The 120179-nt window shown below is 41.3% G+C and overlaps 1 protein-coding gene across 1 annotated transcript; it reads left to right on the top strand.

The window, feature by feature from the left end:
* The first annotated feature begins 6532 nt into the window (after positions 1 to 6532).
* On the top strand, positions 6533 to 70268 carry si:dkey-261h17.1. Its single transcript, XM_034173102.1, has 8 exons — positions 6533 to 6793; positions 46469 to 46546; positions 46937 to 47157; positions 53108 to 53185; positions 62524 to 62635; positions 65742 to 65794; positions 66179 to 66340; positions 69991 to 70268. The coding sequence occupies exons 1-8, from the start codon at positions 6724 to 6726 to the stop codon at positions 70177 to 70179; spliced, it is 963 nt and encodes a 320-aa protein (XP_034028993.1). The 5' UTR covers positions 6533 to 6723; the 3' UTR covers positions 70180 to 70268.
* Positions 70269 to 120179: the final 49911 nt, after the last annotated feature.

Below are 120179 nucleotides of genomic sequence, written 5' to 3'. Positions count from 1 at the left end.
CCCCGTAGAGACGGTGCGTGCTCCCAGACCACCAATAACCAGTAAAAATATATTTAAGCATAAAAATTCAAAAAGAAAAATAATATAGCACCTTCAACTGCACCACAGACTAAAACAGTTAAATATGGTCTATTAAACATTAGGTCTCTCTCTTCTAAGTCCCTGTTAGTAAATGATAATAATTGATCAACATATTGATTTATTCTGCCTTACAGAAACCTGGTTACAGCAGGATGAATATGTTAGTTTAATGAGTCAACACCCCCGAGTCACACTAACTGCCAGAATGCTCGTAGCACGGGCCGAGGCAGAGGATTAGCAGCAATCTTCCATTCCAGCTTATTAATTAATCCAAAACCCAGACAGAGCTTTAATTCGTTTGAAAGCTTGACTCTTAGTCTTGTCCATCCAAATTGGAAGTCCCAAAACCAGTTTTATTTGTTATTATCTATCGTCCACCTAGTCGTTACTGTGAGTTTCTCTGTGAATTTTCAGACCTTTTGTCTGACTTAGTGCTTAGCTCAGATAAGATAATTATAGTGGGCGATTTTAACATCCACACATGCTGAGAATGACAGGCTCAACACTGCATTTAATCTATTATTAGACTTAACTGGCTTTGCTCAAAATGTAAATGAGTCCACCCACCACTTTTCATATCTTAGATCTTGTTATGACTTATGGTATGGAAATTGAAGACTTAACAGTATTCCCTGAAAACTCCCTTCTGTCTGATCATTTCTTAATAAACATTTACATTTACTCTGACGGACTACCCAGCAGTGGGGAATAAGTTTCATTACACTAGAAGTCTTTCAGAAAGCGCTGTAATTAGGTGTAAGGATTTGACTTCCTTCTTTATGTTCTCCTAATGCCATATACCCAACAAGTGGAGAGTAGCTACCTAAACTCTGTGAGTGAGATAGAGTATCTCGTCAATGGTTTTACATCCTCATTGAAGACAACTTTGGATGCTGTAGCTCCTCTGAAAGAGAGAGCTTTAAATCAGAAGTGCCTGATTCCGTGGTATAACTCACAAACTCACAGCTTAAAGCAGATAACCCGTAAGTTGGAGAGGAAATGGCATCTCACTAATTTAGAAGATCTTCACTTAGCCTGGAAAAAGAGTCTGTTGCTCTATAAAAAAGCCCTCCGTAAAGCTAGGACATCTTACTACTCATCACTAATTGAAGAAAATAGAACAACCCCAGGTTTCTTTTCAGCACTGTAGCCAGGCTGACAAAGAGTCAATCAATCAATCAATCATTTTATTTATATAGCGCCAAATCACAACAAACAGTTGCCCCAAGGGCACTTTATATTGTAAGGCAAGGCCATACAATAATTACGTAAAAAACCCCAATTGTCAAAACGACCCCTGTGAGCAAGCACTTGGCGACAGTGGGAAAGAAAAAAAAAAAAGAGTCAGAGCTCTATTGAGCCAAGTATTCCTTTAACTTTAACTAGTAATGACTTCATGACTTTCTTTGCTAATAAAATTTTAACTATAGCGAAAAAAATTACTCATAACCATCCCACAGACGTATCGTTATCTTGGGCTGCTTTCAGTGATGCCGGTATTTGGTTAGACTCTTTCTCTCCGATTGTTCTGTCTGACTATTTTCATTAGTTACTTTCCTCCAAACCATCAACATGTCTATTAGACCCCATTCCTACAGGCTGCTCAAGGAAGCCCTACATTAATTTAATGCTGTCGATCTTAATATGATTAATCTATCTTTATTATTTGCTATGTACCACAGGCTTTTAAGGTTGGCAGTAATTAAACCATTAACTTAAAAGCCATCACTTGACCCAGCTATCTTAGCTAATTATAGGCAATCTCCAACCTTCCTTTTCTCTCAAAAATTCTTGAAAGGGTAGTTGTAAACAGCTAACTGATCATCTGCAGAGTGAATGGGCTATTTGAAGAGTTTCAGTCAGGTTGTAAAGGCACGCGCTGCGGTGGTTGAATCATATTTATCTAATAGATTACAATTTCTTCATGTTAATGGGGAATCTTCCAGAGGACACACACCAATTAGCTAAACTGCAGGATTGTCTTACAGACATAAAGACATGCATGACCTCTAATTTCCTGCTTTTAAACTCAGATAAAACTGAAGTTATTGTACTTGGCCCCACAATCTTAGAAACATGGTGTCTAACCAGATCCTTACTCTGGATGGCATTACCCTGACCTCTAGTAATACTGTGAGAAATCTTGGAGTCATTTTTGATCAGGATATGTCATTCAATGCGCATATTAAACAAATATGTAGGACTGCTTTTTTGCATTTGCGCAATATCTCTAAAATTAGAAAGGTCTTTGTCTCAGAGTGATGCTGAAAAAACTAATTCATGCATTTATTTCCTCTAGGCTGGACTATCGTAATTCATTATTATCAGGTTGTCCTAAAAGTTCCCTGAAAAGCCTTCAGTTAATTCAAAATGCTGCAGCTAGAGTACTGACCGGGGACTAGAAGGAGAGAGCATATCTCACCCATATTGGCCTCTCTTCATTGGCTTCCTGTTAATTCTAGACTAGAATTAAAATTCCTTCTTCTTACTTATAAGGTGTTGAATAATCAGGTCCCATCTTATATTAGGGGACCTCATAGTACCATATCACCCCAATAGAGCGCTTCGCTCTCAGACTGCAGGCTTACTTGTAGTTCCTAGGTTTGTAAGAGTAGAATGGGAGGCAGAGCCTTCAGCTTTCAGGCTCCTCTCCTGTGGAACCAGCTCCCAATTCAGATCAGGGAGACAGACACCCTCTCTACTTTTAAGATTAGGCTTAAAACTTTCCTTTTTGCTAAAGCTTATAGTTAGGGCTGGATCAGGTGACCCTGAACACATCCCTTAGGTTATGCTGCTATAGACATAGACTGCTGGGGGGTTCCTATGATGCACCGAGTGTTTCTTTCTCTTTTTGCTCTGTATGCACCACTCTGCATTTAATCATTAGTGATTGATCCCTGCTCCCCTCCACAGCATGTCTTTTTCCTGGTTCTCTCCCCTCAGCCCCAACCAGTCCCAGCAGAAGACTGCCCCTCCCTAAGCCTGGTTCTGCTGGAGGTTTCTTCCTGTTAAAAGGGAGTTTTTCCTTCCCACTGTTGCCAAGTGCTTGCTCACAGGGGGCTGTTTTGACCATTGGGGTTTTTCCGTAATTATTGTATGGCCTTGCTTACAATATAAGCACCTTGGGGCAACTGTTTGTTGTGATTTGGCGCTATATAAATAAAATTGATTTGATTTGATCAACCCAATCCCGAATAAGTGGTTGAAAATGAGTGAGTGAGTGCGCAGTCACTATATGGGATGGCCGTTGGACTACCAATATAGGTTTAGACCAGGGTTCAATTCCAGATGTGTGCTTCAGTCTGCATGACACTACAAAGCTGACACTTCATCTGCATTGTCCCGGTAAACCCACCTGTAAATGAGTACCGACCTTGATTTGGAAGTAACCTGCGATGGATTGTCATCCCATGCAGGGGTAGTCGTAGACTCTTAAAAGGAACCCCGACTATAACATCAAATTTGTCAAAAAATTGAAACACTGACATCTGCTATTATAATATATAGTTAGAAGTGCCATAAACAAGTCTTGAATTATATAAAATAGCATTTATTTATCACGTATATAAATACAACGCGGCCAGCCATGTTTTTGCCTGCGCAATGCATTCTGGGGGTGATGACGTGGAAAGGTTTCTGAAATCTTTCATGCAAGCGAAACAGTGTTAAAGCTAGTTCTTCTACCGAGATAAATGCCACATTGCACGGCTTTTGGATGCAATTTTCAGTCTAAGAGCAACAAAGAAAGCGAGGGTAAGCCTTGATTGCTTTCCAAAAGAAAAAAGTTAAGGAAAAGTGGGAGGATGCTTGTAGAAGAGTGCAGTTGCCGAAAGACCCCGGCTGTGCTCACGTCACTTCAACGCGGATGCATTTGAGGCTTTTCATCGACCTCAGCTAATGAGGGAGCTTGTTGGTGTTTCTGGATACAAACGACGTCTTAAACCAGATGCAGTGCCCGTCATATTTCCCCACAAGAAGAAAAATCGTCCACGAGTAACTAGTGAAAATAGGACTAAAACACGCGAAAGAGCAGCAGACGCTCTCTTGCTCTGTCGGCATCGGCAAGCGGCCCCCGCACAGACACCACCTACAATGGCCAACTCTTGCTTGATCAGAGTGTTGATCTTCATTTCTGACAGTATTTTCAAAGTTCTCTTCCTCACACTGCAGATCACGCTCTGGTTCGAACTGAAAAGGGTGAACAGAGGAGCTCATCGTTGCTAATCACCGCTAGTTGTAATGTAAACACGGGAAGCCCTGCAGCTGTTTGACGTCACTACCCAGAATGCATTGTGTTACAAACAACAATGGCGACCTATGTAGAAATAAAGTTTCTTAAAATATCATAAAACTTCACATTATTTTTGCAAATTTTGTCCCATAGTTATGTTACTAATATCACAACAAGTCATATAGAATAAACATGTACGAGGTCTGTTAGAAAAGTATCCGACCTTATTATTTTTTTCAAAAACCATATGGATTTGAATCACGTGTGATTACATCAGACATGCTTAACCCTCGTGGGCATGCAAGAGTTTTTTCACGCCTGTCGGTTACGTCATTCGCCTGTGGGCAGTCTTTGAGTGAGGAGTCGCCCACCCTCTCATCATTTTTTCATTGTTTAGGAATGGCTCAGAGACTGCTGCTTTGTTTGATAAAATTTTTTTCAAAAACTGTTAGGCACAACTGAGTGGACACCATTCAATAAATTCAGCTGGTTTTCGGTAAAAATTTTAACGGCTGATGAGAGATTTTGGTCTGGTAGTGTCACTTTAAGGATGGCCCACGGCTCCTGACGGCGATCTGCGCTTCGAGGCAGCAGCGTCTCGCCGTTTCAAGTTGAAAACTTCCACATTTCAGGCTCTGTTCACCCAGTAAGTCGTCAGAGAACAGAGAACTTTCAGAAGAAGTCGGCATGAGGAGTTTATTCAGACATTCCATTGTTAACGGACATTTTGTAATGAAAGAACGTCCGGGCAGAGTCGCATGTCGGGCCGGACCTGACCGCGGGGGGTCGCGACAGGAAAAACACCTCCGTTGGAAACCTTAATGGGCAAGTTGGAACATGCCCAAGCTGTTAAACAATTTCTCAGTTACTCACTTGTTGAAAGCCATCAAAAGCCGCCTGAATTTTACAAATGGTTTTCAACACGGAGGTGTTTTTCCTGTCGCGGCGCACACAGATTCGCCGAGTCGTTTCCGTGACGACTCGACGAATCTGCCCGCACGTCTTTCATTACAAATGTCCTTAAACAGTGGAATGTCCGCATAAAGTCCTCATGCCGGCCTCTTCTGAATCTTCTCTGTTCTCTCACGACGTCCTGGGTGAATTAAGCCTTAAATTAGGATGTTTTCAGGTCGAAACAGGCCGACGACGGCACCTGGAAGCGCTGCGCGACGTCCTGCTCCATGGGAAGTCCTTACAGCGACAGAAACACCCCATAATCTCTCATCAGCCGTTAAAATTTTCACCGAAAACCAGCTAAATTTCTCGAATAGTGTCCACTCGGATATTCCTCACAGGTACAGAAAAAATTTGGATAAAGCAACGCGCGCTGTCTCGAGCAGCGTGTGAAACAAAGGAATTCATCCGAGAGGGCTGAACCACATCTCACTCAAGGCCTGCCCACAGGGAAATGATGTCACCGACATGCGTGAAAAAACTCACGCAGGCGCACGAGGGTTCAAGCATGATTGGTGTAATCGCACGTCATTCAAATCCATATAGTTAAAAAAATAAAAGTGTCGGTTTCTTATCTAATAGACCTCGTATTTATAGTCGAGGTTACTTTTAATTGCTCTTGTGAAGCACTAGCCCAATGTGGGCATCAGGCCCTATGCTGGACTTCTCTTCAACTGATGAACAAATGAGAGCTGTGTGGAAATGTCTCTTTTTTGTTTTTACCCGTAGGTGGAATCAACTTACATTCTGTACAGTTGTGCTCATACGTTTACATACCCTGGCAGAATTTTAGATATTTCCCCTCCCCATTTTTCAGAGAATAAGAACGATAACACCAAATGTTTTTCCACTCATGATTAGTGGTTGTGTGAAGTCATTTATTGTCAACCGTTTACTCTTAAATCACAATGACAACAGAAACTACCCAAATGACCCTGATCAAAAGTTTAAATACTCCACTTCTTAATACCGTATGTTGCCCCCTTTAACATCAGTGACAGCTTGGAGTCTTTTGTGGTCATTGTGGATGAAGCTCTGTATTTTCTTTAAAGGTAAAACTGCCACTGAATATGTCTTGGACATCACTTATGTAGAAATACAAACACTGTGGGACTCTATGGTATTGAAGTGACTTTGACAAGACGAACAAACAAACCAACAGACAGACCAACAGAGTCTTGTCGAAGTCAAAAAGTGGGCGTGGAAAGCTCCGAGGGGAGTGGAGCCATATAAAGAGCCACAGGACACAAGTCCATACTTTATCCTGCTGTCTGCCCCTCTCACTCAGACCTCACAGGAAACTCCCAGCTACCCTAGCCCTCTCACATCCACGTCTGTCCCTCTCTCTCTCGCTCCCACCACACTTTTAATTCACACCTCTTTCTCTCTCACACACACACACACACACACACACACAGAGAGCGGCTGAGTTTGACCACAGAGAATGGGCTGCATCCATGTGGAGAATGAATGGATTCTGCAGAGCGGCGGCTGTAGTTGTACTCCTCTACTCTCTGTTACTCACCAGTGAGTATTCTCACGCATACTTGACCCTTTTTTCAAACTTTATGTTTACTTTCAGTCTTGAGATCAATCTTTCCAATTCCACTTTTGTTACTTCATTGCACTACGCTTGTTTTTTTCAGTTGACTCCATGCAAGAAGTGACTTTTTTGCCCAGGCTTTGCTTTTGCTTAGATGTGTTGCGCAGAAAAAAAAGTTTGCTCAGGATTGGAAAACTGCAGTTGAGAATAATTATGCTTCAGACTACATCCTGCAGTGCAAGTGGGTGGAGCCAGTGTGAGCTCCAATGTGCATGAAAGAATAAACCACTCTGGGCACAAATAAGGTTATTCTGCTCCACTTTGTGGGCGGGCTGTGATGTCTAAAGTTACCCAATTTGACCTGCATGCATCCTCTATGCTGTGCGTACACATGACTATGCCACACATGTTGGTTGTATGCAGAGTCCACTCCAAACCAGTCAGGCCTGATACTAATTGTAGGGTGATGTATTACTTGGGTGGAGTTGCTGCTTTGCTGGTTTCAACGTGGGACTAGTTCTAGTTCAGTCCAGTGTGACGACTTCACCAGAGCCCCCGTCTAATTGGCTGGATAAACCCTTAGAGTGACCTTGGGAAGAGATGGTAATTAGATTTGTATGGAAATCTAATTAGATTTTTTTGGAAATCTAATTACTCTGGAACTCTGCCGAGAAAATAAACATATATACAGCGGGTAAAATAAGTACTCAACACATCACCATTTTTCTCAGTAAATATGTTTCTAAAGGTCCTACCGACATGGAATTTTCACCAGATGTTGGTAACAATCCAAGTAAAACACACATACGAGTATCAGACCTTTTTATTTTTTCAAAAACCATATGGATTTGAATCATGTGTGCTTGCATGAGCCAACCTTGAACCTTCATGCGCATGCGTGATTTTTTTCACGCCCGTCGGTTGCATCATTTGCCTGTGAGCAGGCTTTGTGTGAGCACTGGTCCTCCCCCCTCGTTGGATTTTCATTGCAAGGAAAATGTCTGAACGATTTGGAGCTTTGCTGCGTCAAATTTTTCCAGAAACTATGAGAGACAGCCAGGTGGAAACCATTCGGAAGATTCAGACGGCTTTCGGTGACGATCCTATGGGCATCACACAGATTAAGGAGTGTTACAACCGGTTTAAAGACGGCGCACAATGGCGGAGGGTGCGCCACACTCCGAGCGGCCATCGACAGGCTGAAACGACCAGATCATTTCCAAAGTGAACGCTGTGTTGATCCGGGACGTCGTCTGACTACCAGAGAAATTGCAGAAGAGGTGGACATCGGCACTTTTTCGGCACATTCCATTGTTACAGGAGATTTTGTAATGAAAGACGTGCGGAAGTTGGAAGTCTCACAGGACATGTTGTGACATGTCCAGCTCTTACACAATTCCTCGGATACTCACTCGACTGAAAAGCCACCGAAAGCCGTCTGAATCTTCTGAATGGTTTCCACCTGGCTGTCTCTCACAGTTTCTGGAAAAATTTGATTCAGCGCTGCTCCAATCGTTCAGACATTTCCTCGCAATGAAATCCAATGAGGGGGGAGGACCAGTGCTCACTCAAAGCCTACTCACAGGCGAATGACGCAATCGACAGGCGTGAAAACAATCACGCATGCGCACGAAGGTTCAAGGTTGGCTCATGCAAGCACACGTGATTCAAATCCATAAGGTTTTTGAAAAAAATAAAAAGGTCTGATACTTTTTGGACAGACCTCGTATAACAAAACCAAAATAATTAATTACAGAAGTTTTTGTGTAATGTTTTCCTAGCAGAATAAATGTTTTAATGCTTTACTTTTGGCTACCACCTTAAAATATTTGTTCCTGAACCAGTTGTGTGACATAACTATGTATCTTTTGGGCGTTCTATAAAAATTTGTATGGGTATGAGCTATATTTTGCAATATATTCTGCAATATATTCCACTGCTACTGCCACAGGTAACAAACTAAGCAAGACTGAGGACATTCTTCATCCTATCTAGAGCTAGCTCATGATCTCCAACATTATTTCACAGCCCAATATTTATCTCTTCTGGTCATAAACAGGGAAACTATGCCCTATGTTACATTAATTGCCTATTTTACTTTAATCGCCTGCCACTGCTAAATTTCGCTCTGCCTTTCAAAAACGTGCACGACATTCAGAGAAAAATGGGAAGTGAAGTCATTATTTCAAGTAGAAAATCTTTCAAATGTGAAATAAAAGAACAACAATGTTATAAACCTGTTAACATTATTAAAATAATTTTTGTTCCTTGAACTGGTTCAAAGCTGTGCTCTTACACACACTCACTCTAACATATGTATGTTCTTCCTTACACACATATACGAGGTCTGTTAGAAAACTATCCGACCTTTTTATTTTTTGCAAAAACTATATGGATTTGAATCATGTGCATGTGCGGAGGAATTTGCGCGTCGGGATGGAGCCGCTAATGGCGCAGGACAAAAAGCAACGCCATGATGAAGCCTCACAGGACATGTTGTGGCATGTCCAGCTCGTCCACAATTTCTCGGATAGTCACACGACTGAAAAGCCACCGAAAGCTGTCTGAATCTTCCGAATGGTGCAAGAGCTGGGCATGTCAGGGCATGTCCTGTGAGACCAACACGGAGGTGCTTTTGTCCCGCGCCATTAGCGGCTCCGTGGTGAATTCCTCCGCTCCTCTTTCCATGACAAAAAGTCCTGTAACAGTGGAATGTACCGAAAAAGTGGTATGTCCACCTCTTCTGCCATTTCTGTAGTAGTCAGGCTATGTCCCGGATCAACACAGCGTTCAGTTTGGAAATTATCTGGTCGTTTCAGCCTGTCGATTGCCGCTCGGAGCGAGGTGCACCCTCCGCCATTGTGCGCCGTCTTTAAACCGATTGTAACACTCATTAATCTGTGTGATCCCCATAGAATCGTCCCTGAAATCCGTCTGAATCTTCCGAATGGTTTCCACCTGGCTGTCTCTCACAGTTTCTGGAATAATTTGATGCAGCAAAGCTCCAAATCATTCAGACATTTTCCTCACAATAAAAATCCGACGAGGGGGCTGGACCACTGCTCACTCAAAGCCTGCTCACAGGCGAATGACGCAACTGACAAGTGTGAAAAAACTCACGCATGCGCACGAAGGTTCAAGCTTGGCTGATGCAAGCGCACATGATTCAAATCCATATAGTTTTTGCAAAAAATAAAAGGTCGGATAGTTTTCTAACAGACCTCGTATGTATTGTGACTCATACTTAGCATGTTATCTCACATAGGTTGGTTTTAATTTGGCAAAAAAAAATTCATACATGTAAAATATGCATACGAACAACTTACTAAAGGATAACATAAATTATAAAAGATATTTATTTCCAATGTGGTCCTGTTGATAACAATTATACAAAATAAATACATAAGCAAATTAACTGAAGTGCATATACGAGGTCTGTGGTAAAAAAAAAAAAAGCGGTCCTTTTTATTTTTTTCAAAAAATAAATGGATTTGATTCATATGTTTTTACGTCAGACAAGCTTGAACCCTCGTGCGCATGCGTGAGTTTTGTCATGCCTGTCGGTGACGTCATTCGCCTGTGGGCAGGCTTTGAGTGAGGTGTGGACTCCCCCTCCCGTCGGAATCTCTTTGTCTGAGACGCTGCAGGGAGATGGGGCGCGTTGCTTTATCAAATTTTTTCAGGACCGGTGAGGGATATCCGTGTGGACACTATTCGAGAAATTCAGCTCGGTGTAAAGTTTAACGGCTGATGAGAGATTGTGGAGTTTCTTTTGCTTTAAGCACAGCCCACAAAGCGGATCGGCGCAGCGCGGTCGGAGGTGGCATCCGTCTGGCTGTTTCGAGCTGAAAACATCCTAATTTAAAGCTCTGTTCACCCAGGACATCGTCAGAGAACAGAGACGTTTCAGAAGAAGCCGGCATCAGGAGTTTACCCGGACATTCCACTGTTAAAGGAGATTTTGTAATGAAAGAACGTGCGGATGAATTTGCCGAGTCGGAGCCGTGACGACTCGGCAAATCCGTCTGCGCCGCGACATGAAAAACACCTGTGTTGAAAACCATTTGTAAAATTCAGGTGGCTTTTGATGGCTTTCAACAAGTGAGTATCTGAGAAATTGTTTAACAGCTTGGGCATGTTCCAACTTGTCCATTAAGGTTTCCAACGGAGGTGTTTTTCCTGTGGCGACCCCCCGCGGTCAGGTCCGGCCCGACATGCGAATCTGCCCGCACGTTCTTTCATTACAAAATCTCCTTTAACAGTGGAATGTCTGGATAAACTCCTGATCCCGAATTCTTCTGAAAGTTCTCTGTTATCTCACGACGTCTTGGGTCCACAGAACCTGAAATTAGGAAGTTTTCAGCTTGAAACAGCGAGACGCTGCCGCCTCGAAGCGCAGATCTCCGTCAGGCGCCGTGGGCCGTCCTTCCGGCGACAGTAAAACTCCAAAATCTCTCGTTAAAATTTTCACCGAAAACCAGCTGAATTTATCGAATGGTGTCCACTCAGTTGTGCCTTACAGGTTTTGAAAAATTTTTTATCAAACAAAGCAGCAGTCTCTGAGCCATTCCTAAACAATGAAAAATCGACGAGAGGGTGGGCCACTCCTCACTCAGACTGCCCACAGGCGAATGACGTAACCGACAGGCATGAAAAAACTCTCGCATGCCCACGAGGGTTCAAGCATGTCTGATATAATCACACGTGATTCAAATCTATATAGTTTTTGAAAAAAATAATAAGGTCCGTTACTTTTCTCACAGACCTCGTAATGCTAAATATATAATGCAAAAAAAAAAAAAAATCTAATTTGGAAATACATTTTTTAAAAGTTTGCTTACATATACTGCACTTACATATAGTATGTAATCCCTCTCACATACTTAAATGTGCTCTTACTTTCACAGGTGTACATTGCCAGTAATAGATATTGTCCCTCTCACAAACATATACATAAGTCCCTCCACTCAAATATGAGCATATTTAAGAATATATATATGCATGTATGAGTGAGAATAAAATGTACATAAATGTCTTTAAATAAATTATTGGTTGTGTTTTGGTAGAAGCACAAACTTCATTTTATGCGTTAGGTGTTGATTTCTACTTCGTGACGATCACATGGGTGTTGTCTCAAGGCTGAGCCGTCCTCAGTTCTTCACCACATCTAACAGTGATGCTCCATTTCCACAGAGCTGCTACATAGTTGATAGTTGTGTGTCCAACTTGCACTGCAGCGTAAAACTGCAGAAGTATGCACTTGTTTATAACTCTGAAAACAAATGCATAAGATATTTCATTGCGTCACCCACTCCGTGTTGATAATCTGTTTACTTGGATGGCTATTTTTGTGTTGTTTTGGAACATTTTCCCAACAAAGGGGCGAGTCATATGACCTGATGTGTTTACTTTTAAGACGATGTGATTGATCATATGGGTCAGAGGTCAGGCCCTGTGATGTCAAGATTCATTAATTACGCATAGTTTTATTTTACATGAGTAAGAAATTGTTTGAATTCCTTCTTGATAAATTGAAAGGCTTTTCACTGCTTGTGTCACTTTGAGTCTGGATTGATTATTGATTGAAAGAGAGGCTGTTTTTTAAAATATACATTGTACTACTTGTACTTTAAAGCCATCCGAGTTAGCGGAAGGCCTCAGACTTCTTGCTTATCCTACAACAAGCGTATTGAGGGAGTCTGGTATCACATGTCATGTTCCTTAAGAAGAAAAGCAGAAAATATGTTGCAGAACTATAACGACTGCAAAAAAAAAAATGGCTTCTGACAGTTATTTACATCTGCACCTCATATATTGTCCTGCTGTTACAAATTAGTTTAGGGTCAGAGGAGAGGAACATTAGTCAGACGAAGAGCAGCAGGAGGAGGAGGAGTCCCGAAAAATACAATTTAATAAATACCAAACCGACGGCAGCTTGTTAACTGGCGGTTCGGACTCAAAAAGAGGGGCGTGTTCAGGCGTTTTTCATGACACACTGAGCCATTCACGTGTCGTCCCTATATGCATTAATGAGTTCATCATGAATCGGTGCGAGCGGGGCTCTCACCATAGCGACGTCCAGACAAGGGTGTCACTTCGGCTCTTCTGGGTCTCTTTAGAAAACCAATAGGTGACGTAACGCAGGCTTTGTCCAGTATACATAGAGTCTATGGTTAAAAAAAAAAACTAGCCATATTGGTATCAGCATCAACGATACTGGCCCTGTATTTACTTGATATCAGATATTACAGTATTGCATACCACGATTTAAAGGTGGTCTGGATGCAGAGCTAAAACGTAAGGGTGTAACGACACATGTATTTGTATTGAACCGTTTCGGTACGGGACGTTCGGTTCGGTACAGGGCTGTGTACGGGTGAGTTTGCGTTGTTTACATTCCACGTTGTTAATTCCTCGCTAAATCTGGCGACTTTCCAAACCCTCTTGATGACTTATTTTCTCAAAAGCAACTAATGACAAATCTAACTACTTTTCATGGCATTACCGGAGACTTTACTGATGTTTGGCGACCGAAAGAGAAAGTCTCTGTTGTCACCGAGTGGCAGCGGGTCTCCTCCTCCTTCTCCGCTGCCTGCAGCAGCCTGAAAGTGTTGAGCGGAGGGATATCTACAATCCTCCTCACTCGGATTCGCTCAGCCTACTGACCTCGTTTGCTGCACTGATTAAATAGTCCCCAGACTTTGAGAAGCCCTGGCCTTGAGAAATTATTTTATTTTAATAAGTGATGGCCAGTTTTAATGGCAAAATAAATAGACAAACCAAGAATCAAGTTTATTTGTGGTTCTAAATATTTTTATGGTTGTTTTTCTCACATTTTCCCTCTCCCATGTTTTTGTTTTCAAAAGTTTATTTAAAAAGATATATTAACAAACATTAAACAGTTAATAGAAAGAGATAGAAAATAAAACAAACTGTACAAAAGCAAACCGATTCTTTAACATTATTATTTATTTTTTTTTTTAATCCCTTATAGAGTGTGGCAGTTTTGGACAACTTAATTTTTCTGGCAAAAAATATGAAGGTTGAATAAAACTGAACAGGGCTTCATGCTGGAACCCTTGTGCTGCTCTTTACATGTGGAAAGGATTTGTTAAAAGCTGTTTACTATGAATGTATTTTTTATAATATTTCATACATTTGTTGTTTATTTGAGAACATTTTATTAAATTGTTGGTTTAAACAACAAGCAAATTTAGGTTTTGCATTTTGTTCCCATACTGTACTGAAAATGAACTGAACCATGACCTCAAAACTGAGGTATGTATCGAACTGTGATTTTGTGTATCGTCACACCCCTACTAAAAGGTGAAGGCCTTGGTAAATGCATTTTGTTTATACCAGAGGAATGGCCCTGACTCAAACAAGCATCGATTTGGGTCCTGCTTCTAATTTTCATGGCTGTCATTCAGTCATTATGCAGCTTTACAAATTTACATACATACAGCTTTAACAGCTTATCCGAGACCGCAGGGCCTTACAAATATGTCGCGCTGAAATTGCCATGAACCACGCTGCTGGGTGATGTCATTTGACGCCTCTTTGGCATATGTGTGTTGTTGTTCTCCCAGGACATTTGGGGGAAAACCCAAGTTTTAAAGCCAGTTTTAACACTGGAGACAAACATCTTGTCTTGCTCAGTGGACTTTGTCAGCTACAATGACTTTCTGTCACTGGTAGAATCTACCCCATTACAGTGAGGGCTTTACTCCTCATTGGGAAATTCCAAATTTGGTGTTTGTATTGATGAGTTGCCACCCACATGTGAACAGTAAGATGTTCAATTTGAATCTAGAAGAAGTTTAAAAGCTGAACACAAGCTGCAGACTGAGTAATAGCATAAAGCAAAGTGGAAATGTAATAACCCTAACCTGAATTTCCGTCTCTTAGACGCGAGGTTCACCTGCCAATATCAGCACTGGCACAATATTGACGCACTCTTTCTCATGGCCCTCGGCTGCTGAGTAGCATTCCTTCAGTCCCAAGTTGTGTTGGTGGAAGTTGGATTCACGTCATCTGCTGGAGGGCGTGGTCCTTTTTTTTATATAAGTCCTGGCAGATAGTGGCCTTATGTCAGGCTGGGGCGTGTGTGTGTGTGTGTGTGTGTGTGTGTGTGTGTGTGTGTGTGTGTGTGTGTGTGTGTGTGTGTGTGTGTGTGTGTGTGTGTGTGTGTGTGTGTGTGTGTGTGTGTGTGTGTGTGTCCTCTTGGCCTCAAACGTACGACTGAGCTCGCGAGTCAGAAAGTCTGGAGAGGCTATTCTGTCAAACTGCCAACTTGCTTCAGTGATTAGACATGAGAGAGTCAGGTCAGGACGCAGCTGAAACCATTAAAATATGCTAACAAGCACCGCATGTCCTCTGTTCCCTCATCTGCTCGGCTTCACAACCACAACAAGAACAGGACGTTGTTTAAAAAACATTTTCTTTCAGAATTATCTTTATTTTATACTTTGGCTGTGTTTCAAACAATAAGATGCAGAATTATTGTCACCACTATCAGAATGATGATCTAGAAAATAAAGACTATGAGGAGAAACAGCTCATCAAGTGACAATACTTACATAGTGGAACAATGTTAATGAATGGCAGACTCTGTGTTAGCATTTAGATCTTCTTTTTCCAGTTACTGGTATTCTGGTGAGCTTATTCTTCCTTGTTCCCTTGGCACACTACTGCAGTTTTACAGCTGTTGGATTTTTACCAGCACAAAGGAAGAAAAAGTCCTGTCCTAATGTTTCTCCTCCACAGAATTTGGCGGGACAAACAACATGGCCCAGAAACTCCACATAACATTGCTCTCCATCTGTATGATGAGCAACACTGTAGTGTGAATCACAAGTGAAGAGTTTAAACACACTCTCGACTTTATGTGTCATCACTGCTAAAATGGACAGATCCAACTCTGTGATGTCATACCAATCCAAACTGGAACTCGACCTATTTCCCACACGACATGAACATTTACAGTTAGTGGCCTCAGCCGTTGCGTTCCCATTGCTGTTAAGACCGACCATATTCATGCAACTGCGTATGCAATGAGGTAATAATGCTGCAACACTTTCGGTTCTTCTGCCCTTGCTCTCCTTTTGCTTGTATGTCTTGGCACTTGTCTTCTCCTGCATGAGTTAACAACCAATCAGTGTCGAGCTCTGCCCAGCAGTTTTTTTCCTGCCAATCAATCAATCAATCAATTTTATTTATATAGCGCCAAATCACAACAAACAGTTGCCCCAAGGCGCTTTATATTGTAAGGCAGGGGTGGGCATCAAGGGCCGAGACACTGCAGGTTTTCCATGTAACCAATCACCTCACCTGATGAGCTTCTGCTCTGAACATAAACACCTGATCATTAATGAAATCACCTGCTGAGGCGATTGGTTGCACGGAAAACCCGCAGTGTCTCGGCCCTTTATGGCACATGATTGCCCACCCCTGTTGTAAGGCAAGGCCATACAATAATTATGTAAAAACCCCAACGGTCAAAACGACCCCCTGTGAGCAAGCACTTGGCGACAGTGGGAAGGAAAAACTCCCTTTTAACAGGAAGAAACCTCCAGCAGAACCAGGCTCAGGGAGGGGCAGTCTTCTGCTGGGACTGGTTGGGGCTGAGGGAGAGAATCAGGAAAAAGACATGCTGTGGAGGGGAGCAGAGATCAATCACTAATGATTAAATGCAGAGTGGTGCATACAGAGCAAAAAGAGAAAGAAACACTCAGTGCATCATGGGAACCCCCCAGCAGTCTAAGTCTATAGCAGCATAACTAAGGGATGGTTCAGGGTCACCTGATCCAGCCCTAACTATAAGCTTTAGCAAAAAGGAAAGTTTTAAGCCTAATCTTAAAAGTAGAGAGGGTGTCTGTCTCCCTGATCCGAATTGGGAGCTGGTTCCACAGGAGAGGAGCCTGAAAGCTGAAGGCTCTGCCTCCCATTCTACCCTTACAAACCCTAGGAACTACAAGTAAGCCTGCAGTCTGACAGCGAAGCACTCTATTGGGGTGATATGGTACTATGAGGTCCCTAAGATAAGATGGGACCTGATTATTCAAAACCTTATAAGTAAGAAGAAGAATTTTAAATTCTATTCTAGAATTAACAGGAAGCCAATGAAGAGAGGCCAATATGGGTGAGATATGCTCTCTCCTTCTAGTCCCCGTTAGTACTCTAGCTGCAGCATTTTGAATTAACTGAAGGCTTTTCAGGGAACTTTTAGGACAACCTGATAATAATGAATTACAATAGTCCAGCCTAGAGGAAATAAATGCATGAATTAGTTTTTCAGCATCACTCTGAGACAAGACCTTTCTAATTTTAGAGATATTGCGTAAATGCAAAAAAGCAGTCCTACATATTTGTTTAATATGCGCTTTGAATGACATATCCTGATCAAAAATGACTCCAAGATTTCTCACAGTATTACTAGAGGTCAGGGTAATGCCATCCAGAGTAAGGATCTGGTTAGACACCATGTTTCTAAGATTTGTGGGGCCAAGTACAATAACTTCAGTTTTATCTGAGTTTAAAAGCAGGAAATTAGAGGTCATCCATGTCTTTATGTCTGTAAGACAATCCTGCAGTTTAGCTAATTGGTGTGTGTCCTCTGGCTTCGTGGATAGATAAAGCTGGGTATCATCTGCGTAACAATGAAAATTTAAGCAATGCCGTCTAATAATACTGCCTAAGGGAAGCGTGTATAAAGTGAATAAAATTGGTCCTAGCACAGAACCTTGTGGAACTCCATAATTAACCTTAGTCTGTGAAGAAGATTCCCCATTTACATGAACAAATTGTAATCTATTAGATAAATATGATTAAAACCACCGCAGCGCAGTGCCTTTAATACCTATGGCATGCTCTAATCTCTGTAATAAAATTTTATGGTCAACAGTATCAAAAGCAGCACTGAGGTCTAACAGAACAAGCACAGAGATGAGTCCACTGTCTGAGGCCATAAGAAGATCATTTGTAACCTTCACTAATGCTGTTTCTATACTATGATGAATTCTAAAACCTGACTGAAACTCTTCAAATAGACCATTCCTCTGCAGATGATCAGTTAGCTGTTTTACAACTACCCTTTCAAGAATTTTTGAGAGAAAAGGAAGGTTGGAGATTGGCCTATAATTAGCTAAGATAGCTGGGTCAAGTGATGGCTTTTTAAGTAATGGTTTAATTACTGCCACCTTAAAAGCCTGTGGTACATAGCCAGCTAATAAAGACAGATTGATCATATTTAAGATCAAAGCATTAATTAATGGTAGGGCTTCCTTGAGCAGCCTGGTAGGAATGGGGTCTAATAGACATGTTGATGGTTTGGAGGAAGTAATGAATGAAAATAACTCAGACAGAACAATCGGAGAGAAAGAGTCTAACCAAATACCGGCATCACTGAAAGCAGCCAAAGATAACGATACGTCTTTGGGATGGTTATGAGTAATTTTTTCTCTAATAGTTAAAATTTTATTAGCAAAGAAAGTCATGAAGTCATTACTAGTTAAAGTTAAAGGAATACTCAGCTCAATAGAGCTCTGACTCTTTGTCAGCCTGGCTACAATGCTGAAAAGAAACCTGGGGTTGTTCTTATTTTCTTCAATTAGTGATGAGTAGTAAGATGTCCTAGCTTTACGGAGGGCTTTTTTATAGAGCAACAGACTCTTTTTCCAGGCTAAGTGAAGATCTTCTAAATTCCTCTCCAACTTACAGGTTATCTGCTTTAAGCTGCGAGTTTGTGAGTTATACCACGGAGTCAGGCACGTTTGATTTAAAGCTCTCTTTTTCAGAGGAGCTACAGCATCCAAAGTTGTCTTCAATGAGGATGTAAAACTATTGACGAGATACTCTATCTCACTTACAGAGTTTAGGTAGCTACTCTGCACTGTGTTGGTATATGGCATTAGAGAACATAAAGAAGGAATCATATCCTTAAACCTAGATACAGCGCTTTCTGAAAGACTTCTAGTGTAATGAAACTTATTCCCCACTGCTGGGTAGTCCATCAGAGTAAATGTAAATGTTATTAAGAAATGATCAGACAGAAGGGAGTGTTCAGGGAATACTGTTAAGTCTTCAATTTCCATACCATAAGTCAGAACAAGATCTAAGATATGATTAAAGTGGTGGGTGGACTCATTTACATTTTGAGCAAAGCCAATTGAGTCTAATAATAGATTAAATGCAGTGTTGAGGCTGTCATTCTCAGCATCTGTGTGGATGTTAAAATCGCCCACTATAATTATCTTATCTGAGCTACGCACTAAGTCAGAAAAACTCACAGTAACGACCAGGTGGACGATAGATAATAACAAATAAAACTGGTTTTTGGGACTTCCAATTTGGATGGACAAGACTAAGAGTCAAGCTTTCAAATGAATTAAAGCTCTGTCTGGGTTTTTGATTAATTAATAAGCTGGAATGGAAGATTGCTGCTAATCCTCCGCCTCGGCCCATGCTACGAGCATTCTGGCAGTTAGTGTGACTCGGGGGTGTTGACTCATTTAAACTAACATATTCATCCTGCTGTAACCAGGTTTCTGTAAGGCAGAATAAATCAATATGTTGATCAATTATTATATCATTTACTAACAAGGACTTAGAAGAGAGAGACCTAATGTTTAATAGACCACATTTAACTGTTTTAGTCTGTGGTGCAGTTGAAGGTGCTATATTATTTTTTCTTTTTAAATTTTTATGCTTAAATAGATTTTTGCTGGTTATTGGTGGTCTGGGAGCAGGCACCGTCTCTACGGGGATGGGGTAATGAGGGGATGGCAGGGGGAGAGAAACTGCAGAGAGGTGTGTAAGACTACAACTCTGCTTCCTGGTCCCAACCCTGGATAGTCACGGTTTGGAGGCTTTAAGAAAATTGGCCAGATTTCTAGAAATGAGAGCTGCTCCATCCAAAGTGGGATGGATGCCGTCTCTCCTAACAAGACCAGGTTTTCCCCAGAAGCTTTGCCAATTATCTATGAAGCCCACCTCATTTTTTGGACACCACTCAGACAGCCAGCAATTCAAGGAGAACATGCGGCTAAACATGTCACTCCCGGTCCGATTGGGGAGGGGCCCAGAGAAAACTACAGAGTCCGACATTGTTTTTGCAAAGTTACACACCGATTCAGTGTTAATTTTAGTGACCTCCGATTGGCGTAACCGGGTGTCATTACTGCCGACGTGAATTACAATCTTAACAAATTTACGCTTAGCCTTAGCCAGCAGTTTCAAATTTCCTTCAATGTCGCCTGCTCTGGCCCCCGGAAGCCAACTGACTATGGTTGCTGGTGTCGCTAACTTCACATTTCTCAAAACAGAGTCGCCAATAACCAGAGTTTGATCCTTGGCGGGTGTGTCGTCGAGTGGGGAAAAATGGTTAGAAATGTGAACGGGTTGGCGGTGTACACGGGGCTTCTGTTTAGAAGTACGCTTCCTCCTCACAGTCACCCAGTCGGCCTGCTTTCCCGGCTGCTCGGGATCTGCCAGAGGGAAACTAACGGCGGCTAAGCTACCTTGGTCCGCACCAACTACAGGGGCCTGGCTAGCTGTAGAATTTTCCACGGTGCGGAGCCGAGTCTCCAATTCGCCCAGCCTGGCCTCCAAAGCTACAAATAAGCTACACTTATTACAAGTACCATTACTGCAGGGACTTATTTTTCCCAGAAAAAGACCAGAACATCACCTTTCAAGAGTAGTCCCTGCAATGGAGACACTCACAAAGGTATCTGACCACCTAAAATACCCTGTGAGTTCCTGCAGTGAAAATGGGCTTAATAATGAGTTAAAGCAGTTAATGAGTCTTAGCTAAAGTCATCTGACTATCACAGTGTTAACCGAGATCTTAAATAGTATGGTCCTGACTAGTAAGGAAAAACTTTGTAAGTATAAAAAATATAATTTACTTTTGCATTCATGGGAAGTTAGACAGATCTTGGTCCTCAATGGTCAGAGCTCATTCCAAAAAGGATCCTGAACATAGTTTACAGTAATGTTTTTATAAACATCAATTGACATTATTCACAATAAAGAGGTGCTTCTCCCATGTGTGTGCTCAGCAGGTGATCATGGTAGGCCATGTGCTAACTAGGTCAAAACTGGATAGACGTGAAAACAAGACCTTGGGTTGACAATTTAACTGATGAATCACTGCCTGTCTTTTTCATATGATAGCAAGATAAGAAATGACACTAGCTTTTTCCAAGATGCACTTTTTGAGCAGACAAATATCTTAACAAGAACACAGTGGGTCACTCTGCAGATATCAGGAACATACTGACCCAGTGCAAACTTGCTGACTGTCATTGCTCCCAATGTCACGTAACCCCCAGCAGAAATGCAACAATGTACCAACATGGAACAAAGCGTTGGAATCAATAATATCAATAACATATGTGTTTCTAATGTATACATTAATTAACAACAGCAATTGCTTACATGTTTTCTCTTGAGGTAGAAGACTTCTTGTACTTGATTGCCAGCTGTTCATATTCAAATAATCCGGTTAAGTCAAACTGAAAATGTTCCTTAATATCTACATGAAATTTAAATTTGATCACTTTCTGATTTTCCACAGATGCACTGACTAATCTTTTGTGGAAGTTAATTCCAGACACTGGCAACATGTGGACAAAATTAATTCTTCCTGATCAAATCAGATTTCTTAATTTCAGCCTTGCCTCAATTAACTGATTCTGCAGAACAAACTGTTATGCAGTTTTGCACCAAAGGCTGTGCTCTGTCGCTGACTTCCACCAGGACACACGTGTACAGTGTTTCTGCAAACCACCGTACTACATCCTTGAAAACACAAGGAGGCAGCTGTGGATGCAATGGAAGCTCAGCAGCTGCCACTGCAGCACTTGATACTTGTACTGATGGTAACACACACTTTAGAGATGCATGACTGGAGGTGAAACATGATTTAATTACAGTTTGGTGAGCATGACTGAAGTGTTAACGTTCAGCTGATACTGCAAGATGCAAAACAGTTGCAGAACAGAGAGCTCTGCTGGAACTGATGCTTGTATAACTTTATTTGTACTTATTTATGTCACAAACAACACAGGAATTTGTTAAGATACTCTTGTTGTAATGTGCACAATTTAAAAAAAAAGCTGCCAATTTGGGGTTGACTTGCATTCACGACTGTGTGAGTAAACAGTATGAAAACTGAGTTTGGCCTTTTCAGATGATTACTGTTATTTCGCAATCTTCCTCTCTCTGTGAGTTTGGCGGAATTACAGCAGGGCCAGATTGTTTTGGGGCTGTAGGTCTCTCCGCTTTTTTACAGCCTTGCTCCATGCCGGATTCAGCCTCGCGGCATCTGCTCAGCACTGGTTGTAACTCAGGAGCCCGGTGTCGCAGACTGTACGGTCCCCCCTAAAAATCGGTCCGCCCTGCCTTCACTGCACATGCATCATTTCGGAGCGTCTGCAGTATTTCACCGATTACTGTTTCTGCTTCAGCTTCTGTACAACAATCATTTCCACATGAATTCAGCATTATTTCATAATAGAAGATGGAGGAAGCGATCAGAGCTCCTGCTGCATTCACTGTGCCTCCGTCATTTCAAAGCATCACCGATTATCACCTCGTTTTTTCTTAAAACGGCCTCGTCTCTGCTTAAAACTGGCTTTAGAATGATTTGAGGTTTTACCTTGTCATCTGATGGTTAATAATCTCATTAATCCCTTTGATCGCTTTGGATGAAGAGACGAGCTGCTGTGGTCCCAAATGACGCGTGCGCAGTAGAGGCAGGACGGACCAATTTGTAGGAGGGGGGACCGTTTGGTCTGTGACACCAGCTTTCTCCTGAAGCAGCCAGTGCGTTTAATAACACCAAAATGCGCCAACAAAATGGCCTGAGTGTTTTGGAAACGGGTTTCACATTTCACAAGCCTGCTGAAACTATTTTAATGACGCAATTATGGGATGAACATAAAGAGTGGGCTGGAGCTGCTATCAATTATCAGGTTACTTTCATCTTGTTTTCTCATCATCTTCTTTGAAGGAGAGCGCTGCATCAGGGGTGCACGGAAGAAAGTTTTAAATGAGGTGAAAATTGATGGTGAAATTTTCATCGCGTTGCCACCCAACATGATGTTTTCAGAAGAGTGGAAGTACCTCAGCGTTTGTTATCTGTAGGCCCCAGCAGCTCGGACAGGCGGCTGCACGCTGCTGCTGTCACAGCCGCATCCTGTCCGAGGATGTGCACAAATAACATTCCAAACCTGCTGTTCATTCCGTTTCACTTTTTCCCCCGTCCTTAGTTTGTGTTTTGTTTTAAAGCACCAGAGGCTTGGGCCAGGTTAAAAAGTCAGCTTTTGCCACCCGTCCGTGCAGAAACAAAAAAGTTCTCACGTTGGGGTCGGGAACTGGTATTCCTCGGTTTCATTTGATTCCCTGAAGATGGACAATTTTCAGTTTATCGTTATGTGGTGATGGAGGGGGCATGCACTCTTTGGGCAGAAATGTACATGCTTGTAACTACACCTATACATGATGGCTGCACTGCGTATTGTGTGTTTGTTTGGTGCGTCGGTTGTTCATAGCCTCAAACATGAATGCCACACATCTGCAGGATGCGGTCTATACATGAACGGCAAAAGCAACAAAACAATGGTGGAAAGTTTAAGAGAAGTTGTGGGACCATGTCTGCAATTACCCAAAGCAATGGCTGTGTTCCAATTCAGAGGCCACATCCTTCAAAGGCTACGTTCTACAAAGATCTGGCCTTCCGAAACCACTAAGGTTGATCCAGCCTTTCTGAATTGAGACTGTCTAACCTGTGGAGCATGTTGTGATTGCGTCATTAGTTTATCCAGGATATGTCATTCAAAGCGCATATTAAACAAATATGTAGGACTGCTTTTTTGCATTTACGCAATATCTCTAAAATCAGAAAGGTCTTGTCTCAGAGTGATGCTGAAAAACTAATTCATGCATTTATTTCCTCTAGGCTGGACTATTGTAATTCATTATTATCAGGTTGTCCTAAAAGTTCCCTAAAAAGCCTTCAGTTAATTCAAAATGCTGCAGCTAGAGTACTGACGGGGACTAGAAGGAGAGAGCATATCTCACCCATATTGGCCTCTCTTCATTGGCTTCCTGTTAATTCTAGAATAGAATTTAAAATTCTTCTTCTTACTTATAAGGTTTTGAATAATCAGGTCCCATCTTATCTTAGGGACCTCGTAGTACCATATCACCCCAATAGAGCGCTTCGCTCTCAGACTGCAGGCTTACTTGTAGTTCCTAGGGTTTGTAAGAGTAGAATGGGAGGCAGAGCCTTCAGCTTTCAGGCTCCTCTCCTCTGGAACCAGCTCCCAATTCAGATCAGGGAGACAGACACCCTCTCTACTTTTAAGATTAGGCTTAAAACTTTCCTTTTTGCTAAAGCTTATAGTTAGGGCTGGATCAGGTGACCCTGAACCATCCCTTAGTTATGCTGCTATAGACGTAGACTGCTGGGGGGTTCCCATGATGCACTGTTTCTTACTCTTTTTGCTCTGTATGCACCACTCTGCACTTAATCATTAGTAATCGATCTCTGCTCCCCTCCACAGCATGTCTTTTTCCTGGTTCTCTCCCTCAGCCCCAACCAGTCCCAGCAGAAGACTGCCCCTCCCTGAGCCTGGTTCTGCTGGAGGTTTCTTCCTGTTAAAAGGGAGTTTTTCCTTCCCACTGTAGCCAAGTGCTTGCTCACAGGGGGTCATTTTGACCGTTGGGGTTTTACATAATTATTGTATGGCCTTGCCTTACAATATAAAGCGCCTTGGGGCAACTGTTTGTTGTGATTTGGCGCTATATAAAAAAATTGATTGATTGATTGATCCCTTCTTTCCTTGCCACCTTGACAGAGACATCCTAGCGTGTTTCAATACTTCTACTTATAAACATTATTCATTTATTATTCTGAGTCCAAAATTATCCTATTTTTAAAATTTACTAACCATTTTGTCTTGGGGTGAGTGGGGGAGATCATGCTAGTGGGATTGTTTGGGGATCCTCTGAAATGTTGACAGCCTAGTTGCGCCACTATGACGCATGCAGTCAATGAATGCAGCCTTTGAAGGATGCAGCCCCTGAATTGAGACACATGATGTGTCATTGTAGTTGCACAGCAACAAATAATAAGAACAGCTGACGAGATGAGTAAAATTTTAGAACTCTTCAAGGAAACAAATTCAGAGGTTCTATACTGTCCAAGTTCCCCCTGTGTGCCCTCCTATGGAATCCTCCAGTAACATGTGTAGTACATTGCCAAATATATGTACACCTATGTTCATGGCACAGCGAGTTGTTGTTGATTAAAATGCAAGTTATCCTCATGAAAAAGTGATGACATCACCAAAACAAGATGGCTGATTTTCTGTCTTTAGGGAAAAAAGTGAACATTTGTCTATTTATTATTATGTCAACCAAGGACTAATACAGTCATCTGTCTGTTTGTCTGTTAGCAGGATTACGTCAAACCTACTGCATGGATTCTTACTAAATTTGCACCACAGATAAATATTAGGGCATGGAAGACTCCACTGAATTTTGGAGGTGATCCGGATCCAGATCTGGATTCTGGCTCAGGATTTCCCTTTATATAAGCTTTGAAGAATTACGTCAAAAGTACTTCACGGATTCTCATCAAATTTGCACCACAGATTCATATTAGGCCATGGAAGACTCCATTAAATTTTCGAGGTGATTTGGATCCAGATTCTGCCTCAGGATTTCCTTTTATATTGGCTTTGAAGGATTACGTCAAAACTACTTCACGGATTCTCACCAAATTTGCACCATAGGCAGATATTTGGGCATGGAAGACGCCAATGAATTGTGGAGTTAATCCAGATCTGGATTGGCGGACGTCAGAAATCTCTGATTGCTCTAATTATTCTTATTCTAACCTTAACATCAATCAATCAATTCAATCAATTTTTTTATATAGCGCCAAATCACAACAAACAGTTGCCCCAAGGCGCTTTATATTGTAAGGCAAGGCCATACAATAATTATGTAAAACCCCAACGGTCAAAACGACCCCCTGTGAGCAAGCACAGGGGGAAGGAAAAACTCCCTTTTAACAGGAAGAAACCTCCAGCAGAACCAGGCTCAGGGAGGGGCAGTCTTCTGCTGGGACTGGTTGGGGCTGAGGGAGAACATGTAATGAACATGTAATGTTCAGACATGCATGTCTGAACATTACATGTGGAATATGCCATACCCATGCGAGTGGAACTTCATAACAATATGCACGAAATATCATGGCTGGCTTTTCAAATATCATATGGAGCACATTGTATATTATTCCATCTCCATCTTCCACACTGATTCGCCACCAAGTTAACTGTTCATGTTTGCCTTGAGGGTCTGTGGGACTGGAGGAATTTCACCTGAGGGGACACTCTCAGTGGGAATGGAGAGGAAGGAGCATGAGAAGGACTTGAGGGTGTTCTGTGAACATCTGGAAATTGTAAAAGCAATTAGAGGAGGGTGTGGTACAACATGACAGCCAAGGAGTTGTCTCTATAGTCTGGGTGGAGGTCAAACACAATTCCTAATCCTTGGAGCTGAAGTTTTCCCCCCTTCGCATGATGTCACGGTCTTCACATCTCTCTGACAGTATTCTGCACATGTGCAGGGAGGGAAAGAACTCCCCGGTGAGACTGTCCTGCAGCTGCATTACTGTTCTCCACTTTCAGGTCACCTCCCCAGTATCTCCGGAGAGGAAGCAGACCTCATCCTCGACATGTAAAAGACCATCCACTGACCATTCTCTCTGACTGCACCAATTTAATCAGCTGTGACGATTGTTTTTACTGCAATTCTCTGGCTCTACTGCACCCTAAAATTGAGCCCTGGAATGGCAGTTAGGGTAAAAGATGGCAATCACAATGGCATCTCAACAAAAACGGGTGTAACAGACGGATGACGCAGGGACATGGTACGGATCAGATAGCACCATTCACAATGCAATTACCTTGACATAGCTGCACTGACAGAATGTGTTTGTCTGCAGCTCCAAGCGGCGAACGGCTGGTAAGCATTTGGTGCAGTTAACAATCCACTGCTACGACGCTTTGATGCATCTAGTTTGGCTGAACATGTAAACCGAACTCTATCTTAAACAAGATTTAGCTGCACAAGATCAAAAGTACTCAGAGTACAGTGATGTCACACCCAAAATTTCAAAATATCAGACATGTTGAGTAAATGTTACAGAGGCTTTTAAACAATCAAGATTACAAACTATCAGAGGTGGGTAATCCCTGCTTCAGTGAGTAAAAGTCCGATATTGATTCCATCCTCCCAATAACCAGGTGGTGCTAATTAGTTCAACTCTTCAGTTGGGTAAATGAGCCAATCAATGAAATCACCTGTTCTCGGAGCACAGGCAGAAACAATCATGGTAGGACTTTTACTTTTCTCAACATGGTGCTGGAAATGTGACCCAGACTGTTGATGAATCCTCACTAAAATCAAGACTTTTAACCTTATTTTCCATGCCCTCTGGTTAATTCTTTCAGGAGTTAAATTCAATCTGCTTCTTTTACTTTGACATTTCTTCTGTGTTCCTTCCACATAACTTAACTTCCTGTTTCTGGCCTTCCAGTTTCACTTGTCCCCACACTTCCTTATTTGATCATTTGGTTGCCTTTATAGTGACCGTTTGAGCATTCCCTCATCGCCAGATTGTCTAGGTTCCTCATGCTCTTTCATGCTACATTCCCGGTGCTGTTTCCAGTGTTTCTTGCCTGTGTTACAGACCTTTGCAGCAATTCCAAGTTCTGGAGTTTTGCCTGCCGCCTTGGACTTGTTTGCTTGGTATGATAAATCTGTGCTTGACCTACTGAGTGTACTGTATTTTGAATGACCCCTTTGCTATCTCTTTAGAAGGTCTGTTTATTGTTGGATTGATCACCTGGGTGCCTGACCTTTTTGCCTGCATATGACCAAACCTGTTATCAGTTTTAACTATTCATTTATTCCTGTGGGACAATAACTCTGTTTTAACCTGCCTTCTCCTGTGGTTCTCTGCATTGGGGTCCTTTGTCTAGTCATTGCAGGGGTTTTTTGTTTGTTTGTTCATTTTTGAAGCAAGCGTTTAAAAAAACATGACTGTATGTTGACATGAGTCTTGTTTCATGTACTATTGAACAACCTCATGAGCTGACAGTATCGTTACACCCACCTCACATCTGTCCAAGCACATAAAATATGAACAGTCGTGCATGTGTGTATTCAACATACACACTCACAGACTAGAGGAAATATTAGCTTTAGGCGTTAAAGGGCTTTTATGTAGCGTTTCCTCTGTTCTCAACATGTGGTTTGATGGTTTGGATTTTTTTTTATTATTATTTTTAAAGAATATTTTTCCTCCAGATGTTGCAGATCATTTCTAGCTCCGATGGGCAGACTGGATAAGTAATTGGTTGGTACACCAATACAGAGAACTCTGGCCACCCCACAAAGTGCAGATTGCTTGCTGTGGCTAATCTTTAGCAGACTGGAGGGAAAAAAGGATAAACGAACACTAAATAATGGAGACAGAATGCATGTTGCAGATGACGATAAGAATGTAGCGTAGGGCTGAGCGGTGCGGAAACCAAGCGTTCATATTCCAAGTTGCAGTGACACCAGTACTTCTGACATTTCATTGTTTTTGGAAGCAGGGAGTAACTTTCCACAACTGGACACACACAGGTCAGCATATCCATAAAGTTGTCTCACCTTCTTTGAAAACTCTTCACTGATTTTACAGTAGTGATAAATGTTTTCAAGTGTTGCCATGGTTGTGCCTTAGGACAAGACGTTTATCGAAAACTTTTGTTGGCAAGATGATGTCAAGATGTGTGAACTCAAATTCTCATTTTCTACAAATTCTCCACATTTGAGTCATTTATTTGAGGTATTTTTGATGGCATTAATCTCTGGAGAAACATCCCCAGGCTGAGTGTTTTTGCACAGTCATGTGGCTGTTCGTCCACAGTGTGGGAGTTGGAAGGCATTTCCTCAGTGGACGAGGGGTTTAATGGAGGCTGAATGGGGATAACATTTCAAAATGGAACTAAGGGACTGCCATCAATAATAATTTCAATAGGTCAACTGATAACAAGACTTCACTCCATCAATTGTCTTCCTTGAGGCCTGAATAGGCCCTGAGGCTCATTGGTGCCAGTGCTTATACCCAGACCCCATAGCGTGAAGCCAATGAGAGTCTATACCTTCCGCTGGTTGGGACACCAATTCAACACAGGTTGCTTCCCCAGTGAAAGCCGGTACCTATTTACAGGTGGACTGGCACAATGCAGATGATGTCATTGGTCCACATATTGGCAGCTCAACTCTTTATCCCACTGTGCTACCTGCAAAATTATTTATGAAATAATATTTTAAGCAAAATATAAAAACAAGAAATAAATTGTATACATTAAAAAATAGAAAACAGAATAAAACAGAAATCTGTTATGAATCCATCAAACACAGATGCAAGTCTGGACTCTGGTATCAGAATCATCACGCGTTAATTGTATCAATGTTTTTCATGTTTTTCTATCGTACTCAACGTCCAGTGCTGTAGAACTACTGTGTCTGCCTCATACATTAACTGTACTTTATATTCAGCGAGGGGAATATAGTATACACTGCAAATGTTGGGTTTTATTCAGTGACTGATGATGTGGAATAACATTTCTGTCAGTTGTGACATTCTTGATAACCTTCCAAGGGTTTAATACTATATTGTATTTATAAGTTGATATTCAATATGTTTACAGCAATTTCACTCATCATTGCATCATTCTTGTAAAAATATATACTGCTCCGCTTGATGGATAACATGAAGCACAGTTGCAGTCAGCCAACAGAACGGTAATTTCCCCATTCCAGCTCATTATAGCAGCATGTCAACAATTACTGTTTTTGTAAAACTCCACCAACAGAGCAAAAAGGGACTACTTACAGTAGCATTTTGGTCAAGACTTTTTAAACAACTTTCAGTTAATTTTGATTCAATTTTCTACAGTCAGTAGATTAGCTTTACTTCAGTCATGGGCGTTATCTGTTTAATTCGTTCATGTGAGAAATTTCAACTGCTATTGTATAATGTGTGACCTTTTAAAGAAGTTTGATACCTCATTTTCTCAAGAACACACTCATTTGCCAGTCAGTATGTTGCATACTACACATACTATGCAGTATGCACAATATGGAGGGTGTCTGAATGCTCTGCATAGATTTAGTAGTAGGCAAATGTCCTGGATTATTTACTACCCCATAGTGAGAAAACAGTTTACACTACACTGTCCCATCCAGGGTTTTCATGTATCCCATAATCCCTTGCGCGCCAGAGAGTCGCTGCACTCTAAACAACATAGAGAATCCACATGATGACAATTGTAAATGAATATTATACTACAAAAATGTATTTTTTATGCTTTTCATCACGTTAATAAAAGACTGCTGCATGATACCCTGAAAACTTGCTAAAACAATTATAACGAATAATCCGTGTCTGCTACGGTTAATTTGCATGGAATTTAATAAACGCAAACCGAATTTCAGACATATTATATACGTATATTAGTCTGGAACAAAGAGGACAAACAGTGTTGTAAAGAACAATAATCAAGACGTTAAAGAGCAAACTTCACTTTCCCCAAGAATGACATGATCAGGAAGCGACCGTAGCTCACAGTAACTCCCATTGAAATTAAAGGAGAGACAGCCTGTGATTTTCACGTTTACATAAAACAAACACAATAACAACGTCTATAAACCCAGAGAATATATTCATGAGAGTTTTAGGCACAATATAAAAATAGTTTTATGTTGCAATGTTAATGGTGTTGTCCGTGTGCAGCGGTTAAATTGCAGCGTGATCACAGCGTCTCAGTGCAGTTCTCAATGTTACTGAGATCTCTCAGAGCGGTGACCTCTCTGAGGTTTTTCGGGATTTGAAACCTGAAAAGGGTGGATGCAGCAGCTGGAGCCTAGTAACCAAAGAAGAATTTCCAGGTAAAATTCAAAGATAGTGGACATACATGAAAATGGAGGTGGTGTCCAAGAGTTAATGGCACTGTGCGTGTGTGTGTGTGTGTACAATCTAAAACATCAAGATGAAAGGACTGGTAAAATGGGGGGTAGTAATGGTTAGGAAATGTTAAGTACATACTAAGTATAAATGCTGCGACAGTCAAACTGAAGCAGCTAGCTTGTGGTGACATACAATCAAATTTTATAAAGTCCTACTCTAACAGACTATGCAGGTCCATAAATCATTTTCAGTCATTTATAGGACACACTAGTTGATTCACTTAAAGTAACTTTCAACTTTTATCTGACTTGATTAAGCATGCAAGCTAGCTCGCTAGCTAGCCTAACTCTGTGACTACAGTGGTTTACCAAACCAGCTAGGCTGGCTAGCTAGAATGCAATTAGCTTGATAACAAGCTTATTTAGCAATTATTTAGCTGATTAGCCAAAAAGAAAAATGAAAGCTTTATGCTAATATTTACCTAGTAATCTACATAAGCAATTTTTGTTGTTTTTTGGGGGGGGGTTACGAACAAAACAAAAAAGTAAAATTTCACTGGTAGCTTTGGATATTTCAGTATGATGGATAGATCCATAGAAATATCCAAAGTCACAAATGCAATGTTTCAATTCATTCATAAAATTATTAATTGGGGAGTAGCTCATTGCTTACTGGTAAGAGCTTGAAGTAACTTTCTTTTTGTTTTTTAACCTGAAATCATTCCAGCCCCCTAACACTAAGACATGCATATTAGATAAAATTCTCCTTTCATTGCCCCTGCCCAAGGTAGTGTCAGCAGACCAGGAACTTGGTCCACAGGCACAGGATTGTGGCTACTGACTTCTAATTGTTGGCTTGTGTCTAAGTATAATTAGGAAGTGTTAATTCCAAGGGGCCAATTTCATTGTTTGTACCACTATGCCAGAGTTGAATTAACACTATTTGCAGTGGGACCATATGCACTCACTGCAGAGTCAGTTTAACTTTGCAAAACTTGCAACATATTCGTCAACACGTGATGTGGTCCTGTTTATACTTTTACTTCAATCTAATCAATCAAAGTTATTTACATTGACTATAATTTTAAATGATACTCCAAAGTAGTTTTTCAAGTTCAAGGATTTATTTTCCTTTTTAGAATGTGAAACATCAGTTGTCCTGTGGTCCCGCCCATTTCCCTAAGCTGCAAATGCATTTACATTCCCAGTCGCTCTTGAGAGTTACATAGCTAGACTGAGGGAGGTTAAAGTGGTGCACGTATGACCAGAGGTTCCTCTGTTCAAATCCCCGTCAGAGCAGAAAATTACCATTGGCCATTGGGCAAGGTACATAATCCCAAAGTTGCTCCCACTGTATAGTTGAGCATGTTGCATGGCAGCACCCTGACATGGGTGAATGTGAGGAATTATGATAAAGCATCTGCATGAGTTGTGAATGTGGTATATGAATGCAGTCCATTTTGAGGGAATGTGCTAAAATGTAACCAGGCATTGTGCACTAATGTACCTAAATCACCCACTAAATTGTCATTTTCCTGCAGAGGATTTGCCTTTATCTTGCTTTATAACTGTTGATTTTTTTTTTTTTAACCACAAGCAAAAAAAAAAAAACTCACCATCCTGAGAACATATTGTATCCTCTGTTTAACCTATGATTTAGTTCTCTACATCTGGTATGGCTGCACGCCACACACCACGTCAAAGACTGGAACACCCACAGTGGACGTTTCAAAGAAGACAATCATGGCAGGAAATCCACTTCATGTAGTTTCATCATGAAGGTGTTGTGAAAAGCAGAATTTACTTTAACTCTGAGGTTACTCCTGGATCCTTGGCCTCATGTGCCCTACACACGCTCATCAAAAAGCTGTCTGGAGTGAAGCCAGGGTTATGTTTATGTGGAGTAGGAGAGTTATGTATGTTTCCCTGTGTTAGTGTTGAGACTGAAGGTCTAAAGGGCTTGATGTTGGTGCCAATAAGCCTGGCTGGAAACAGTGAGATTTCTCACGCAGCTGTCTGATGTGTCTACGTTTACAGTTCTGGTAGAAACGTTTCAAGGTGACCAGAGTATAGACATATGGTAGTCAAAAATAAGCAGACGTGCACAGTCAATTTTGCAGTGTTAAATTAACACTTGAAAAAAAGTGTCTGAGGTGTCTGTGTCCTCAATTCTGGTTGAATTGCTTCGTAGTGACATAGACGTACGGTGTGGCAGTCAATAGTAGAGTCTAATGGATAGAGGATTTTTAAGACCGATACTGATTTTGATATTTGACGATTCTACAATAATACACTGATGTATCAAAGGTGATTATTTATTTCCCAGAAACATATAGCATAAACAAACATTTACCCAAAACATTTGTTTTATGTATTTTTAATGAGTCATCACCAAGATAACATGCAGTTTGAAGTTAAACTAACTTCATTATTGTTGAAGGTTTGCATTTCATAGGGTTAGTTACCGTGAACACAGATTATCTCTATGATGCTCAAATCTTCTTCTGGAATCTGATTGTTGTGCTCCACAAATGTGATGACAGCAGAAGATGTGCAGATCTCCCTCCGGTGGGCAAACTATGCAACAACAACACTCACTTCATAGTTGATCTTCCGTCTCTCTGTTTCTTTTTGTTGTTTGGCAGCCATTACGAGCACAGATACTGATTTATCTGCATGTACAAAATTCGGGCAGCATGGTGGTTTAGTGGTTAGCACCGTTGCCTCACAGCAAGAAGGTCATGGGATCGATTCCCACCTGTGGCCTTTCTGATTATGCCTTGGACTTTATTTATATCAATTATGAAGAGACTTAATCAGTGTCTTGAGAATGTTCATGTATCCATCCCCTAACTTGTCCAAAGAAAACTGGATGTAAAAGTGATGGTTTGTAGAGCCCGTCCAATATGGATTTTTTGAGGCCGATGCCGATAACGATATTTGGATGAAAAAAATGCAGATAATCGATAAATCAGCTGATTTGCCGATAGCCAATAAATCAGCCAATATTTTTTTAAATGAATAAAATGTTCTTTTTTGGACTCTTAACAAAAAAGGAATGAGCTAAAAGCTGAAGCTTTGTCCTCATATTGATTAACTTTATAACAGAGAAGAATTTACAAGTTCAAAAAATGCAATCAAGAATTAAACATTTCTGAAATTAGCAAATACATATCCTCAAAAAGAGTTGTAAAATACATCTGTTCTTACTACATAAACTGAGTTAATCAAACTGAGTTGAACTGAAATGGGAGAAATGTGGGGTGAATGTAATTGCAAAGTTATTACAAACAACATCCTTATAAACTTACTTGTATGCTTTTGTCAGCCGATCAGTGCAGTGTGACGGCGAACTACGGGGGCCAGTGATGAACACATTTAAGCAGGGGTGTAAGCAGCTCTCACTTGAATGGAGCCAGAGCTCCATCTACTGGACAAACGGTGCAAGGACATTTTACATTGCCAGCACAAACATTATTTCAATAACTGTTCTGTTTATGAGAAATTATCGGCGTTCTATCTGCAAAATTTCGGCCGATAGTGAGTACTTTGAAAAGGGCTTATATCAACCGATATATCAGTCTGGCTCTAATGGTTTGTATGTGTTGTACGAAAGTGGGCACATACTTATTCACATCGTTTCTGTGAATCTACCAGAGCTACCAGAGCAAGAATTTTAGCTGAGGAAGCTTCTGCGATTTGAAGCGAAATGTCCTCGCGTCAAGCAACCCAGTCCAGTCGAAAATTCAAGCTTCTCTACTTATTCACATCATCATTCTGACTTTTAGATTTTTATTTTGATGGTTTGTGCTTTTAGGCCACCTATATCAAAATATTCAAGACAGTATTTACCCATATGCAATGTATGATAAAGATGCAATCTTGCTCTAAACTGATGGTTTCCATACTTGTGAGTCAAAATCACCTGGGAGGTGCACAGACATTTTTAACTACAGGTCACACAAAAGGGTGCAATCTTGCAAGAAGCAAAAGACATGCTTCATGATTTGCACCAATATTGTATGTATTTTTTGGGCTGTGCCTCATCCCTCTAGCAGCTTTCATGAAAATTGCTTTTTTACATTTTTAAATAATTCTGGTGATGAAAAAACTAACCAATCAAAAGACACAGGTGAAAATGTATGGTACTACATCGTGCACCCAGTACAAAAGAGAGCACGGTGCAACGTGAGTATTACTGGTAGTTTCTACCCAACAAATTTTCACACCCAGCACCAACACTGTGTCAGCAGCAAGATGAATTTCTCCCTCAGCCCCAACCAGTCCCAGCAGAAGACTGCCCCTCCCTGAGCCTGGTTCTGCTGGAGGTTTCTTCCTGTTAAAAGGGAGTTTTTCCTTCCCACTGTAGCCAAGTGCTTGCTCACAGGGGGTCGTTTTGACCGTTGGGGTTTTACATCATTATTGTATGGCCTTGCCTTACAATATAAAGCGCCTTGGGGCAACTGTTTGTTGTGATTTGGCGCTATATAAAAAAATTGATTGATTGATTGATGAATTGTGCACAGTTTTGCACCCATGAACGCACTTGTCAAAAACAAGGCGTGGTTCTGCGCTGTGCAAATGCATCAGTGTTGCACAAACAAGAAAGTGTTTGTGCCTTAGACCAAGAAAAACCTTGTTCTAAGTCCAGCATTGTGTGACTGTGGTTTGTTTCTTTGTTTGTTGGTTGGTTAGTGGCTTCCTCTTTGGTCTACAGCGTTTGAGGTCATGATGATGGAGTGTTCTCGTGGCTGATGTCATATTTCTAACTGATGCCTACAACACCAATAGTTCTTGTCTTGTGATTTTGAGGTGCTGATGTACTGTTGTTCATGTCCACTTCAATTTATTTATATAACACAAAATCACAGTAAGTCATATAAGTCAAGGTGCTACAACAAGTAAGATCTAACCTTGATAGGGTTCTTAAAGAAAATCCAGCCTTGTGGAGTCTCACCTTAATTCTTTAATTTATTTTTTGCTATACTGCAAGAAAGCACCCGTTCTTCAGCTCAGCTTTTAAATGTTGCCAAAGACACCAAAGTCAATGTCAAACCTCTACTGGTGGTTGGCTCTCACTACGGTATTGTATCACTTCCTGTTCCGGAGCACAGCGGTGTTTTTCTGTATCTGTTAGCTGTTTAATCTGCGCAGTTAGATTGATCTAGTTATCTAGATTACGATTTGTTTCCCAGTGTAATCTTTACGTGCTTTAACTAAAGCACTCCTTCTGCTGAATCACCTCTAAATTATTTACACATTATTCACTTTGCGTGTTTTTAGGAATCCGCTAGCTTAGCATAGCTACTAGCTCTTAGCCGATTTAGCATGGCGGCTTCTCCTGTCTCTCCCGCACTTTTCTGCTCTGGGTGTGAAATGTTTAGTTATTCCTCGGCCTCCTTTAGCAGTAACGGTACTTGTAATAAGTGTAGCTTATTCGTAGCTTTGGAGGCCAGGCTGGGCGAATTGGAGACTCGGCTCCGCACCGTGGAAAATTCTACAGCTAGCCAGGCCCCTGTAGTCGGTGCGGACCAAGGTAGCTTAGCCGCCGTTAGTTACCCCCTGGCAGATCCCGAGCAGCCGGGAAAGCAGGCTGACTGGGTGACTGTGAGGAGGAAGCGTAGCCCTAAACAGAAGCCCCGTGTACACCGCCAACCCGTTCACATTTCTAACCGTTTTTCCCCACTCGACGACACACCCGCCGAGGATCAAACTCTGGTTATTGGCGACTCTGTTTTGCGAAATGTGAAGTTAGCGACACCAGCAACCATAGTCAGTTGTCTTCCGGGGGCCAGAGCAGGCGACATTGAAGGAAATTTGAAACTGCTGGCTAAGGCTAAGCGTAAATTTGGTAAGATTGTAATTCACGTCGGCAGTAATGACACCCGGTTACGCCAATCGGAGGTCACTAAAATTAACATTAAATCGGTGTGTAACTTTGCAAAAACAATGTCGGACTCTGTAGTTTTCTCTGGGCCCCTCCCCAATCAGACCGGGAGTGACATGTTTAGCCACATGTTCTCCTTGAATTGCTGGCTGTCTGAGTGGTGTCCAAAAAATGAGGTGGGCTTCATAGATAATTGGCAAAGCTTCTGGGGAAAACCTGGTCTTGTTAAGAGAGACGGCATCCATCCCACTTTGGATGGAGCAGCTCTCATTTCTAGAAATCTGGCCAATTTTCTTAAATCCTCCAAACCGTGACTATCCAGGGTTGGGACCAGGAAGCAGAGTTGTAGTCTTACACACCTCTCTGCAGCTTCTCTCCCCCTGCCATCCCCTCATTACCCCATCCCCGTAGAGACGGTGCCTGCTCCCAGACTACCAATAACCAGCAAAAATCTATTTAAGCATAAAAATTCAAAAAGAAAAAATAATATAGCACCTTCAACTGCACCACAGACTAAAACAGTTAAATGTGGTCTATTAAACATTAGGTCTCTCTCTTCTAAGTCCCTGTTGGTAAATGATATAATAATTGATCAACATATTGATTTATTCTGCCTTACAGAAACCTGGTTACAGCAGGATGAATATGTTAGTTTAAATGAGTCAACACCCCCGAGTCACACTAACTGTCAGAATGCTCGTAGCACGGGCCGGGGCGGAGGATTAGCAGCAATCTTCCATTCCAGCTTATTAATTAATCAAAAACCCAGACAGAGCTTTAATTCATTTGAAAGCTTGACTCTTAATCTTGTCCATCCAAATTGGAAGTCCCAAAAACCAGTTTTATTTGTTATTATCTATCGTCCACCTGGTCGTTACTGTGAGTTTCTCTGTGAATTTTCAGACCTTTTGTCTGACTTAGTGCTTAGCTCAGATAAGATAATTGTAGTGGGCGATTTTAACATCCACACAGATGCTGAGAATGACAGCCTCAACACTGCATTTAATCTATTATTAGACTCTATTGGCTTTGCTCAAAAAGTAAATGAGTCCACCCACCACTTTAATCATATCTTAGATCTTGTTCTGACTTATGGTATGGAAATAGAAGACTTAACAGTATTCCCTGAAAACTCCCTTCTGTCTGATCATTTCTTAATAACATTTACATTTACTCTGATGGACTACCCAGCAGTGGGGAATAAGTTTCATTACACTAGAAGTCTTTCAGAAAGCGCTGTAACTAGGTTTAAGGATATGATTCCTTCTTTATGTTCTCTAATGCCATATACCAACACAGTGCAGAGTAGCTACCTAAACTCTGTAAGTGAGATAGAGTATCTCGTCAATAGTTTTACATCCTCATTGAAGACAACTTTGGATGCTGTAGCTCCTCTAAAAAAGAGAGCTTTAAATCAGAAGTGCCTGACTCCGTGGTATAACTCACAAACTCGTAGCTTAAAGCAGATAACCCGTAAGTTGGAGAGGAAATGGCGTCTCACTAATTTAGAAGATCTTCACTTAGCCTGGAAAAAGAGTCTGTTGCTCTATAAAAAAGCCCTCCGTAAAGCTAGGACATCTTTCTACTCATCACTAATTGAAGAAAATAAGAACAACCCCAGGTTTCTTTTCAGCACTGTAGCCAGGCTGACAAAGAGTCAGAGCTCTATTGAGTTGAGTATTCCATTAACTTTAACTAGTAATGACTTCATGACTTTCTTTGCTAACAAAATTTTAACTATTAGAGAAAAAATTACTCATAACCATCCCAAAGACGTATCGTTATCTTTGGCTGCTTTCAGTGATGCCGGTATTTGGTTAGACTCTTTCTCTCCGATTGTTCTGTCTGAGTTATTTTCATTAGTTACTTCATCCAAACCATCAACATGTTTATTAGACCCCATTCCTACCAGGCTGCTCAAGGAAGCCCTACCATTATTTAATGCTTTGATCTTAAATATGACTTTGACTTTCACCCAAATGACTGAAAATCAAATACCTTGCTCTTTGCCAAAATTAAATATTTAAGGATGATATTGGGGTTATCCTTCACTGACATGCCAGGTTTGGCCGATATTGGCAAAAGGACCTTGGAAGAGTGGCAGAGGTCCAACAAACAGACAGACAGACTTTGCCCCAAATATTTGATCTGTGGCAAATCTGACATCACCATGGTAATTCGAGAAACCACTAGAATGGGGGACATTGGAAACAAAAAATAATAATTTTAGAAATTTGACGTTTAATAACCTTAACCTTTGCCTAAACAAACCCTTTAGAGCAATTCTGGGGTCAGCTAGTCATCCACATATCTGGTAAAATTGGCTAAAGGACCTGGGAGCAGTAGGAGAACAAACACTCAAATCAAAACATGAGATTAAAATATGAATTGGACATAAAAGAAACATTTCTCAGCTTCTGATTAATTTTTGGTTATGGTAGCCCCACCCTTAATGTGTTTAACATGATGCATTCAAATCTGAATTTGTTGGGGGTTAAAAGGAGTCTTTGGCTGATCTCATGTATCACAATCTGATATTTATGTATAGCCTAGTTTGTTTTTTGTTTTGGGTTTGTGCCATCCCAAAATTTTCACTGGACCCATCTGCCCCCCCCCCCCCCCTCAATATTTTCTGCAGGCGCCACTGCAAAAGAAGTCTAGTTGGAAAAACACTGGCATGCCCGCTTGCATATCAGGCTTTAGTTAAATTCATTGGTGTGGACAATAAACATTTCTGTGCCACATTATTGCACCATTAAACTTGGATGCTCAGGCCAGCCGGAATTAACTACAGCCCTTAATAGCACTGTTAAACATTAAGATTTATGCTCACTTTGACCAGTTAAATGCAGCCTATGACCATTTCTGCACAATGTTCAGCCAGTTGACGCCAACGTGAGATAAAATGCACGGCGGGAGGGGAGCACGTTTTTCAGTGCCCGGTCTGCACATGGTATCATGGTAACCACATGCCAGCTGATAATCATGGGAAACAATAATGCAGCATTACCTTCGGTTTGAAATTATAACTTTCCTACATGGAAGTATTTCAGACTTAATTGAAGGCAGGCGTGTCTCCAGGCGTGCAAATCCACACTGTATGCAGCTGATGATTCAGCACAAAGGGCAGCATGGCACCACGCACATTATCCCTAGACTGCAAAATAGTCCGATTTTAACCTGTCGTTTTCTTTCCCTACCATTCCCTGCCCTACCATTAATTAATGCTTCAATCTTAAATATGATCAATCTATCTTTATTAGTTGGCTATGTACCACATTATTAATTATTATTATTATTACAGTATTATTAGAAAGCATTGCTTAAATTTTCATTGTTACGCAGATGATACCCAGCTATATCTATCCATGAAGCCAGAGGACACACACCAATTAGCTAAACTGCAGGATTGTCTTACAGACATAAAGACATGGATGACTTCTAATTTCCTGCTTTTAAATTCAGATAAAACTGATGTTATTGTACTTGGCCCCACAAATCTTAGAAACATAGTGTCTAACCAGATCCTTACTCTGGATGGCATTACCCTGACCTCTAGTAATACTGTGAGAAATCTTGGAGTCATTTTTGATCAGGATATGTCCTTCAATGCGCATATTAAGCAAATATGTAGGACTGCTTTTTTGCATTTGTGCAATATCTCTAAAATTAGAAAGGTCTTGTCTCAGAGTGATGCTGAAAAACTAATTCATGCATTTATTTCCTCTAGGCTGGACTATTGTAATTCATTATTATCAGGTTGTCCTAAAAGTTCCCTGAAAAGCCTTCAGTTAATTCAAAATGCTGCAGCTAGAGTACTAACAGGGACTAGAAGGAGAGAGCATATCTCACCCATATTGGCCTCTCTTCATTGGCTTCCTGTTAATTCTAGAATAGAATTTAAAATTATTCTTCTTACTTATAAGGTTTTGAATAATCAGGTCCCATCTTATCTTAGGGACCTCATAGTACCATATCACCCCAATAGAGCGCTTCGCTGTCAGACTGCAGACTTACTTGTAGTTCCTAGGGTTTTTAAGAGTAGAATGGGAGGCAAAGCCTTCAGCTTTCTGGCTCCTCTCCTGTGGAACCAGCTCCCAATTCAGATCAGGGAGACAGACACCCTCTCTACTTTTAAGATTAGGCTTAAAACTTTCCTTTTTGCTAAAGCTTATAGTTAGGGCTGGATCAGGTGACCCTGAACCATCCCTTAGTTATGCTGCTATAGACTTAGACTGCTGGGGGGTTCCCATGATGCACTGAGTGTTTCTTTCTCTTTTTGCTCTGTATGCACCACTCTGCATTTAATCATTAGTGATTGATCTCTGCTCCCCTCCACAGCATGTCTTTTTCCTGATTCTCTCCCCTCAGCCCCAACCAGTCCCAGCAGAAGACTGCCCCTCCCTGAGCCTGGTTCTGCTGGAGGTTTCTTCCTGTTAAAAGGGAGTTTTTCCTTCCCACTGTCGCCAAGTGCTTGCTCACAGGGGGTCGTTTTGACCATTGGGGTTTTTATGTAATTATTGTATGGCTTTTGCCTTACAATATAGAGCGCCTTGGGGCAAATTGTTTGTTGTGATTTGGCGCTATATAATTAAAATTGATTTTGATTTGATTTGATTTTTATGCAGTGAAGATAGCTTTTATGATTTCCTTTTCTAACTCTCAGAATTTAGTAAATTAGCATATAGTCCATTGATACTTATGTGTAGAGACTAGTCCCTAGAGGCAACTATTTTTGGTTTCAAATCTGGGCAAATACAGTCCCAGAAAATTCTGAATGTGACAAACAAGAAGCAGGTGTTGTAAACAAGTCAATGCTGCTAAAAATACAAACTTGCAGAAACAAAGATACCATTCTGACATGGTTTGCACATAAGACTGGCATAGCATGTTTCAAGTACACACATATATGTCAGAAGGTGGGGGGGACATACCATATTCTGTCCCCCCTGGTTGAAAAGGTGGGGGGACATGACCACCCTATCCCCCACCAAATTGCGCCCATGGACACATGTGGGGCATCGCCAGCATGTCCTGACAGAATGTCTGTTGGCATTCCAAGAGCTCAGCAGGAACAACTTTACAGCCTGTTTGCGTCTTAACAGCACAAGGCTGTAACTGCTTCTATCATCAGCGACGCTGAGACAGACAGCTCCAGTTATCTGAATTCAAATATCATTAAGCATGTTAACTAGTCATATATGATATTATGACTATGCTCTGAAAGCTTTTAGATGAACACTTTATTTAACTTTGTTATGCCAGGAAGGCCTCAGCACCACACAGTAATCCCAAGATTACTACAGAAACAGGATCTGTCTCAGAGGATGCACATGTTTTCAGGTGGCCATGACCTTTTGACTGTTTGTGCAGGCTGCACACGGAGAGAGTTTGACAAAAGGAGTAAACCAATTAGTTGGGGCATATACGAAAACGGGCCAAAAGGGGTTTGGCATCAGAGGTTTGTTGCATGAGGTTTGGCAAATTTACTCTGCTCTGGCCTCATTCATGTAAACATTCCTCTTTGTGTGCACACTTGAAAATTTATCTCAAAGTACTACTCTATCGCTATAGTATTTTCAATTTTTTATATATTTCCTTTTTTTTGTACAGCTGTGGTCAGAATTACCGGCACCACTATGTTTTAAGTGCACATTTTAAAGTGTGTATTCAGAAATGAATGCAAACAAACAAATTTTGTAGAATGGTATCTTTTTAAATTGAAGGTTATTGAATAGAAACAACAAAATGCTTTTTCATAATTGTAAACTGTGCTTGTCAGGAGAAATTCTGTCCTGTCATACATCCTTTTGGCAAACTCTCAAAATTTTTATACATTAATGCCGGGAGGTCAAAGCTCTTCGTGCCAAAAAGTCATGCATTTCTGACATTTATAAATGTCTTCTATTATTGTTTTTTAACTGAATTGTGGGTTTTCGTGCAGGGGTGGTGGCCAAGTGGTTAGTGCAGTTGGTTTTAGTGCACTTGGTTCTGGGTTCAAACCCCACCCCTGCCACATTTCTCCATGGAATGGAGTGGCATCAGGAAGGGCAACCGGTGTAAAACTTGTGCCAGTTCAACATGAAGACCCACCTTGGATTTGCTGTTGTGACCCTGAGTGCAAAAAAGGGAACAGCCGAAGGGACTTACTTTACATAGGAAATGCACCAGAAGCATTGATATGCTCATATTGCCCACTAGATGGTGATAAAAGCTGCTCAGATTTGCAGCAAGGTCTGCTGAAGCACTTCCCCTGCAGCAGTATATGTCACAGGAACATCACAGGTCTGCCAGTTTGGAAACAAAATGAGAGATACAAGATTCCAAAAGGATACAGGGTATATCTTGAGAAGGATGCTGAGGATGGAACCACCAGGGAGAAGGAGAAGCAAAGAGGATGTTATGTGGGAGGACATGCAAGTGTTTGCCTCTTGTATCTTGCTTTCTCACATAAGAGTGGCACTGATGATCTACTGTGGTGACCACTAACAGGAGCAGCCAAAACAAGAATGGACAACCACAGTCAAACATTTGGGTTTGATCTTGTATTGGGTTTGACCCGTTATGTTTGGTGGCAGAATTGTTAGATAGGTCCTAATAATACAACATTTTAAGATGGGACTTGCTAATACAACCTGCTTTCATTACAGTAAATGGACTGCATTTATATAGCGTTTTTCACTCAAGGCACTTTACAATTATGCCTCACATTCACCCCGATGTCAGGGTGCTGCCATACAAGGTGCTCACTACACACCGGGAGCAATAGGGGATTAAAGGCCTCACCCAAGGGCCCTTAGTGATTTTCCAGTCAGGTAGGGATTTGAACCCATGATCTTCTGGACTCAAGCCCAACACCTTAACCACTAGACCATCACCTCCCCTGTTCCACAGTTCTCTGCTTATTTGGAGAGTAATAGTTTTACTGTTGAATTGGATAAACAGCAAAGCCAGAACAGTGGAAGTGGTCAACGCTTGAGCGTTCTGAATTTGATTCCAGCTTGTGTATTTCGGTGTGGATTTTGTGTGTTCTCACATATAAGTAGGTTTGACTGGTAACCCGGGTTTCCTCCCACAGTCCAAAGACATGCAGGTTAGTCAAATTGGTGACTGTAAATTGACCTTACGGGTGAATGCTTGCCTGTCTGTATGTGTTGGCCTGTTGTGGAATGGGGATCTGACCAGGGCACACCAGATGTTGCTGGGTTGGGCTATAGTACGCCCTTCGGAAAAGAAGAAGGTTTACTAATGAGGTATATGGTCAAAAAGATTATAGCATCTTGGAGTGGATGAATGATTAATTTGAATATTAAAATGCCGATTTATAGACACAGATGTTAGGAGTTGCCATGTAAGACACCAGAACTACATACTGGGAGCAGTTTTGGACTAAACAGCACATAAAAAGTCAAAATGAGCATCAGACAAATGCTGTTCTTTCACATTCTTCATCCACATTTATTGGTTTTGCCTGGAGTTTGAACCTAAAGCAGCATAGTCACAAGGAGTCTTACCTTTCAACCAGTACTTCCCAGTTAATCAGTACTGGCAAACGTATGCAAGTTTGACTAAATTTTAGAGTAGGGTTGTTTGCTTTTTTTCACATTGCAAGATGGTGTTTTTGGCCTTTGTGTAGCTATGCATTCTGAGTAATATTTGATATGTGATCATTCACAAGAAGACAAACACACAACCGATGCGATTACTTCCATTGTCTCTTCCCCTGTCCCTCTCACACATATACAGTACACACGTCAGAGGTTGTGCTCCATGCAGCATGATATTGTCTGCATTAAGTAGCATCCACTGCATCTCACAAATCTCTCTGCATCCAACCACAATTAACAGTGAATATTAATTAGAATACATTTATAGTCTGGCACAGGTTATCAGAAGATTTATCATGAAGTCATGGCTGTGCTCAAAGGACATGTTTAGTTTGGCTTCATTTACAAATCGTTTTGACCCCAATTTGTATTGTACTTTCACTGACAGTGCGGCTTGACTCGCCGGGCCATGCGCCTAACAGGGTCATGCAACTCACAGGGCCATGCAACTCACGGAGCTGTGCGAGTTACGGAGCCATGCGACTCACACAGCAGTGTTCTTCCCCTGCTTTCCCTCACATAGTGCACATCATCTGGCCAATTTTCTTCAATGAAATCACCCACTACTTGCTCCAAAACAGAAAACAATCTGCATTGTATTTTATTTTTTGCTTAAAGTATAGCATGGCATTAAAATAACTCAGCAACAAATCCATCTTAAGGTCCTGTCACACCTTGATGATTTAGCCTGCGTATGCCGGCCGTATTAAAAACACTGGCACACGCTGTTGTACGCTTAATAATTAATGCAGCTGTCACATCTTGACGATTATCCAGCGTCTGTCTGACAGTCCCATTTCCACCCAGTGGTTCTGGTTGGTACTGCACCATTTGATGCGCGTCAGAAACAGAGTAATTTAACATTATTTTATTTTTTAATTTCATTCTTTATCTTGCTGGACCATTTTCATTGTGTACAGAATGCTGATGAGTGGACTGGCTGTGGGAAACACTGTCATGAATGAACGGAGGGGTGTCTCTTTAAATGTTGAAAGCGCCGGCTGCTTCCGGATCAGCAGACCTGATCAGGTCATCACAGACCTGAATAATAAAACGCTGTGATGATTTAAACTTTTAAAGCACCAGTTGGCCGTCATCAGGTGTGATCAGAATGAAGAGCTGTGTGATCTGTTGGTGTGGTGTGATCACCAACAGCCACGGCACTTTAAATGTTTAAACAGCGCATTAATCAGGCGTGATCACCCTGATCGATCGATCAGGTCATCCGATGATCATGCCACAGCGACAGCACTTTAAAAGTTTAAACAATTACAGCGCTTCTGTGCGATCAGAGCGCAGCACCGGCATGAGAAATGCACCTGCAGCAGGAAAAACCACAGAGGGACTTGCTTTAAAACGCTTTGTTTCCAGCCACGAATTAAAGGATTTTCCGAGGTCATTTTCAGATATCAGGAGCTTTATGTGGATTCATGCCCATCTGTGATGGTGAATTGGACTGAAATGAACAGGTCAGACTTTATATTTTTTCTGTGTATGTCATTCTGCATACGGACCGCGGCTTTCAGCCAATCAATGACCAGCATTAATGGACGGATTTAGACTTATGAGTGAATTACAAGAAACATGTGCCAACAATCACATAACTTACCTACAACTTATGTCCAGCATGTGCGGGACCGTGTGAGTTGCACGCTGGCATGCGTTGAAAATTTTCAGCATGCCCAAAATTTTTTGAGGAGCTCAACTTATCAGGACGTACATCAGCGAGCTTCAGTGTGTGTCAGCGTGCTTCAACTTGCTCTTAACTTATAAAAAACTTACCCTTAACTTATTGAACTTATGCCAGCGCTTTTTAAGACGGTTGGCATACGCTGGCTAGATTGTCAAGGTGTGACAAGGCCTTTAAATACAAAAACATATCCTGCCTGAATGGGATAGATTCCAACGCAGCATAGCCCCCACCGACATTGGTCAGGTTTAGGTTGTCAATCTGTGCATATTTTTGCAGATTGGCTGGCACAAATTGGCTCTCATGACAGGTCGGGTGGGTGCAGATTTTGAAAAACTGACCTGCCCATCACTACTGAATAAGCTTTTGTGTCTGTGGGCAATAAAGATTTGTCATAAATAACAAAGATGTTTAATTTTCTCTCTCTTCCTTGAAGATGGGGCATTGTGTCAAGACGAGGCCACAGATGCACCCGCTGCTGATCCACTTCCAAATGATGATGGTACAGATGCTGGTATGATGGAAATATTCAACATGCAACATCCAGTTATGACTATGGAGTGTGAGAGCAGATTAACATTAATTTTGAATTTCAGTGTCAAAAGATGACACAGGTCAGAGGTAACTCCTATACAGTCCTAGAGATTTGGTGTCACACTTTTTCATGTTTTGCATCCTCGACCCTTCACTATACTAGATTGATAACATAAGATCCATAACGGGGTTTTAAAATTCAACAGAAGCCCCCAAAAGATGCTCATGTGTTTCCAAACTGTTGCCACCAAAACTAAAACTGATGTCCAAAAGTGACACATTTGGATTGCTGACAAATGACTCTGGGCTCTCTGGGAATTTTACCTGTGTATAACACCAACTCGTATTTGATTGTGTCATTAATCACAAGGTGCTGTTGGAACACCACATTGGACGGCACCCCCAGATGCAGGCGCCCCTGCTGTCGATGACACTGCCACATTAAATTTGAATGTAGATTCTCTCATCCCTGAGCTACCTTCAGATGCACCCTTCATCATCAACATTCTCACCTTTGCACCGAATGCTGACAGCCCGAATGGAGATCAGCCTTCGGATGCATCGGACACCAATGCTTCTCCTGTTGTTGTAGTAAGTGCAGGTGATCAATCTACTGACATTTCAGTTGTCGGCCCTGCCATTGATGAAACATAAGCGTCTCCCAAGCCAGTGCAGGTGATTACGTTTCTGTAGTGTACAAATGTTACCGGTCAACCTTTGAACCTCCTGAATTAGTGTTGTCAACACTCTTGAGTCAGACATTGGATGGCTCGTTTCTGACAATTATTGTTTTTATGTTGTCAGATTTGAAAATGTAATTCAACTAGAATGAAGATTTGTTTATAGTAAATGATTGATCCATTAGTTGTAGTTATTAGTTAAAGTGTTTGTAGTGCAATCATCTTTTTTCTTAGTGGTAGGGGTCATGTCACATTTAGCATCATGCACCAGTGCTAGATGTTGCCAAATTTATTTAAAAGTGTCAACCCCCCCACCCCCACCCCAAGCTTACCTGATCTACCAAAAGGAATCCTCCATCTGTCACAACCAGGTATTACACTGGTGTTTCCTTGGCCTGGTCCAGTCTTTTTTGGTTCTCAGCAATGAACAGGGCTGATCATTGTTTCTTTTGTATTTTAAGTTGCTTGTTTCTGGGGGGGTACAAGCAAAGAACCTGGCTCTCAGAGGAAAATACACACACACACATATACATATATATATATATATATATATATATATATATATATATATATATATATATATATATATATATATATATACAGGAGACAGTTTCAACCTTTTGCACAGCATTCTGTTAAAATAGGAGGCCCTGGTTCTGATGGCAACATAAAAAGTTAACTTTTTGTGAATTATAAATGAATGCCTTTTTCAATTTTCAATTTAATTCAATTTATTAATTTATATAGCGCCATCTCACAACAGAGTCGCCCCAAGGTGCTTCACACAATTCATAACAACACAAAATAATTTAAAATCAAGAAGGGCACAATAAAAAGATAAAACACAGTAGAATAAAAAGAAATTACAAGGCAAACATAAAAACAAATTAGATTAACAATAAGACGATCTAAAAAAGTGGGTCTTCAGTCTTGATTTAAAAGTCTCCACCATGTCAGACTGCCTAATAACTGCAGGTAGATTGTTCCAAAGGGTCAGACCACAGTAGGAGAAGGCTCTATACCCAACAGACTTTTTGTTCACCCTCGGAACACACAGAAGCCCTGCGCCCTGCAAACGCAAGGGCCACGCAGGTATGTAGGGCTTAACCAAGTCCGCCAGGTAGGAAGGTGCTAGTCCATGAACAGTTTTCTAAACTAACAACAAGACTTTAAAATCTGATCTGGCAGAAATCGGAAGCCAGTGAAGGGACGCCAGAATGGGTGTAATGTGGTCAACCCTTCTACTTTGTGTCAAAAGTCTGGCAGCAGCATTCTGTACCAATTGAAGACCTCGAATGCTGGACTGCAGCAGACCAGAAAATAAAGCATTACAATAATCCAGGATCATGCACCAGTGCTGACACAGTGATCCTTCCACAGGTTCACCTACAGAAACCTTTTTACAACTTTTACTTCCTCTACATCAGGGGTAGGCAACCTGTTCCAGAAAGAGCCATGAGGGTGCAGGTTTTCTTTGCAGCCACTGACTCCACCAGGTGATTTCACTGATTAACTGATTCCATCTGCTCAAAGTGATATTAATCAGTAAAATCACCTGGTGGAGTCAGTGGCTGCAAAGAAAACCTGCACCCTCATGGCTCTTTCTGGAACAGGTTGCCTACCCCTGATCGTCTTCTTGGCGATTTCTGAAATTTAATTTAATTTATTTCATTTATATAGCACCAAATCACAACAAAGCTGCCTCAAGGCGCTTCACACTAGTAAGGTCTAATCTTACCAATCCCTAGAGCAAGCACACAGGCGTCAGTGGTAAGGGAAAACTCCCTCTGATGATTTGAGGAAAAAACCTCAAGCAGACCAGGATCAAAGGGGTGACCCTCTGCTTTGGCCATGCTACTGACACAATTGACAATCCAAAAATATTGGAAATTTTTTGGAGTCTGTGCTGGTGTACAGGTTGGGAGGCCCGCAGAAGAAGACGCCCACCCCCACTTCTGGATGGAGCCGCACCCCAAAAGAGAGAAAAAAAAAACAGAATCAGGCGGCAGAAAGACAACCAATAAGGCATAATTTGTCAGCATTAAGCAACATGAAAAACAGAAGAAATACTAAAGTGATCGCCAGCCACTAGTCCTAAGCTTCACTAAAAGTCCCAGACTTTAAATAAAGTTAACACTGGGGACTCTGTTTACTAATAAAATTTATTTAAAAGGGTAGGAAGGATAGTACCATACTTTGCCAGTACGCTAGCCATATACGAGGTCTGTCCATAAAGTATCGTACCTTTTTATTTTTTTCAAAAACTATATGGATTTCATTCATATGTTTTTACGTCAGACATGCTTGAACCCTCGTGCGCATGCGTGAGTTTTTCCACGCCTGTCGGTGACGTCATTCGCCTGTGAGCACGCCTTGTGGAAGGAGTGGTCCCGCCCCCTCGTCGGATTTTCATTGTCTGGAAATGGCGGAATGAAAAGGACTTTTTTTCCATCAGAATTTTTTCAGAAGCTGTTAGAGACTGGCACCTGGAAACCATTCGAAAAATTTATCTGGCTTTCAGTGAAAATTTTACGGGCTTCACAGAGAATAAGGACTTTAACTACAGGTTTAAGGACCCTTTTAAGGATGGTCGGTGCACCGCGCTGCGACGATGCGGCACAAACCACTGGATCATTTCTAAGCTGATGGCTCTGTGGATACGAGACCGTCGTGTGCTCTTTCTCTGGTTATCACAAGACCTGGACATCAGCCATTTTCCGGCAGATTTCACTTTTAACAAGAGATTTTGTCATGGAAAGCCGCGCGGAGGCTTCGCGCGTCACGACCGATTCGCTGATGAAGCGAGACAAAGGAACACCTCCGTTTCGGCGTGTTAGAGGACAAGTTGGGACATGTCCAGCTCTCCACAAGTTCTTTTATACTCACTCGACTGGTAAGCACTGAAAGCCGAGATAGACATGTCCCAACTTGTCTTCTAACACGTCGAAACGGAGGTGTTCCTTTGTCTCGCTTCATCAGCGAATTGGGCGTGACGCGTGAAGCCTCCGCGCGGCTTTCCATGACAAAATCTCTTGTTAAAAGTGAAATCTGCCGGAAAATGGCTGATGTCCAGGTCTTGTGATAACCAGAGAAAGAGCACACGACGGTCTCGTATCCACAGAGCCATCAGCTTAGAAATGATCCAGTGGTTTGTGCCGCATCGTCGCAGCTCGCAGCGCGGCGCACCGACCATCCTTAAAAGGGTCCTTAAACCTGTAGTTAAAGTCCTTATTCTCTGTGAAGCCCGTAAAATTTTCACTGAAAGCCAGATAAATTTTTCGAATGGTTTCCAGGTGCCAGTCTCTAACAGCTTCTGAAAAAATTCTGATGGAAAAAAAGTCCTTTTCATTCCGCCATTTCCAGACAATGAAAATCCGATGAGGGGCGGGACCACTCCTTCCACAAGGCGTGCTCACAGGCGAATGACGTCACCGACAGGCGTGGAAAAACTCATGCATGCGCACGAGGGTTCAAGCATGTCTGACGTAAAAACATATGAATGAAATCCATATAGTTTTTGAAAAAAATAAAAAGGTACGATACTTTACGGACAGACCTCGTAAAAGGGAAAATAAGTGTGTCTTAAGTCAGGACTTGAAAGTTTCTACAGAATCTGACTGTTTTTCTTTTAATACAGGGAGATCATTCCACAGAACAGGGGCATGATAAGAGAAAGCTCTGTGACCTGCAGACATTTTATTCACCCTAGGGACACAAAGTAGTCCTGCACCCTGATAACACAAAGCCCGGGCCGGTACATAGGGTTTAATTAGGTTAGCTAAGTAGGGAGGTCTTAGTCCATGAATAATTTTATTGGTTAATAGCAGAACCTTAAAATCTGATCTCACAGAGATAGAAAGCCAGTGAAAGGATGTCATATATATCACACAAATATCACACAAATTTATGTTTACATGTTTAAAGCCAAACAACTCTCTGCAGTTAAATAATCCATCTGTCACTGTCCATTATTTCTCCTCATTAAAAAACAAAATAACATCCAGTTTGTCCTTGTTGCTCCAGTAACCAGCCAGAGTTGAAAAGTTTTTACTTTTGACAGCTGTGTGCTACTGCCACAGTCACAGCCAGAGGTGCTGGCTGGCTGTGTTTTGTCATTCAGGAGAAGGAAAAACAAGCATAATAGCTGGATTATTTAAGTGCAGAGAATCACCTGGTTTGAAACTACTAAACTAAATTTGTGTGCTATTTCAGACAATTAATTTATAATTATTTTTAACCTCACAAAAAGTTAGAATGCTGTGCAAAATGTTCAAACTCTGTTGTATCTTTCAGTGAAGCAAAACTGTCTGTGATGTTATCACTGAAAAATGACAGTGCCTCATGTTATCACCTGCAGTCCGCCGCTGCAAACGACAGAAATTCTGCAATAAAGACCACTGTGATGGGTTTTCTGACATCTGAATGCAGCACAAGTACAGATATAAACACACATCTTGATTTTAGCTTGATCCAGATTGAATCTGGATGCATGTGTGGGATGAGCAAGACTGGGAAAACAGGTCTGAATGCTATCCAGCTAGAAAGCAAGCAGGTTTGAATCCAGAAATCACCAGCCCCAGTCTGAACAGGGTCCTCGTCTTCAAACAGTCCTCCCTGCACTGCCCCTGACATGTTCTTTCCTAATCCTGTCTGTCCTCGTCACTCGCAAGGAAAATTGCAGCATCTTCAGCTCTGCCACCTCCAAACCATGCAACATAGGCAGTCTTGCTACAGCTTTAAAACTTTCCCTTTCACTCTTGCCCTTCTATCACAAATCACTCCTGCCACTCTTCTCCACAAACTCCACAATCCCTGCACACTGTTCACCACAATTGAGTGCTATTTATTTGGAGAGTACCAAATCACAATGTACATTGCCCCAAGGCACTTCACAAGAATAAAGTCTACCCTTACCCACCCAATGAGCAAGCACTTTGATAACAATGGGAAGAAACCTCAAACAGACCAGACTCAGTGGGGTGACCATCTGCTTTAGCGATATTAACAATAACCAAATAAATAAAACAAGACATAACAAAGAAATGTCAAACATGAAAAGACAAAATTGTTGTAGCTAGGGTTAGGGTTAGGGTCAACAGACTCTGAAGTACCAATGCAGTAGAGTCTTAGAGGGAACTGGTCATTGTCCTCCAGAGTCTTCCACACGTCATCACCATACTTCAGATCTCCACACCACCCCATGAAAATCCACATGGCACATTCATGGAAACACCCAATACGACCAGATGAATGGTCTACAAACGGAAGGATCCAGGAGGCCCATGACGCACGATCCTACTAGTAAGGTCATGGTAGTTTGCCACCTCGTCTTCAGCGTGAGCTCAGAAAGAGAACAAGCAAAAAATCAGTCAGCCAGAATGAACTACTACCAACACCACCATCTCACAACAAGAAGAGCTACTAAGCTCGTCCTATGCTTTACTAAACATACCCAGAATTAGAATGTGATAAGACTGAGTCTTACTCCACCAGCAACTGACACAATCTCCATTACTTTGAACAGCTGACCCAAAGTATTTAAACTTATCCACCTTCACTAACTCCTGACATCTGCACAAATTTGCCACCCTTTCACATGTATATCTGAATATATTTATCGGGGCCGGCACTAGGACTACACTGGGTTCTGTACTTCCCACCCATCACACACCAGTGGCCGCAATCAGGAAATGGGCATGACATTCTTCACATTCTGCCTGGCATGATTTGCAAGATATAGCTCTGGGCTTGTGATTTGTCAGTTATTTACAATTTATTTCTTCATTTTATATCAAAATTATTTCTATACCTTGCATCTCTTTAAAAAATATCCTTGATTCTCCTTTCATTTTTCTCCACAGCCTGTTGTAAGGTGTGTTGGAAAAGAAGACATTGAGCAGAAGACTGCTGTCAAGTTTGCGGTGATAACAAATGACTGTGTGAGTGTTACAATTCCGTAGATGATGATTATAAGACCATGCGAGGAGAATATTGTCATAAAACATTAATCTGCCATTATTAATTTCACAGTGTATCACTTTCTCTACACGAGTCCTCCTTTAGTCCTACGGCTGAGATCTTTGCACGCTCCAATTAAAACCACATCGTGAAACATGAGGAGAAAGCTGAAATCTGTTTCCTACCAAGACCTTTATCTGACCCGATGCACCTTGTGTGTGTGTTTAGTGGAATAAACTGCTTCCTTTGCTTTTCGGAACAAAAGGAATACATTTTGAAGAAGTCAAGATAGAAATATGGCCATGATAAAGACAGACGTTGCTCAGGCATTCCTCAAGCATTATAAATCTTGAGGTTGTGCTCCGGGCAGGAAACAAATGGAGAAGAGAGCTAATGTTTCCTCTCTTGGCACTCCTTTTGCTCCACGGTCCTTAAGGCACATGGAGGAATTGCACGGGTGTGGTTTCATTTTCCATTATTTTATGTAACGTACGGACGTTTTCAGATGACTTCGTTAAAAACTACTTCATAAAATGTTTTGGCACCTCATGCTTCTCACCATTGTACTTCATAGAGCATCAGCTGCTAAATGACACATTGGAGTATAGAAATATGTGCTTTTTCAGTGTAGTATACAGTTTGTGATACTCTGTGTGAATCCAGGTGCAAAGAGGCAAAGCAGCAAGTCGCTTTCCAATCCACATTCTTGAATCATTATTGAAATATAGCTGAAAGAGAAGGTGCATTCTGCTCAAATCATCTGTCCCGCTCAGCCTCAAAGTAAACATTAAAGTGTCAGAAACCTTAGTCAGCTGATGATTAATTCAAAAAGCATGTGGCAAAAAATGGCTATATTCATCAGACAAGGCTTAGTGTATCTTCTGAAAGATACGTCTGTGGAAAAGGAACACATTTAACAAAGCAGCATTCCTTTTATGTAGTGGAAAATCGCATGGTCCTATTTTTACCCCTGTAAATTCCTCAAGTCAACAGCGACTATTAAAGGAAGAGAATAAAAAGCTTAAAGCAAGAATCCAAACAAGCACAAATGTCAATCATTTTGCAAAATGTTTGAGTTGTGTTGTACTTGCACAGTCACCCTTAAGCATCATTTAACTAGTCCTGTTTATTTGATTCATTTAAATGATTAAACTGTTAAAAGTTGTTAAAAGAAAACCTGGGTCCATTTACATAAAGCTAATCTTTTAGTCTATTAAACTTACTTAGTTGACTGCGGTTAGTCACCCAACATTATCCGTCTAATCACATCGACTGCTAAACTTGTAGATTAGCCATCTTATGTTAGTCGACGATTGTCACGGGCATAGCGGCCTCATGAGCACCGTTGCCAAGAAACGCCTCCAATGCGTGAGAGTTTTGTTTACTTCTAGATTGGTCGTTGTCATGAACTATTCAGACTTTGTTTCAATAACTGGCTTTATTAACATTTATGGACACTTATGAACTGCAGAACAACGTGCTTAGCTCTTAGCCTAGCAGTTCTTCTTCTACACTTCCATCAAAACTTTTTGCATACACAATGCTCTCAGCATAATAGCGACACCCGGTGGCTAATGTGAGAACTGTCACAAACACATCACGATAGTCGTCTGCTGCAATCATGGCCAAAAGCAGAGGAAGCTCTCCTTTTGGAGGAATACGAGTGACGTAGGGGTGCCAATGAGTGTTCCATCAAGTGGTGGTACATGATAGCCGCCATTTTTTGAAGTAAGACACTAAAGTTTTGTCAACTGAAACAAGTTTAGCCTCCTCTATACCAGGCTAAAAACTTCAGGTAATGCAAAACCTTAGCTGTGCAACGACTAATGTTAAAAAATTAGTCAACTAAATGAGTTTATTCGACTAAACAAGATTAGACTGCTTTATAAAACTGGACCCAGGTCTAAAAACTAAATGTGTCCAATATTTTCACAGACCTAAGTGCAAACTGCTGTGCCAGATGTTTTAGCCAAACGTTAAAGAACTTAAAAATAAAAAAAATATTAACCACTGATTAAAAATTACAATTTAAGCAGCTATAAATTAGAGTAATGGATAATTAACTGCAATTTTTTGCCAACCTTCCACGTACCTACAAAAATACATTTCTTTTTGGTACTCTGCTGTGATATCAAACATTTTTATCAAAAGGTGTCTTCAAATTTTGTGCAGCACAGTATATTGACCTGTTTAGAACATAATTTAGAGACGTTTGGCTCCAGGACGCTTGGCTTCATTTTGACCAGTTGGCACAAACAGCTTAAAACATCTATTGACACAAAACAATGGAAAAATATATAAATAAACCATCGTACTTCCAACAGTCTGTTATGGCCCCTTCACACATAACACAAAAGATGCAGAAACTTGGAAGAAAATCTGCGAACCAAAAATGACATGGGGAACTGCGAAACATTCCACCTGCTGTCGGGAGGGACGCACGGTCGCACAGGTGTGCATGATGTCACGGTGATGGTATTGTGCACACTCGTGCTCACGTGCACAAATACAGTGCGAGCACGTGGAAAGTCGGGCACACAGCAGTGGGGCAAAATATATAAAAAAAATAATAATAATAATTATAAAGCGGAGACTTAGCCTCTGCCTAGACGTACACCAGGAAGTAATGAAATAACGAGGATTACTGTTCTCCCTTTTATGTTTTACATGAATTACCTAATGTGCTGCTCTCATGAAGAGTGGACTCCCGTATCATGAACACATTCACCAGCATGCCATGTCCAGCGCGCAGTATTCCACTGGTGGCCGCGTTGCAAATGTGATATGTGTTTTTAATTATTACAATGTGGGGAAATCTCACAGTGACATGCACTTCGTGGTGATTTTCTGCATGGCACGATATTCACCAGCATCTGTTGCGACGGTCAGCTGAAGCGATATGTTTTAATTTATTTCCACGTGAGGACAGCATGCTAATGTCCCCACCTCATGGAAAAGATATGCCAGTACAGTTGTTCCCCGGCTGTGACTTGCGAGCACATATATCTGAACAGCTGCATGTCACAGGGGGACACACCCACCATTGTCTGCGGACCTCATCAGGTCACAGAAAAAAAGGCTCACTCTCGTTGCTTTGTTCGATTTTAATTTAAACTATGTATTTAAACTATGTAAACTATGAGCAAAACGAACAGACATGAATGAGTTCACACCATCACCCTTATGTGTTTTATTTAATTTACACTCTTTAATTTACTGTCATGTAAACTACAATTTACATGGTGGAAGTGGCATGAGCCTGCTTTCAGACACTGGCCAGTCCTCATGAGCGCCCGCCCACACATGTGCATTGTGTGTTCACCAGCTGAGTTGCAGGACACAGCGGTCAGCTGGTCCAGCAGCGCACTGTGCTGGACAGCAACCGGACTTCAAAACCCCCAGTCACAGCTGACAATGTTGGATTCATTGTGTGTGTGTGTGTGTGTGTGTGTGTGTGTGTGTGTTGGGGGGAGGCACACTCCACAAGTCATTTGTGTTGGGGTCAGACGATGATGACACACTCCACACGCCATTTGTGTGTGGGGCACTTAGACACTTTTCACAGACAGCTCGAGTGTGGTCGCCTGCGGTCTACTATCATGCCAGGTGTGCAAATAGCCACGCCTTGTCTAAGTGGACAAGCGGTGTTAGATGATCGTGTGTGGCACCTGGAATTTGGCCAACACCTGCCGAGAGAGGGGTCAAATGGGCACGCGCAGGGCATTTACTGTCTTTTGGCCGCTTGTGTGTGCGAATGGTTGTAGCAACAGCTGTACAAGACATTTGAGGCAGCTCCGATTTTTCACAAGTGGCATGCCATTCCTCCTTTGTGCTTCAGTCGGTGTCAATCATGTTATGTGTGAAGGGGCCTTTAACCATGTGAGCTTGTATTAGATTTATAGAACGTCTACTTCTGTGTAGATTAGCCTTTCTCAAAGAGTGGTCAGTAGACCACTGGTGGTCCTTGAGCAACCCCTAGCAGTCCTTGAGCATTTTGGTAAAATATCACGTGTTAAATGATCATATTATAACTTAAGTGATTCTCATACTGTTTAAAAATGACTCCATAGTCTAATATATAGTAAAATACTGTTGTAATATACTGATGGAGTAGTAAGTGGTGTTGATTTTGGATATTTGGGAAGTTAGGTGGTCTGAGAAGTTTATTTTCATTATTATTATTTTTTTTATTTATTTTTTTAAGTGGTGCAGCAAGGTGGCTTAGTGGTTAGCATTGTTGCTTCACAGCAAGAAGGTTGTGGGAATGCTTCCCACCTGTGCCTTTCTGTGTGGAGATTGTATGTTCTCCCAGCGTTTGCATGGGTTCCCTCCGGCTTCCTCCCACAGCCAAAGACATGCAGGTCAGGTGAATTGGAAACTTTAAATTGCTCATAGGTGTGCGTGCGGGTGTGAATGTGTTTGTTTGTCTATACATGGCCCTGCAACAGACTGGCATCCTGTCTGGGGTATACCCTGCCTCGCATCCTATGACTGCTAAGATAGGCTCCAGCCCCCCGCCCCCTAATTGGAGTAAGAGGGTATAGAAAATGGATGGATGGATGGATGGATGGATGGATGGATGGATGGATGGATGGATGGATGGATGGATGGATGGATGGATGGATGGATGGATGGATGGATGGATGGATGGATGGGCAGTTGTCAATCTGAAAAAGTATGAGAAACACTGGTGTAGTTATAGTGAGTGATTATATGCAAGTTGATCATCACTTTTATAAACAGGGACCATGAAAGTCCACGATTCCAGAATCTCTGCTGGAGAGGTGAGTGCTAAATGCAGGCATGATGCCATTCACAAACTCTGTGAAAGGTGACTTTTGCTGTTGCTCAGTAACTTGGAATGGCGGTGCCACCTAATTTGTTGTTGGTCCATTTTAGTTACTAGAGAAGGTCAAAAAGTCAATAACTTCGCAATACAGGACTGGTTAACATTAAATTAGCCCAGCCATTAAATTAGCAATTACATGATGGTAATATTTGTACTGCCCATGACTGTTTTAAAACTGCATTGAAAAAAATTAATCTGTTCAAACTACAATTTATACTTAAGAATGTTATACCGATAAAATATACGGAAGGATTAGCTAATCCCAGTGGCCCTGTCCGTGCTCACAGCCCCTGGCTGTTGGGATGTGGAACGTCACCTCATTGGGGGGGGAAGGAGCCTGAGCTTGTGCGGGAGGTTGAGAGATACTGACTAGAGATAGTTGGGCTCACCTCCACGCATAGCTTGGGCTCAGGTACCCAACTCCTGGAGAGTGGCTGGACTCTCCACTTTTCTGGCGTTGCCCACGGGGAGAGGCGAGCAGCTGGGGTAGCATTGCTTATTGCTCCCCAGCTCAGTCGCCATGTGTTGGAGTTCACCGCGGTGAACGAGAGGATCGCATCCCTACGCCTTCGGGTCGGGGACAGGTCTCTCACTGTTGTCTCGGCCTACGGGCCGAGCAGCAGTGCAGAGTATCCGACCTTCTTGGAGTCACTGGGAGGGGTACTAGATAGTGCTCCAACTGCGGACTCCATTGTTCTCCTGGGGGATTTCAACGCCCACATGGGCGGCGACAGTGAGACCTGGAGGGGGGTGATCGGGAAGCACGGCCTCCCCGATCTGAAACCGAGTGGTGTTCAGTTGTTGGACTTCTGTGCTAGTCACAGTTTGTCCATCACGAACACCATGTTCGAGCACAAGCATGTCCATAAGTGCACGTGGCACCAGGATACCCTGAGCCGGAGGTCGATGATCGACTTTGTAGTTGTATCATCTGAGATGGGTGAAGAGAGGGGCTTAGCTGTCGACCAATCACCACCTGGTGGTGAGTTGGATCCGCTGGGAGGGGAGGAAGCCGGTCAGACCTGGCAGGCACAAATGTATCATGAGGGTCTGCTGGGAACGACTGGCGGAACCCTGTGTCAGCGAGATCTTCAACACCCACCTCCGGGAGAGCTTCTCCCAGATCCCGGGGGAGGTTGGAGACATGGAGTCCGAGTGGACCATGTTCTCCACCTCCATTGTCGATGCAGCCACTCGTAGCTGTGGTCACAAGGTCGCTGGTGCCTGTCGTGGCAGCAATCCCCGAACCAGGTGGTGGACGCCGGAAGTAAGGGATGCCGTCAAGCTGAAGAAGGAGTCCTACTTGTCTTTGTTGGTAAGTGGGACCCCAGAGGCAGCTGACAGGTACCGGCAGGCCAAGCGTGCTGCAGCCCGTGTGGTCGCAGAGGCAAAAACTCAGGTCTGGGAGGAGTTCGGGGAGGCCATGGAGGAGGACTATCTCTCGACCTGGTTGAAATTCTGGCAAATTGTCTGACGCCTCAGGAAGCGGAAGCAGCTCTCCGCCGGCACTGTCTACGGTGCAGGTGGGGAGCTGTTGACCCTGACTGGGGATGTTGTCGGGTGGTGGAAGGAATACTTTGAGGATCTCCTCAATCCCATCGTCAAGTCTTCCAAAGAGGAAGCAAAGACTGGGGACTCAGAGGCGGACTCATCATCACCCAGGCCGAAGTCACCAAGGTGGTCAGAAAGCTCCTCGGTGGTAAGGCTCCTGGGGTGGATGAAATCCATCCTGAGTACCTTAAGTCTCTGGATGTTGTGAGACTGTCTTGGTTGACACGTCTCTGCAACATCGCGTGGCGGTTGGGGACAGTGCCTCTCGATTGGCAGACTGAGGTGGTGGTCTCTCTGTTTAAGAAGGGGGGCTGGAGGGTGTGTTCCAACTATAGGGAGATCACACTCCTCAGCCTCCCTGGTGAGGTCTATTCCAGAGTACTGGAGAGGAGAATTCGACCGATAGTCGAACCTCGGATTCAGGAGGAGCGGTGTCGTTTTCGTCCTGGTCACGGCACACTGGACCAGCTCTACACCCTCCATCGGGTGCTCGAGGGTTCATGGGAGTTTGTCCAACCAGTCCACATTTGCTTTGTGGATGTGGAGAAGGTATTCGACCGTGTCCCTCGGGGCACCCTGTGGGGGGTGCTCCGGGAGTACGGGATCCGGGATCCTTTGCTAAGGGCTATCCAGTTCCTGTACGACCGCAGCAGGAGTTTGGTTCGCATTGCCAGTAGTAAGTCAAACCTGTTTCCAGTGCATGTTGGCCTCCGCCAGGGCTGCCCTTTGTCACCGGTTCTGTTCATTACCTTTATGGACAGAATTTCTAGGCGCAGCCAGGGTGTAGAGGGGGTCTGGTTTGGGAACCACAGAATCTCATCTCTGCTGTTTGCGGACAATGTGGTTCTGTTGGCTTCGTCAAATCAGGACCTTCAGCGTGCACTGGGGCGGTTTGCAGCCGAGTGTGAAGCGTCTGGGATGAAAATCAGCACCTCCAAATCCAAGGCCATGGTTCTCGACCGGAAAAAGGTGCCTTGCCCTCTTCAGGTCGGTGGAGTGTCCTTGCCTCAAGTGGAGGAGTTTAAGTATCTCGGGGTCTTGTTCACGTGCGAGGGATGGATGGAGCGTGAGATCGACAGACGGATCGGTGCAGCGTCTGCAGTGATGCGGTCGCTGTATCGGACCGTCGTGGTGAAGAGAGAGTTGAGCAGGGGTGCAAAGCTCTCAATTTACCGATCGATCTATGTTCCGACCCTCACCTATGGTCATGAGATTTGGCTCTTTCGGTGGCCTCCGTTTGTGCTGTTAGCCGGCGATGCTAGCGCCAGTCAGCGCTACAGGAGCTCCCGCGGATGCAGACGAAGGCGGGGGAGAAGAGCCGGTGTGCAGGTGAGGCTGAGGCTGTTCTGGAAACGCGGAGTTGTGGGAAAATGTCGTCGATCCCGTTTGATCAACTTGCTTTCTCCGGACGTGTGGATGTATGGCCCATCTCCCTCGCTGGATCATCACCAGCGGCCCTGCTGTCTCCATCAGGTGTTTCCTGATTTTCCCGTGGCTGTGTGGCCCCCCCGCTGGCATGTGAAACCCGCAGGCGAAGTGGTTCGTCTCCGCGGGTCCTGTGTGCCTTCCCCCGGCAGTCTGCTGTGGAGAATCCAGCTGCAGCTCCTCTCAGGATGGCGCTGTTAAATGCACGCTCCGTTACTAATAAGACTTTCATTTTGAATGATTATATTCATTCCAAGGACCTGGAATTTTTGTTTCTAACTGAAACCTGGCAGAGGGAAATGGAACACGCCCCCCTCATTGAACTCTGTCCCAAAAATTTCCGATTCTTCAGCTCGCCACGTTTGTGTGGACGTGGTGGCAGACTTGCTGCGGTCTGTAGGAGCAGCTTTGTGTGTCGACGTGTGAGTTCAGAATAATTTCCATCTTTTGAATCACTGATTTTAAAAGTTGGGAGAACTAATCCTTTTTATTGTGTTTTAATATATTGTCCACCTGGTCAATGCACTTCCTTCCTCAAGGAGTTTAGTGACTTTTTATCTACAACTCTCAAGCTGTCCAGACTTTTAATTGTTGGTGATTTTAATTTCCATGTTGATGATGCTTCTGATAAATCTGCTGCTAAATTCATCAGTCTGATGAAATCTTTCAACTTGATCCAACACGTGTCTGGCCCCACACACAGCAAAGGTCATGTTTTAGATCTTGTTTTTACTCTGGGTCTTAATATTGAGTCTATTTATTCTGAGGATATTTTTATTTCTGATCATGTTTGTATTCTTTTTGTCTCTTAATCTGGATTATCCGTCTGCTCCTCCTGTGATCTGCTCGCATTTTTAATCATTTTACTGCAGATGTATTTTCTGCTGCTTTTAACCTTGATGAGTTGTTTAGTTCAGATGATGTTGATATTTTAGTTAATTCTTTTAATCATCATTGTCTCTCAATTTTGGACAGAGTGGCTCCTTTTAAAACCAGACACGCCCCTCTGAATAACTCCTCCCCCCTGGATGAATGACAGTATTCGCAGTGTTAAGAGATCATGTCGGAAAGTGGAGCGGTTGTGGAAATCTACAAAGCTCTGCCATCAGTTCTGGATAGTTTTAAACCTATGTCACTGAAAGAGCTCACTGGTCTGGTGGACAGATTGAAACCTTCCTCCTGCCCACTTGCTATCGTCCCTACCTCCTTTTTTAAAAAGGTCTTCCATTCTATTGGCCCGGTTGTCTTATTGATAATAAATAGATCACTGCTTTCCGGCTATGTCCCTCAGCTTAATGAGGATTTAGCTGAACATAATATTCTTGATAAATTCCAGTCTGGGTTCCGCCACTTGCACTCTACAGAAACTGCCCTTCTCAGAGTTTCAAATGATATTTTTGTTTCGATTCCCCTTGCTATGAGAATACATTCAAACATCTACTGTATGCACTGGTAATTTTTAACTCATCTGTTAATGTGAATCCTTTCTTATAGTCATCGACTAAAGACATAATCCAGAACAACCCTGCAGCCTGGTGTCGTAATGAAAACTGTCATCTGGAAATCTTCCAAGAAGGCTCCAATGTGGTGCTGGCCAGTGATGACGGTGGGTGTTGAAGTCAACAATCGACAGTCACAAATATGGGTTCTTGCTGAGTGAAATATTAAAAAAACAAAAACAATTATGGTTCACACTTTTATTGACTGATTTTTTATCTCAGTAGGTAACGAGGGTGTGCATAACGACATCTGTCTTTATCATTAACAGCAGCAACAAGATCATGATTCCACCTTGACACTTGCACAAATTTGATCCCTGTACTGCCGTGCAATTCGTTGTGCCAATGCATGCTGCTTTGTCCTGCTTGACGCCACACTATATAAAATAAAGCCTGTGCCATAGCATTTCATAGCCGATGGTGCATTTACTCTCAGAACTTAAGAAACCATTTTCTCATCGCTCCCAGAATCACAGAGAAATTATCTACAGCTGCAGGTTGTCTTGTACGCGTCGTGCGATGGAGAACACATTTGGAATCTTGTCTCAGAGGTAATTATTTATAATATATGTTGTAATGGATTGTTAAAACAGTTGCATTTTCATTCCTTCTTATGAGTTAGATAATGTATCTGTAAAGTTATGTTTATTATAGATGTAACATCTCTTCATAATCTAATTTCCGGTTCAGATGCGTTACATGTGACACGCAGTGTTTTCAAATAGGTTGCGCAATGTTAATGACTAGTTCAGGCAAGTGGCACGAAATTTATGCATGCCAGAAACTTTGAACATTTCAAAAAAAAATTTTGTGCTCTGGTAGCCACGCACAGTTCATGCACAGTTTATGACGAGTGTACACATTGCCATGCAAGATTGCATGCCAGTGCAGGGATCAAATTTGTGCAATTGTCGAAGTGCCTAAGGTGCCACCTATGCACCTGCTTTGTAATTGATGTTGAGTACTTTGTTCATGCACCATATTGTGCCAAGTTTCTAGTGATTACTGCTCAAGTCAAGTGTGAACAGCCTAATGTTTGTGAGATTGGAAAAGCAGTGAAGTAGCTGAGGGTGTGGGTTAGCTCCAGGGATCAATATTGGAACTAAACTCCTGCAGGTGGGAAGAGATGCTGTTCTTCTGCCACTGCAAACAATCCGTGTTTCAATCTGGGAGATGAGTATCATTCATATGGACTTGAAAAAAGGACTTGATGCCCCACTTTGGAAAGGAAAGGATAATCACCTTGATAACAAAAAACCCTATAGGGGTATTACACTTCTCTCAGTGTCAGGAACGGTGTGAGCAAAGATTATTCTTAATGCGATTCACTTCCAGTTACTTGCCTCCAGCAACCAGAGCAGTCTGGGTTCACATCCAAGAAGTCAACCATTGACTGCATCCTAACTCTGCAAGTACTGTATTTTCCAGAGTGTAAGTTTGTGCGTGTGTGTGTTTTTTTTTCTTTTTTTATAATAGTTTGAGAGGGCCTACTTATACAGGACTAGGAATCAAAGAATTGAACAAAATAAGCTCTAAGAATAAAAGTTAAATTGGCAATAATAAAAACAGAAAACAACAATGCACAAAAATCTCAAATTAAGCAGCGGATAATGCAGAAAAACACACACAACACACAAGGTGGGTGCAAGTAGAGGAAAATGTTCATCAAACAGTGTGTGCAAGGATAAGCAATAATAATACTTGTAACAGTACAAGACATAAGATATGAGGTAGAAATAAAATATGTATGTGTATATATGTACACATGCACGAGGGTTCAAAACGTGAGCAAAACACCTCCGTTGGAAGTCTCACAGGACAAGTTTGAACATGTCCAGCTGTTAAACAATTTCTCGGATACTCACTTGACTGAAAGCCATCGAAAACCGCCTGAATCTTACGAATGGTTATCACCATGGAGGTGTTTTTCTGTGGCGCCATGCAATGAGCGGCTGCATGCCGATGTGCGAATCCATCCGCACGTCTTTCATTATAAAATCTCCTTTAACAGTGGAATGTCCGGATAAACTGCTGATCCTGACCTCTTCTGAAACTCCTCTGTTCTCTCACGACGTCCTGGGTCAACAGAGGCTTAAATTTGGAAGTTTTCAGCTCGAAACAGGCTGACGATGGCGGCTCGGGGCACGGCGCGCCGTCCGGCGCTGTGGACTGTCCTTAAAGCGATAGTAACACTCCTTAATCTCTCATCAGCCATTAAAATTTTCACCGAAAACCGTCTGAATTTCTCGAATGGTGTCCACTTGGATGTGCCTAACAGTTTCTGAAAAAATTTTGATCAAGCAAAGCGCCAGTCTCTCAGGAAGTTCTCAGACAAAGGAATTCCGACAGGAGGGGTGGACCAGTGCTCACTCAAAGCCTGCCCACAGGCGAATGACGCAACCGACAGGTGTGAAAAAACTCACGCATGCGCACGAGGGTTCAAGCTTGTCTGATGTAATCACACGTGATTCAAATCCATATAGTTTTTGAAAAAAATAAAAAGGTCGGTTTCTTTTCTAATAGACCTCGTATGTGTGTGTGTGTGTATGTATATATACATATACATACATACACACATATACATACACACCCACGTGCAAGGCCTAAGATATGAGGTAGAAATAGAATATGTATGTGTATATATGTACACACACACACACACATACATGCATATGTATATATACATACATACACACATATACATACACACCCACGTGTGTGTATGTATATATATATATATATATATATATATATATATATATATATATATATATATACATACACACATATGCACACACATACCTATAAACATACACATATACATATGCATATATATATAAACATGATTGGGATTGAAACGGAGATAGGAGCATCTTCTTTACAATATGTGAAATGGAGTTTAGGTGTGGTAAGGTGACATTAGTGTAGGGATTTGTAAACGAGTTGTTATTGCACATGATTTGTGGACATATTAATATTGCACTGGTCGATCACAAGGAGCAGCCCGCCCCGGCCGCCCCAAATTGAAACTACTCCAACCACTAGGAAAAAAGCATGTATCCACCAGAAAACAAAACACTATATTGACATGGGACCTCCTACATCGCCAATAAAAATAACGTACTGTTATGTTTATTTGTGGTGTTATGTTGCAGCAACCCAAGGAATAGAAATGGTGATTTAAGCACTGATGTGTTTCTTATTCCCCTGCAGCAAAGCCAAGTACTTTGGCTGAAGCCCTCCAGAGTGATAGTCTGAAAAAGAAGGTAAGAATCTCTGATGTGAGCAGATGAATATGATGCTGTGGTAGATAAACAAGCTGAGCTGATGCCTAGAAGTCAAGAACATTTTAATCTAGACTGCGAGCTGTCCAAGCCAGATTCAGCATCCTACAGGACAGTTGAGATGACTTTATATAAGTGGTTCTCAATCCAGCTCTGAGAGACACAACTCAGACCTGAACAGCCAGTCAGAAGAACAGAGCTGATTTGGCTCATTCTCCACAGTTAGACCAGGTAGAAATGGAAGGGTGTGTGGAGATTGAGACCAGGACCAGGTTTGAGAACCCTTGCTTTATATAAGGAGCTTTATTTTTGATTTTTAATGAATTATCAGTTCTTTTATCCAAAACCTTTTTCTTTTAAATTTAGTTGGGTGTGTCAGATATTCAGCAGCCATCATCTTCATCTTCATCATCATCATCATCATCTGTGTTTGTGGGAATACTGGTGAGTGGTCTGCTTGCTGCAGCTGCAATCACCTTCGGTTACTTCAAATGCCAACGTCGCCCTGAAAAGAAGGGAGTAAAGTTGGTAAGCACATTTTTATGTTTTTCTCCAAAGAATACATGTTAAAAAAAAACAGCATATTGTAAATCTTGCTTAGTTGCATACCTGTTAGTTACCTCTACTCATTTTTAATTTCATTTCATTGGAGCTTTATTGACATGGGGAACATACGTTTACATTGTCAAAGCAAGTGTTACATAGAACAAGTAAAAATAAAAATTAAGAAGATGTACATACAGTTAACAATATTCTACAATAAATAAGAGATATGGATTGAAATAATATAAAAGTTGTGCTTTCGGTGTAAAAATATACTATCCTATAAAATGTGTTATACATAGATAAAGTGACATGGCAGTTTAATTTTATACTTGTATCATTTTAGTACTTTTTTTACTAAAATGTACATTTTAGTACATTTTAGTACATCAGTTTGCAGTACTTTGATCCATCACCAGATCAATCCAAAAAGCAACTTTGATTTGCCTGTGTATTATCTCATCGATTGATCTGCCACCTCGGGGATGGTGAATGGATGCTGCTTTGATATCTGAAGCGGGTGTGGATATCATGTATGAGCATTTCTGCACAGAAATGTGCAAAATCAAAGAGGTAAACCATTGCTATTACATTCTAAAACTTTAACAACACAGTCAGGTCTCCACCCAAATCTATAAAGATTTTTTTTTTTTTTTTACAACATTAGCTGCAAAAGAAAAATACAGTGAAGGTTGAACACGGTATGCAGTGAATGGGGTCTGTGAGACAGAGAGCAAGAGTATAAAATCAATCAATCAATCAATTTTTTTTTTATATAGTGCCAAATCACAACAAACAGTTGCCCCAAGGCGCTTTATATTGTAAGGCAAGGCCATACAATAATTACGTAAAAACCCCAATGGTCTAAACGACCCCCTGTGAGCAAGCACTTCGTGACAGTGGGAAGGAAAAACTCCCTTTTAATAGGAAGAAACCTCCAGCAGAACCACGCTCAGGGAGGGGCAGTCTTCTGCTGGGACTGGTTGGGGCTGAGGGAGAGAACCAGGAAAAAGACATGCTGTGGAGGGGAGCAGAGATCAATCACTAATGATTAAATGCAGAGCGGTGCATACAGAGCAAAAAGAGAAAGAAACACTCAGTGCATCATGGGAACCCCCCAGCAGTCTAAGTCTATAGCAGCATAACTAAGGCATGGTTCAGGGTCACCTGATCCAGCCCTAACTATAAGCTTTAGCAAAAAGGAAAGTTTTAAGCCTAATCTTAAAAGTACAGAGGGTGTCTGTCTCCCTGATCTGAATTGGGAGCTGGTTCCTAGCACAGAACCTTGTGGAACTCCATAATTAACCTTAGTCTGTGAAGAAGATTCCCCATTTACATGAACAAATTGTAATCTATTAGATAAATATGATTCAAACCACCGCAGCGCAGTGCCTTTAATACCTATTAGTCCATATGGTTCAACCAACATGTTCAGTTCACATCTGAGGAAAACATTTTTCTTCTTCTGCTAAGGTGGATTTGAACTTTTTGTGGTACACAGCACCAACTATTGGACAGGAGGACCGTAGCAGTCAATACGACTCACTGATTTCAAGATGCAACTCTTTTCAACCAGACATGTGGCGTTGTGACATGTCAATCATCTGTGTCCAGTCAGATTTATAGGGAGTCCAGTGCAACACTGGTCTCTGTTCCAGCTCCACCCATGCCTGGAAGTGTTCAACATTTGACATTTCCTGTTTCACTGTGGACTCAAAATTTGGCACTTCCTGTTTCAGTGTGAACTTGCCACTGAGTTCCCGCAAGATCTCATCTGTCAATCCAGGAAGTGTTGATGCAGGAAGTGTTTGGCATTTGACATTTCCTATTTCACTGTGGACTCAAAATTTCACACGTCTTGTTTGGGACTCCCTGTATCATGAGTGAGCTTTTTTCGCTCGTATTAATTTATAGACAAGAGAAGAGAGACTTACATTTTGGTGTGCATCTCTGGTCCTTTGAGGTTCAAACACTCCAACACGAATTTTAAATAGCAGTCCAGTCCGATCCAAAATTGGTCTCAGACAACAGTGTAGTCCGTAGATGATGCCATGCATTGACTTCTTCTTGTACTTCTGCTTTTCTCAGTCCAGCCAAAATTCACAACAGAAATTTGTCGAGCTCTTCATCTGATAGCGATTGCACTTTCTAGATATGTCCCAGCGAATATTGTAAGCTTGATTTTATTTTCTTTTGTGTTAGAACAGTGGTTTTCAAACAGGAGATATTGAGAAGGGAATCGATAAGGAATCAGATCGATAAGCAGAATCAATATCAATAAAATCTTATCAATACCCATCCCTGAAGTTGAAATAATATCATTCATGTTCAAATGTGTTAGTTATGCCAAAGACATTTAAAAAACACACATACATGTTTAAATGTTTTTTTCAAATGATGTTTAAAATATGACAAAAGGTAAAAATAGAAGAATAGAAAGTTCTTTAAAAACATGTTTAAAATGTTTGAAAAAGGTGTGAAAGAAAAGCAAGTTCTTTAAAAACATGTTTAAAATGTTTACAAAGGCTGTAAAATGTGTAAATGCATAGACAGTTCCTTAAAAACACACAAGTCCTTTTAAAATGTGTTTAAGATGTGTAAAAGAATAAAAAGAAATACACAAAGATGTTGAAATTATGTGTATGTGTGTCGTGGGGGGGCGGAGAGCACAGCTATTCATTTGTTCTCTGAGGGGGGCTCACTCTCCCATAATTTGTAAACCCCTGTGTTAGAAGAATGAGCAGTGTCAATAAGCTGCTAAGTGCCGTTATCGCTCATGCATGTGCACAGTGGTTGTAGTGTGCAATGGTACAAATCATATAGAGCCAAATTTGCACGCTAAATGGAGCACAATGGCAAATGGGACAAATGATCCATGCCATGTGACATACAGACCACCAGATCTCATCTGTCAATCCAGGAAGTGTCGAAATGTTTGACATTTGACATTTCACGTTTCACTGTGGACTAAAACTTTGGCACTTCCTGTTTGGGATTCAGTGTACCATGAGCCACCTTTGCGTCGCTTCGCTTGTATTATTTTTACCAAATGTGCATGTTTTGATGATGGGAGGAACGCCCTATACAAACACACAGAGTGAACATGCAAACGGCACACAGAAAGGCAGTGGGCAGGGAACCCAGGATCTTCTTGCTGTGAGGCAGTTTGGGAAAAAATAAATGGATCATATGTCCCATTGTGCTGAATTTCTGTCTGTTTCAGTAAAATATTGCCAATGTTTTAATTAGAGAATTTTGTTGGCCAGCTATCAAACATAGAGTGAGCTGTCCAAAGGGTCACACCCAGCCCTCTGCTGCCTTATTCAGCTGCTAAACTCTGCATTTCATCTACTATCCAGGCACAGCTGTTTTCCTGCACATTGCACATTGACAAATGGCACATAACAGGGCGTGTTTGTGTCAGTGTAAGTGTATATTTGTTATGGAACTGTCTGGCTGAGAGATAAATCATGGCTTTTATGATCTAACCACTTACACAACAGCACAGTTAAAATGACACATCTGTTTTTGCGTGCATGTCTGAATCACAAGATCTACCTTCATTCTGACTGCTGTACTGGTGGCAGACACTTCAACATCCTACTAATTACCTGTGGATCTGTGCTGCTTTGCAGGCGGAAGAGGCACACCCTGCAGATCAGGAGAACCAGGGTAACACTCTCGTCTCTGTGGCTCCACTTAACCCCACTCCTGAAACCCAGGAGAAGCCCAGTGTAAACGGAGAGTCTCCCGAGGCAGCCAAGACCGAGCCTCCTCCCACCAATGGCCACTCTACCGCCAAAACGGCAGACACTGAGCTGTGAAATAGTCTTCAGATAATTGCGGCCCAGGAACTACCCCATCCCACACACAACCACATCCTGACATCAACTGACCTTCCCTTCTGAATCCAGTCCTGAGCAATGAAGACTTGAACTTTCTCCTGCATCAACACTCTTGATCCCCTTGCCTCCTCTTTCGGCCACCGTGCCTCTTCTAATGACGACGATGGTGGTGATTAATGTTGATCATGATGACAAAAGCTCACTCTCTCGGTTGTTGATGGCATTCAAGCTGGAGATTATCTATTTGGTGTTGGAAGAGCATGCATTTTATCATTAGTGCATCCCCTTGATGGCTCTGAAGTTGAATAATTTGCTTTCTGCATGTCATCAGTCTTAAAGCTCAGAAATGACCTGCCAAAATTATAAGCTTATAAATAAAATTGTTACTTTGATTAGTGTAATGCCATAACTGAGGGGGAAATCACAGTGGCTGAGAACTGTTTACAAACCTCTCATAAAATCCATTGGGCTCTGCTTGATTGCTTTAATAATTGTGTATGCGTGCCGATGTATTTGTGTGAGTTTTGTTTGTTGCTTTCAAATCCTGCATGTGTGCTTGTATTTGTACTGTGCACGGACTGTATATACCCACACATGCATCTAAGCTTCTTTTGCTTACTGTATGTTTGCTTATTTGACAGTGTGTGGTGGATTTTTTTGTACAGTGCATCCAGAAAGTATTGACAGTGCTGCACTGTTTCCCCATTTTATTTTACAGCCTTATTCTAAAATAGATGTTCATTTTTTTTCCTCAAAATTCTACACACAATACCCCATAATGACAATGAGAAAAAATGTTTTGTTTGTTTGTTTTGAATTTTGCACATTTATTAAAAGTTTAAAAAACTAAGAAATCATATGTACCTAAGTATTCGCAGCCTTTGGCATGAAGCTCAAAATTTAGCTCAGGTGCATGCTGTTTCCACTGATAATCCTTGAGATGTTTCTACAGCTTAATTTCAGTTCTTAGTTTTTATTTTCAATGAATTTGCAAAAAATTCTAAAAAAAAAAACAAAAAAAAAAAAACTCATGTTGTCATTATGGGGTGTTGTGAGTATAGAATCTTAAGAGAAAAAAATTAATTTACTCCATTTTGGAATAAAGCTGTAACAAAAAATGTGGAAAAAGTGAAGTGCACTGTACATGTGAACATGTGTGAATCTGAATGCACACATGACATTAGCCACAAAAAAATGTACAATTTTGTAAAATCAACTGATAAGGCGACAATATATTGACTTCCAGTTGAGCGGTTTAGCTGCAAAACCCGGTATCTCCAAAATGACAAATTTGTAATTGAGGCCAATATGCACTCAGCTGCTGAGGTAACTATCAGTGTGTAAAATATTTAAGATTTTGAACAAGCCTTTTCCAATGTATTTATGTATATCCATCCATTTTCTAATGGACTTTCCTTGAAATCCCCATTTTAAACTGCAGTTTTCTCCATTTAAAAATAAATAGCTACTGGGTTTTGCATCTGAACCCTTTAGTCGGTCCTTGTACTGGAATGCAAAGAGAATTGCTGTTTTAATTTCACCAAAGAAGTGGAGCGACAAGAAGTTGTAAGATCTATCACCTCCAGCTGTACAGAGATCAGCCAAAATGTCAAGTGGTCTCAATGTGGTTTCAGAGCCAAAGCTGAAAATAATGACAGACTGGTTAAAGGTTTCAGACAAAGAGCAGAAACAGCTTCTTCAGCCAGCTCTGTCCATTGATTTGTCAGTATTATTCTTTTCATTATGTACTGTATACTCTTTATAACATCAGTATTCTATTGACCAGCGGGGTATAGTATGGTGAGTTTGGTTTGTCATTTGTCTCAGTTTTTATTCTGTGTACCAATAATTATACTTTGTATGGAAAATGATTTGAATTCATTGGATTTGTAAGAGATGTGTATTGTGGCACACTTGCAATGTTTGCTCCTGGTCATTTAAGAGAAAGGTATATGTTCAAGGCTTCTAAGTATACTCAACAAAAATCTAAACGTAACACTTTTGGTTTTGCTCCCATTTTGTATGAGATGAACTCAAAGATCTAAAACTTTTTCCACATACACAATATCACCATTTCCCTCAAATATTGTTCACAAACCAGTCTAAATCTGTGATAGTGAGCACTTCTCCTTTGCTGAGATAATCCATCCCACCTCACAGGTGTGCCATACCAAGATGCTGATTAGACACCATGATTAGTGCACAGGTGTGCCTTAGACTGCCCACAATAAAAGGCCACTCTGAAAGGTGCAGTTTTATCACACAGCACAATGCCACAGATGTCGCAAGATTTGAGGGAGCGTGCAATTGGCATGCTGACAGCAGGAATGTCAACCAGAGCTGTTGCTCGTGTATTGAATGCTCATGTCTCTACCATAAGCCGTCTCCAAAGGCGTTTCAGAGAATTTGGCAGTACATCCAACCAGCCTCACAACTGCAGACCACGTGGAACCACACCAGCCCAGGACCTCCACATCCAGCATGTTCACCTCCAAGATCGTCTGAGACCAGCCACTCGGACAGCTGCTGAAACAATCGGTTTGCATAACCAAAGAATTTCTGCACAAACTGTCAGAAACCGTCTCAGGGAAGCTCATCTGCATGCTCGTCGTCCTCATCGGGGTCTGGACCTGACTCCAGTTCGTCGTCGTAACCGACTTGAGTGGGCAAATGCTCACATTCGCTGGCGTTTGGCACGTTGGAGAGGTGTTCTCTTCAACTCTATGCGAAGGAGATGTGTTGCAGTGCATGAGGCAGATGGTGGTCACACCAGATACTGACTGGTATCCCCCCCCAATAAAACAAAACTGCACCTTTCAGAGTGGCCTTTTATTGTGGGCAGTCTAAGGCACACCTGTGCACTAATCATGGTGTCTAATCAGCATCTTGGTATGGCACACCTGTGAGGTGGGATGGATTATCTCAGCAAAGGAGAAGTACTCACTATCACAGATTTCGACTGGCTTGTGAACAATATTTGAGGGAAATGATGATATTGTGTATGTGGAAAAAGTTTTAGATCTTTGAGTTCATCTCGTACAAAATGGGAGCAAAACCAAAAGTGTTGCGTTTATATTTTTGTTGAGTGTATTAGCAAACAGCCACCTTTTGTTTTTTTTTTTTTGTTTTTTTTGCTTTTTTGTTCTGGTTTATACACACACACACACACACACACACACACACACACACACACACACACACATATATATATATATATATATATATATATATATATATATATATATATATATATATATATATATATATATATATACACACACACAATCCTGTAAATTCAGGGGGCAACTGTTTTTAACTGATGTACCTGGGGTTTTTCTTTGGGGGGTGGGGAGATGCTTTTAAAAAAAAATCAATTACAGTAATCAAATGTCTTGATTGCCCCCTCATCTGTTTTTCATGTTTTCATTCCTAACATTACAATGTGACTAACTTTACTACTACCATTAAGTTCAAATTGGATGCAGAAAACAAGTTTAAATACTAAATAAATCAATTTTTCTGTGAATTTCACTGCTTCAGGTTTTGTTTATTGTAAATAAGAGTAAGCAGGCATTTAAACTCCCTGCTTTGGAACATTGCAGTTGGAAACCTCTCATGGAACATCCATGAGAGGCTTGGAAACACATTGTTTTTGGCAACCATGTCCAGCAGAATCATTTAAATTCAATCATAAGTGAACTGTCACCTTCTGAAGAAGCTAAAACAATCCTTTAAAAAAATTATACAGTCTAAAGCCTTGATCTGATTTGTCTTAAAGATTTGAGTAGTAATGAAACCCTGTGTGGACAAGTTTCAACTCAGAAGAATATTTGAGGCACAAGCCACGATTTTTAAAATGAGCTCTGAATGGAAGAATATTTATTTATTTCATTGTAATAAACGAGTCACAAACCCAGACTGAACAACAGGGCCTGCAGTCAGGTCATACTATGTATCTCTAAAACAAGCCGAGAAGGGTCACCAGGTGCCAAAAAGCATAACATTTGTAGTCAAAAATACCCCATAAAAACTGAGCTATCCCACGAAAAAAAAAATGATTCTTCAGGTCTGTGCCTGTAGCTTTAAATAGAAACGGTAGCAAAGTAATGGGTGAAAAGTCCATCCCTGCTCCTCAGAGTGTGTGTCACACAGACTGCAGACAAATGGGCATTTCCTGGTAAGCAGGAGTTGACCTATAACAGTCTGTTACATATTTTGCAGAAGTCTAAACAGTTGTTTCATGTCTTGATTTTGCTGATAGCAGAAGAATTTTTGCATTAACAGTCACAGAACATTTTGATTTTCCAGCTCTTTAACACAAGACATCGACCAGATGAAACTGGAAAAGGTTCCTAAAAACTGAGTTTGTGCTATGTTCTCTTTAATGGCCCCTTCACACATAATGTGAAGTTTGGATGGCGTTTGGGCGAAAACAGCGCAAAACAGTTCAAAATTAGCGCACGAAACATTGCACCGATGGGCAGGCGTGCACGAACCCGGTGTGAGAGTTCATGCACATGCCGGTGTCCCTCGAGCAGGAACAGTGCCAGGTGCACCACATGGTGCCACTTATGTGGAAGAAATAAAAACCAGCTGGTATGTGTGGAACCACATCGCGCTGCTTATGTGGACTAAATAAAAATAAAAAACAGCCGGTACCTGTGGGTCCACATCGCGCCGCTTATGTGGAATTAAAAAAAAAGAAATAAACACACCAGCCGGGGCGCGAACTTGCACCTTTCAAAATGTTTTTATGTCCATGTAAAATACAGCAATCAGACACATGTGCCTCACAGTGGACAGTTGTTAGTCCATAACTGTCCAAACACAGTAGGTGTTGTCCAGCTGGAATGTCCAGAATGACATCACCGCAGCTGCTTCTGTCAGAAGCCACGACTCCCGTGAGTGGAGTGCACACACCCACATGTCAGTGTGTTTTCAAAGTCACATTCATGGGGAACGTAGACAAATTTCACAACAGTACGACAGTGGTTGTCAGCAGTCTGTGGTCATGCCAAGACTGCGACTGGCCACACATTTTATAAGTGCCATGTGGGCGGTGTTAGGTGTTCGTGCATGTCACCTGGAATTTGGCCAGCACCTGCCGTGAGAAGGTGTGATGGGTTCGCACAGCGCACACTCTGTCTTTCAGGTGCTTTTGTGCGCAAATAATTGTAGCAATAGGTGTACGAGGCGTTGGCAGCAGGGATGACATTACACTGTTTGCACAGGATTCTTGCGTCATGTGCACTAAGTGTGCAGTTCAGCCAAACTCCACGCTATGTGTGAAGGGGCCCTAAACAATAATCTTACTTTGTCCTGACTTTGCCTTTTTATTGCCATGTGGGACAAAACAATATATATATATATATATATATATATATATATATATATATATATATATATATATATATATATATATATATATATATATATATATATATATATTTGTTAAACACAAAACAATTCTCACATCCTTGCATATCAAAGGAGCAGGCAAAACGATGGGGATTCTACCCAAAGATGTTAGACACACAAATACGTGCAGCAGCTAAAACGCATACAGACATCTGTGTTTGCGCATACTTGGAATATTAGCCCCATGTCGCACCTAAAGCTGCACAGCTGGTTTACATAAGCAGTAGTAATGACATCACCGCACAGTTTTGGCTTTCACCATTTGGGTGTGGCAGCAAAAACTTCACCAGTTGTCGTTTATGAGGAAAGACGAATTCCCAGATACCATGTCACTCCTCACGCTGTCATCAGACGTGTGTTACTGCTGTCATGTTCTTATTTTCATTCCTGCTCTGTCACTATAAACTACATCTCGCAGTCAATCTGATGAGGATTTGCAATCTGTTCATGCCCTTTGTTCATCACATGATCAAGCCCCATGTGAGTCTCTACCCTGCCTTGTCCCCACTTCAGGAAAACATTTCCCCAAGGCCATTTAGCAATGCTGTACAACACATTCATTGTCACAATACTTCATAAGTCTAATGTGCCGTCACAGCAAACACATAGCACAGACAACATATTGTGCACAATGCAAAATTATGTTTAAATCCTTGTGGATGTGAACGTGACTGCATCAGACATGCCTGCCTGTTATTTGCAATTTATCTGAGCTTTAATCCTGTGATAAAACAAATCAGTGTCACGGCAACAACTCAGCTCCAACTACACTATCAAAAACATTCCTCCTTTAATCATTTGCTCCACATTTTTTCATTCTTCTGGCAATCACTTCTGTCAAATGTAAATTTTTGGCTCCGCTAGCCTTAAACAATGTTAATTTCTGTGCTCCCAGCCATTTTCTCTCTCCAAATCTTTTCCTCAGTGTCACATAATTCCACTAACTCGATCCTGCTCCTCGCCCGTGCATCATCCCTTCCGTCCAACCCGGAGTAGTTTGTGAGCGGTGGAATCTGTGATTGTGAGTAAAACTCAGCTGGTTGTTTTTACTGTGGGGTGGTTCCCCATTTGGTGCAGTTGCTGCCGCCAAATACATCATGTTCTCTCATTTTTGTGCCAAAACACGCCTCTTCTAAACTCGCTAATGTTAAGATAATACTGGGCAGATTGAAGGGCTGGAAGTAGATCATATGGGACCATGAGGTCAGGTCATGTGGTCTGCATGATCAGCCGGTGAAGAAAATCCTAATTGATATGCCAGCAGGTTTAGGAAAAAGGTGAGAGAGAAAGATGAGAGAGAATTAAGATCAGTGACAACATTGATCATGCCTAATTCATGTAGACTCGTCCAGGTTATCTGTGTAAACACATAATGTACAAATCTTCTCGCTCCTTGCAAACACATAAAGCTTTCTAAGGACTACACCACTATAATTCTACACCAATTGCAGCCTGCTGATCCACTCTTGTGCCAAAGTCAGTGGACTACATGCACTATGGTTTGTGGCATACATCCAGTTCAAATCATACTGTTTGGTTGTTTCCAGTCTCGCTCTTGTTTACAGTGTTTGCACTATTTTCACGTGAGTATTCGCAGAACAAACTAAACATTTTCAAAAACACCAAAAAAACAAAAAAAAAAACAAACTCTGAGCACTTCTGTGTCCAACTTTGTTCAGCTTCATCCAAATTTAACAGCGGACTAAGTTTTCTTACCTTATCAGACATAAACAGCCTGTTAGCAGTAGCATGTAGCTTCTCCCCCCAGTAAAATTGGCTAACTTTAGAGGCAGCGTGTAGCGTCACTCAGGACAGGAAGGCGCCATTACTAAGGGTGGAAATGTGCAGCTCATCAACAATAAACTGACCGCTTTTTTTGCACTAGCGTCACTATTTATTAATGGATTTTAATAAATGTAGGCTTGTTTCAAAGCCCTTTGAAAGCTCTTTCCAATGCACCTATGCATGTGTGAGTTAAAAAAAAAACAACTTTTATGTAAAATGCAGAAATTTGGGGAAATTACGATAAACTGTGCTGCTTTTCTTGCTCTATTGTCGCTATTTGTTAACAGATTTTAATAAAAGTAGGCTTGTTTTAAAGCCCTTTTATTGCTCTTTCTAATGAACCCATACATGTCTGGGTAGAAAAAAATTTTTTATGGAAAGTGTGGAAATTTGTGGAAAATATTCCATTCTGTTCATTTACTGTGATTTTTTTTTCCTGTCATCATAATTCTCGATGGAGTTTTTATAAATGAAGCCTAAGTTGTATTCATGCTAATTAAAAGGCTTACGAACCCATACATGTCTGGATAAAAAAATCCTTATGTATTAAAATATTAATCTGAAGTATGCCTTGCCATTGTGCTCATTTACCTTGCTGCTTTTTCCACTGTAATATTACTGCTAGTCTTTTAATGACAACAACATATATATGATTTTTACTAACATTTTATTACAAGTAGATATAAAGCCATTCAGAATTTGACTTTTGACCCTCAGTCAGGGTAAAAAGTACCTCCTCCATCCCCTCCAACCACACTGTTCAAATTTAAATGCCTCCTGTGACCACCATGTACATATCATATTAAACAACAGCTGCAAGTATATATATATATAGACATAAATATATTTAAACATTTTTGTTTCCGCATGTGAACGCAGCATAATGAAAAGAACTTATGGCGTTGAGTTATAGTCTCAGTATACTGACATTAAATTGCGGCATAACAACTTTAAAATAGACATTTGGTTTACATAATTACATTAAGGCTCTTGTACAGTTAATTTTAGTATTGGAGAATTTGTTTTTGTGGTTCGTGCAGCTGATAATGAAGCACTGGCTGCCTTTTTTCTCCTCATATCGCTTCTGTTTAACAGGATCAAGGTCTCTCTCCACCCTCAGTAATGGCCGCCGTGCAGCACGCCGCTAGTCACATGACGTCCATTCCAGTCTCTATTTCCATGGACCGGCCAACTGACCATTGCCTTCACCCTTCCCAGTGTGTGTGTGAAACGATTTTTAACCATTTGACTATTGACTTGACCCTGAATTTAAGTAGATGCACACATGCATTTGTTATGATATGAACATGCAGAAAACAAATTATTATTTAGCAATTTATTTTTAGTGCAAAATAAATTTTCACTTACAATTTCAATATGAGCATCCTGGCCTGCTTCAAAGTATATAAAAAAATATGTCTTTAAAAATAAATCTTTCTCTGTCGTGTTATTGTTATAAAAGTGTATAAATTAACAAAAAATATATATATATAATCCAAAGCAATGTAACAGTGAAAGTCTGAAAAAGTAAACAATACTTACAATACTTATAGCTGTTGTCGCGCACCTTTTCCCATTTGCCCATGTATTTTTGCTTTCTTTTTTGTTTTGTTTTTTTCGAGGAGGAGTAACGACGTTACAGACATTGCTGTTCGTAGGCGTATCTGCAGTGTCGGTGTCTGTGTCGGTATCAGCCATGCTGCTATGGTCATCCGACGACCATCGTCGGCTCGTGAATCTCGTCCGGGATCTTCTTGCGAGCAGATGTCCCTCGACCAATGAGATAAGAGTGATTCTGTATTGTCAACTCGTGTCTGTCAGCTCATTGGTGAAGAGCAGGAGAGAGGCTGGGATCAAATTTACCGTAAGTTTCCATATAAAGCGCCAGTCAATTCCATTGACATTTTACAGACTTTTTGATTCTCACAGAAATACGGGACAAACTGCGTCCCGTTTCAGGTCAATACGGAACGCACACTTTTATTTCCAAATAAGGGACGATTCCGTTTTTCAAAGGACGGTTGGCAACCCTACACACAGCTTCTCTAAGTGGTAAAATAGCTTCTGTTAGCGGCAGCGTGGCGCTTCTCTTGCCTATCAAACAACCTCTGCTAGCAACAGCGAGGAATTAACAATGTAGATTATACAGCCAGTTTTATTTTAGTTATAATGTTGTAGAGAATTTATGGGATGATGTGCATAAACAGAGCAATGACAGAAAGCTAGCACTACTTAACATTATGTAATACCTGAATAGATCCTTGTCATTTGATTAGTGGTTTGTATGTCACATGACATGGATCATTCATCCCATTTGCCATTGTGCTCCATTTAGTATGGAATTTTGGTTCCATTTAGCGTGCGCATTTGGCTCCATTTGGTTTGTAGCATTGCAAGCTGCAACCACCGTGCACGCGCACAAGCGACAACAGCACTTAGCAGTTTACTGACGCTGCTCATTCTTCTAACACAAGAAAAGAAAAACAAATCCAGTATTGCATTTGCAATATTTGCTGGGACGTATCTAGCTAAAGTACAACCGCTGTCAGATGAAGAGCTCAACCAATTTCTGTTGTAAATTTTTGCTGGACTGAGAAAAGGAGAAGAAGTACATAAATGCACGACATCAGTTACGGACTACATCATCAGGATTGTTTTGAACTGTTTTTGCATGTTGACTGAGAACAATTTTGGTTCGGTATTTAAAATTCTTGTTTAAGTGTTTGGAACCTCTTGATGTCAAAGGACCAGTGATGCACACCAACATGTAAGCCCCTTTTCTTTTTGTCTATAAATTAATAAAATATAAAATGACAAGGATCTATTTTCCCTGAATGTTTTTTCATTTTTTCGATGGAACGAATATTTCATGAGGTGAAAGATGGAATGTACCGTTCAGTGAGGTGAAGTTCAAGACCCCTACTGCTCCATTCTACATCTCTGTGTCAGGTTATGTCCCTCAAGGTTCAGTGGTTTGGAGTTTGCTACCTTGCTAAATAACTCTCTCACAATTAGGGTAAGTCACATGGGAAAAAAATGGCATTTTTTGTGAATCTATAAAATTGAAACCCACTCAAAAATTTCACAAACATCTGAATGTTATCAAATGAATTATGACTTCTAAATCTCAACAGAAGTGAAGGAGGGCTTTGCAGACAAACACACACTCTCAGAAGTACATCAAAACTCAAAATGAATTGATTACACACACGCACACATGCTTTGAAAAAAGAAGCATGTATTGTGGGAAATGTACTACGAAGTTTCAAAGCTGGGATTCATATTAAGGGAGGAACCTTCTGCAAGAAAAATATGGGGCCCCGCTGACTAATGTGAACACATGAAGGAGGGACCAGACAGTCTTCATTTTACCACATCTGATCAGACGTGTGTGCGTGCATGTGTGTGTGTGTGTGTGTGTGTGTGTGTGTGTGTGTGTGTGTGTGTGTGTGTGTGTGTGTGTATGGAAGGCATCATTGTAAGGTGGTTCGAGCTTCTGATTCAGATGGAAAAGCGCTATAAAAATGCAGTCCATTTATATGTATATAAGATCAAAGACTGAACCATTAGTGGAGTTAAAATAATCAGTGAAAATGCTACAGTATTATTTCCATACATTTGTGCATTTTGGGGTTAGGTTATATTGAAATGGGACTTTAAGTAGATAGATCTTCCGTTGGTGTGGCATGCTTTTTTTGCAGGTCTGACAAAACATTGCATCAAAGTTGACAAGTTCCTGGACACTGTTGTTGAGACTCCTAGACTCAACAAGCAATTCCAAGAAGCTGCTTGTGTTGGGGCGAGTGGTGCTGGGGAATATTAGTATCTGGCCAGTTTAGCCCCATCATTTCTGTACATGTCACTATGAGGTTCATCCCCCTTCTTTGTTGGCCATCATGGGGTTTTCAGCCAGTTTTTAATGTCCATTGGATGTCATGTGTCCCACTTTCAGATATTGCAGTAGTACTGCCAAGTAAACAGAGAAGCTGACTGGTCAGAAGACCAGTAACCTTGTGCATGTTTCATGGAAGCCCAAATGTGCTTGATACACTACAAATTTAAATACATATAATATTTATTAAATTGTGTTTTATGCAAAACCCCATTTTTAGTTTGTTTGTGGAGAAATTGTCATTGGGCAGGTGTGGCCCACAGGCCTGGTTTCTGGAATTTTTATCCATCTGTCCATTCATCCATCTATTTTTCACCACTTGTCCAGATAGTCTAGCTGTCATTCTGCAACTGCTTCCTCCAGCTTCTCCTGGGGCATATATATATATAATGCCTTCAGCATGTTCTGCACTGAAAAAAATGCTACTTTGGATCAACTTCAAAAAATTGATGTAATTTGTTACAGCTAATTTTTTTAGTTTCTCACAATGTATATTTATGATTTTGTAAAGTGATTCCAGCAGATTTAAACTTGAAACCACAATTTTCCATTAGACCAATGTAAATAAGTACTTTGAATGAAGTGCACTGTGTTTCACTTTTTTCAGTGTGGGTCTACCTCTGCTTCTCCTCCCAGTTGGATGTGCCCGGAAAACGTCCAAAGGAAGGCATCCAAAGTGCATCCTTATCAGATATCCCAACCACCATTCAGGCATTCTGCTAAAAACATTCTTCTCCCATGTAAAAACAGTTGATAACTTGCTATGAACAAATCATGAGCAGAAGTTTTTTATCATCACATTAAATATTTTGTCTCCATAGACACCTAAACAGCAAAATAACAATGGAAAGTTCAATTGATATCCCGTCTCTTTCCTGTGCATTGTTTTGTGCTGTCCTGTCTGTTACCAACATCTGCTGCAGGAAACAATCTGGAAGGCATGGTCTTTTTTCCACTGATGCAACTGTCCACAGAGGCACTGTCACATCCTGCAATAAACTGTATTTGGAGTTCATCTCAGGCATATCATAAGTTTTCAGAACGAATTGCAGTAAACCCATGATGTAAAATTATACTGTGAGAATTAAGAACTCAAATATGAATTGTATGTCTATTTTCTGAACATAACTGTGACACTAATCTCAAAATATGTAAACACTAAATGTGCAAATTTAGAATGTATATACACTGAAAGATGTAAAATAAATAAATAAGATCTTTCTACTTTTACAACGAACCATCTTTGAAAAATCAAAACTGTACTGACAGAGCAACACAGAATTCATTTGGAAGCATTTTGCTGGGTTATGATGCCCCCTGCTGTGCCCTTAGGGGAAGACATATATATATATATATATATATATATATATATATATGTATGTATATGTGTGTGTGTGTGTGTGTGTGTGTGTGTGTGTGTGTGTTTTCCTCCTCTTGCATTATTTTAAATCACTTTTCATCTGTTTCTATTTTTTTTTAATTCTTAATTGTCTTCAAGTCATTCAGAATGAAGGTGCACAACTTCTAATTTGGTCCAACAAAAGGTACATATTGGATATGTACAGTACCTGTGAAAGGCTGAGTCTTTGAAGAGCAAAGATGGACAGAGGATCCCCAGTTCGCCAACAAATGTGTGTGAAAATTATGGAAATGTTTAAAAACAATGTTGTTCAAAGAAAGACTGAGAGAGATTTGCATATTTCTCCCGCTACTGTTTATAAGACCATTGCACTGTGTCAAGAACAGTCATTCAAGGGATTATTTTGGGAAACCTTTCTTAAACATGTGTTCCATTCATAATGTAGCACATTTTTATGTGTTACATGAAATATGTTACATTCACAAATGACAAAAGCAAAACCAAAAAAAGGAAGCCTTACAGGGATACTTCCTGCAATGTCATGAATCTGGTCACGTGGGTTTGTTGACTTCTGTGGTAGGCTAAAAGCCTTAGCGCGCGACCATAGTTTTTACAGGCATCACAGGCCTGTTGCGTTATTAACTGCACCAGTCGTTTCCTGAAGGGTTCAGGAATACATTTCCTAAGAAGTCCTGATCAGGAACCAAAAAGATCTGCGTGGATTACTGCAATTTGACTAAACCTTTTCAGCTTCAGGGGGAGCTCCGCCCCCCAGACCCCCCACGTTTTAAAGCATTTTTCTTATTTTGCCTACCTTATGGTCAAATTATCATATTGCAATATTGTCATATCAATATGATATAAGATATGACTGTGATTTCACACAAAGTGCAGCAACAGTGAAAATTAAACATCCTTAAACAAAACAGTAATAATGCCACACTCTTTTTGCACTCATCATAAGCTTAGGATACAGTGCCCTCCAAAAGTATTGGAACACTTGGTATTTCACACATATTATGTTAGAACGATTAAAAAAGAAAATAAGATTATAAAATCAAGCCTTCACTGTGCCTTGTGATAGAATCACTACGTTGACCGCTCCAAGATAACGGCCGCATTTCTTGTGCCTCAGAAACCAGTGCGGCGTCTACTCCTCTTTACAATGTCTATGTTCATCTACCGTCGGTTTGTGGCTTTTTCGTCACTGCAGAGATTTTTTGTGCCAGTTCCGGTTTATGCCTTTGCCTACCATAGAGCGAGCCTCCCGCAGCACGCAAAATTGCGAAACGTAGGATGGTAGGGGAAGGTTTCACCCTTTTCGCCTGTGATTGGCTAGATGGTGTCTGCCATGATTGGCTATTTGATTTGGTTGTAAAACATCATCTTACCTTCAGGAACTGCTGTTGTCTTGTTTATCCATCGATCTGTCTCGATTGTAACAGTGTGATAAATGCGTGCCGTTATATTTATATTCCAAGCTCATGTTTTCATAGCCTTTTTAGAGCATGTTTAGATTCGTCTGAGCTTTTTGGGGTAGTTTTGTGATGCAAATGTGAACTTACAATGTCGTCACAATGTTGGATTGTTGTTTACTCTGTTGGCTCTCATGCGTTGAACAGGATCCTTTTAAAGCATATGCAGACTTCTGCAATGCCTGGGTCCAAATGTAGGCCTATGCAGTAAAATCTTAACCCATTTCAACCCATTGGTCACACTTTTAAGGCTTTAAAAATGTTACTGAATCAATCATCAGTACAGTCATTTGCCAAGTTCCGGATCACCTTTTTTGAAGTCCCGCTATACGGAGCCATAATGCAACTGAATGTCCTTTATTGGGTATTGTTGTATTGGGTATTTGGATGTTATTTAGCTGAAAAGGTCTGGGTGGAGTAGCCCTTCTACTTAAAGTGTGAAGCCACATTATGTGTGGTGCAAATATTTGCCGGAAATGAATCACTTTGACCGGTTCTGGATCACGACGCTCTGTGTCACTTTGGGGTCATTCCTGGCATCTGGCTGGAGCCCTTCTAATGCAGAACGATACACACTGTGCCCAAGAATGTGTTCAAAACACATTCTCGGGCACATTCACACACATACATTCTCAATAAATACGTTTATTGAGATTCCACATTATTTCTGACAAAGCATGTGCTGTTTTGCAAGAGCTCTCATAACAAAAGATCAACTTATTTCTCTATAGTACTACGCTGTATATAACTGGAAACAGCACATATCCACCAGTCAACCTTCATGAACAAAATAATGCTTCTTTTAAAGGGTTATTAGCTCACTTCATGTTTTATTTATTTTGTTAGAGATGGAGAGCAAAGAAGGGTTTTAATGTGTGGAGGTGAGATTTCTCCCGAATTAAAAAGTAAAAGCCTCCACATTCATGCCCATTCGTGATGTTGAGATGACACCCAAAGTCCACATGGCTCACAAGTACAGACACGAGGCTGCTGCTTCAGTGATCCACAACCGGCAAATTTTCACGTCAGAGATAAATGCGTGCAGCAATTAAACAGCAAGACATAACACACTGACATTTTAACACAAGTATTTTCCCACTTTAGAACCAGTGACACTGATGGCTAACTCACCTTTGCTACTTCTTAGAGATCGTCACTTTCACACTTGCAGGAATGAGTGAGTCAGAAAACATGCGCACACCACGGAGACCGGGATGTTTTGATTCCTCTGCTGATCACAAGGACGGCTGGATCCGGTCGAGCTTGTGGTCATTTGTAGACAAAACATCAGTCTTTCCATTGGTACCACGTATTTGCTTATTCGCGCTGATTACGAGAAACAGCGGCGCAAATACAACAGCAGTGACCCAGAACCGGCAATGATCCATAACTGGGCAAGTGACTGTACATGTAGAGCAACAATTGAGACATGGAAGGGTTTGAATGAAATATGTGCAATATCAAGTGTGTAGTGCAATTTGTCACATGACCAGAGCTGTTTACATTATAGTGGCACAGACAGAATCAAATTGTTCCACCAAAGTTCTCAAACAAAACCTTAGGAAGGTTTGTTCAAATAAGCATGTCACCAAGATTGGCAAATTATTTTCTCTGTGCAATCATCAAAATATGAACATATCTCACTCAGAATTGTTAATATGACTTTGTTCCAGCTCAGGTCAATGCACACAAATCAAAATCATAAATCATCACACCTTTTCACCTGCTTTTCCATGAAAAAAAAAAATAATAAATAATAATAACAATTGATCATTTCAAAGGGGTACTAATGGCACATGATTTACATCTTATCATGTCTGGGAAAAATTTGGGATTAAATGGGTTAATAATGATGTGAAATAATACGGAGGTGACTGTTTCTGTGAAGGCTCTCAGTTGTCCAGGTGGTTTCCATAGTAGAGAAGCTTGAATCTTCGACTGGACTGGGTTGCTTGACGCGAGCACGTTTCACTTCAAATCGCAGAAGCTTCCTCAGCTAAAATTCTTGCTCTGGTAGTCTGACTTCTGTCTGACCCTTGTACAGAAGAATGACAAGGGTCTTCTTCTCGACAAGGGTCAGACAGAAGTCAGACTTCCAGAGCAAGAATTTTAGCTGAGGAAGCTTCTGCAATTTGAAGCGAAACGTCCTCGTATCAAGCAACCCAGTCCAGTTGAAAATTCAAGCTTCTCTACAAAGGAGGTGACTGGTATTAAGATACTCTGGGTCACCAGAAACTTTTTCAAGCATCATTCAGGAAGAAACCAATGGTCTATAATCTTGTTAAAGTTGAGGGTCACATGGATTCCAGTCAGTATCAGCAAATTCTTCAGAACAATGTTCATGAATCAGTGACAAAGTTGAAGATGCGCCGGAGCTGGATCTTTCAACAAGACAACGACACTAAACACTGCTCAAAATCTACTAAAGCATTCATGCACAAGTAGAACATTCTGGAGTGGCCATCTCAGTCCCCAGACCTGAATATTATTGAAAATCTGTGGTATGAGTTTAAGCGGACTGTCCATGCTCTGAAACCATCAAACGTGAGATGTTTTGTAAAGAAGAATGGACCAAAATACCTTCAACCAGATTCCAGACTCTCATTGGAAGCTATAGGAAGCATATAGAGGCTGTTAGTTCTACAAAAGGAGGATCTAATAAATACTGATGTATTTTTTTTCTGTTGGGGTGCCCAAATTTATGCACCTGCCTAATTTTGTTTAAAGAATTATTGCACATTCTGTAAATCCTATAAACTGCATTTCACTTCTCAAATATCACTGTGTTTGTCTGCTATATGATATATTTAACTGAAATTGCTGATCCAAACAACCAATGGTTTATAAAGGAAAATCATGGAAAACCTCACGGGTGCCCAAACTTTTACATACAACTGTATTTCTTATTTCTTTAATTATTTGGTTGAAATTGCAAAATAAAACACAAGTATGACTCTATAAGCTTGAAATGCGATCAAATTGGTACATTTTTCAGCAACATTTCAGTTCATTTTTTGGAAAATCCGTGGTGGGTGGGGCAATCAATTTGAATGTGAGTGCTGGGTGGAAATTTGCAGTACTGGGCGGTACCCAGTACTGCAATAAGGAGAAGGATTTTAGGAGCCCAGGACTGATAGGGGTCCAGTGGTGCCCCTAATACAATTATAATACTGACAAAATAATATGGTGGTGGGGGGGGAGTAAGATTTGTTTTCATGGGCCCCAAAATCCCTGGTGGCGCCCCTGGGCAGGATCCTTGTCATTATTGGGCACAACAGCAATTGCAATGCTATATTATTGAGGTTATAATTATATTTCATATTCGGGACATGCTAGGGCTTCAGAAAAAATATTTGTTTATTAATAAGAGGGAGAAGGTGTTCACAGACCACAGGTGAACTGCAGCCTAATCTTGTCACACCATGAACTATTGTGGATAAAGAGGTCCCATGTTAAAGCCTGATAGCGCCTATGTACTAATTTTAAAAGTTAAAAAAAAATGTATTTCATAAAAAATAAAGTCAAAGCAAAAAAAATTTACCTTCCTGAAAAATAATATATAAATACTTCAATTTTTCAGGTATTCACAAATATATTATTTTATATTATTTTAGAATTATTATTATTCAATTTATTTATTATTATTTATATATATTAATTATTTTTGAAAAGGTTATACTCCCCCATCCCAAAAAAGGCTGTGAATTGGTGAGAATTTACTAAATTAATTTAATACAATTAGAATTTATGAAAAAATAAACATTTACATCCTGTTGTTGTTGGGTTTTTTTTTATTACTATTATTTTTATTACTAGAATAGTCAGGAATCCAGGTGCAGTGTCATCATACATACAAGAGCGTTTTCACTTGTTCAAATTCAGTTTAAGACGAACTTAAAACATAGGTTTCTTTAGTTTAAACCCAGAAACTATAATAAATGGGTCATGAAACCATAAAAGGTGAAGAAGGGCTTCAGCCGCAGCCGGAAGCTCATCATAGTGACCTCTCTTTCTCCGCCTGTCGCTCCTTACACTCTGCGCCTGTTTGTAAACATGTGTCAAAAAAGCACATGATCAAGTCGACGCATTTCGAAGCGCGAGCCAATCAGAAAACGGGGGTGTGTGACTGTAGGCGGGGCCTAGACTTGTAGCTGTGTCCTGTCGGGGTGAGACTAACGCACGGGTTGAGTGTGCCGTGTCGGCACAAACCATTCTGAGAAAGGGGGTGTTCGCGCTCGGTGGTGAGTGTGCTGTGGCCGAAAACGAACGGTGTCCCGACAAGATGAGCTACTTGTCGCTTGTAATGTGCAGCTTGTCTTGCTGCTCCAACAAAATAGCTAGAAAGATCTGTGGGGATATATCTCGTTTCTTGCTTATTTGAATTATACCCGAGATTTTGCTGTCTAGGTAGTCATTGCATTTTCTTTCTTCTTTTTGTTTTGTAATTCTTACTTTATATTTCTCTGTATTTTGACAATATTTTTACTGTATGAAAATGTATAGTCCCTACAAGAAGATGTATGTTTTTCTCTATTATTTTATTGTGTTCAATATAAAAATAAAATAAAATAAATCTTGTCTTGCTGATGGCCACAAGCTTCAGGAAAGAAGAACCAGTGCTGTGAATCCTCGAGAATGACATGAAGTGAGTGTCAGAAACTTATGTTCATTCATATTACAAAGGGAATTTCCCATTTTTCCAAATTTTACTGTATTGTTTGTTCTCTGTTTCTAAGTAAAAAAAAAAAAAAAAATCCCTCATCACTTTTTTCTGATGTCAAGGATGATAAATTATTTTTAATGGGGCCTAATTGTTCCTAAGGCTGCTTTGCTTTTTAAAATGTGCATTTTTGTGTATATATACGTGTGTGTGTGTGTGTGTGTGTGTGTGTGTGTGTGTGTGTGTGTGTGTGTGTGTGTGTGTGTGTGTGTGTGTGTGTGTGTGTGTGTGTGTGTGTGTGTGTACATAATGCCCATTTTAAAAGTTTCACTGCAAAGCAGCCTTAGGAACAATTAAGCCCCATAAAAACAAAATAGTTTATCATCCTTGACGTCAGACAAAAAGTGAGGAGGGAGGCATTTTATTATTATAGTTTATCATCCTTGACATTGATGAGGGTTTTACTGCCATAATTTGGTTTGTGTATTTTATTTTGCATTGTGTATATTTTATATGGCATTTGGGAGGGTTTTTTTTCGCCACCTAGCACTCGGTAAACTTCGGCCTTCTTCGGCCACAGCACATTCGACACCGAGCGCGGACACCCCCTTCCTCCGAATGGTTTGTTCCGACAGTGCACACTCAACCACCCCCATTTTTTGAATGGTTTGTGCCGACACTGCACACACTCAGCCCGTGCGTTGGTCTCACTCGTCACTCGACGGAGGGTTTTTTTTTTCTTCCCCTCCCTACTTCCAATGTGGATTAAAACATAACCCAGAACTCTGACGGGATGTTACGACAGCCTGCGCCAGGATCGGGCAAGTGGAAAAAATATGTGCAGTAAGTAAATATCCGACCCTTTAAAGTGGATATTTAATTTACAATAAAGAAAATATTAACTATTACCTATAAGGTGGGCTTTTTTTAAATTTGTGTTAATATACTACTTCACGAGTTTTATTTTTGGAGCGTGTACATACATATAATGTTGGAATTCTCTCAACTTAGTTAACAACCTTTTTATTTAAAAAAAAAAAACTCTTTTTCTGTGTTTGTGTTGTTTAAGCTAACATGAAAATGCGCACGCGACAGTGATTTGGCACGAGGCGCCGGCGTTTCCGGTGTCGCAGCCGGGTTTTTATTTCCTTCTGAAACGTGTCGTGAGGTTTTCCCTCCTCGGAGGAGCAGCGGAGGTGATCAGCTGGATGCTCGCTGCGGGAGGATGTTGCGCACTTCCAATTTTCCTGAACAGTCTGCGCGGCCGGGCGGTATTGCGTAATGAGTTAATTGATGGTTAACAAAATGTTCTTGGCTGTAGCAGCCGATGTTGTTGTTGTTTAGTATTGTCATAAATGAGGTTCATTTAACAGCGTGTGAATAAAAGTTATTTTGAATAATTTTGAATTTAGTCATTTAGTTGGAAAAAAGAAGCAAGATGTGGGATTTTTTTAGCCTGCTTAGCCAATAAATTTACACCGATTTAAACTTCGCTGTTGCGCCTGTCACTTAAATGGCGTATGTATTCATTATTCATGACGAAATTTTTGTTTTTTATATATATATATATATATATATATATATATATATATATATATATATATATATAAAGCACAACCCTTCAATTAATTGATCTAAGTTTGTTTTATTTATTATATTTTATTATATTTATTAATGTTATTATCATTTTTGTTTATATTTTTTTGTTCTTTTTTGTTGTTGTTGTTTGATCATGTCGTGCGCGTCCGCAGCGCCAGCGCACTGACTCAGCTCCATCCATCCAGAGGTTTCTATGTCATACGCACTTTTTATTCCTGATGTAAACAAACCGTTCAGTGAGCAGTACTGCTACTACAACACACGGTGGCGCTGTTCTGCAGGGTTAGCTCGGAGCGTGGTCCTCGATGGTGTTTTTGGAATGAGTCAGATGGGTTTTTTGCAGGGGGGGGGGGGGGGATTGACGCAACACTGCATGATTATGGGAAACGGTATGTTAAGAGGCGGTTACTGTGTTTTGTTCATTTTGTTCTTTTACGTTGAGTAATTGTGTTTATACAAGTATGGGCACATTCGTGTCCTGATTTTTTTTTTTTTTAAACAAAACTGGCTGCAGGGGCTGATCGGAAGATTTGCCGAGTGCTTTGAGAGGCACAGAACAATGTTGTTTACTTTTAGAATGTGCCCTTTGGGAATACCCATAATAAGACAAAACAAGAATTGGGCTCAAAGAGTGAATTTGCTTGCCTTGCACAAATAATGATATTCATCTTTTTGCAGATGGAAATGAGGTGTTGCTTTCAACTTTCTGTGAAAGGTAAGAGCCCAGGTGCGTGACAGCAAGCACAGCAAGTGGCACAGCAGTGCGTCCATCCATTGTTTGCATGTTGGATTTTCAAGTCAAATACGTCAACATTATCTGGTATGATTAAAAGTTGGCACTGTATGAGTGCAGGGTGTGGCCAGAGGTTGGCATTTAAACATACCCTGCATACAACAGAGATGGTGCAACTTTTATAAATATGCAATGATTGAAATGTCACATTAAATCTCTATAATGTTTATGTTGCTTTATCTTCAAAATTCTGGTGCCAGACACTTGTTGAGCTGAGGGGAATTGGTTGTCTAGTATGTTTGACATATTTTAAAATAATGCCTAATACTTTAGAGGAGGTGCTTTCCAAGGCTTCAGCGTACAAACATGATGGCTGGACACAAGCCCAGTAGGGCTGTAAGAAGGAATTGTTATTACTGACCAGATTGTTTTTACAATTAATTATTCAGTCTATAAAATGTCATCAAATAGTGAAAAAAAAAACACTGCAACCTCCACCAATGAAATTGGAGGAGGCTATGTTATAGCCCCTGTTTGTTTGTCTGATTGTGAACAGCCTGGCGCCCACAATTTTTCATATACTGTTATGAAAGTTATATTGAAGATTCACCTTGGATTTGCTGTCGCAACCCTGAGTGCAAACAAGGAAGCAGCCGAAGGGACTTACTTTATAGGCAAGAACTGATTCAGTTTTCAAGATCATAGATCAAAGGGCAAAGTCAAGAAAAATCTTGGAAAAATAGAAAAATTCCTATCTTTAACATTGAATGTATTTTCAAAAATCCATAACTCTGTCAAAAAGATCAGTTTTCTTTCATATTTGAGATGGTATCCTTTATCAACTGACAAAGGTTGATCTGATTCAGATTACAAATTTTGTTGGCATTTAAATTTAACATTGAAAACCCCATTTAATGTGTATTTTACATTATATTTTAATCAAACATGCCCCATTCACTCTCATATTTGAAAGTGGCATGCAGACTCACTTGGCAAAGTTTGATCCAGATCTGATCCCTATTGTGGATTTTGAATTAAATGAGCCGTCGCTTCAGCTCTGCTGATGTCAGTGTTTACACTTTCTTTCATTGTAAATGTTCAAATTTCTCATGAATTACTTATTACTATGGGTTGGCATCTGCAGTTACATGAAGGAATTTGTAATGTAACACATGAGTGGGTGCATTTAAGATCTCAATAACAATATCAATGGAGCCGGCTGGCAAATTTCCAAGGTTTAAGAATTGGAGCAGACGTGGCTGTGAGAGGACTTTGCTAAAATGAACACACTGCTTGCTGAATGAGAAGCATAAATATCAGTCAGGAATTCTCAGCACATGGGTGCCTGTTTAACATTGCAACACACACTGATTAAAACATCCTATTCTCCTTAGGGGTTACAGACTGCAGTTTTTTATGGGAGAATGAACCAAACAGGTAGCCACTACAGTAGAATGCATTACCTCTGCAGTTTGTTTATTTTATTTTGGTTGGGGAGTCTTGTAGGAAAAATAGTGCAAAATGTAAATTTGGACTCCACTGTGTTATTGCATGTGCATTGGAATGCACAGTGTGCAGGTGTAGACCGTGGATCTGTTCGTTCTCAGGGAACAGGCAGTCCTCAATCCCCAGATCAATATGCCTGTCATCTACTAGTCTCCTTACAGCAAACAAACTTTCAACTCTCAGATCCCTTGCATTTCCCATATAGCTCGAGGGTGAAAGGCTATTGTAGGGCAAAGCCATAGACTCTCCAATACCCCTTGACTGACTGTGAATCACAAAAATCTTCCTTAAAGTACTGCAACATAGTGAAGAGCATTTCCAGCCATGTTGTTGGCTCGATGGAATTTTGGACTTCAAATGGGAGGATAGTGGAATATGTAAGGCTTCCACATAGACAGATAAATCAAACCGAACCTTGGCAATAGCTGATGCAAACATATGATGTTTGAACAGTCAGGCAGTAGATTGTACTGAAGCATTAAAAAAAAAAGCTGGAAGTTGAATCCGCCTCCAGATGAACATCATTAATAAACCGTTTCCCTTCTAGCTTCCAATTTTTTATTTATTTATTCATTCATTTAAATAAAAACTATCTAGCATCTGTCAAATTCGTGAGTAGACATAGCTGGATACTCCAGTGTTTACTAAATGACAAGTGCAGACACTGAATAGTTGAGTAACAGGAATCATTAAAGTGGAATCCAAAAAAAAATCTAAAGTTTAGGGGGGTTTTTTGTTGTTGTTGTTTGTTGTTGTTGTTGTTTTTTGGGTTTTTTTTTGCGTCAGCTGGAATGTTTCTTTTTAGCATAATAGAATCTAAATACACTCAACAAAAATATAAACGCAACACTTTTGGTTTTGCTCCCATTTTGTATGAGATGAACTCGAAGATCTAAAACTTTTTCCACATACACAATATCACCATTTCCCTCAAATATTGTTCACAAACCACTCTAAATCTGTGATAGTGAGCACTTCTCCTTTGCTGAGATAATCCATCCCAGCTCACAGGTGTGCCATATCAAGATGCTGATTAGACACCATGATTAGTGCACAGGTGTGCCTTAGACTGCCCACAATAAAAGGCCACTCTGAAAGGTGCAGTTTTATCACACAGCACAATGCCACAGATGTCGCAAGATTTGAGGGAGCATGCAGTTGGCATGCTGACAGCAGGAATGTCAACCAGAGCTGTTGCTCGTGTATTGAATGTTCATTTCTCTACCATAAGCCGTCTCCAAAGGCGTTTCAGAGAATTTGGCAGTACATCCAACCAGCCTCACAACCGCAGACCACGTGTAACCACACCAGCCCAGGACCTCCACATCCAGCATCTTCCCCTCCAAGATTTTCTGAGACCAGCCACTCGGACAGCTGCTGAAACAATCGGTTTGCATAACCAAAGAATTTCTGCACAAACTGTCAGAAACCGTCTCAGGGAAGCTCATCGGCACGTTGGAGAGGTGTTCTCTTCACGGATGAATCCCGGTTCACCCTGTCCAGGGCAGATGGCAGACAGCGTGTGTGGCGTTGTGTGGGTGAGTGGTTCTCTGGTGTCAATGTTGTGGATCGAGTGGCCCATGCTGGCGGTGGGGTTATGGTATGGGCAGGCGTCTGTTATGGACGAAGAACACAGGTGCATTTTATTGATGGCATTTTGAATGCACAGAGATACCGTGATGAGATCCTGAGGCCCATTGTTGTGCCACATCTAAGAACATCACCTCATGTTGCAGCAGGATAATGCACGGCCCCATGTTGCAAGGATCTGTACACAATTCTTGGAAGCTGAAAATGTCCCAGTTCTTGCATGGCCGGCATACTCACCGGACATGTCACCCATTGAGCATGTTTGGGATGCTCTGGACCGGCGTATACGACAGCGTGTACCAGTTCCTGCTAATATCCAGCAACTTCGCACAGCCATTGAAGAGGAGTGGACCAACATTCCACAGGCCACAATTGACAACCTGATCAACTCTATGCGAAGGAGATGTGTTGCACTGCATGAGGCAAATGGTGGTCACACTAGATACTGACTGGTATCCCCCCCAATAAAACAAAACTGCACCTTTCAGAGTGGCCTTTTATTGTGGACAGTCTAAGGCACACCTGTGAACTAATCATGGTGTCTAATCAGCAGTGAGAAGTGCTCACTATCACAGATTTAGACTGGTTTGTGAACAATATTTGAGGGAAATGGTGATATTGTGTATGTGGAAAAAGTTTTAGATCTTTGAGTTCATCTCATACAAAATGGGAGCAAAACCAAAAGTGTTGCGTTTATATTTTTGTTGAGTGTAACTTAGCCTGGTCCCTTTGCCACAACTAAGGCACCCATCGGGATGATATTATACTTATATTATACTATATTAATATCAACTATTTATAATTATGACTGTCACAAATGAATAATTGCTTCAGACAGTGATTCAGAGAGTATGAGACACTGTCCCCTGGTGGGCTGTGAAGGCATTGCAGGACATTTAAAATTAAATAAAAACATATTTGATTCTGACTTTTGTAATAAAGATTAAAATTGCCCCAAAATATTTGAATACTTGTATAACATAATAAAGCCATAAGATTTTTTAATTATGCTATTCTTTAGTTATCTGACCTATAGTTTAACATAATATATGTGTCACGTGATTCTTTTATTTTTTTTTTTTAAGGTTTTGGATTTCAAGTAGGTCATCATGTTCTTAATTTTGAGAATCCCTGACATTGTGCAATTTTAGTGTTAAAGATGAATTTTCTTGTTTTGTCTTTCCACAACAAAATGATCACCTGCCCATTTTAAGTGAAGTGTCGACTGTTTCAGGTATGTGGATAATCACATAAAACTGCAAAGCCTCAGGTCTTAAAATAAACTCTGCTAATGATTGACGGAACCACAACATGCTATTTATAAAACAGGAACACAATGTTTTGTTAAAGATACAGTGACATTCTCTACAAACAAACGGTCCCGACCTGCTGACATGTCGAAGTAACATATGTCACATCTTGCTTTACAAGAATGGAAGGAAGAAAGAACTTGAAGAAGGATGTGTGCATGTGTTTGGTCTGTTCATGGTCAGGTAACTAACTGGAATAGTTGATCGCTCTAAATTTATTTATTTTAAAACTCTTTTGCAACTTTGGAACATGTACTGATGAACATTCCACATCAAAATCGGCATTTTATCCAACACGAAGGGATTCCACGTGAATGACAGTTTAAACCGGAGCACAGTGCAAGTGTTCTTTCAAGTGTGGATTCAGAAATATGCTGAGTCCCTCATTAGATGGAATTTAAAATGCAAACAAACAAACAAAAATGGACTTATGCAACTGATGCGCAGACTGGTGATGTGCCTTTAAAACCAGTGGGTTGTCAGGTGATCGAGCAGGCTCAGTCAGCTCAGCCTCACAGACAGAGGAGCCAGAGTGAGTCTGCAGCCGAGAGCAGAGACGAGGGCAGTGAAGACTGAGAAAGACCCAATTACAAAGGGACAAGGGGCGAAATGGGGACACGATAACGTCACGAAGTATGGGTGGGGGCGGGGGGGGGGTGTGTGGTGTGGTGTCTCTTTAACTGCAGTCTGCTTGTACTCACTTGTGTTTTTGCCTCAGCATGATCAAGAAGCTTCGTCGTGTCGCCATATCAGTGGTATAAAAGCACAGAGAATTAAGTGCTGCGTCACACTCAGGAAGAGGAATAGCGTGATCATGCGCGTCTGTGCCTGAGTGCGTGCATGCGCATGTACATGCGCATTTGTGTGGGGTCTGAGCTGTTTCTGTCTATTTGTGTCAGTTCCATGTAGAAGTTTAATAGCAGTTCTGCTGTTTGTAAGAAGATAGAAATAAAGAGACGCAAGCAGAAAGGGAGCAAGAGATACAGGGAGGGAGGGAGAGCAAGTCAGAGAGAGAGCGAGAGAGAGATTTCGGATTAGTTGCTACGTCACTTTTTCATGTCGGGAGAAACAGAAGCACAAAGTCATCAGCTTTTCCACCTGGAGTAGACACAAAGGTTTTGGACCACCTCGGCTTTCTCCTCCTTTTCCTCATCGGTAGTGTCGATCTGCACTGCCTGTCGCTGTGTGTGTGTGTGTATCTATCTGTTTGTGTAGTTCCTGTGAGCTGGTATCGGGAGCCAACATGGATGCTGATGTGACACGATTTCTTGTTTTGATATAGCTTGGTAAGGTGTGGAAGTCGGGCGGGCATCGGTGCAGCAAAGGGGTTAACAACAGAATGTTCTGGAGGGTTCTTTAATATTGCAGCAAAGCTCAGTCAGGAATGTTTGTCCGAGAATTACGGAGGTGTTCGAACGTTGCTTTCATTGCCACCATCACTTCAAGGAATACGGATGATTCCACTGGTGCAAATAGGTGAATACACAATGCATGTTGCTATCTGCGTTACATGTTTAACACCGTCACGTGGGTCGAAGCGACCGGCTGAATATTACAGTGCAGGTTTGTTACTGGAATCAGCCATTTTCGACGTTGCTGCGCTCACAAATGTGTATCTGTGCTCAGATTGACTGCTGGCCTACATGTGGGTAATTCTTATTGGAGTTTCAGGTACGAATGGTTATGGTGAGACTGGTTGGGATCCAGCTGCCGTCAGACAAAAGATCAGGTCAGATTTCGTGGCGACGGTGGCACTTGTGTCACGAGACTTGCTTTCACCGTTTGCAGCCATTTGGGATTTGAGCAAAGTCTTCCCAAGACACATTTGTTTCTGCGTAGTTAGAGACAGGGTGACGCAGTCATTTCTGGGCTGGACTTGAGTTCGACCAGTACGCAGCTTCTCTCTCTTCCTGTCTCTCTCAGCAAAAGAGAGTGAGCAGTAAAAGGGCCTAAATGTCATGGCTTGGGATCAGAGAGGGAGTGAAAGACGAGACAAGAAGATACACAGAGAGAGAGAGGGGGAAAAAAGAGCGAGAGAGAAGTTGTTTACCTTGCTCTCTTGGTGACTGTGCTTTGGCTTCTCTCCAGTTCACATGCACTGGACTTCCTAACGCGGCAGCATCACAGGCCATCCTGCCAAAGCTGGATTCTCATTGGGTGGGAGGAGCTCCCCTGGCTCCAAAAGCAGCACAGCAGTGCTTTATTGGCTTAGTACAAGCAAGCAGTTGGAGGTCAACATCTAATTGGCTTGAGGATACCTTAAAACTTTACTATGAATATATATGATTTGCTATAGATTTTGATATGGGTTAACCTGCTCAGATGTTAATTATAAGTTAGCCCCCCCCCCCCCCCAAAAAAAGAAGGCTTAATCAGGACTTGCGAACATCAGACCCCCCACTTTAATATGGACTGGCTGTACTGGGTAGGGGTGTGTCTGCTCAGTTCTTTCTGTTGCCAGGTGTGTGTACGTGTTGATGGCAGCAACCGCAGTAAGGCTTTAAATGCTTAGTAACCGAGGTCTTCTGGTTCACTCAGGCAACAGTCCAACATTTTAAAGATGCCAGATTATGAGAGGACACAAGAGCCTGTTTGTCATTTGTGGTTTGCATTACAGATCTTTCTTGTAAAACTGGCTTTTTTTTTTCTTTCTTTTTTTTTCATTCTTTCTTTTTTCTGTCACACCTTCTCACTTGTAAATGTGCTGGTCACGTATCGGACATGTTTGTTTTTGCTGTCTATCTAGATTTGCTCTCAAAAGTACAATATATAATATTTAGCCTCAGATTTGTTTTGGAAGCCTAAAAGAATCAAAAACATTTGCCTTCTACACCCACCCAGCTTCCCTCTAAAATGATTTCTAATTGACCATTAATACTACTGTGATCAAACAAAGGATAAACACAATTTAAGATTAATTTTATCATATTAAAGAGTGGGTAAAGTGAGCGCAAGTCATAAATTAGTGGGTTTTCCTTTTCTGATGAATACCTTTCAAAAGCAATCCCTTATTTTGTCAGATTTCTTGCAGATAGCATCGTTTCATCTTGAGGCTCATTGTATTCTTGGTTTGACCAATATGATTGATTAAATCACCATTTTGGCTTCAAAAAACCTTTTGGCTTTCTACTGTCTGAATACATCTTATTAGATAGCATTGCTAGCATCACATCAGTTTTCTTCATTAATTGTTGCCATATGAATAGAATATTCAGCTTTTGTTGTGTAATTTCTTGTAGTAGACAATATTGAGTGTTGTGGTTTGATGCTGGGTGCTTGACAGTTCAAACTGGTTCCATTGCTGGCCAATGTCTGAACACCTGTCCCTTTAAATCTTTTATAAGCATTACACAACAGGTCCAAGCAACCAGCAACCCCAAAAAGTAAACCGATAGTGTTGGGTTGAGTCAACCAGACACCTACAGACAGACGACCGCCTAATGAGGGTGTGGCGGCCGTACACGGTCACAGTCAAACAGCAGTGACAAAATAGTTCTGGCTGGTCCGTCTCGATGCATGTTGGAGCCATGGGGATTTTGTCTTTCCTGCGATTGTGGAAATCAAAGGAAAATGTGACTGATGTTTTGACACAGGGACTTGGTTTTCCTGCCTTCGCTTTAATCATGTCTCAGTCTTATTTGTGGGAGTTGTCATAAACATGGAGAAATGAACCCTAGATGAAACATTTCCAGGTGTTTTTGAGGGAGAGCAAGTTGAAGCAGGACCATGATGTACTGGTGTCATCTGCATACAGTGTAAATGGCAGGATGGATGGTTTTAACACTGGGTGGGTAGTTTTGTAGTTTGAGGCACTTTGATAAGTCAGTGAGCTGGTCACTCCCTGCTGATGCCCCGCCCTCTCGAGCTGTGTGTGTTTGCATCAATTCCCAGCCATTGGTGCTGCTTCTGTGCTTTCCCTCGTAGTACCTGGAGATCTGTGCAAGACCATCCTCACTGTGCCGGGCTTCCAGCTAGCATGAAGTCAGCGTAAATCTGCTGTCTGTGAGCTGCAGGTAAGCCTGTGTGTTCAGATGTGCAGTGGCAGTGCTTTGCGTGTCTGTTTTTCTTCAGCCGTTCACACATCCGTGTAGCTTGGATCAGATGTCAGCTCTGTCATGTGGGTGTGTTCCACAGAGAAGAGTGAGAAAGGGGTGTTGTTTCATCTCTCACTCTCCCCACTTTCTGCTGTGGATCAGGCCTGAATTACATCACAGTGTGTTTGATTTGAGTTCACACTCACATGTTGAAGGTCTTTAAAGGCCTCATGGTCAAGTAAAAAAGTAACATGGACAACTAATAGTTTCAGACTGACTGTGCACATTATTAGTGTCATGGCATTTAATCATAACATATTGGCCAGTGAGGTTGAACGACACTGTTTTTGCCTTTGTTAGCATAAATGTATGATTTTCATGAAAATATTACAGGATGAATGATCTATTCAATTTTGGCAAGCAAATTAAGCTCCAGGAATTGACACCTTTTTAAAAAAAAAAACAGTTTTTATTAATTGTGCCAATAGCTAACACCAGCTACCAGTATTTTGATTATTATTATTATTTTAAGCATCCCGATTCAATGATTTCAGCTTCTTTAACCCTCAAGCGACAAAGCTATTTTAGCGACTAATACGACCGAGTGGGGTTATTTATGACCCCATTGAGTTTATATTGGAATACTTCTATATAAATGACTGTTTTAGGGTTCTTCATATTTATTTCACTCTCTAGTCCATCCTTTACGTCCTCACTCTGGGCATCAAGAATCCATCTCAGTGCTCGTGCAGCTGTAAATCTGCTATTCTAGGTCTGTTGGTGATGCTTCCTTGCAAAACAGTAAAATATAATGATTAGAGTTAGCAAATTACAATACCATCTGAAGCTATAATGTTGAAAATCTCATAGATCTTCCCGGGGTCATAAGTGACCCCACACAAGTTTGGATTATATTTGCCCCACAGATCGACCGATCCTTGCAAAATTCTCTGAACAAACAGATTGACAAATTTATGACAGGGAAACTTTTTTTCTGATTAAAATTAGACAAATGGTGCACAAAAATATATTCCCGGTGTCATAAATGACCCCACTTGGTTGATTGAGGGTTAATTTGAATATTTTCTGTTTTTTTTCTGCTCTCTCACATTAAACTGAATATCTTAGAGTTGTGTATAAAGCAGAACATTTGATGATGTAATCTTGAGCTTTGAGAAACACTAAACATTTACCATTTTCTGAAATGTCAAATTCTTCTGGTAAATGTCAAATGAGCTGACTATCCATCCATGTTCAATACCCACTTACTCCAATTAAGGGTTGGGGGGGAGGGTGCTGAAGCCTATCCCAGCAGGCATAGGGCATGAGGCGGGGTACACCCTGGACAGGATCCCAGTCTATCACAGGGTTACACACAGACAAACACATTCACACCTATGGTCAATTTAAAGTTTCCAATCCAGCTAACCTGCATGTCTTTAGATGTGGGAGGAAGCCGAAGCACCTGGAGGGAACCCACACGAACATGCAAACTCCACACAGAAAGGCCCCAGGTGGGAAGTGATCCCACAACCTTCTTGCTGTGAGGCAACAGTACTAACCACTAAGCCACTGTGCTGCCATGAGCTGACTATTCTAAGTAAATAAAAAATTCTGAAAATACAGATGTTCTTTATTTTTGGGGCCATATGCACTGAGAAATTAATATTCTCAGAAAGTCAGTCTGTGAGAAAAGCTGACTTCAGTGACATTACATAAGGGACCGTCCCCTCAGACCCATTCATTGAAAATAACAGGAAAACCATACTTTTTTGCAAAATCAGTTTGTTTTTGTTGTTGTTGTTGTTTTTTTTGTTTTGGTTTTTTTTTTTTTGGACTTTGACTGTTGAAATCGTAAACAGGTGTGTTTTGGAAGGCTCCATCATAACCAGTCATGGTGTTTATTAGGTGTACAGTTTTCCCACGGATAAGATTTTTATCCCTCGGTATGAAATACAGTGTGATATAGCAGTCAGCATGTTTATCCGTCTGTCTGTGTTTGCTTGTTAACTTGATATCTCAAGAATCATTTGACCAGTTTCATTCATATTTAGCATAAGGGTGTGCCTGGATGGGCAGCACAGTGGATTAGTGGTTATCAGTAGTGCCTCACAGCGAGAAGGTCATGAGATCGATTTTCCCGGTGTTTTCTTGGGTTCCAGGTGCTCTGGCTTCCTCCCACATCAAATGATATACAGATTAGGTGGATTGGAAACTTTAAATTGTCTGTAGGTGTGTGAGCAGATATGAATGTGTTTGTCTATATGGCCCTGCAACAGACTGGCATCCTGTCCAGGGTGTACCCCGCCTCACGCCCTATGACTGCTGGGAAAAACTACTTTGAACTGAAGTCGCAGAGAAAGATTTTTTTGTTCTCTAGTTAAAATTGGGAACACAGACTTTTGAGACCAAGTCTAATGTCAAATGAGCTGAATCCATCCATGTTCAATACCCACTTACGCCAATTAAGGGTTGGGGGGGGGTGCTGAAGCCTATCCCAGCAGGCAGAGGGCATGGGGCGGGGTACACCCTGCTTTTGCAGTCTTAACGTGGGAGATGTGCTGTGGCCACTGGACCCGCCCAAGCCTGTGTTTAAGTGCATTACATGCTTTACGGGGTCAATGACTGTGGACGGACAAATGACAGACAGAAGAAACACAAACGCTGCGATTGGCTGTTTACTGACCATCATGTGCTTTTCTATAATTTGGATTTTTTTGAAAGGAGATAATGGCTTTGGAACAAGAACAGGAATGATATTCTGTATGGCTGCTGTGTGTGAACATAGGAGGAGAACTCACCTGGATGCATCTCTTGAGGTATGTATTTATTACTTTGTGCTTGTCAATCTTATTAACATGTATTTGATGTAGGGTTTTTCCAGAATACAAACAACCCAGATTGACATACTGCCGTAAATCCAAGTATGAAAGTAATTGGCTGCAAGTGGAGTGATGTTCAGCGAGCTAAAAGTCTGTCCGCAAGGTTACATAATGATTATGGATAAAAATGGCAATTAAACTTTCATGCACCTTTTGGCTGCTTTAAAGCAACCAAAAAATAGAATTAATTGGAATAAGAGCAAACTTACAATGAAATGAAATCATACAATAAAATCAAAAAAGGCACATGAAAGCAAAATATGTCACAGCACTACTACGTATTAAAACCCCTTTTGAATTAATAAGGCTTGAGCTTTTATGTAAAACATGCTAAGTCAATAATGGTGTGTAAATCAGGGGTAACTCCTTTCACATTTTGGGGCCAGCTACGGCGTGACCACCCCAAAGTAAAGTTCGCCAAATGACAGCAGTGCCCTGTTGAAGTTGCAGAGAGTTAAAGTCTGACAGGAAAGAAAGGGTAAGGCCATTTACGGCTTTAAAAATGAACTTTAAAATAATTTATAAAATGAACTGGCAGCTTGTGGAGTGAGGAAGTAGTGCATCTGGAATGCATTCACAACGCTTCACTTTTTCCTCTTTTTATATGTTACAGATTTATTCCGAAATAGATGAAATTCATTTTTTTCCTAAAATTTGACACACAATAATAACAATGTAAAAAAAAAGTGTTTTTGAGATTTCTTAAATATTTCACTGTGACCTTGAAATAGACTCCAAGATCAGAATAATCGACTGCTGCTGGGGGATCACCCAAGTATTGCGTTCACACCGGGCGCGACGCAAGCGACTGCAGCAACAGGTTGCCATGTAGTCCCTATGTAAGGATGCGTTTTGGCGCCAAGTCACGCAGCACGACACGATGGACGCGAGTGAAGCGACGCGAGTGAAGCGATTTTGAGCGCTTGGCACGAATTGCGCATTTGTGGTGCGATATTGGGTCGCATCACGTTGCATTGTCCTCCTCCCCAAGTTGAAAAATCTGAACTTTTTCGTTTCGTCACGCCGCGATGATCAATCAGGGACTGAATATGTAGTGATGTGGAGATGTCTGGAGTTTGACTGAAGATGTGAACATGTCCTGTATCTGGTAGCAGCCTGTGAGCAGGACTTATGTCTCTTTTGTCCTTTATTTCACAATTATGACAGAGTTTTTGGAGCGAGCAGCAGCCCCGCAGGAGCGGGAGCGGAGGTTTTTTCTCTTCTTATCTTACGTGTGCGCGAGCGAATCGTCCATGGAGATTATTTTACTTATTAACTACCCAGATGTATAATAAAGCAAATGGTGACTGGTTTCTAAACACAATTATGACAGAGTTTTTGGAGGGAGCAGCAGCTGGGAGAGGAGTTTCTTTTACTCTTCATGTTACGTGCGTGCGCGAGCAAATCGTCCATGGAGATTATTTAACTTATTAACTACACAGATGTCAAGCAAATGGTGACTGGTTTCTAAACACAATTATGACAGAGTTTTTTGGGAAAGAGCGAGGAGCAGCCCCATAGCAAGCAGCGGAGTTTCTTTTTTTTTTTTACATGTGCGCTCGAGCTAATCGTCTGTGGAGAATATTTTATTAATTAACTACACAGATGTATAATAAAACAAATGGTGACTGCTTTCTAAACACAATTATGTCAGAGTTTTTGGGGGGAAGAGTGAGGAGCAGCCCCACAGCAGGCAGCAGAGTTTTTTGTTTTTTTTATTGTTTACATGTGCGCGCGTGAACGGGACAGGAGGTCCTCAAACTGGATCCCGCAGAGGCAGAAGGACCGCTGAAAGCAGCCGTCATCCAGACGCAGCTCCTGCAGCAAATAATGATACTCCCTGTATTTGGAATGTCTCATGACGTTTGTCAGCTTTCCACAACTCGCTCCGTGTGATCAAGGTCCGTCATGTTAACTTGACTGACAACCAGAGCCGGTGAGCGGAATGGAAGCTCCTCCTATTTGATGACGCACCGGGGCGAATTTTCGCAGCAAAAGCACAGCGACACAACGGGCGAAGGAGGTGCGTCCGTCGCCACGCAACCCCCGCAAATTTGTAGCGTCTGATCGCGCCCGGTGTGAACGCGGCATTATACTAAATATGAATGAAATTAGTCAACCGGTTCTTGAGATATCGTGCTAACAAGCAAAAACATTTGGACAAGCATGCTGATTGCTATATCCCCCCATATTTCATACAGGGGGGATACAAAAGGAATTCCGGGAATAACTGGAAAACTTTCATCACTGTCGAGTTTCGAGCGTGAAAAGTGTGAATGGCCTTGTAAAGATCATATTTGTTGAGGAATGGTTTTGCGTTAGCCAGAATACAAAGCTGGGAAAACTTCTATTAACAACAGCATTCATCTGTTTATCAAATCTCAAACAGTTGTCAGATATTACTCCCAAATTCCTTACAGTTGGTTTTAAATAATGAGCCAGAACATTTACATTTGAGGTGACAGAATTTGTTATGCATGAAGTACCAACCACTATAGCCTGTCATTCAGATAAGCCACTGCTTTATATCATCAGTACAATTAAATAATTTAATTCATTGATTCCATTAGTCCTCATAGGCAGATATATTTGCAGTACGTCTGCATAACAATTAAAGGACAGAAGGTACTTAGGTATAATTGACCCTAAAGGCATTAGATGCCATGAAAAGAGAATAGGGCCAAGAATAGAACCCATTGGCACTCCACAAGAGAAAGTGGAGCATTTGATGAGGGAAAAGTCATCAGTCATAACCAGAAACCTCCTGTCAGCCAAACAGGATTTAAACCAGTTGAGTACCATGTCCCAAATGACAACAAAATGATCTCAACAAGAAATGTACTGCATGTTCCTCAGTATCAAAGCCTGCTGTGAGACACTATAGCATCGACACAGCAGGATTCCCTGCGTCAGCAGGCGAGGCAGTGTGATTTTGCACTTTAAAATTGCAGACTCATCGCTGTGTCTTGATTTAAATCCAGACTGGAATTTTTCCAGAATGGGATTTTCGAAAAGAAAAGGCGACTAACTGCATCAACAGCCTTTTCTAAAATCTTAGAAAGAAATGATAGGTGTGCAAGACAGTTGTAAAATTAGAAAAAATCTTCAGTCAAGATGTTTTTTCTTCTTTTTAAAGAAAGTACCATAGCATGTTTAAGCAGCTAGAACATGCCATGAACTAAGATGCAAGTGAGGAGACCTGACCAGAAAGTATTTAAAAACCTGCTTCAGCAACTTATCAGGAAGAACGTCCAAGGGGCTGTCAGTAGATTTCATATGTTACACCACCTCAGTGAGGAACACCTCAGTGGTGCCTCCTGTTTGCATGCTCTCTCAGTTTTTTTGAGAACTGACATTTATTATACGGTACCATTCTGTTTGTATTTCTTAATTTATGAAAATGAAGTTCAAATCATATTCATTTACTTGGAAATGTTCATGATTCATAATGATTTGAATTAACAATACTTATATTTACTTTCTCCAGTTACTTATGGCCTCTAAAAATTGAGGGACTGTGTGTAAAAATGGCTGTAATTCATGAACAGTTAATGTCTGGGAACATGTTCTGGTGCAACATAAAGTCGCATTCACTACACTACAGAACCACCCTAGGTCTTGGGATGGCAACCACCCGGGCAGACAATTGGTCATCCCCACCTTCTCCAGTTGCTGGGGTCAACACCGAACCTGTGAGGTGGGTCATGCTCAGAGAAATGTACCAAATTAGTGCCCACCTCTAATAACCATACAGGAAGCACCAGCACCCCCTAGACGTAGACCTTCACCAAACATCTTGCCTCTAAGTTCTTCCAAGGAGTCTCTCACTCTCAATGGCCTAAGACCCAGAGAAGAGTGACTTCTGAGATAATTCAGTGTCTGCACAAGTTCAACATGGTTTATTGCATACAGCAAATAGTCTGGCCTCAATCATGTAGGGAAATTTGTCCAGAACCAGACTGTATTCTGCAAAGCTGATCTGTCAGCTGCTATTTGCTAAAGATGGAACTAGTTTAATTACATTACTTTTCATTTGATAAAGTGCAAACCTGAAAGGAGCCAGGCTGTCATAAAAGCCAGAAGAGGAGCACCAGCATCTCATCATTCTTCCTCTACATTGAATGATTGCATAATTTACAACTCCACTTGCTGTGGAAAACAGTATACCATTAGTCAATTTAGTCATGAAGCGGGTTCACCAATTGTTACAGCTGTGATTTGTTTGCTCCAGCGTACCAAAAGTGGGTGAACACGTACATCTAGTGATTCCATTCTTTTAAAATTCTTCATTTATTTTGTTGTGGGCATTTTGAATAATTCACACCTGCAGAACAGAACAAGCAGTGCAGAATGGGTTTGATGTCACAGATGCTTCCTGTTTTAATGAGTTTAGATGTTGGTCATTCCAATTGCAGTCAGGTTCAGTTACTGTTCAGAGTTATCTACAGTAAAAACACACTTAACCGTTTCGTCTTTACACAGATTTAGAACTCTGGGCCACTGAGAAAGCGTGTACTTGAGGCATGTGAATCTCATCACTGATGATTCAATACGTACCTCGATGCGCTACCAGTGATACGATACATATTGTGATACATGACTATACGATGCGATTCACCCCTGTTCCCGATTCGATGCAATTTCATATGTATTTGATGGCGATTCAATTCCTCACAATGCAATACAATGCGATTTAGTGCGGTAAGATTAGGGATGGGTATTGACAAGATTTTATCGATGCCATTATCGATTCTGCTTATCGATCTGATTCTTTATCGATTCCCATATCAAATGTTATATCGATTCCCATATCCCCATATATACCGCTTGTGAATTTTCTATGTACTAAAGGTACGCTTTACAGGTTTTCTGTGTCAACAACATTGAGTCTTAAAGTAAATACATACAGTAGTGTTCAGAATAATAGTAGTGCTATGTGACTAAAAAGATTAATCCAGGTTTTGAGTATATTTCTTATTGTTACATGGGAAACAAGGTACCAGTAGATTCTCACAAATCCAACAAGACCAAGCATTCATGATATGCACACTCTTAAGGCTATGAAATTGGGCTATTAGTAAAAAAAGTAGAAAAGGGGGTGTTCACAATAATAGTAGCATCTGCTGTTGATGCTACAAACTCACAACTATTATGTTCAAACAGTTTTTTTGGCAATCCTGTGAATCACTAAACTAGTATTTAGTTGTATAACCAGTTTTTCATGATTTCTTCACATCTGCGAGGCATTAATTTTGTTGGTTTGGAACCAAGATTTTGCTCGGTTACTAGTGTGCTTGGGGTCATTGTCTTGTTGAAACACCCATTTCAAGGGCATGTCCTCTTCAGCATAAGGCAACATGACCTCTTCAAGTATTTTGACATATCCAAACTGATCCATGATACCTGGTATGCGATATATAGGCCCAACACCATAGTAGGAGAAACATGCCCATATCATGATGCTTGCACCACCATGCATCACTGTCTTCTCAGGCTTTCAAAGAGAAAAGCATGTTCAACAGGTGCTGGCTTCATCCTTAAATAGTGGACACCTGAATCACACCTGTTTGTTCCACAAAATTGACGAACTCATTGACTGAATGCCATACTACTATTATTATGAACATCCCCTTTTCTACTTTTTTTTTTTACTAATAGCCCAATTTCATAGCCTTAAGCATATGCATATCATGAATGCTTGGTCTTGTTGGATTTGTGAGAATCTACTGAATCTACTGCTACCTTGTTTCCCATGTACAAATGTTACAAATGATCTTCTTATGGCTTCGGACAGTGGACTTATCTCTGTGCTTGTTCTGTTGGACCTCAGTGCTGCTTTTGATACTGTTGACCATAAAATTTTATTACAGAGATTAGAGCATGTCATAGGTATTAAAGGCACTGCGCTGCGGTGGTTTGAATCATATTTGTGTAATAGATTACAGTTTGTTCATGTAAATGGGGAATCTTCTTCACAGACTAAAGTTAATTATGGAGTTCCACAAGGTTCTGTGCTAGGACCAATTTTATTCACTTTATACATGCTTCCCTTAGGCAGTATTATTAGACGGTATTGCTTAAATTTTCATTGTTACGCAGATGATACCCAGCTTTATCTATCCATGAAGCCGGAGGATACACACCAATTAGCTAAACTGCAGGATTGTCTTACAGACATAAAGACATGGATGACCTCTAATTTCCTGCTTTTAAACTCAGATAAAACTGAAGTTATTGTACTTGGCCCCACAAATCTTAGAAGCATGGTGTCTAACCAGATCGTTACTCTGGATGGCATTTCCCTGATCTCTAGTAATACTGTGAGAAATCTTGGAGTCATTTTTGATCAGGATATGTCATTCAAAGCGCATATTAAACAAATATGTAGGACTGCCTTTTTGCATTTACGCAATATCTCTAAAATCAGAAAGGTCTTGTCTCAGAGTGATGCTGAAAAACTAATTCATGCATTTATTTCCTCTACGCTGGACTATTGTAATTCATTATTATCAGGTTGTCCTAAAAGTTCCCTAAAAAGCCTTCAGTTGGTTCAGAATGCTGCAGCTAGAGTACTGACGGGGACTAGCAGGAGAGAGCATATCTCACCCGTGTTGGCCTCTCTTCATTGGCTTCCTGTTAATTCTAGAATAGAATTTAAAATTCTTCGTCTTACTTATAAGGTTTTGAATAATCAGGTCCCATCTTATCTTAGGGACCTCGTAGTACCATATTACCCCATTAGAGCGCTTCGCTCTCAGACTGCGGGCTTACTTGTAGTTCCTAGGGTTTGTAAGAGTAGAATGGGAGGCAGAGCCTTCAGCTTTCAGGCTCCTCTCCTGTGGAACCAGCTCCCAATTCAGATCAGGGAGACAGATACCCTCTCTACTTTTAAGATTAGGCTTAAAACTTTCCTTTTCGCTAAGGCTTATAGTTAGGGCTGGATCGGGTGACCCTGGACCATCCCTTGGTTATGCTGCTTTAGACGTAGATTGTGGGGGGGTTCCCATGATGCACTGTTTCTTTCTCTTTTTGCTCCGTATGCATCACTCTGCATTTAATCATTAGTGATCGATCTCTGCCCCCCTTCACGGCATGTCTTTTTCCTGGTTTTTTCCCTCAGCCCCAACCAGTCTCAGCAGAATCAATCATCAATCAACTTTTTTCTTGTATAGCGCCAAATCACAACAAACAGTTGCCCCAAGGCGCTCCACATTGCAAGGCAAGGCCATACAATAATTATGAAACACAGTCTACGTCTAAAGCAACATAACCAAGGGATGGTCCAGGGTCACCCGATCCAGCCCTAACTATAAGCCTTAGCGAAAAGGAAAGTTTTAAGCCTAATCTTAAAAGTAGAGAGGGTATCTGTCTCCCTGATCTGAATTGGGAGCTGGTTCCACAGGAGAGGAGCCTGAAAGCTGAAGGCTCTGCCTCCCATTCTACTCTTACAAACCCTAGGAACTACAAGTAAGCCCGCAGTCTGAGAGCGAAGCGCTCTAATGGGGTAATATGGTACTACGAGGTCCCTAAGATAAGATGGGACCTGATTATTCAAAACCTTATAAGTAAGAAGAAGAATTTTAAATTCTATTCTAGCATTAACAGGAAGCCAATGAAGGGAGGCCAACACGGGTGAGATATGCTCTCTCCTGCTAGTCCCCGTCAGTACTCTAGCTGCAGCATTCTGAACCAACTGAAGGCTTTTTAGGGAACTTTTAGGACAACCTGATAATAATGAATTACAATAGTCCAGCCTAGAGGAAACAAATGCATGAATTAGTTTTTCAGCATCACTCTGAGACAAGACCTTTCTGATTTTAGAGATATTGCGTAAATGCAAAAAGGCAGTCCTACATATTTGTTTAATATGCGCTTTGAATGACATATCCTGATCAAAAATAACTCCAAGATTTCTCACAGTATTACTAGAGATCAGGGAAATGCCATCCAGAGTAACGATCTGGTTAGACACCATGCTTCTAAGATTTGTGGGGCCAAGTACAATAACTTCAGTTTTATCTGAGTTTAAAAGCAGGAAATTAGAGGTCATCCATGTCTTTATGTCTGTAAGACAATCCTGCAGTTTAGCTAATTGGTGCGTATCCTCTGGCTTCATGGATAGATAAAGCTGGGTATCATCTGCGTAACAATGAAAATTTAAGCAATACCGTCTAATAATACTGCCCAAGGGAAGCATGTATAAAGTGAATAAAATTGGTCCTAGCACAGAACCTTGTGGAACTCCATAATTAACTTTAGTCTGTGAAGAAGATTCCCCATTTACATGAACAAACTGTAATCTATTAGACAAATATGATTCAAACCACCGCAGCGCAATGCCTTTAATACCTATGACATGCTCTAATCTCTGTAATAAAATTTTATGGTCAACAGTATCAAAAGCAGCACTGAGGTCCAACAGAACAAGCACAGAGATAAGTCCACTGTCCGAAGCCATAAGAAGATCATTTGTAACCTTCACTAATGCTGTTTCTGTACTATGATGAATTCTAAAACCTGACTGAAACTCTTCAAATAGACCATTCCTCTGCAGGTGATCAGTTAGCTGTTTTACAACTACCCTCTCAAGAATCTTTGAGAGAAAAGGAAGGTTGGAGATTGGCCTATAATTAGCTAAGATAGCTGGGTCAAGTGATGGCTTTTTAAGTAATGGTTTAATTACTGCCACCTTAAAGGCCTGTGGTACATAACCAACTAACAAAGATAGATTGATCATATTTAAGATTGAAGCATTAAATAATGGTAGGACTTCCTTGAGCAGCCTGGCAGGAATGGCAGCCTGGCAGCAGAAGACTGCCCCTCCCTGAGCCTGGTTCTGCTGGAGGTTTCTTCCTGTTAAAAGGGAGTTTTTCCTTCCCACTGTGGCCAAGTGCTTGCTCATAGGGGGTCGTTTTGACCGTTGGGGTTTTTCATAATTATTGTATGGCCTTGCCTTACAATATGGAGTGCCTTGGGGCAACTGTTTGTTGTGATTTGGCGCTATATAAAAAAAAGTTGATTGATTGATTGATGTAACAATAAGAAATATACTCAAAACCTGGATTAATCTTTTTAGTCACATAGCACTACTATTATTCTGAACACTACTGTATGAAATTGGTCACTGGATTCTTGATCTCTGGACATAAATAAAAAACAATAGAAACTGTACATGCTAAATGGATCCTTGATGTACATGGTGCATCCAAGAGCTCTGGACATAAATAGAAATAAACACTTTTTTTTTTTTTTGGCAAAAATATTTCCTTTTAGATATTGTCACAAATGTAACCCCATAGACTCTGAGCTGAGCTCTTCACCTGGCTGGCTGCACGTCAGGATGTAATTCATAAAAAAAAGTAAGATGTCTCATTTTGGGAAAACAACCCCGGGTTTGGTCGGTTGTAGTTTGTTTGTGTTATAACGTTTGGAAAGAGGTGTCATTTGATTTAAAACGGCGATTTGCTCTGAAGTTAATTCCGACCGAAATATGCGTGGGTCTTTGGAGCTGCAGACTTAGTCCCACAAAACAGAGGATATTATTATTATTTCCTTTACCTGATGGACAACATCAGTTTATGCATCGGCTGTTGCTCACACTACTGGACTTGCCACTTCTGAAAACCAGCGAAGCAGAGAACCAGTGAACAGCGGGTCGAAGCGCTGCTTCGTTGCTTCAAGCAGAACGCAGGCCCGCTGCAGTCTGCAATCAACATAGAGAAATAATCCTTTTTTCGATAAACACCCTCAAAACAATGGCTGCTCTGGTGTCCTGAACCATCTGTGGTGCATTCAATGTGCCTCAGAAAAAAAATAAAATAAAATTGATGCAAGCAGGCAGCTAGCGATGCAACACGATTCAATCTGTCAATTGATTTGACGCACCTCCACATGCCTAGTGTACTTCTCTCTTCTCTCAAGGATGAGCAATCCATAAATTTTGCCTTGGACTCAGCAACATTATGGCTTGTTTGTAGCTCTGCCATCTCAAGATTCTGGGCCTGTGGACTGTCAGACTGGACAGTATATTAAGATGGACAACATGAAGTCAATGTGTCTTTGTCCTGCTTTGTCAGCTGATCTGAGCACAGAGTAATTACCGCTTTCTGGCTTAACTAGAAGGGTACTCAAAGTGTGCACCTTTTATGGCGCAATAATGGCCAAGAGCAGGGCAGTCAGACCTTTGTGATGTCATGAGAGAGAGGCATAAAACAAGTTGGAAATCTCTGTTATGCATCGTTCGTGTGATGTAAAAAAAGAACAAGACAAAAAAAATTTTTTGCAACGTTGGATCCCCAACAAAAATCTAGTCAAATCTTCCCAAATCCAAGGGCTGTTTTCACAAAATATCATATAATTTTAAAAGATAGACAGATGGTTACGTTTGAGAGGTAGGGATTCCCCTGGTGTCTGCCTGAGGGGTTGCTTTGACCTAGATTGGCAATGGGTGACACCAGCACATGCTCCCAGAGTTGACATTTGATGTATGTTAGATAGGAGTGAGCACTTAACTTTGTCTTCTGTTAGTTAGAGGAGGCAATAGAAAGAGTTGTTAATCAAAAGTTTCCAACATTTAAAATGTCAGCTTGACATCAACCAGTTGAAACTGACCTGAATGTTGTTTGAAACTGACAAATCAGATATGCAACTTTTCATGCTGTTGCTGGTTCACAGCACGTTCCGTTAATTGCAGTATGTGGAGCCACACACCTTATCTGTTGCTGAATCTAAACCACTGATGTTCTCTGTGAATTTTATTTTCTGTTTCTGAAATCCCATGGAGAGCCTGTTAGTGAGCGCCTGGTGGCTGGGCTTACCACATATCCCAGTCGGGCATAGCCAGAAAAGGCAGTGTGGACCTTCCATCTCCACACTGCGGGCTCAAACCCACAAAGAGATCTGCTGGTGTCAGATGCGCTGTCCTATGGGTGGCAGTGAAAGTCGAGGGCCTCGGCGGACAAGACCCGGGTGGCAGGGGCTAGTTCTGGTGGTGTAGAACGTCACCTTGCTGTGGGGAAAGGAGCCGGAGCTTGTGCAGGAGGTGGAGCGATACCAGTTAGGTCTGGTGGGCCTCGTTGCCACGCATAGCCTCGGCTCCAGAATCACTCTCCTTGATAGAGGTTGGACCTTATTCTTCTCTGGAGTTGTCCAGCGTGTGAGGCACCGGGCGGGTGTGGGGATACTCAAGAGTCCTCGGCTGAGCGCCACTACGTTGGAGTTTACCCCGTAGATGAGAGGGTCGCCTTCCTGCACATTCAGGTGGCAGGGGGGAAAACTTGACTGTTGTTTGTGCGTATGCACCAAACAGCAGTTTGGAGTATTCGACCTTCTTGGAGTCCCTGAATGGAGTCCTGTATGGGGCTCCAGTGGGACATTCCATTGTTCTGCTGGGGGACTTCAACACTAATGTGGGTAATGACAGACACCTGGAGAGGTGTGACTGGGAGGAACGGCCTCCCTGATCTAAAACCCAAATGGTCTTTTGTTATTGGACTTCTGTGCTAGTCACGGACTGTCCATAATGAACACCATGTTCAAACATAAGGATGCTCATAAGTGTACATGGTACCAGAGCACTCTAGGTCGAAGATCGATTTTGTGATTGTATTATCTGATCTGCATGTTTTGGACACTCGGGTGAAGAAGGGCAAAAGCTGTCAACTGATCACCATCTAGTGTGGAATTGGATCAGAGGGTGGGGGAGGTCTTTGGACAGATCTGCTCAACCAAAGGGATAGTTCAGGTGAACTGGGAACATCGACCCCCGGTGGAGCTTTTCTAGCATCCCTGTGGAGGTTGGGGGCATTGAACCAGAATGGGCAATGTTCAAAGCTGCCATTGCTGAAGCTGCAGTGGGGAGCTGTGGCCTGAAGGTGTTAGGTGTCTCAAGGGGCGGCAACCCTCGAACACCGTGGTGGACACTGGTGGTCAGGGAAGCCATCCAACTGAAGGAGTCCTTCCAGGATATGTTATCTCGGAGAACTCTGGAAGCAGTTGCAAAGCACTGACAGGCCCGAAGGGTGGCAGCCTCTGCTGTGGGGGAGGCAAAGAAGCAGGTGTGGGAGGTGTTTGGAGCATCCATGGAGAAGGGCTTTCGGTCGGCACCAAGGTGCTTCTGGCAGACTATGAGGCACCTCGGGAAGGGAAAATGGGGAACCATCCAATCTGTCTACAGTAAGGATGAGACTGTTGACCTCAACTGAGGAAGGAAGGAACACTTTGAGGAACTCCTGCATCAAACTAGAGCACCCCCTATAGTAGAGGCAGAGTTGGAAGGTAATGGAGGATTATCATCAATTTCCCTGGTGGAAGTCACTGAGATAGTCAAAGAACTCCGCAGTGGCAAGGCCTGGGGGTCGATGAGATCATCCAGAAATGCTGAAGGCTCTGGGTGTGGCAGGACTGTCTTGGATGACACGTCTCTTGAACATTGCGTTGAGGTCTGGGACAGTGCCTAAGGAGTGACATACCGGGGTGGTGGTCCCCATATTTAAAAAGAGGGACCAGAGAGTGTGTACTAATTACAGGGGCAACACACTATTCACTATACCTGGTAAAGTCTACTCCAGGGTGCTGGAAAGGAGGGTTCGGCCAGTAGTCGAACCTCTGATTGAAGAGGAACAATGCTGGTTCCGTCCTGGTCGTGGAACAACTGACCAGGTCTTCACTCTCACAAGGATCCTAGAGGGTGCCTTGGAGTATGCCCATCCAGTCTACATGTGTTTTGTGGACTTGGATAAGGTGTATGATCGTGTACCCCGGGAGATACTGTGGGAGGTGCTGTGGGAGTATGGAGTGAAGGGGTCCCCTCTCAGGGCTCACAAAGCATGAGCAGTGTTCGGGTGCTCAGCAGGAAGTCGGACTTGTTTCTGGTGGGGGTTGGCCTCCGCCAAGGCTGCGCTTTTGCAGGATATCGAGTTGTAGTTAGGGGGAGGAGGGTTTCCAGTTTGGTGGGCTCAGGGTCTCGTCACTGCTTTTTGCAGATGTGGTCCTGTTTGCTTCATCAGCCTGTGACCTCCAACACTCACTGGATCTATTCGCAGTGTGAAACGGCTGGATGAGGATCAGCACCTCGAAACCTGAGGCCATGGTTCTCAGCAGGAAACCGATGGATTGCCTACTCCAAGTACGCAATGCGGTCTTGCCCCAAGTGAAGGAGTTTAAGTATCTCTGGGTCGCATTCACAAGTGAGGAGACAATGGAGCATGAGATTGGTCAGAGAATCGGCACAGCAGGGACAGTATTGCATTCGGTCTACCGCACTGTTGTGACAAAAAGAGAACTGAGCCAAAAGGCGAAGATCTCGATCTACTGGTCGATCTTCATTCCTGCTCTCACCTATGGTCATGAGGGTTGGGTCATGACCAGAAGAACTAGATTGTGGGTACAAGTGGCAGAAATAGGTTTCCTTAGGAGGGTGGCTGGTGTCTTCTTTAGAAATAAAATGAGAAGCTCGGTCATCCATGGAGAGCTCAGAGTAGAGCTGCTGCTCCTTAACGTTGAAAGGAGCCAGTTGAGGTGGTTGGGGCATCCGGTAAAGATTCCCCCTGGGCACCTCCCTAGGGAGGTGTTCCAGACACGTCCACCTGGGAGGAGACCCCGGGGAAGACCCAGGACTCGGTGGAGAGATTATATCTCCACACTGGCCTGGGAATGCCTCAGGATCCCCCAGTCAGAGGTGGTCAGTGTGGCCCGGGAAAGGTAAGTTTAGGGTCCCCTGCTAGAGATGTTGCCCCTGCGACCCAATCCAGGATAAGCGGTTGAAGATGAGTGAGGGTGAAATCCCATACACACACCATTTAATTTAAAAAGCAAGCTTTTTGCCCTTTAGCTCATGAGGTGTGTGAAACTAACCAAGTGCTAATTATTTAATTTTGAAACTGCAGCTCTGTCTAAGATGAATTTCCATCCTGACCAATTAGAAATGTGTGTTTAATACATTTTTTATATATATATATATATATATATATATATATATATATACGCACACATCACAAGTTTTGGATGTCACGGAAGGATGTCTTCTGTCAGTCATACTCCCCTTGGAAGCTGGTTTCAGATGGTGGCTTAGAATAATGTCATCTATCTAGCACCATTTGAAATCAGTGTTCTTGGGGTGAGAAGTATGTTACACTGACCAGCGACGGGCAACTGACACCTCACCACAGATGTCCAGTGGTAGACGCGAAACAAAGACCCAGAGGCTTCGAAGCTCTACTCAGTGGGTGATAAACCAGCCTACAGCTCAAGATTTTGTCCTTTCTCCAAGGTTGACCGATTTCTTTTGGTGTTCAGAGTCTTGTTGTGTTTTCTAGCACCATTTGAAATCGGTTACAGTGCAGGACACATCTCATCTGTCCTCATGAAGGATGTTGCAACCGGACTGTTTACGGCAGCAGAACTTGGCACATTGTGTGTTTGACTGAGAAAATTCCCACTGGGTCACTTAACCTTTTTAAAAATGAAGCTTAAATACGACACAGCTGTCTTGTTCATGTTTACCAACTTGTTCAAGGGATCATAAAGTTGAACATCTCCACAAGGTGGTACTGTCATACAAAATATCAGTCACGTTTGTATGTAACACTACATGTATAAATTGTTTCATTTTTAAACATCACTTAACATATGTAACCTATTTGGAACAGACAATTGCAGACTCTTGTACTTGTATTACAACCAAAGATGTGTAGTTATATATCTCAACTTTAGTGAACAATTTCAAATAGTGCATGTATAACTGAAAAAAATGCTTCAAATGATGATGCAAGCACCAGATTTGGCACACATACTCAGACATTACTCTTTTAAAAATGCCGATTGGCCACGTGAACTTTCAACAGGCAGTTGAGAAGGGGTCAATTAAAGAATTACACAGGGATCAAAATTTTAAAAATGCTCCAATCGTATTGAAAGGTATTCCATATTATTTGTCTGATCATAAAGATTCCAAAAAGGTATGTGTGCCAAATTTGGTGCTTGTGTCACCATTTGAAGGATCCCTCAGTAAATATTCACTTATCTGCTGCACTAAAATTACTGCTGTGCACTGTAGCTCTTTCAGAATAATGTAGTATGCTTGTATTTGTATCTTCTGTCTTTATGTTGCGGGGAATAGCTTTGTCTCATCTCCTTTTTACAGTAACTAATTAATTGTAAATATGGAACAAGTGTTTACATTTTGATTTGGAATAGAATGTGCAGTGTTCCCAATGCATTTGAGTATGAAAATAAAAGTATTGTAAGGATTTTGAGTGTTACTTTAAAAAAAAAAAAACACTTATTTTAAACACATCTATGTGTGCTCTCACAGCATTAGCTCTAGGTTATGTAACTTATAAATTTTGATGTTAGTCATAAAGTTTGATGACAGACCAACATCAAATTACATTACCTAAAGCAAAAATGGTTAACCTCCAGTAAGGCCAGTGGTCTCGCACTGATTCCAGAAAAGGGCCTGTCTTTGCAACTACCCACTCCAGCAGGTGAAAAACTGATAAACATCACTGAGCAGATGAAATGAGTTAATCAGTGAAATCACTTGGAGTGGGTAGTTGCAAAGACCTTTAACTTCTTGGCCCTTTCTGGAATCAGTTTGAGACCTCTGAGTAGGCTAACCAATGAGCCAAGCACAACCTTGCTTGCTAATAGTGGGGACAGACAGTCTAAAAAAAATGAACACAAAGTGCAATATAGCCTGTATCAAGACATTTTTAATCACTTCTGAAAGATTTGTATTACATGGAAAGTTATTGTCCAGTTTTTATTTTGGTCCTAATCTATTATAGAATCCTCATCAATAGAAACATAAAAATACTGATTTCTGCTGAAGATAGAGAGAAAAAAAAATCTGAATCAGTGGAGTTATGTTGATCTTCAAAGACATACCCTCAAACATGAGGGAAGTGCTGTAAAATACACAAATCTCTTGAGAATGAGAATCTAATAAATAAAACCACTCATTAGAAGAGATGCAGAGGGGAAACATTTGCAAATGGCCTCCTTAAATACCCTTTCTCATGACTGGATTCACCCGTGTAAGGAGGTCAAGGGTCAGTGAGCTTACCAAACTAATTGTTACAATAATTAGTACTAAATGTACTCAAATCAATAAAATGACAAGGATGCCCAAATTTATGCAACTGCCCAATTTTGTTTAATTATTGCACACTTTCTGTAAATACATGAAACTTCATTTCACTTCTCAAATAGTGTGTTTGTCTGCTATGATATGTTGTTGGCCATTCGGCTGCCCCCGTATTGTTCGGGGTCACCACAGCAGATACAGCCAGATCCGCATCTGTATTTTGGCACAAGTTTTACGCCGGATGCCCCTCCTGATGCAACTCCAGTTTTACCTGGAGAAACACACACAGCCACTGATGTTCCAAAAAGGTCTCCCATCCAAGTACTAGCAAGATCCTGCGCTGTGTAGCTTCTGAGATCTGACAGGATCAGGCTCACCAGCTGCATCTGCTATATGATATATTTAACTGAAATTTCTGATGCAGACAACTAATGATTTATAAAAGGGAAATCACGAGAATTATCAGGGGTTCCCAAACCTTTGCATACAACTGTACATCTTCTGTGGAGAAGACATTCAGTAACTTGGAAATGTTCATGTATCCATTCCCTGGCTGGTCTCAACAAAACTGACTGTGAAAATTATGATCCTTGCATTTAATTGATCCAAGTACTTGCAGACCCTCAAAAGTGTTATTCTATGTGACATTATGGTCAAACCCTTTGAATTCAAGCTGAAAGTCTCCACTTCAATCACATGTTGATTGTATCACTTCAACTCCAATCTGGACAAAACTTATAAAATTGTGACCATCCAAATACTTAAGATACAAGTACTCAATACATTCATCATCTTAGTGATGGAGTTTTGAAATTAACATGACTGGTGTAGAACAGTAGTTTTTGCAAAACATTTTAGCAATTTAACAAACCTACCTGGCAGTGTAACGAAGAGCTAATTACTTAGTTTAAACATTAAACTTAACACAGACTCGACAAAGTCTAACTTGCAGTAACACTACACAAACAACATAAAACATGGCTCTTTACATTAAGGCTAATGGAAAACTACAAGATCTTATTTACAGATTCAGACCACAGTAGTAGTTAAGAGTACTTTACACAGCCCATCATTACTGCACTTTTTTCAGGAAGTAAGGAGTCTGCATTACTAGAAATAGAAATGTACATCACGCTTCTCTGATCATGTACCCACTTTTTTTAGTGCCGCACAAACATTTATCTTTACTTCCAAATTTCTAAACAATGCTATCCTTTAAATTGTATTCCAAATTCAACAGTGCAATTTTTAAAATTTTTTTCTTGTTTTAAATAATGCATGTAAGATTACAAACCAGCCCACAGACAAGCTTCTTTAATATACCAGCCCTTCATAATCTCAGACTGAGCCTGCTGTCAGGTTGCAAAAAAGCCACCTTTGAGAATTATTGGCACCCCTGACCTGGCAACGCCTCAGGATCCCCCCATTCAGAGGTGGTCAATGTGGCATGGGAGAGGTAAGTCTGGGGTCCCCTGCTAGAGCTGTTGCACCCACCACCTGATCTCGGATAAGCAGTTGAAGATGAGTGAGTGAATAGCACCCCTGAATTTTTAGATTTTAAAATGTTCTTTACTAAAATCAATTTTTTTATAATCAGAACATTTAACAAGACTTCCAAAGTTACTGAACAAACAAGGTACATGCGCAT

The sequence above is a fragment of the Thalassophryne amazonica genome, chromosome 6 (assembly GCF_902500255.1).
Source record: "Thalassophryne amazonica chromosome 6, fThaAma1.1, whole genome shotgun sequence".
NCBI classification, from domain to species: Eukaryota; Metazoa; Chordata; class Actinopteri; order Batrachoidiformes; family Batrachoididae; genus Thalassophryne; species Thalassophryne amazonica.
The sequence above is the reverse complement of the archived record's forward strand: the minus strand, read 5'-3'. Positions and strand labels throughout refer to the sequence as shown.

Coding starts and splice junctions, on each gene's coding strand:
- si:dkey-261h17.1 (XM_034173102.1), top strand. CDS start 6,724: ATGTGGAGAATGAATGGATTCTGCAGAGCGGCGGCTGTAGTTGTACTC. Junction 46,547..46,936: donor TGATGATGGTACAGATGCTG/GTATGATGGAAA, acceptor ATTAATCACAAG/GTGCTGTTGGAACACCACAT. Junction 62,636..65,741: donor GGTGCTGGCCAGTGATGACG/GTGGGTGTTGAA, acceptor ATTCCCCTGCAG/CAAAGCCAAGTACTTTGGCT.